This window comes from Sarcophilus harrisii, chromosome 3, assembly GCF_902635505.1.
Source record: "Sarcophilus harrisii chromosome 3, mSarHar1.11, whole genome shotgun sequence".
Taxonomy (NCBI): Eukaryota; Metazoa; Chordata; class Mammalia; order Dasyuromorphia; family Dasyuridae; genus Sarcophilus; species Sarcophilus harrisii.
The window spans coordinates 113,029,562-113,173,740 of NC_045428.1; positions in this window are offsets into that span (position 1 = coordinate 113,029,562).

The window sequence follows — 144,179 nt, forward strand, 5'->3', positions numbered from 1 at the left end:
ATTCACATCTCCAATCCATCTTTTTGTCTGTTCATTTCCTGGGGGCTATGGAACCCAGTAGAACGAAGTGACTTTGCTATCTGAGTTGTAAAATGGTGTATTACCCTGTGAGCAATGGCACTTGGAGAGGAACTGGTAATTTATATGAGAAGTGTTTAAGATTGCCTGCTTACCCAGTGATCCATGCCAGGTCAGTTCCAGTAATGCTAGAAAACAAAAGGAGGTGGCTATCAGTGGGAAAGATACCTCTTATCCCTTAAGAGCTTGTGAAGTAAAGCAGGGAAATGCCATTTTCTCAAATTAACAGATCATTGCCATTTCAAATCCAATGAGGGCTATGAGACCCAAGAGGTAAAGGGATTTTTTTTTTCCTTTTGAATGAACAGTGCCTACTAGCACTAGTTTTAAAGGAGCTATTAATGGAGATGTACATGTGTTGTTGATGTACATATCTCTGTAATGTTTATATATGTATATATGTATGTATGTTTATATGTTTGTGTTCCAAGTTTTACACAGGGCTAAGGTGACAGGTTTAAAAACAATGAAACAAGTTAAAAAAAATGAAAGAATGATCTAGAAATTGTGCTTGTTATAACAACTCAAATTACATTAAAAATAGGACAAAGACCTAGGAATGATATTCCACAGCTCCAGTAAATAAAGAGGGATTTAAACTTGAATAGGTTCATCATTTATTAGCATTTTTCAAGAATGAAGATACTGGGATCATGACACAATGTATGAGGAATCTTATGATCTATTGTCTGAGACACTGTAAGTGAATGCTAATAAGTACAAAAATTTATATATCACTTTAAGGTTTGCAAAACCTTTTTCACAAGAATCCTGGGAGTCAGGCAGAATAGATTTCCTGGAGTCAAGAAGACCTGAATTCAAATTCAGCTTCAGATACTTACTATCTATATAATCCAGGACAAATCACAAATTCTGCCTACCTCAGTTTTCTCATCTGAAATTTGCGGAGAATAAGACCACTTACTTCCCAGGGTTGTTGTGAAGGGAGGGGAAATGAGATAATGCTTGTAAAGCATTTTGCAAAGCTTAAAAGTTTTATGTAAATTATTTCTATTAATACTATAGTTACAGCAGCAGCAGCTATAGCCATCATCATCAGTCCAGTGATACAGATAAAGAATTTAAGGCTCATAAAGATTAAGGAATTTACCTATAGTCATACCATTAATTTGGCATGAGTGTAAGGATCAAAACTCAGGTTTCTAAATCTAATAATCTTTTTAAGTAGTGTACCATTCTTTCTTCTTAGTTTGTGGGAGCTCCAATTGTCTAGTATTTTTAGTGACAATGAATTTTCATGTCCATCATCTGCCTGGATCTTCATCACAGCAGGGTGGTGATTAATGTAAGCATCATATAAAAAAATTGATGTTCAGAAAAGAGGTGCAGTGACATTCCCCAACTCAAATATCTAGTTAGTCATATAGCCAGGAGTCAGGACTAGTTGAAATGATATGAAATCTTACTTTCTTTCTTCTTTACTGTGCTTCCAGCATTTGGCTGTGAGCATGTATGCTCACACTTGTATCCACAGAAAGTTGAAGTGGATCTGAAGAATTTTGTGAGTCAGAATTTATCCCAAACCATAAGTCAGAAGCCCTCACTGATGTTCTTACTAGAACAATCAGAGAAAATAGTAGTTCAAAGTAAAATGCATTTAATCAAACAACATAATGAAAAAAGTAACATCAAAGCTTACTCACAAACAAATAAACATATGCTTTTCCATACTTTGTAGACACTTGGAAGGGAACACACAGTACACATTTGGCTATCATAATGCATGTGTCCAGTATTGTGGAGCTGCTGATGTCTTCTGGTGCAATATCAAAAATGTTTATTTGCTGAGATAATTTACCAGGTTTTTACTCCATTGTTGCAGTTTTCTACTACCATTTGCTTATCTTTGCTGCTAATTTCTTTATAAGTGTCTACCAGGAAGTTGATCTTTTGTGCTACAGAGACCTTGTTCAGCTGAACTCAGCAAACTAGTTAGAAAAGATCTCTGGCATTTTAAATTCTATTCTTTGAACTTTGAGATGTATTCATTATTCAGGAATCCTTCAGTCCAAACTTTTATTTAACTTATGAACTGAAATATTTTTTAACTCCTACTAAATTCCTGCGTCTGGAGACCCAAGCATCTTCAAATAATTCCAAGGACTCTACTTGTCAGTCAGTCAGCATTTAAATTCCCACTATGTTTCCACTATGGTAAATTCTGAGGATGCAAAAGAGGCAAAAGTTCCTTTGCTCAAAGAACTAGTAATTTAGTGCGAGAGACAATTAGCAAATAAATATGTACAAACAAGCCATTTAGCACGATAAATAGGAAGTAATATACAGAGGGAAATTACCAGAATTAAAAGAGATTGAGAAAGAGCACCTTCAAAAGATAGGATTTTAATCGTGATTTAAAGGAAACCAAGAAATCCAATAGTCAAAGATGAGGAGGGAGGGCATTACAAGAATAGAAAGCCAAAGAAAAATCCAGGAGCTGAGAAATGGAATGTTCTTAGAACAGCAAAGATCCCAGTGTTTGGACTGAAGAGTGCAACAAGGAGTCAAGTATAAGAAGATTGAAAACAAACACATTGGGGAGGGAAGCAGGTTTACCTTATGAATGGCTTTGAATGACAAAAAAAAGGATTTTTTATTTGGGAGGGGGGAGGCAGTCATTGGATTGAGTGGTTGGGGGTGAGGGGGATATGATATGGTCCAAACTATGCTTTTAGAAAATTACTTTGGTACCTGAATGAAAAATAGACTGGAGTCGGGAGATAATTGAGGCAATGAGAACCACCATCAGGCTTTTGCCATAGTTCATGAGTAAGGTGATAAGAGACTGCATCAGAGTGGGGGCAGTGTCAGAGGAGAGAAGGAAGAATATTTGAGAGAAGTTACAAAACTGAAATCAACAGGGAGGCCTGATCCAATCTACTACTTGAGACCTAAGGTCTTAAAAAAAAAGGATTCTTTCTATTACTCACAATTCCCTAATTTATTATGAAAATGCTGGCAGTTATCTATTTTACTCTATTTCCCATTAACAAGACAAAGTATTGTATTTGTATTAAAACAGATATTAAAATTAAAAAATATATCTTTCATCAAAATGTGAACTCCTTGTAGACAGGGAAGATTCCGCCCCCCTCCCCTCTCTATATATACAAAATGCTACAGTATATCATGTTTAGCAGAGAATAAATGCTTAATATATGTTCATTTACTTCACTTGACTCCATACATACCTGTCTTAAAAAATAAAAAATAGAAATTTCTTTCTTTCTTTCTTTCTTTCTTCCTTTCTTCTTTTAAAACAGAAACAATTGCTTTTTCTAATAAGTTGTGTTCTGATTATTATATCAGGAAAGAATTCATAAGAGACATTTTAGATACTTTTTGAAAGAAACTTAGTGTACATACCTTCTAGATATATAAGCACAGGAATGCCCATGTAATGATTTCCTTCATTATATTACCTTCAGAAACATTTTTCCATGGATAGTGATAGCTATGAAAAACATTTACAATTCGTCTTAGTCCTTGGTTCTTCACTATGTATAACTTCTATTATGTTCCATGAGCAACTTATACAATTAAAATGAAATATTTACTTATGAGTATGCTTTTGATTTTCTCAGACTTGGTCTGAGAAACTTCGTCTTTCAATGGGTTCAAGATCCATATTTTTCAGGAAGTTGTTTAATATAATAGCTTGACTGAGAAGCAGGATTTTATAGGAAAAGACTGCTGGATTTTGACTAAGGAGATCTACCTTCTCATTCTAATTCTGCCAAGAAATAGCTTTGTGACTACTGTAAATTGTTTTACCTATAGAATTTCAGTTCCCTTGTCTAAAAAGTGAAGATATTCATCTAGATAATTCCTAACATTTGGAGTAACAGAGAAGTAGAAGCTTTGTGTTCACTTTCCCAACTTTCTGTCTAATTGGCAGTTTGAATCCATGGAATAAGCCTATCATTTCTTCTTTCATGGCTGTAGAGGTAGCTCTTAGAGACTCTCTCACAATTTGCAACTCTTTGTATTTTCCCAATATCATTTAAGGAGATCAACTCCTTGAAGAAATCAATTCAGGCTCAACTCAGGCTATTCACTGCAAAGTCAAATACTGAAGATGAATCTTAAAAACTTTGGCCACATAATTAGAAGATAGGATGCATTGAGAGAAAGAAAAAAAAACCTCTGATGCTGGGAAAGATTGGAAGGCAAAGGGAAAAAGGGACAACAGAAAATAAACATGAAAACAATGAGCATGAGATCGGACAGAATTCAGAAGATAATAGATGATAGAAAGCATCAGCTACAGCGTCACCAATCAGACATGACTCAACAACTAAACAACAACAAATATCATTTAGCTAATTAAATAAACCTTAAAAATTATGTTGATAGAAAAAAATATATAGGCTCTGTGTAAAGCCCTGAAATTTCTTTCCTTCAGGGTCTTCAGCTTCAGATGCAAGGCAAGGATATTGAGAGGAAGTTCAAATCTTTCCTCTTTTCAAATTCCCCAAGGTCATTTTTATGATCAAGATAGAAGATTCTCTCTTCTTCCCCTGCCCTGCCTCCCTAGAGATTCCCTTACTAGGGGTCTGGTCCTTCCACAAGTCAGTCAAAAAGTATTTCTTAAACACTAATTTTGTGCATGTTAGGCATCTTCCTAAGTACTAAAGTTACAGAGAAATGTAAAAATATACCTATCCTCAAGGAGCATATATTTCATTTTTATGTATATAACTAGATACATATGAAATACATACAGAATATATGAAAAGTTATTTGAGTTGGGAATGCACTATCAACTGAAAAGGATTAGAAAACAACTCCTTAAAAAAAAGTGGTATTTGAGTTGACTCTTAAATGGAGCCAGGAAAACTTAGAGGTTGAAATGAAGAAGGGGTATATTTGAGGTAGGGGGCAGTCAAAGTACAAAAGCTCAAAGATGAAGATGGAATGTGGTATGATAAGAACTATATGTTCCTCTCTGTAAGGGAAAATGTGTAAGAATATTGAAAAGGTAGCAAATGATCAGCATATGAAGATCTTCAAATTCCAAGTGATTTTTCATTTGACCCTGGAGGTAAGAAGGAATCATATGAATGCAGGGAATAGAAGGATTACATGGTCAAATCTATATCTTAGGAAAAATTACCTTTGCAGTGATGTAGAAGAAGGTGGATTGGAATAGGGAAGAACTTGAAACCGGCAATTATAATATTTCAGGCAAAAAATTGTGAGGGCTCGAATTAGAGATCTTGCTATATGAGTGGAGAAAGGGGATGCATGTGACAGATGCTGGGATGAACACAATTTGACAATGGGTTGGTTAAGTGGAATTGATGAAAGTAAGAAATCAAGGATGCCACAAAGATTGTTATTGAGAATGGTGTTATCCTGGAGAGTAAGAGTAAAGTTTGAAAGGAAGAGGGATTAGGGGAAATATAAGCTCTGTTTTGCACATGCTATATTTGAAATGCCTTATAACACATTCAGTTTGAGATGTTCAAAAGGCAGTTCTTGGTGTGGGATTGTATCTCAAGAGAGATGACAATAAAACTGTATAAATAGTTTTTGAAATCAGCTAAATAGAAATAGTAATTGAATCGATGGGAACTGATGAGTTTACTATGCTATATGGTAGTCTAAAGAGATAGGACCCAGGGCAGAAACTTCAGAGACACTATAGATAGTGGACAAAGATTGCTTCCAACATGTCCCCTGTGATGAGTTTATGGGAGGACATGAATAAGAACCACACAAGATATGTAGGCATGGCTATGCATAGACTCCAATCTGCATCACTGATCAAATCAATTGGAACTGAGAATATTTTAATGTATTGGGATAAATATTTAAAGAGAAATATTTCTTCTCTCTTATTTGATTATCTCTCATGATTTCTGATAACAGTTTCCCTAACAACTCCAGGATTAAAAAAAAATTCTGACCTCTGAATCTCTTACTAATTGCTCTTCTTTTCCTCATACCTACCTGAATATCATCTATTATGGTCTGTGCTTAATGTAGGTAAGTTCCCTGGTAGTTTATGTTTAATATTGGAAAGCTATGAGATACTTGTAGTGAGGGAGGAAGGAGGAAAAAGGAAGAAAAGGGGATGGATGGGGAAAGAGAGGAAATGAAGGAAGAATGGGAAAAGAGAGGGGAGAGAAGAAGAGAGGGAGAAAAGGAAAGGGGAGAAAGAAGGCAGCAATAGTAGAAAGGGAAAGGAGGTGAGCGAAAAGGAGGGGAAGGAGGAGGGAGGAGGGTAAAAGGGAATGAGAGCTAGAGAAAAGGGGGGATGGGGAAGAGAGAAAGAGAATAAGGGAGGAAGAGAGAGAAAGAAAAAAAACACAGGATGAGATGGAGGAGAGATGAAGGGAAGGAGCGGAGATAGGAGAGAGGGGTGAGGAAGGGAGAGTAAGAAGGCGAGAAAGAGAGAGAAGGGGGAAGAGATAGGGAGAGAAATGGAGAAGGAGAGCAGAGTTATAGAGAGAAGTGGAGGAGGAAGGGGAAGAAGAAAGGGAGAGAGAGGGAGAGAGAGATACATACAGACAGATTGACAGAGACAAAGATAGAGAGACAGAGAAAGAGAAAGAGAAAGAGAGAGAGAGAGATGGAAGAAGAAGAGGAGGGTGTAGAGAGAGGAAAGGAGGGAAGGAAAAATGGGAAGCAGGATAGAAAAGGAAGCAGAGAGAGGGGAAAAAAGTGAGAGAGAGAAGGAAAAGAAGGAGAGAGGAAAAACAGGAGAAACAGGGGAAAAGGAGAAAGAGGAAGGGGAGAAAGAGATTTACTTGTCCATAGTGGAAGAAGGATGTTCAATAATGGAGGTCATCCTGGATTGATTCACCTACATAAAGTTCCCTTGCTTGAATTTCACCTTGTGTTCTCCCAGCCAAGTATCAGAAAAAACTTGGGGCATCTTGTGGCTGGGTTTTTTTTTTTACCAGATGACTAGGGAATTATGCCAACATTCTGAGTATTTCAGTCCCTGAAACTTATCAAAAAAGTATGTTAAAAGAAAAAAAAATTAGACAAATTAATCAAGATTTAGGATATTACTTTCACCATATTCTACCTCTTGGTGAGAACAATAATAACAAAATGTAACATTTTTATCGTTATTAAAGTTTGCAGAGTGTTTTAAAAATATCATCTTATTTCATCCTCATAACAGCCTTAGGAGATGGGTGCTATTATCCTTACCATTTTAGAAATGAAAAAAAAAACTGAGGCAAACAATAATTAAATGACTTGCTAGTAATATTCAGGGGCCAAATCTGAGCTTAATGTGAGTTTAGGTTCAATATTATATCCATCATACTACCTAGTGGTCTTTAAGCACATATACCAAGTTCCCACCTGGAAAGGGAATCTGGAGAATTAAAGAGATGCAAAGTTGATCCATACGGAAATCAGTTGACTTCTGTGGCCTTCTATGTGGATTTACTCAACAAGCACATCTGATGATCTCCTGTATCAGTTCATTATCCTTTTCATGGAAGTATTGATTACAATGCTCAGTTCTTAATGCTCTAGTACCATGGCATCTGAGTATCAGTTCCCCAAGAGCAGAAACACTTACCCTGAAAAATATTAGTGCCTAGACTCCTAGACTCCTAGAGAAGCTGTTTAAAATCCTTCTAGAAGACCTTCTACCACTTATGTGACTTAAAGCTATTATAGCTAACTCTGATCTTCTATGTTCAAGAAGCTTTTATAGGCTAACAAAAGGAGAAAAAAAGAAAAACTAAAAGAGAAACATATCAACAAGAAAAACAAAACAATGTAACAGTTTCCTGAATGAGTGACTGAATATAAGAGAAAAAAGACCAGAAACTTCAAGATTCACTAACTTTCTTTGGAAATATTGAGTCATAGGTTTAAAATGGTCCTATGAGGTGGGAGCATGATGCCTTTTTGTTTTCCATTCATAGGTTTTTCAGTTTAAAGCAGTGACCATAAGTAGGAGGAGCTGCAGTAAGAATATCAAATTTACAGAGAGAAAAATGATGATCCTTTCTGTGTAGTCAATGATCTTCATTACAAAAAAAAAAAAAATACAAAGCTATAGACTCCCCTCTAGGCCAGTACATATGTTCCTTACACCATTTGTAAGCAAATGAATGGAGTTGCCTTAAGTCTGAGTTCTATAGGAATTCCTCAGCTTAAATTTCAAAAAAGAATTTTTCGTTCCTAGTTTAGGAATCAGAATGGATTTTTTTTTATTTACAAGTTATATGCATGGGTAATTTTACAGCAATTGTCATACCTTTTGTTCCAACTTTCCCCTTTCTTCCCCCCATCCCCTTTCCCTAATGCAGGTTGACCAATTCATATTAAGTATGTTAAAGTATAAATTAAATACAATATAAGCATACATGCCCTAACAGTTATTTTGCTGTACAAAAAGAATCAATGTTTGAAATAGTGTACTATTAGTCTGTGAAGGAAATCAAAAATGCAGGCGGACAAAAATATAGGGATTGGGAATTCTATGTAATGGTTCGTAGTCATCTCTCAGAGTTCTTTTGCTGGGTGTAGCTGGTTCAATTCATTATTGCTCTATTGGAGCTGATTTGGTTCATCTCACTGTTGAAGATGGCCAAGTCCATCAGAATTGATCATCATATAGTATTGTTGTTGAAGTATATAATGGTCTCTTGGCCCTGCTCATTTCACTCAGCATCAGTTCATGTAAGTCTCTCCAGGCCTTTCTGAAATCTTCTTGCTGGACATTTCTTCCCGAACAATAATATTCCATAATGGAATGGAAATTTTTTAAACTTATTCAGTATTATGTTTCAGTGGTCATCTAGAATCGTACCACATGAACTTTGTTATTATTCTTTGGGTGCATGTAACAATGAAAGAACTCAAAATGGCAATGCTTAATTATCCCCAAGAGCTCAAAGATCTTTCTGGGATTGGTGATATTGACAAATGTGCCAAATGAATCCTAATTCATTGTTGAGGACAACCAGTACTACTGAATAAGTTTAAAAAATTTCCATTCCATTATGGAATATTATTGTTCGGGAAGAAATGTCCAGCAAGAAGATTTCAGAAAGGCCTGGAGACAGGTTATATGTATGGGTAACTTTACAGCATTGACAATTGCCAAACCTCTTGTTCCAATTTTTCCCCTCTTTTCCCTCCCCCCTCCCCCAGATGGCAGGATGACCAGTAGATGTTAAATATATTAAAATATAAGTTAGATACACAATAAGTATACATGATCAAACCATTATTTTGCTGTACAAAAAGAATCAGACTCTGAAATATTGTACAATTAGCCTGTGAAGGAAATCAAAAATGCAGGTGGGCAAAAATATGGGGATTGGGAATTCAATGTAATGGTTCTTAGTCATCTCCCAGAGTTCTTTTGCTGAGCGTAGCTGGTTCAGTTCATTACTGCTCTATTGGAAATGATTTGGTTGATCTCATTGCTGAGGATGGTCAGGGTCATCAGAATTGGTCATCATTCAAACATAAAGTTTAAAGAAAGAAAAAAAAACCCACCACCCTTAAATTTTTCTTTCAGCACAATTGTTAGGTAGTCCTAAAATTCTAGGTATATGCCTTGGTTTATGCCTTACTGTTGGGATCTCTCATATTACCCTTTAATTGACAGGATATATTCACATAGAAATTTCGAATTAAGTATTACTTGTTCAACTTCCTTATCATTCCAAAAAGTCATTCAAAAACAAATCATTTTATATTTACACATAGAATATGACTTTCTTAAACCTGAGAGGGAACTTCTTTAAATAAGTCTTTTTGGGGGCAACTAGATGATAATAAATATTAACTGTACAAAGACATTCAGTTCCAGTAAGAGGAAATTCCAGACCCAGTAGAGACACTGTTGGATCTAGCCCTTTGGACATACTTCCAAATTGCTCTCCAGAATGGCTGGATCATTTTAAAACTCCACTAACAATGTATTAGTGTCCCGGTTTTCCAACATCCTCTCTAATATTTATCATTAGCTTTTCCTGTCATCTTAATCAATCTGAGACCTATGAAGTTGTACTTCAGAGTTGTCTTAAACTGCATTTCTCAAATCAATAGTGATTTAAAACATTTTTTATGACTAGAAATGGCTTCAGTTTCTTTATCTGAAAATTTTCATTTAGTAATTGGATAATGACTTGTAATTTTATAAATTTGAATCAATTCTCTATATATTTTAGAAACAAGGCCTTTATCAGAACCCTGAAATGTAAATCCTTCCCCAGTTTTCTGCTTCCCTTCTAATAATCTTGCCTATATTGGTTTTGTTTGTACAAAATCTTTTAAATTTAATAAAATCAAAATTATCCATTTTGCAATTCCAAAGTAAATTCTTGACATAGACTTGCTCCATGGCTACAAGAAGTTTATTTTCTAATCTCTCAGGGTGTGATAAAGGATCTCAAGATAAGCAATCACATCCCTGGAAATGTCACCAAAACTACCACCTTCAGAGACATGGAAGCTAATGTAGACTCATCTTCCTCTGAAATGCCTATTCTTTACATCAGTGAGTTCATTTTGTTCTATTTTTGAAAAACTACACCAAGTGTCCTGGTCTGGGTCTAATGCAGAACATTCTATCCCACCCCCCACCCAGTAGTTTTTGTTTGATATTGCAATGATATGTGTGTGATTTTAAAAAAAGATTTACTTATCCATAAGAATAAAAAAGTAGTTAATAAGGATTCCCTAAGTGGATATGGTTCAGTACATTTCCAATGTAATCTAAAAGTCAATCATAAGAAAGTCCTTTCAGTTCCATATGGCTCTTTTATATTCAGATGACCAAGAAATGATGTCAATAACCAGAATCTATTGTCCCTAAGCCAATCAAGTCTTGAGGATGGTTTCAATAAGTTTTAAGCTTAAGTAGCATGGGAAAAGGAATTAGAATATTGCTCTACTATCATTCATCATCAGTAGAGAGGTCACTTACATAGCTCTGAATTTCTTTTTCTACACCATAAGTACTATAGTACCACATAGAATCACTTATCTAAAACCAATAACATGGTTACTTTCATTCCATTTTTAAGGAATATATATATGTATATTCATTCATTTAGTTAGTCCATAAAGAAAGAAAAAAAACCCACCACCCTTAAATTTTTCTGCCAGCACAGTTGTTAGATAGTCCTAAAATTCCAGGTATATGCCTTGGTTTATGCCTTACTGTTGGGATCTCTCATATTACCCTTTACTTTCTGTTGTGAGTACAGATATATTTCATTATCTGTATCTTTGAGACATTTACCATTTTTTTTCAATTAGAGTTCTATTTCCCCTTCATTTACATAGCTGTAGTTACTGTGTACATTGTTCTCTTGTTTTGCTAATTTCACTTTTGTGAACTCACAAAAGTTATCTTCTGTTTCTTTCATTTATTTATACTATTATTTCTTAGTGCATTATAATATTCAAGTACATTGTATAATATGTAGGGATATATATGTATACATTTATATAATATGTATGGTTATATGTATGTGTGCACACATATGCATTTTATCTGTATGTGTATGCATACAAATGCATGTGTATCATTCTTTAATTGTTGAAAATCTATTTTGTTTGCAGTTTTTCTCAGGTACCTAATATTTATGAAGCATCAACTGAATTGAAAACGCTAATAAATACTAAGAATGGTTGCTTACAAAGGAATGGAAAGTCATGATCACTGTCCATTAAGAAGTTACAATTTTATCACAGTAACTTGTGGGTAATCATAAACTAACTATATTAACAGTACACATTTAAACACCTTAATGCAGGGTGACCAAAGGTTAAGCTAGTGCTAAGAATATAGAATTTTAGAACTTTTATAAACTTAGTCAAGTCACTTAAACTCTGTTCCTTAGTTTCTTTGTACATAAAATGAAGGGATTTGATTCTGGCTTCTGCCTTTCCGTTCTAAACTGATGATTTTTTTGTGAGAAGGGGTATTCTCTACCTTTGCCTCCATAATTTGAGAGCACCCTGTTTTTGCCAATGAGTTCATCATTAAACTCATTGCTCATCAGAGCTCATTAAAGCTATAAATTACAAGCAGTTCTTGCTTTACTACATAGATTTTCATTTAAGCAAATTTGCCCTTACTGACCGATTTCACTTAGCCTATATAACAAAGGAATACACAAAATAACACCTTTATGAAAGCCATAAAATATGCTAAAATTTAGACATATTAAATTCTGTAGCAGGATAAATAGAATCATGAAATGAAAGGTTAAATTAATGGTAAAGCATGCCTAGTGCTGTATAGTAAAGTTAACATAGATGTATATTATGTTGTCCCTTCTACCACCTATAAGACCTAGTCTTTATAACTGCTGACTATATAACTTTTTTTATTAAAAAAATAAATTATTGTTGTTTGGACATGTATAAATATATTGTATTTAACTTATACTTTAATATATTTAACATATATTGGTCAACCTGCCATCTGGGGAAAGGGGTGGGGGGAAGGAGAGGAAAAGTTGGAACAAAAAGTTTTGCAAGAGTCAATGTTGAAAAATTACCTATGCATATATCTTGTAAATAAAAAGCTATAATAAAAAAATAAGTTATTGGACATTGGCTTCTTCTTTTCTCCCTTCTATATCTGATGATAGCAAATAATATTATCCACAACTAGTCTTTGAACTTTTAAGAATTTTGAAGTATTTTGATCCATCTCTTCAATAAAAAGGGGAGATCACTAAAATGATGAAATGCTTTTGTCAACTGTTTTGTTGTGAACTCTTTTATTTTGACCTCAGTTTCTGAAGCTTCGCTTTCTTCTTTTATAATCTTTGCAGTTAGCAACTCAATCAGATCTTCATTTGACAGTTCTCCACAAGACTCAATCAACTCCTCTACATCTTTCTCATCTCCTTCCAGCTTCAATTCTTGTGCTAATTTTACAATTGTGTTACTTCCCCAAACATTTCATAATCTGGGATACACTCTAGGCACACTCTAGAATGTGTGCCTAGAGTTCATTCTCCCTCCCCCCCAAACTCTCTTCATATTTGTTTTTATTAATTTTCCTATGCTTTAGCAATATTCCAATTTGCTTGATAGATTGTATAGGATTTTCAAAAATCTTCCAATGTCAAGTCCTTAACTGAATCCAAAACAGCAATTGTCTGGGCAAATATTATAGGTAAATGATATACTTGAAATTCCCAATTACTCCCTGATAAATAGGCTGTAAAGAGGTAGTGTTAGGTAGAAGGTAGATCACTTTTATATTTTTATCAAAAATCATCTACATGAGGAGGGTGACCTGAAGCATTATCCAAAATAAGTGATATCTTGAAAGGAAAACCATTGAAATTACAAAACTTCTCAACTCTGGGAATGAGGCAGTGCCTAAATAGTTTTGGTTTTGTGTTTTTTTGTTGTTGTTGTTGTTTTTGGTTTTTTTTTTTTTTTTTTTTTTTTTTTTTTTTGCTGAGGCAATTGAGATTAAGTGATTTGCCCAGGATCACAGAGTTAGGAATTCCAAGGTGCCCTTGACTTCAGAGACAGTGTTCTATCCACTGGACCATCTGACTGCCTGTAAATAGTTGTGTTTTGTTTTTTGTTTTTTGTTTTTTAAATATGATCCGGGTTATCCATGCCTTAGGGTTAGCAAAACGATGCACAGATAATATTGCCTTGCTGATTCTTCAGTGCTCTAGGATTTTCTGAGTGGTGCCCAAGGACAGAATTTAATTTGCAAGTCTCCTCCAAGCAGAAGAATAACTCTATTTTCCCAAGCTTTAGATTCAGAATTAATTTTTTCTAGATTAAACATTTAGTCTTATTATTCTTATTATTTTTGTAGGAATTTGGGAAACTTCTTTGCTGCTTCAATATCTTTCACTAGCAGCTTTTTCTATCTCCTGATACTTGTTTTGAAATCTTTCACAGTTTTTAAAAAGTGCAAACCAACCATTATTTTCTCTAAATATCTGTGTTCCTTCAGGATATTTCATCTTTAAATCTTCAAAGAGGGTTTGAGCCTTGCCTTGAATTCTCATCAAGTTTAAAGGAATATTCTCCTAGTCTGGTCTTCTATCCACACAGTTAACCATTCCTCTGTCTTTTGACTTTCACCTTTTGTTTCACAGATAAATGAACTTCATGTAAGCACTGCTATTTCATTTTTTCACCATAGTGTTCACAGCCTAAACTTGCAAGACTAAGTTCACCTGTGAAAAATAACAATTTTTCTTCTCCATATTTTCTAATTATTTTCATTTTTATTTCCAACTCAATTGGCTTATAGTTCATTTTTTCTCTCAAGAGCACATTTTTTTTTGCCATCCATCATGAAAACATAAAGATCACTACTGAACACAGAAAAAAGCAGAATGTCAGTTACTGACAACAAAGGGAGACTGACTTAGAGATGCTTCTCAGATTCCCACCACCATTTATGTTGCCCATATTATACTGTCTGCTTTGAGTAAAGAATTTTTTGAGTGCAGATTTCTTTCAGAATTCTTTACATAAAATTGAATTTGCATGATGTAAACTTACTTATGTAAGAAAGAATTGTCTGTAGTTATAAACAAGGCCTAGAAGATTCTATTGAATCAATCAATCAAAGGCCTAAAATAGGAATGGACAATCAATCAAAGGAGGAGTAATGTACTTTTAAGACAGTGGATTAAGGCAAATTACACCATAGAAGAAATGTCTTATGGTTCCATGAAGAGAATGAACTACTTCCTTTAGGGTTTGTGGGGATAGGAGAGAAGCAAGCAACTTGGTAAACTTGAAAATCTAACAGCAGGCCAGATGTTCCCTAGGTATCTCAAACACATCCAAAACAGAACTCATAATATTTTCCCCCAAATCCTCTCATCTCTGACTTTTCTTATTACTTTGTAGGTCACCACTATACTTTCAGTCACTCAAATCCATGACTTCAGTATTGCCTTAGATTCTTCTTTCTCATTCAATTCATACATCCATCTTAATGGCAAATTTTATCATTACTAAATCCATAACATCTCTCATATATGCTCCTTTTTCTCCACTCACATAGCCACCACTCTATTTTAGGGCCTCATCACATACTGCACAGACTATTGCAATAGCCTTCTAATTAGTCTCTCTGCTCAAGTTTTCTTTCCAGTTCATTCTCAAGTCAGCTGCCAAGACACTATTCAGTGTAAATATATGACTTCCTCTTACTTCAGGGACTAAATATAAAGTCCTCTCTTTCATATTCCCTTTCTGCTTTTCAATCTTCTTATGCTTTATTATTTCATTCCCTGCTTCTTGTTATTTCCATACTCCATCTCCACTCTGAATCTTTGCACTGTCTGTCCTCTTGGTTTCCTAGCTTCTTTCAAGCCTCAGCTTGTCTTATCTTTTGCAAAAGGTCTTTATTTATTCCTGTCCACTAATAGGTCTTCCCTTGTCAAATAACCTTTCATCTTTTCTGTCTAGATCTTGGATATGCATAGTTACTTGCAGGTTGTCTTTCCCAATAGAATATACTTCTTTCAGGAACTGTGCTCAACTCACTTTGTGTCCTCAATGCCTGACACACAAACAATGCTTAAGAAATGTTCACACCCATATGTACAAAAATGTTTGTAGCAGGCCTTTTTATAGTGATAAGGAATTGGAAACTAAGTGGATGCTCATCAGTTGGGAAATGGTTGAATAAATTATGATATACATATATATATATATATGGTAATGGAATATTATTGCTCTTTTAGAAACAATCAGCAGGATGATTTCAGAAATTTCTGGAGAGACTTACATGAACTGATGCTAAATGAAGTGAGTAGAATCAAGAGAAGTTTATACAGAGTGGCAACAAGATTATGTGATGATTAACTCTGATGGACTCAACTCTTTTCAACAATGAGGTGATTCAAGCCAGTTCCAATAGACTTGTGATGGTGAGAGTCAACTCCATCCAGAAAACAGACTGTACAGGACTGAATATGGATCACAGGATAATATTTACAACTTTTCATTGTTTTTTGCTTGCTTTTTTTCTTTCTTTCTCATTTTTTCTTTTTTTTGATCTGCTTTTCTTGTGCAGCATGATAAATGTAGAAATGAATATAGAAGAATTGCATATGTTTAACATATATTGGATTGTTTGCTGTCTAGGGTGTCTAAAGGAGGAGGAAAGAAAAGGAAAAAAAACTTGGAACACAGAGTTTTGCAAGGTGAATGTTGAAAACTATCTTTGCATGTATTTTGAAAATATAAGGATATTATTTAAAAGTGGTTGCTGACTGACTGGATAACTTCTTTTCCTTCTCCTGACTTCAGAAGAATTCTTATGAAGATGCACAACCCATGTATTTTGCTCATTCATACATTTCCCTAATATTGTCTTTTACTCTAGTTCTTGGGCCATTAATGCATAGTAAAAATGTGGAGACTATTTTGGAAATTCTTGAAGAAAATATAAGAGAATCATCAAATCGGAGTTCAAGTATTTTTGAAAAGAGTAATCTTGCCCTTCATACTATACAGAATTTGGTATCTGAACCTAGAGTCCAGAGGGAAACATCCACATATTTTATTTTTGTTTTGTTTTGCAACCATACATTTTAACTGAATCATGATTTTTTTTATCAAGGTTGCCAAACATTTAAAGAGATATTAGAGAATAGAAGAATAGATGATTATAAAAACCTACTAAGTTGGAGAAAATAAAATTATACAAATTTTATTTTTTGCGTTCTATTGGTAAAATTTCTATTCATGCATCAGTAAAGTAGCTTTTATACCCTAAATAAGTGACTTTGTGTGCATGTGTGTGTACACGTGTTTGTACATTTATTCCATTTCAGAAAACATGATGAATGGTGGAGGATTGTTTTAGGATAAGGGTGGAAATTTCCCCTCTGATTGAGGGACTTGGTTTTTTAAGTAGAAAACCTGATTTCCTAGGTGGTATTAAGAGAAAAAATGCTTATATGAAGAACATTCTGCCCAGGCTGCCTGTGCCTTGTCATACACCTGTATCTTTTTCTTCAAAAAATAAATTGACAACTTGAAAAAAAGTTATCACTTAAAATCCCTTGAGAATTTGCTAGGCAAATGACTCACATTTAGAATGATAGGATTATAAATCTAGAGTAGGAAAGGACCAGTCAGCTCAACACATTTATTTTATAAAGGAAGAAACTGAGGTCTGGGAAAATTAAATGACTTGTATTCAAGATCACACAAGTAGAGAACATCAGAGTTGTTCTGTGAACCCAGGTGTCTTGAAACTAGAGGCAATGTTCATTCTAGTGTTCCGTGTTCATGTCAATATAAGTTGTTCTTATATTGATTTATTATGAATTATTGAGTTATTTATTAAAATGAATTATTGTGATTCATAGAAAATCATGTTAATTTTCTACCTTTTAACCTGCCTTTTCCCTCATTAGACATTAATTAGGATATTACTAGAGTCTTATCCCATCTTGATCTCATGAAAGGTATTTTCCTCTTCTTTCCCAAGAGATGATTCAAAGATCACCCAGAGCTAGTCCTTATGGAGCAATAGTATGGCCCCCCTGCTGCCCCATTTAAATTGTCTGAACTGTGTGGCTTTTCCATTTAGTCTCCCTACTGAGTAAATGGTGCATCTTTGAAGCTGAAAAGTAGGCAAGACTTGAATGGCCTTGTGTCTTCAAAGAAGTGCCTTGAGCTCTGGAATGCAACTAAATGGGAGAAAACCTCTGAGTGCCAGGAAATGTAAACAATGAGGCAAAAAAATCCAGCAAAGAGGATTCTGGGTCTATGGAGGCATTTTTAAGGGCAGGCAACTAACTCAGATGAACCTGAAAATGGGTCAGGTCATTTTTTTTAAATGCCCAAATCAATTTTATCAATCCGTAAATATATCAGCAATAGCACTCACTCATGTATACACTTCAAGTATGCACCAAGAGCCATTTCATGTTTTTATTGTAGGAAGATTTGTATTTATAATTAATACATGTTAAAAGAGAATGAAGTTTCCAGCAGAGAATAAGCATTTGTCCCTAATGTGAAAAATAATTGTATATTCATATAAAATTTAATTTCTTTTTTATTAAGCATAAATTGATGGCAACAACTTATTTTACACTAATTTTTAAAGAAGTTGAAATTAAATGGAAAGAAAAGGAAGAGACACAAATTTCTGCATAGAATGTTTATGTCATAAACTTGATCTATATGGTATCTTCTCAATACTTCTCAACAATTTTAGAGAAAAACAATGTTACTATAATGTTTTATTCCATGAATTCATGTTGTATAAACTTACTTGGTGCAAATCCAAATGAAAAATGTCTATAATTTCCTCTTATTACAGTATTACTTTTGACATATGTTTTAAAATTTATTCCCAATAAATCAGTCAATAGGAAATACAAATATTTTATTTTGCTTTTTTCTTTTAAAGGGACTAATACTAAGAAGGAAAAATATTTTCTAAATCAAAGGACATCAGAATAATATTTCCCTTTTCTTTTAATTTGATTTTGTAAACAATCAACAGTAGCTTTAAGAAATGGATCCAATAACCCAGAATCTTCCTCTTAACAAGTCAGACTAGTATCCATCAAATTTGCAAAACAACCTCATAATTAAGCATTGAGTCAGATAAATATCATATCTGATTTGGGAATGTTAATATTACAATCATCCCAGAACATGGGAATTTAGAAATTAGCATATAAAGAATGCTAGCACTTATAGTAATTCAAATGTTCCGGTCTAGTATATATTTTTCCCTATCACCATTAACATGTTTTAAAATATAACATATAAAATCAGTAATTATGGAAAAACAAATTTGTGAAGTTTAAATATATATAAATATATTTAAATAGTAATGATACTGTCACTAAGCTATCTTTATCTAGGTTTCATTCCATAACAAATATTTCAAAGAATTGCTTTAGGTTTTTATATTTGTGTATACATTCATGGATTTTTTTTTTTTTTAGTATTTTCTAATATAAATGCTCTCTGCACTAAATATTACAAATTAATTTTTTCTGATATACTGAAGTAAGTATACTTTTGAGTAATTTGTATACCATTGAGTAATTTGTAAAAGTACTTACTAATCATTATTATATAGCAAAGATTTATATTGGATTTTTTACTTTTTACTTTTTGTTGCATTGTCTATTTTCCAGCATAATTCTTAGAAGCTTGCTTTGTGGCATAAAGGCCATTGTTGCAAAAAAAAGACGATTCAAAACTTGTCCTCTTTCTTTCATTGATCTGTTGCTTCTTAAACAACACAAACATCTGTCTCAAGCTCATCCACAGGTGAAACATAATAATAACATGGTATTACAGAGCTATATTCATGAATGATTACATGAAGGATATCAGTTCCATTCCATTAAAAATAAGGTTAAAAAAAGACACCATAGAGTTGTAAACTGGTAAGTAAAGGGAAAGGAAAACTAGGTCTCCTCTCTTTTAAGCTTTACTTTATTATTTTTTTTTTTCTTTAAGCAACAATCTCTTTTACGACTGGGATTCCAATAAGGTAAAGGTGCCCTCTATAGGAGAATGCTTGTAAATGCTTCTTCTATTATCTCTTGGGGGAGGAAGGAGAGAAAGGACACGGGTTTTAATCAACCTAGAAGATAAAAAAAGAAAGGAAAAATTTACTTGATGTTATGCTTTATCAAAATGTTCTATTTATAAGACTAAATCATAAGGAAAATTAATTATAATCTCATACAATCTGGCATTGTTTTAAAATATGGGAAATTGAGTACTAAATAAGCTGCAGAGAACTTGAAATTTAGCATAATTGATATTCCAGTATATAATTCGATTGATCTAACAAAAATAAATCTGTCGCCTTTAAAATGGAGGGACAAAAAGTCCGAACATGAGAAATTTAAAAAGAAACCTAAATAGAAGGAAATATTCACCAAATTAATATACCTCCCCAAAAGGTCTTATCTTTCCTTCTTATAAAGGTTACCATAATGCAGATTCATTATCAGTCCCAATGGGTAGCATATAGCTCAGTAAGAAATTGCTTTTGTTAGCATGCTCATAGAAAGAAATTAGCTATTTCACCAGATCTCTAGGGGCTATTTGAAATTTTGGGAATTCTCTCTGTAATTTAAAATGGAAGTTAAAGCCAATGTGAATAGACAAGGGAAAATCTAACAAATTAAATCTCTCCATCTGGAAGTTTCTTCATCATTCATTGCAAAGGTAGAATTTAAAAGCACATTTGTGTTTGGGGGAAAAAAACGATTGTTTTTATGTTGGTAATATAGTTCATATTCCCATCTACATTTTTAAAAAATAAGTTTATATCACATATATACAATAAATATACACATATACAAATGAGTGCATATGTGTGTATACACTCATTCTTCCAAATCTGCTCTTCTTTTTGTTTCTGTTAATGGATTGCTATTTTCTTATTTTCTCAGCTTTTAGAGCCTTGGAGTCACATCTGATTTCTTTCTCATCCTACCACCATCATCCAATTAGTCACAAAGATCTGTTAATTTTGTTTTCCCAAATTCCAGTGGCTCTCTATCAATTCAAAGCAAATATAAAATCCTCTTGTCAACATTCAAAGGCATTCCTGTGATTTGGCTCCCTCCTATCTTGCCTGTTTTCTTTCACTTTATTCCTTCTTTCTTCCATCCCTAATATGCGATCCAGTAATATTGGCCTCTCTACTCTTTCTCCATTATGACACTTCATCTCCAGATTCCAGGTATTTTTACTAGTTGCTCCACATGCATTGAATGTGCCTTCCCTCCTTTTGTCTGCTTCCTGGCAACTGTGGCTTCTTTTAAGTCTATTTTCTATAAAAAGCTTTTCCTAATCTTCTTTAGTGAACGTGTTATTGTTCTGTCTATAATCTCCAATTTATCCTGTATATATCTACTTATGCATAGTTTCATGTTGCTCCCCTTACCCCATAAGCTTCTTGAGAGTGGGGCTGTGTTTTACCTTTCATTGTATGCCCATAGTGTGGGATATGAAGTATTCAGGGAGGACTAGCATCTCTGGTATGAGAGATTGCTGATTCCTTTCCAGGGCTGCTCATCCACCTTTGCATCCACCTGTCACTGAACTTTCACCTATGGCTCCAAGAAACTGCAGCATATGCAGTGATCAGAGGGAGTCTACCCCTGTGAGTCAGAGGGATATTTACTCCAAGTATGTGAATACTTCCCACTGGGGAAAAGGGGATGAGAATAAAGACCACCTGAAGTAAGCTCTGGGAAGCATTTACAGATTGGTCAGACATCCAAGGCACCAATCATCCTGACTTTTGTTTTGCCGTTGAATTTTGGTGACTCCTAAAGAGAGTGAAGTTGATGACTTTGTACAACTCTGCCTTACTTAAATCCAATTCACTCACAAGTCAAGACATAAGTCAATTCATGATATAATTGGTCCTTTTCAAAAAAAAAATGATAAACAGTTTATTACAATGCCTGGCACAGAGGATGTACTTAATAAATGTTTCTTCATTGACTTTGGTTCAAGAAAACCCAAATCCTGTTTCAGACACACTGTATGACCCTGTTCAAATTACTTAACCAACTGGGTCTCGATTTCTTCATTTGTAAAATTAGTGGTTAGACTAGATGATCTCTAAAATCTCTTCTAATTCTATATTTTATGATTTTTATATTTGATAGCTGTGTTACCTTAACCAAGTCATTTTTCTCTCAGTCTCAGTTCTCTCAATGGTAAAAGGGATGTAAGAACAATACCTTTCTCACAGGTTGGTCTACACACCAAATGAGATAAAATAATAATAGATTTTTACAAACCTGAAATCACTATAGATATTAGCTGTGATTACTACTATCTCCACAATGACTCCAGTAATAGTTTTCTTCCTCACCTCCCTATACTCCACTGCCAGCACCCGACTCAGATTGTTATTAACTTTTACTGGTTCATATTCAATAGTTTATTAATGGTTAGTTAGTCCCTAAGTTCTTTATAATTAAATTCACACCCCAATGTCACACTAACATTTCCTGATGAATAGCTCTTTTAAAAAAGCATCTTTTCTTTAACTTACATTTAACTTTTTAAAAATTCTTCAGAATACTTAAGAATTATGACAATGAATTTAAAAGGCAAAGATTATCAGCATTTCCTTCAAACATGTATTAGGAAATAGTCACCACAATGTAGAGAGGGGAAAAATCCCCAAAACCAATTAGGATCTTGACTCTTGATCATCTAGAGTGATTGAATGAATTAAATAACACTTATTAAGTACTTACTATGTGTCAATAACTCTACTAATTGTCTACTAAGTGCTAGAGATACAAATACAACAATGAGATAGATCTTGCCTTCTTGGAGCTTGCATTCCAATAGGAGAAGATGATACATATATAAGGATGGTGACCAGGAAAGGGATTATTGCCAGTAGGGTTATTCTCATTTGGTATAATTGTATTCATAAAATTTAACATAGAACTTGGCACATAGCAGGCATTTAATAATTATTGATTGATAATAAATGGAACAACAAAGTAATCAATTGTCATTCTTTTTCAAGAAATAAGTATATATTGATTTAATCACCTTTTTCTAGAATAAGAAATAGAAAACTCAAGGTAAGGATGGTGGCAAAGTATATGTATGGCCACATAGGTGGCAAAATGCCCTGGAAAAATGGATGGAATGTAAAGGATGGTTTGAGCCAACTAGATATAGGGAATTTGGTACTCATTTCCCAGCATAGGTCAGCACTAAAGCAGAGTTCCAAAGCTGAGCATATTAATTAGGGTGGAAAGGAAAAGGAACAGTCTCTGAAAATCTGATCCAGAATCTGCTGTTTTAGGTGAAGAGAAAGGAAAGCAGGATGTGGCAGTGATGAGAAGTCTGAGATAGGAAGCCAAAGCTGTTAGTAGCCTGATGATATATGTGTGTATGCACACACACATACACACACACACACACACACACACACACACACACCTGTGACATCCTATTTTCTATGCCTAATGTATCCAGTTCATACACATTCTTTTAAAGGCCACCTCTAATCCCATCTTTTCTATGAAGCCTTCCCTAATGGTCCAAGTTGGCAATGACTTTCTCACTTTATCCTCATGGATAAATTGTTTGTTTCTCACTCATTAATGTGTTATGCCTTTATTAGATTATCAGCTTCATTGAGACAGGTAATGTTATCTAGACTTTGCCTCTTTCTTGGATTTTAATACCAAAACAAAAAATTGAATCAAGTTAATGTTACTCAGAATGAACCCAACAAAGCAATGAAATTACATCATAGAGTGGTTTTGAAGATCAAATGAAATGATATTTGTAAAGTATTTTGCACAGGGTCTTTTACATAGTAAGCACTTAATAAAAGCTTGCTGTCCCCAAACCTCCATTACTAACATACACCTAAGAAGATTGGATTTAGTGCTGAAGGTACACATTAGAAATGGGATTTTCTACTAAGACTTCAATTCTGGAACCATTTATGTAAGGAAAGAAAAGTCTCCATGTGACTGAGTTTTCAAATTGGTTAGAAAAAAATCACAAACCACAGAAATTAAAAAAAAAAGTTACTGATTTATTTATATTTTATTTCTAGAATCCACAATCCCTCCCCATAACTGTACATCTCAATAACTTCTAGTGCTACTATGTGGGGAAGGACAAATAATGAGAGAAACTGAGTCTTTTTTGTTGTCATTCATTTTTTTGTAAGCTAAAAAAATGTAATATACACCTCAATGAATTTAAGCATTGAGGGCTATCTAATTTTTTGTTATCTTAATGTCAGCTATGTTTTTTGAGGGAGTAGAAGAAGGAAAGTCCTCAAAATATCTTCCTTCCTTTTCTTGTCTTTTCAACTAAGTTTAGACTAGTGCTATTAGTTTGCAACATCTGACCTATGCTTTCATTTCTTTTTTTTTTCTAGTTATCATTTCAACACTCCTTCCCCATTTCCTGATGCACAGCTTGCCAAAGAGCTTCCCATTAATTCAGATGCAGACCAGAAAGGTGAGCATTGTAGTTTTTATTTTATTTTTTTTAAAAACTTCACTCTCCATGATGTTACATTACGCTAGGATGGTTGACTCAGAAAGAATTCACACTGATGTAGGTTTCTTTTTATTTTCAATCATCTCTTGATAAGAGTTCATGGACACAACTTTAAAAGGAAAAGGAGAATTTAAATTTAACTATTATCTTTGAATGGAAAGAATATCCATGTAGCAACATTTGGAAATAAAGACCTAAGTTAAAATACAAGCAACAGACATACAGAAAGCAGACATTATCTACCTACCCATATTTTTCCATAAACCAAATTAAAAACAGCACTAAGAAGATTGCACTTTAAACCTTTTGATATGGTTATCCCTAAGGCCCACCCAGAACAGTCTTTACAGAGTAATACAGCAATATAACTATAATATCTTAGTAATCACAACCATTAAAATAATCATAATAATACTTTGCACTTACTAAGGGCCTTTCATCCAAGGATCTCAAAGCCCTTTAAAAACATTAATTAATTCTCCTAACACTTCTACCTGGCAGATAAGTATCATTATCCCCATTTCACTGATGAGGAAACTGAGACATTGAGGTTAAGTGACTTGCTTGAGGCTATTCTGAGAGGTGGTGGCAGATTGAGGTTAACATTCAAGTAGTCAAATTCCCATCCTATGTAATTTTTAAACAGACATTGTTTTCTTAGCATCTTGCTGTAATACCTATTTTGTGATTTTCTGGAGAATTATTGAACTTTAAAATTTACACCCATAAAAATAATTTATCTACAATATATATAGCAAATACATTTTAAGAACCCAAATGGAAATAATAAAATAAGAGCCAAAGCAAAATAATTAATACATGAACATTTCAATAGTATTAATATAAGAGACTTTTCCCATGTCAATCAGAAACTGATGTTGATGATGAGCGTGTTTCTGTAATACCACTTTATTTTTTCATATTAAAAGCCTCCTCATTGTTTTTACTATTTTACTTGTCTATTCACTTTAATTGTGATTAGAAAATTGTTGCTCAAATAGTTGTTTAATCCACTCATTTTTTCTTTTTTTATAAAATGAATTTTTGAAAATTATCATGTATCAGTACTATATTAAAATGTGAACACACATCAAAAATTTTTGAATTCCTCAAATACTTAAAACATTTTGTCTCCTTAACTTTCTATTGTCAGAACTTCTTGTTATATTGTTTCTCTGCCTTTTTACTTGTTCTTTCTTATAATGAAATGGTTTTTGTTTTTGTTTTGTTTTGTTTTTTAGTTTTACCACTCCAGTCTTAGTTATGGTTAAAGGTCCATTTCAAGTGTGATATTTCTCACTCCATTCAATTATACAACTCCAAGATGCATATATACAAGTATTTAAGTATAGGATAGCTTTGGGAAGTCAGACAAGTGTGCCCCAGACAAAAATTTATTAAACCAAAAGAGTATAGTGTCATAGATGTTCTAATTGTATGAACTAATTCAGAACTAGTTATGTTAATAGTTTATGAAGGTTAATTATAGAGTCTGGAATCTGCTAATGTCAAGGTAGAGTCTTGTAAATAGATAATATTAAGTTGGATTCTGGAACATATACTTATCTAAGTCTAGGATTCTAGTAGGGTTAAAGGTTAAGGTTTATCCTTACATTCTGTGCTAATTTTTAACTATGTTAATTTTCTAACTACATTCAACTAAATTTAACTTCTTAGTTTAAAAAATGAGTTATAATTTTTGTGAAGTTTTCACATTTTCCAGCTGCTCTTACCTTTTTTTTTTCCTTTCGCCTTTTGGGTGAAAAAATGCTTGAATGAATAAATAGAGGAGATGGTTTTAAGTAGGTTGCAGCATACTAACAATGGTGACTTGTTCACAATAAATAGTAGAAGAGACATTATCAAGAACTAATGGGAAAAAGTGCTTGCATAGATAGGCAAAAACATGGTTAGTCCAAGTAATACATTAGAACCAGAGGAAAGCCTCCAGAGTAATGAATTCCTTTTATATGGAAGATTTGCTGAAAAATACAAACATCACTAGCGGAAAAGAAAAGAAGAGGTTATGATCTGGATCAACAGTGGGTGTGTCCATTCTGATGATATTACTTAGCTATCTTCCACTATTGAAACATTTGCTTGATACTTTTCAATTTTCCTTTTTTGTAATTTCCTTACTCTCTTGCTTTATAAATGAATTGTTTTGTTTCTGAAACTCACAGTTTTTGGAAAGAATTTAAAAAAGAATGATAGAAAATATTGCCAACTAATGGAATAATAGGATTATAGCATCTCTTCCCTGATCCCCATATGCTAAATAAATTGCCATTTCCAATCATCAACACATCTTTTCAGATTTTTCAATGAAGAAAGAACTCCCCATTGTTCATCAGGACATCTATTCTGTTCCTCTTGAGTATTTTCTCATTTTGTGTATAACTTTCACTTAAATGGTTGCTGCTACTGTAACTTATTTCTGCTACTCTGGAGGGCTGTGGGTTTAATGGCATTTCAGAAGTATGGAGACATTAAAAAAATTAATTTACTTGTGAATTTTATTTCATAGAGTACAGAAGCAAAAATTAGGGAGCTGCATCAAGTAATCAGTATTTGAGAGCCATGAAAGTTAACAAAACAAAAACATTTTCAGCTTGTATTAAATGGCACATTCAAGATGCCAATGTGACTTGGAAAATGCATTTTTCCTTCTAAAGATTAAATAAAAGTTTGTTGTTAGAAAAGCTTTTCTGACTATTAAAATTTTTACAGGTCCAGAGACTCTCTTGAAGTATTTTGTGAACTTACTGACTCAAGAATAAGTCTTTCCAGTGCTTATTTTAAAATAAAGCGTCACACTTCAGACGTGACAATATCTTCCATCCAGGAAAATCCATGAGTCACAGAAAGCAGGTACAGTTGATCCACCCACCTCAGGTTAGCATCAGGGCCAGACAGGCAGGTGGAGATGCCCTTGGCAATCTTTTCAACCTCCCACAAAATAATTGTTGAGTAATTTCTCAGGGTTATGATTGAGCTGTTACAGGGGCTGAGGGGTGAAGGTGGGGGTGGATTCTGGAGAATAAATATTTTTTTCTGAGGTATTTCCATAAATACTTGCATTATAGTATTTACTATTACCCAAAGAGAAATAATATTCTCTTTAAAAAAGTCTTATTGAAATAAAATAGTTATATCTAGGAGAAAAAAGAATTATGTAGCAAATCCAATATTTGTAAGTATAAATATCTTCATCAGTGTGGGTGGGAAATATTTGTGTTACCGGCCATACACTATTTTTAAAATTTTATTTTAAAATATATGCATGGGTATGTGTATATGCATATATGCTGTTGATGTTCAGTCATTTTTTTCAGTCATGTCTGACTCTTTATGATGCCATTTGGGGTTTTCTTGGCAAAGATACTGGAATAGTTTGTCATTTCCTTCTCCAGTTCATTTTACAGATGAGGAAATTGAGGCAAACAGGGCTATAAAAACATATATAGGAGCTCAAACAACCTGAATTATATGCAATCACAAGCTTCATTCTCTACCAGATAAGATGACTACCAATGGCTCAGAATACAGAAGATTGGTGTCTTTGATGTGTTGTCTTTGAAGCTCTAAGCACTCCATATCACGTGTTTTTGCCACCTTCATGGCCCATTGGAACAAATTGTTCACATCCAATCATTCTGCCAGGGGAAATCTTCATATATTTAGGATAGAAACAACTTTAACTCAATGATGAGTTTGAGGTCTGTCAATTACCCTCAGCTTTATTCAGCCTGCTTGCCAAAACGTTTTCCAAGATGTGGCACTGTGTGTGGGGAAGATTCTTGGAGTCACAAGTTAGAGGTGGGAGGCAGTTGGACACCAAAGTTAGATGAGTAGCCCTGATAAAGATTCATCAGCCCTTGCACCTAGTCTTTCTGGGTACCCATGCCTCCAGTACATGTATATATATATATAACATTTTAAATGTTCCAATAATTGTTTTGTTAATGAAAATGAAATTATTGTGAAAATGCTGTGTGGTACATAAAATAACTATATTTAATCAATCAAGAAAACATTTATTAAATCTCTGATATATGTTAGTCTCTATGAATATAAAGGTTCTGGGGATATAAAGACTAAAAAAGAAATCTCTTCTCTCGAGGAATATATATGGGGAACACAAATAAATTTAAAATATATTCAAAATAAATACAAAATAATTTCAGGGGGGCCTTAGGAACTAGAGCATCTAAAAGGTGTCATAAAGGTTTCATTCATTCTTTCCTTTTTTCCTTTTAAGAATATTATATAAAAAGGTGCAAATTTTGCAGGAAAAAAGAGCTTGCTTTGTTTCACTTTCAAGGTCTAAGTGTATCTTGTCATCATTAATCCCAAACTTGATCTGCCTTTTAAAATTTTCTTTTTATAAAATCCTCCTAATTTCTTTATCTGATTCTTCAAAAATGTCTCATATTTTTTGAATATTAATAGATTATTATCTCACATAGAAGTTACATTTAATTGGTAAAATAAAGGAAATATATATTAATATTTAATTAAATATTAATTAATTTATTATTATTAATTATTTATAATTATATATTATATATAATATAGATATATTAATTAAATAAATGATTGATTAAAATAATTTTTTAAAATTTAAATTAAATTTAAAATTTTTAAAAAAATAAATAATTTAAAATATTTAATATTTTAAATATTTAAAACAAATAAAAGGAGTTATGGAAAAGCTAAGCTTTGAATAGAACTGTGGATTTTAAAAATACTTTAAGATCATTTACATTATAATGATACATAGAAAGCATAACAGACTAAAAAGACCTAATATAAAATTGTAAATCTCTACTGGCTTTGGTTTGGGAACTTATTTAACATTCCAAATTCAACATAGTAGTTTCATCATCACCCAGTTTTTCTAAACTTTAGTTTTTGTATTTTGTTTATGTTTAATGAGCTCCAATTTTTAAAGAGCTGTAAGTGAGAGTACTACTACTACTTACAATTACAATTACTACTGGTGCCATTACTACTACTACTACTGCTGTTACTGTTGTTGCTACTATTACTACTACTACTATAACTATACTACTACTGCTACTATTACCACTACTACTATACCAGCTACTACTAATGCTGCTACTACTACTACTATTACTAATGCCATTATTACTATTATTACTATAGCTATTATTACTACAACTACTACAATTACAATTCCTTCTCCTCTTCCTCCTCTTACTACTACTGCTAGTATTACTACTACTACTACTACTACTATTACTACTAATAATACTACTACTATTGCTATTGCTACTATTATTACTACGCCTGCTGCTACTACAACTACTACTATTACTCTTCCTCCTCCTACTATTACTACTATTAATATAAGCTGTGTGACCCTGGGCAAGTCTCCTTTTTCTTACTCCATTTGCTTTACTGGGAAAAATAAAAAATTATCTTATCCAACACCCTTTTATCTCTAAATCCTATGACCCTAATTAAAAGAACCAGAGTATGCTGATGTGCTTTGATATAGTAGAAAGATCATTAGTTGTGACTCAGAAGACCACAGGTTTAAATCTTACTGATACTCCTTTTCAGTAAGACCTCAGATGGCAATTTCTTTCATTTTCTGAGTCTTAATGCACTCATTTGTAAAATGAAAATAAATTTACTATTTACTTTTCAATTCCAGTAAAGAAATGTTTTTTTTAATAATATAGAGATTTAAAATATGGATATGTATTGAAAGGTCACCAATAAATAAAATGATAGCAATTTTTAAAAGTTATAAGTGAAGACAGAGAACATTGTAGGCATGGGGAATAGCTTGAGCAAATTCACATAAATAGGAGATAGAATATTACATATGTGGAATAGAAAGTAGGCTGTTGCGAGTGGAATCTAGCATTTATGAAAGAGTACTGGGTAATAATCCTGGAAAGGTAAGCTGTAGCCATGTTGTAAAGGGCTTAGAGGTCAAATATGGAAGTTTATATTTTATTTTAGAAACAATAAGGAACTCTGAAGGATTTTGAGTGAGAAAGTGACCCTGCTTTAAGAAATCATTTAAGGGGTGTCTAGATTATTCAGTGGAGAGAATACTGGCCCTGGAGTCAGGAGGACCTGAGTTCAAATGTGACCTCAGACCTCAGACACTTAACACTAGCTGTGTGACCTTGGGCAAGTCACTTAAGCCCAATTGCCTCCCCCCAAAAATCATTTAGGAAGTTTGTATAGGTTAAATTGGATAAGGAAGAGACTAAAGGTAGGAGGGTCAGTTATGAGACAGCTAAGTGCAGCAATGCTGACTTAATAACTAGAGGAAAGTAGATGCATAATTAAGGTAAAGAGAGAGAAATAAAAAGAAAAGGAAAGAGGAAATAGACAGTGGAAGCTATAGAAAGAAAAGTATTCTTTTATAGATTTAGACCTGGGAGGTACCTTTGATAGTTCACATATAACCCAGATCCCCACTCCCCCCCAAGTAAAATGAGTGTTACCTATCTGTTATTTCTGGTCCCTGAAGCATAGCCCCTAAGTCCCCAGTCTCCACCCTGCTACACTGAAATCTTGAGGTTTTCCTTTTTTTCTCATATCTCCATTGTTCAATGATTGCAGATTCCTCTACGAATATTCTTGAAACAATTATACTAATCCCTCCTCTCATGTTCTATGGATTTCATTACCACTGTCTATAAGTTAGCAAAAATTTATTAAGTACCTAAGATACCTATGTGCCAGGTATCATGCTAAACACTGGGGATAGGGAAGAGAGTACCTTCTTTTAAAACACACACCATTGGATAAGGAAGACACCATGTAAATAATTGAGTCTGACACCTGTTTTCTGAAAATCCCAAATAAGGCCTTTAGTTAGGAGTGTTACACATAGGTTATGAGACATTACAGTTTTTAACTTATAAATATCCTTCCCTGGAGATATTAAACTATAGGTTTAACATTCATTTATGTTGATTCAAGAAACACATATAAAATATCTGCTGTGTGCAGAGAGCAGGTGAAGTTTTTAGAGCTCTAAGCTTGAAGTCAGAAACATTCATCTTCCTGAGTTCAATTCTGGCCTCAAACATTAACTAGTTGTATGATCCTAGGCAAGTCACTTAACACTATTTGCCTCAATTTCTTCATCTATAAAATTAGCTGGAGATGAAAATGACAAATCATGCCAGAATCATTATCTAAATGGGGTCATGAAGAGCCATATAACTGAAGAGCCTTTTTTTCTAATGATAAATTTCCAGACTTCAAAGATTTTACATTCTATAAGGTAGATAAGAAAATCTACATAGGTATGATGTAAAATAGAGAGTGATAGATGCAGAGAAAATATCTGAGAGCCTCTTGGAAAATTTGAGGAAGGGTATAATGCCAGAGAAACTGAGGCATGATAGAGATTAGAGAGTATTTAATAATTTATTTAAAAGGGAGAGATTTACTGGGACCAAATGGATCCATGGTTTGGTCCCAGGACTGAATGAGACTATCATCTCCAAGAATCTAGCAAACAATGTGAATTCTCAATGACCTATGTACACATGGCTCAGACTCAGGGGGTATACTGATGCAGGGGTGGAATTAGGGTGCTAAGAGTGGGAATAGGACTTTGACAAGGTGGGGTGAGCCACTAGAGAGGGAGATGACATAATGTGGGGGAGGCACCCCAGAGATGGGGAAAGGAGGCATCTTGATAAGACGGTATATGATATTCTGATAGTTGGCATGGGGAAAGGCACTCTGATATTCTAAAATATAAGATCTTTTATCCTTATCAAATATTCTGATAAAGAGGGAGGGGAGGTTTTGTAGGATTGAGCAGAACAATTATAAACTGAGGCAGAACAATTAGGGAAATTGAGGCACGACAATTTAAGGAACTTGAGTCAGGATAATTAGGGAAACTGAATCAGGACAGTAAAAGAGAATTGTGACAACAGGGGAGGATAATTATAGCTAGGTGGATCAAGAAATTCTTCTTTAATAAGGAAGCACCTGTACTAAACTTTGATGGGAGAAAAGGAGAGTGAAAAGGAAAAGGAAGTACATCATGGAGCTAGTTTGAGAATCACTAGTAGTGGAAAGAAAAAGCATTCTTTTGTTGTGAAATTCTGACTCTGATACTCAGTAGTTGTATCACAATGGACAAGTAGAACAACTTCTTTGAATCTTAGCTTTTCTATTTGTAAAATATTTGCATTATAAAGTGTTGTTATGGGGAGATGTTTTGTTCACTTTAAAATTCCCTAGTAATTTCACTAGCAAATAAGCAATGGAGAAGTATTTCTTAAATTCCTACTTTGGGCCAAGAAGATTTGATTTGATGATTGAAGTATGGTTAAAACAAAACTGTAATTAAGTGAAGTATTTCTTCAGTTCACATGTCCTTATCCTTATTTCAATATCTCTCATGTATCTTCTCTATCAATTTCCTTATAGCTTGCTAGCCCGGGCTCTCACCTAGACTACCTAGAAGCTAATATCCAATATCCATGGTTTCTTGTTCATATTGTATCCTAGAATTCAAGTCCAAATCCTGATACTTTTTTGTCCCTTTGAAACTTACATTTGTTATGTCTTATCTCCTTTAGGTCATACCCTTATTTACAAAGGTGACAATTATCTAATAGAATAAATAAGTGCTAATGAGAGAAGGGTCACTAACAAAACTGGAAAAAAATTGCCAATTGTTCAAATTAGAACATGTGGCTTTATGGAAACACAAAAGGATTTATTAGTATATATTAGTATATGTATATATACTATATTAGTATATATCTTAAACACTCACTAGAGATGGCCAATGAGTGTGTGCCTAGAATTAGTCAGAAGGAAACAAATATATAAGGCATTTGGATATATAATGCATTTGGAAGGTTATCCAATGTTTTCTTTTTCATGTCTTTTTTTAAAACTTAAAAGAAAGACATATCTAATTTTCAAAAATATATTTTCTTTTTGTAAGACTTTAAATCTCTTTTTCAAGTTGGATGACTTTTTTTATAATCTTATGTTTCTTGGATTTTTTTTAGTTTTCCTCAGTCTTTCTCATTTGATTTGTCTTTTACTGAGTTATAAAAATTATTTTTGGGTTGGTAGTCATTTAACATTATTTTTTGGGATAGAGGAAGCTTTTTTTTAATTTTAATATCCTCCTTTAAAGATGAACACCGGTCTTTCCTATTACCAAAGTAACTTTCTATGATTGTTTTTTTTTTCCTTTGCTTGGGCATGTTTAAAAATAAAAACTTAATAATGGAATGACCTCTAATTCTAGGATGGGAAAGATCACTTCATTTCTCTTTTGATCTGAAATCTAAAATCAAGAACTCCATCCTCCTGTAAGTGTCTTAAGCCAGCAGCTACCTGCTCCACTATTTCTGCTCTCCAGGTGTATGCTACTTCCTTTTTACCCAGGCTTGCATCTCAGTAGCATAGCTGAGTCCGATATTCCTTATAAGCAGAGGTTCCCTCAATCTTCCATAATTTAGATAACCTATTCCCCACAAAGTCTTGGGAAGTGAATATTTTTGTGGTTAAGGTTTAGGCTGTATCTGAACCCAAATAATACAAGGACTCCCAACTTGCAGTTTCAGCACAGCTAGTCTGGCTTTATATTTCACACTGGAGGTTAATCCTCCATTCTGGAGTCTTTCTTTAAAGTCTTCTCTGGTAGTCCTAGGAGTCGCTGTTCTGCCCCAAGTTTCTATTTTTTTTTCAAAAGTCTACATTCCCCTGAAATAAAATTTTGTTGTTGTTGTTTTTTTCTGGGGAGCTTGTAATTTTCTGATTTATCCTGCCATTTCCCCACAGTCCTCTGCTAAAAAAAATATTTTCAAGGATTCTAACCTATTTCCTCATTTTTTAAAAGAGTTGAGTAACAGTGTATGTTATGGGCCAGAACTTGAACCTTAAATGAAATTGAGGAGACAATGGTTAAATCTAGTTTAGCACTGATTTAATCCTAAAACAAATAATGGTTTCCTAGTGATACAAAGATTGGTGTATACTCAGTGTGGAGCATATAATCTATAAACTCTCAGGGCAGAAGAGACAAGTGCATTTAGAAGCTCTTGGAGACTGAGATAGATTCATTCCATCATCCACCTTTGTAGTGGCTGGATGCTGAAGCACAAACCTTTGAATTCAGGGAGACTCAGAAGTCAGAGAAGGAGACAGGAGCTTAAGCTCTCAGAACCAAGGAGAGAGGTAGGCCTCTAAGAAAGCGAACTGGGCCCCAGGAAAGGAGACAAGACTTTGAAAGAGACAATAAAAGATTTGGACTTAAACACCTGGCTGTAATTGTGGCGATTACTGAACCGAAATGAAGACTGCCTCCAAAGATCCCAAGAAAACCCAACAAGAGAACATTACATTTTAGAGAGAACATTACAAGTGTATCCAACTGGGGCTAATCAGACCAACATGAGGTTGAAATGCTCTGCCACAGGTTGGACACCAATAGTTGCTTTTTTATTAAAACTTTGTATTTTCAAAATATATACATAATTTTCAACATTCACTTTTGCAAATCCTTGTGTTGCAAATTTTTTTTCCTTCCCTTCACCCTCCGCCTCCCCAGAAGGCAAGTAATCCAATATATATGTCAAACTTGCAGTTCTTCTCTATTTCTATAATTATCATGCTGCACAAGAAAAATTAGATAGAAAAAAGAAAACAAAATAAGAAAGAAAACAAAATGCAAGCAAACAACAATAAGAAAGCTGAAAATACTATGTAGAGACCCACATTTAGTCTACATAGTCTTCTCTCTGATTACAGATGGCTCCCTTCATCACAAGATCATTAGAACTGGCTTGAATCCCCTTGCAGTTAAAAAGAGCCACATCTGTCACAATTGATCATTTTATAATATTGCTGTTGCTGTGTAGTGTTCAGCTGGTTCTACTCCCTTCACTTAGCATCACTTCATGTAAGTCTCTCCAGGCCCCTCTGAACTCATCCCGCTGATCATTTCTTAGAGAACAATAATATTCCATAACATTCATATGCCATAACTTCCTCAGTCATTCTCCAACTGATGGGCATCCACTCAGTTTCCACTTTCTTGCCATTACAAAAAGGGCTGCTACAGGCATTTTTGCACACATAGAACCTTTTTTGTATTTTGTAATTTCTTTGGGATACAGGCCCAGTAGAGATACTAATGGATCAAAGGGTATGCACAGTGTGATAGCCCTTTGGTATCTTTTCTCTCCAGAATGGTTGGATCAGTTCACAACTCCAAAAATAATGTATTAGTGTCCCAGTTTTCCCACATCTCCTTCAAAATTATCTCTTCCTGTTATCCTAGCTATTCTGAGAGGTGTATAGTGATATTTCAGAGTTGTTTTAATTTGTATTTCTCTGATCAATAATGACTTAGAGCATTTTTCATATGACAAATGGTTTCAATTTCTTCTTCGGAAAATTGTCTGTTTATATCCTTTGACCATTTATCAACTAGAGAATGGCTAGAATTCTTATAAATTTGAGTCATTTCTCTATATGTTTTAGAAATGAGGCCTTTATCAGAACCCTTGGAAGTAAAAAAATGTTTTGCAGTTTATTGCTTCCCTTCTAATTTTATCTGCATTGGTTTTGCTCATACAAAAATTTTTAAAAATTAATGTAATCAAAATTATCTATTTTGCATTAATTTTTGTACTCAGTTCTTCTTTGGCTACAAATTCATTCCTTCACCACACATTTGTGAAATAGACTGTCCTTTGTTCAACTAATTTGCTTATATCACTCATTATGTTTATACCACGACCTCATTTCAATCTTATCTTGGTATAGGGTGTTAGATGTGGATCAATGCCTAGTTAGTACCATACTAATTTGCAATTTTTCCCCAAATTTTTGTCAAATAGCAAGTTCTTATTCCTAAAGCTGGGGTCTTTGGGTTTATCAAGTGCTAGACTATGATAGTCATTAACTATTGTGTCTTGTGAACCTAATCAATTCCACTGATAGACTACTCTATTTTTTTTTTTAGCCAGTACCAAATGGTTTTGGTGATTGCTGTTTTATAATATAATTTTAGATCTGGTACACCTAGGCCACCTTCATTTGCAAGCTACTCCTGATTTTTTTTTTTTTTTGTACTTCAGCTGAAGTATAATAGTTTCTTTTTTTCTCTGTATGTATCATTCTATTTTAAATGTGTTTCTTGTAAACAACACATTGTAAGATTCTGGCTTTTAATCCAGTCTGCTATCTGCTTCCATTTTATGAAAGATTACATCCCATTCACATTCACAACTGAAATTACTATTTCCTGCCATCTTATTTTCCCAACTTATATTTTGCTCTTTCCTCTTCCCCTTTCCCTCTTCCTCAGTGTTTTGCTTCTGATCACTACTTCACTCAAACAGCCCTCCCCTTTTACAACCTCCCCTTTCTTATCCTTTTCTCCTTCTACTTTTGTTTTCCCTTCTATTAGCCTTCCCCATTCCTTTCTCCTTTCCTCTTCTACTTCCCTAAAGGGTGAGACAAGTTTTTCTGTGAGCTAAATATTTCCGGTATTCTCTCTTTGAGCCAAATCCAACAAGAGTAAGTTTCACACAATGCTCATCCTCCCTCTCTTCTTTCCCTCAATTGTAATGTCTTTTTTTGCCCCTTCATGAGGTGTGATTTATCCATTTTACCTCTATTTTTCTCTTCTTCCAGTAGAATCCTTTCTACCTCTAGTTTCTTTTTTATATCAAAATCAGCTTATACCCATGCACTCTAAGTATATGAGAGATATGATTCTCAAATGTTAAACGTATCACCTTTCCATATAAGGATAAGAGCTTTTTAACTTTTAAAAGAAACAGTTATTTTTTCTTCCTTTTTTATCTGTTTATTTTTCTCTTGAGTTCTATATTGGGAGATCAAACTTTCTGTTCAGTTCTGGTCTTTTCCTCAAAAAAATACATAAAATTTACCTGTTTTATTGAATGTATATTAATTTTGCTGAATAGATGCTTCTTGGCTGCAATCCAAATTCCTTTGCCCTTCAGAATTTAATATTCCAAGACCTCAATTCTTTAAAGTGGGAATCTATTAGGTCCTGGGTAATTCTGATTGTGGCTCCTTGATATCTGGATTTCTTTCTGGATGTTTCTTTCTGGATGTTTGAAATATTTTCTCCTTGAACTGATAATTTTGAAATTTAGCCATGATATTTCTTGAAGTTTTCATTTTGGGGTCTCTTTCAGGAGGTGATTGGTAAATTCTTTCATTGGCTATTTTACCCTCTGGTTCTAGGCATCAGAGCAATTTTCCTTGATGATTTCCTGAAAGATGATATCTAGGCTCTATTTTCAGCATGATTTTTAGGAAGTCCAATAATTCTTAGATTGTCTCTTTTTTATCTATTTTCCAGGATTTTTCCAATGAGGTACTTTATATTTTCCTTTTTTTTTTTTTTTTTTTTTGGTTTTGTTTGATATCCCACTGAGTCATTCATTTCCATTTGTTCAATTCTTATTTTTAGTGAACTATTTTCTTCAGTTATCTTTTTTTAATCTCCTTTTGCATTTGACCAAATGAACTTTTAAATGAGTTGGATTTTTTCATTCATTTTTTTCCATTTCACAAATTCTGTTTTTCAGCAAGATGTTTTTTTTTTCCATTCTGTCAAATCAATTTTAGAAGAAGTTATATGCTTTTTCCATTTGTCTAAGTATTTTATAGAAGTTTTATTCACATAATTTCTGTTTGCTTTTCCAAACTCTCCTGCAAAGTTCTCATTTCCTTTCCCCATTTTTCTTCTAACTCTCTTTTAAGATCCTTTTTGAATTTTTCCAAGGATGCCTTGTGAGATTGTGATCAACTCATATCACCCGTTGGGACTTCATCTGGAGGCAATTTGCCTTTAGTGTCCTTGGGGTTTGAGGTCTGTTCTTCTCTGTCTCCATAACACTATCTATGCTCGGAGTTCTTTTTCTTTATTTGTTCATTTTTAAAGGTTGTAGTCTGATCTTAGACCAAAGGGAACATTGTCCCAAGCTTCCTCTACAGGCAACAGTGGCTGTATGCTACCCTGGGCCAGTGCTGCTGATTTTCTTCCAGTGCTGGGTGACTGACTAAGTCCTGACTTATTCTGGGATTCAGACGCTCATTATTTGCCTTATGTATTTCATTGGATATCTCACAGCTAGTCTGCTGATTCGGTGGCTTCTGAACCAGGATAGAATAGCCAATGCTGCTGTATTTTGTCTAAGAGTCTCCCAGTAGATGCTCCAGTGCACAGCCAACACCACTTTGAATCCTTATGCTATGCCTGTACTTGAGGGCTTCCCCAGTGCCTGACTGAAAGGTTTGTTTCAGTTCTGAATTATCTGCTGAAAATTTGTTAGATATTTGTAATTTCTGTCACTCCAAAACCAGTTCAGAGGCTTGCTAGGAAGAGATCGGACAAAGACCTTTCTACTCTCCTCCATTTTCCTGTTCCCTCTTTTTAACATGAATATGATAGTGTTAGTGATAGTAAATGGTGAGCAACATCACAAAGACTCAAATTTCAAAGTTATTAAAATGATAACAGAAAGATGTCTTTTGAAGAAAAGTAAGCTGCAGCATATCACTAATAATGTCTTGCATATGTGATTTGTGAAGGTTGTTTTGTCATATAGTGAGAATGAAAGAGTAACAATGCACACTCCAGTTTTAAATATCCTAGAGGAAGACTTCCACCCAGGTGGAAGTTTTATGGGAAGACATAGTTTAATCAGAAGAGAATATGTGGATTGGTGTGGTCTGGATCACTGAAGGAAACACTACATTCATTATTTCATAGATCCATTGAATCATATATATTGAAATAATATTTGTCATTTTTCCAGAACCACACACCTGTAATACTTAATCTCAGTAATATAACCTCTCTCATCTCTCATCCTCTGTCATACATACATACATACATATATGCACATATACACATACATACACACATATAAATAATATTTAAGCCATCTTAAATCCCTTCATAATAGGTAAAATCTGGAGTACAGTATCATAATCATCTAAAGTAGTATTTGTCTAGTGAAATAAATTCTTTGTGTGTATGTTTATGTGTGTGTGTGTGTGTGTGTGTGAAGTGAGGTATAATAAAAAATAGAAAGACAAAATATTTTATTGATATGCATATTAAAGTTAGTCTTATTAATAAGTCAGTATATCGCCTTCTAATACACATCTAGTCACTGATTTGGCCAGAACTATTCAAGTAAATGGTTAAATGTGGATGAAGAAATGAAAATTGATTTTAAAAATAGATGAAAGACAAAAAATATTGACTTTTAGGGAAGAAAAAGTCTGGATTTCTTAAGAATCATTTTAAAACATGTTGATTAATGGTTAAAAATGAAAGAGGCTTCCAGAATTGTTTTCAGATGGAAATTTATAACTTTTAAAAATATTTTTAAAAGTTAATGTTTAGTTTCTAAAGACTTTTTTTCCCAAGGAACCTTATAATTGGTATTTTGATAGAGTAAGTACATGCAACTAATTTGATGGTTTTCAGTTGATTGAAAAGGCACTGTATTATAAATGATTTGTTTAAATGTATAACTATAGTGTCTTCTGAATCAGCTATTAATATAGTTGAACACACCAGTTTTTTACTGTTATTTTTAGTGGAATGACATGAGCATTGATTTATAGAATTGTAAAATTTTATAGCAGGAAAAGACTTTAGAGATTACTTTATTTAAACCATTCTTTTTACTGATGAGGAAATTGAGAATTATAGAGGTTAAATAACTTGCTTAAGGTTATACCTAGCTAGGATTAAAATCTTGCTCACCTGAGTTTTATTCTAATGTTCTTTCTACTATTATTCATAAGCTAGATTGTCTGAAAACATGTAATAATTTTTATATATTCATATTCCTCTTATACATCCTTTGAATTTTGTAATTATTTTAAAAACTTTCTAAAATATTTAAATTTTGCTTTCATAATTCAATATCTAATTTCATTGGTGTGGGTAGCACTTCTATTAATATAGATGGCAACACCACCATTATAGGATCTTCAAGAGCTCCTGTGACCAAAAAATTAATCATCTTGGAGCCAGACTGGTGACAAACCTATATGAGCTAGATTGTTATTCAGAACTTGACATGTAGCCCATAACTGAGGCATTCTCATAAATTTTCTCACTTGCTCTCTCACTTCAACAACTTGTACTCTACTAGCATAACATAGAAGAACCAGGGATTTCTCCATGATGAGTTGACAAAGAAGTACTGTAATAGATTTTACTCATTTACCAAAAGGAACTATGTTCCAAAAGTTATCAAACTGTGCATACTCTTTGATCCAGCAGTGTTTCTATATCCTAGAGATCTTAAAGGAGGGAAAGTGACGCACATGTGCAAAAATGTTTATGGCAGCCCTATTTGTGGTAAATAGAACTGGAAACTGAGTGGATATCCATCAGTTGGAGAATGGCTGAATAGTATGTTAAGGAATATTATTGTTTTGCAAGAAATGATAAGCAGGATGATTTCAGAGAGGCGTGAACTGATGCTAAATGAAATGAGTAGAACCAGGAAATCATTGTACATAGCAAGAATAAGATTATGTGATGATTAATTCTGATGGATATGGCTCTCTTCAACAAGGAGATGATTCAGACCAGTTCCAATGATCTTGTGATGAAGAGAGCCATCTACACACAGAGAGAGGACTTTGGGTACTGATTGTGGTTCACAACATAGCATTTTCACTCTTTTTGTAATTGTTTGCTTGCATTTTATTTTCTTTCTCATTTTTTCCCTTTTTGATTTGATTTTTCTTGTGCAACAAGATAATTATATAAATATGTATGCACAGAAAGAAAATAAAAAGCTTTAATAAAAATTTTAATTTAATTTCCCCCCCAAAAAAATTCTTTCTTTATCCTCTCTAAATTCCCTTGAAAAATTAAGTAAAAATAAATGGTATCTCTGTAACAAAAATAAATTATTAAACAAAACAAATTCCCTTATGGGCCTTAGTCAAAAATGTACATCACATTCTGCATTCAGAATCCATCACCTCTTGTCAAGAGTTGCATATCATGGTTCATTATTCTTCCTCTGAATTTGGTCATTGAATTGATAAAAATTCTTAAGAACTTCAAAATTTGAGAGATGATTTCATAAAATTCAGAAAGATGATGGGTAAGGAAATAATTAAGCAGAAAGGTAATAATAGGTTCTGAGAAAAAAAAGAAAATATGCTGTATAGAAAATCACCTGTGGATGTATAGGAAACTAAATGATTATTATATCTTTTTTAAAAGCTCACAACAATCTTAATTATTAAAAAGTATTGCTATCCAAAGATGAAGACACATAGATTTAGGGAAAAGAAGATCAGAATCACTAAAATACAAATTGTTAAGAATTGAGAATTAAAAGCATCAATTAGCATAGGATTAAATAGAGAGTTCTAATGAAAGTAAGCAATGGAAGATAACTGTAAAGGAATATGGATGTGTAGCATGGCCTTTTAAAAATAGAATCAGGAACATAAAAACTTAAAAAGGAGCCAAACTTGGCAAGTGATAACAAGGACAGCAATGATAAATTATTCGGGTATGTAAAAAGAAAGAGGTAGACTATAAAATTCTGGGAACATTGCTTATAGTGAATGTGACAGGGACAAAGGAAAATGGAAAGAAAGAAAATAATCTATTTTAAATTTTGTTTCTGTTTTCTCTAGTAAGATGAAAAATTTTATCCACAATCACCACCTCAATGAGATCCTTTGTGGAAAATGCAAAAGAATATTATTGTTAAATTTCAAAAGCCCCAGATCAAATAGAAAATTTTGCAAGAAACAAGATAAAACAATTCAAATATGCTGAACCTACAATTAGAATTGTACAAGACTTAGGAGCAACTACAATAAAAGACCTTCTACAGACATGCAAAAGAACCAGTCCTGTGAACAAAAATATCATATCCAACACAATTATTTATATTTTTGAATGATAAAAAATAGACATTTAATGAACTTGGAAATTTTCAGGATTTTCTATCAATGAAACCCATACTTACAAAATTTAACATATAAGAGCTAATATCAAAGAGTATTTTTAAGGAACTGAACATCAACAAACTATCTAAACATCAACAGATTGTTTATATTTTTTATATGGGTGATATATACTTTATGTTAAAGATTTACTTAGATAATAGGGTAAGCTCAAAAGAAAAACTGGCAGAGAAAAGGTAAAAATTGTAATCATACATATGAGGTGTAAAGGAAGAATAGATACAGAGGCATTAGAGTAGGCAGGAGGGCTCATAGTTCTGAAAATCTACTTACATTAGGAATGACTTCAGTAAGCAACACTTCATATATACTATAAAGGTTATAATACCCTCCAAAATCTATAAAGAAATAAGGGAGGAGGGATAGGTGAATAGGAAAGCAAAGGGTGGAGGAAGAAGACAAAGGGAGGATCCCTGGGATGGAGAAGATTCTGTAATAGTAAGTTAAGTTATGGAGCCGAATTTAATGAAAGAGTCAACAAGGATAGGAAAGATATGTGGGTATATGGGGCACGTGTGTGTATGTATGTATATATTTACATATGTACACATAAATATATATTTTCTTAACTGTAGCTTGCTTGAAGGAGGGGGGATGAAAGGGAGATGTGTGTGTATATGTGTGTATATATGTGTATGTATATATCTATATATGTATATATAAATACATCCTTTTTAACTATAGTGTGTTTGGGGCTGGTGGAGAAAAGGGAAAAAAATGAATCAAGTAAAAAATTGTGCAGCAGAGGACAAAAGAGCAATTTACAAGGAAGTAAAGAAAAAATGGACATTCATGAATATAATTTCACACATACACACACACACACACACACACACTTTCTTAAATTGGCATTGGTTTTTACCCATTTTGCACATGATAATTTTCTCTTTTATTTTGGTTTATAATGCTTTTATCTTTTTTGTTATTCTGTTTCTTCAAATAAAATAAATTTGGGGAGGGGGGAGAAGAAAAATCTTAAGATTAGGAAATGTAAGGATAAGAGAAACAAAAAGATAAAATAGAAGATGGAAAAACAGGGAAACTTGCTTCTTTCAATTAGTTCAAGTCATAAATCCCAGGTGAATCAACTAATTAATCAGCAAAATTTTATTAATACTATCATGTATCAGATACTATTTTAGACTCTAGTTATATAAATACCTATCCTGTTTTCCAAATTGTGTACTGAAGAAACCTATATTCTTTCAGGCTGTTGTAAATAAAAAGAAAACCTTAATACATTACATTAAGTTTACTTTTTAAAAAATGTGTTGTTTGTTCATTGAAGTTTCCATTGAAATTTTTAAGTGGATTGTTAAAAATTTTTATCAGAACTTATCATGTTTTTGCATTCATAATTTCATTCATAAGAGCATCCATCCCTTGCTTGCATAATTCCCCTTTAGAATTTATAGATCACTATAGGATCTTACCTATCAAATCCAGGGGCAGTAAAACAAATGGCAAGTATATTTGTTTAATTACTGCTAGTAAACATAAAGCACAGGAGTTGCACAAAAGTAGAGAATGACAAATATTTCAATATTTATTTTCTCAAAAAAAGAAAAGAAATTCTAGACATTAGTTAGTAGGATATTTCCAACTTAGGCTCAGGAGCGTTTATTTTATTAAAAATTTAGTAAACCTCCGAACAAATAGAATTTATAGTGGATCTGTTTTACCATTATTATTTGTCTCTAAAGTAATGATCCAATTAGTGCAATGAGTTACAACAGATTTAATTTTTAGCCCTGCTTTAAATGAAAGAGAAAAGAAGAGAAAGAGGAAAGCTTTCCACTGTCCACAAAAGAGTGGTGCAAGCAAAATGATGATGATGAGGGAAGATAATTCCCAGAACCACATTCACTATCAGAGATGTGGTCTTTGAAGATTCAACATCATTCTTTCCAGAAGCAAGGAGGAAGTATAAATGAATAGCTAATATAAGTAAGAGCCTGATTTAATATTTTGTAAATTGTATTGTTTCTAGAAGCCTGTGACAATTTTTACCTGCTGCACTTATGTATAATAGGCAAGTATTTGGAACAAATGAATTGAGTGGGAGGGAAATGGCTTCTCACAGCCCTTAACCTACTCTTTGCAACTAGTTCATGGACATCACAAAGCCCAAAGGATTTGGATGTGCTGAAGGAAACCCTGATTCCTCAGATCCACATTGTCCTTTTCTGTTTCTTGGAAGGAAGCCTCTGAATTTGTTTGAGGGAAATGCTGATTTGTCATCAGGAATAGAAAAAAGTTAAGTTTATAAACCTAATTCAGTTAGAAGGTTAGGACAGGGACTTTGATCCTGCTAAAAGAAAGAAGTTATTGACAAGAACAAAGCTAATTTTAACCTGGAAGCACCAGGTTTAGCTATTATTCATTTACATGGGTGCAGGCAGAACCTTATTTGTCTATAAATACGGAGATGACAGCCTGACCATATTAGCAAAGGGATTTCTAATCAGGAATCATAGAACACAAGACCAAGATGGGTGGCAAGTGATCTAAGTCCAAAAGGTGGTGGTACTGAAAAGTTAGGCAGCTACAAAGAATTAGCAGCACTAATACAGCACCCAGTGGTGGAATGGCAAAACATTAATGATATAGTACCTAGTAGAAGACAGAAACAATGGAAGAAATCCAATGACATTGCCAGAAGACATTGGTGATCCTTCGGCTTTAGGATTATTTTACCCTTCCTTACATGTGTCCTGGCTAAGTATCTTTCTTACAGTATGTGATCCTCCTGGTGTGAATGATGGCCACATGTTCTTCCTATTTGTCTGCTTTTCACTTATGCACATTGCTTCATACATTTACCCTAACCACATGTGTTCCTCAGGCATAAACTTCCATAAATGTTTACTCTTCCCATTGAACATATATCTTTCTGTTTGTGTTCTTCAGATTTATGGAAGAATAGTCTATTCCTACTTTTTTCTGATGATTTTTCATCAAATACTTTTTAATTTCAACTGATTGCTTCCACTTGATGAATTGTAAAAGAAAACCATGTGAGTTCATGGTCTAAAGGACTGAATGAATGTAGATCCATTGAATGCCATAAACCTGTGGTGGATTTTCTGTAAATACCAAATGAGAGTGCTAGTGGTGAACACAAGTATAACACATAGTCTGGTCCTTATGCATGAAATGGAGAGAGGAGAGAGAAATCAGATTCAGAAAAACATATGACCAAGTTTTTTATGCTATGTTTGTGGAAAATATGGAAAGATGATAGCTGGATGGAGTTCCTTTATATTAGAATATGGAATTCATTGAATTGTTGGATTCAAGAATTTATTAATGGATCATTGTTAATTTAGATTGTGGTAAAACATACTAATTATAGAAATTTCTAAATATAGCACTCATTAATCCATATCTTATACATTAAAATGATAGAAATGTTATCAAAAATTTTGATAAGGTCTGAATAATATATGAATTCATTGAAATGAAAAAAAAACATAATAGGTAACATATTGGGCAACAGGGTTCAGAAGTAAGAAACTGGAGAAGTCTAAGATTTTTCTGCTATACAGAAGCTTCATGCCCTGATACTATTCATTTGATCTCAGAGAAAAGACTCAGAAGAAATCAGACATAACAAGTACCAATAGTACAATAGAAAAATGAATCTGAATCCATTGTATCATGTAGGAAGTGGCGTGTTCCTTGATGTACTTATTATGCTTGCATTAACTGTTTGTGTAACTTGGGCACATCATCTAACTCTTCTGACTTTGTTTCCTCATCTCTAAAGTGAAAATGTTGGAATGCCTCTCAATTCTAAATCTATGACACTTGAGTGACTTTAGAAATAGGACATAGACTTAATATAAAGCAAACAGTATAAGCCTGATATTCAATTAGAAGAAAAAATAAAATGAGAAAAAGATATAGGATGTTTAATGTACTGTTGGTAGAAGTGTGAAATGGTTCAGATATTCTGGAAAGTAATAATAGAGCTATACCCTCCAAATAATTAAGCTATTCATATCCTTTGATTCAGTTATACCATGAGGTATATAACACAAAGAGAACAAAAAATGATTATCTCATCCCACAGTCACACAAAAACCTTTTGGATACTTGAAGAAACTATCATGTTCTCTTTGAATCCTTTCTTTTCCAAGGTAAAAATTCTAAATCACCTCAACCAGTTTTGATATGGCAGGGGACTAAAGAGTTTTTACCATAGTGGTTTCCTTCTTTAGGACATTCTATTTTTAACACTGTCCTTAAACACTGGTACTCATCTGAAGGCTGGCAAAGTTCCATGGCACAGTTCCATATTCCTAGAATCTATGAGCGTCTTAATGTACCCCAAGATTGCATTCAACTATAACATCACACTTCTGACATACTGAATTTTCAGCCCCAGAAGGTCTCCAGATCCTCCTCTCCCCATTATATATGTGTGTGTGTGTGTATATAAATATATATATATATATATATATATATATATATACAAATATATGTATATAAGGTTGATTTTTTTTTGTCAAGGTGTTTGTCTTGTGCAATGCTTTACCTTTATTCCTATTGAATTTCATCGTATTAGATTCTCTAGATCCTATTTCTATCATCCACTGTATAAACTCTTTCCAGCTTTGTATCATCTGCAAATTTGATGACAAATATTTATTCAAGCCATTTATAAAAATGTTAAGCACTATAAGTACACCTAGGGTACTGCACTAGAAACTTCCTTCCACAGTGGACTCTGTCCATACAGACAATTATGCATCTATCTGATTATAGTATTGATTAATCTATGTCATACATTAAAATAATATAAATGTTATAAAAATTTTGATAAATTCTGAATAAACTATATCTGCATTGTTCTTCTTGCCTTCCAATTTGGTAACCCTCTCAAAAAGAATTAATCAAGTTATTTTTTTTATCATGTTCATGAAGTCAATTTTTATTCTTTGTAATCACCTCCTTTCCTATCTAGAGATGTTCACCAACCACTTCTAAGTTGTGATCTAGTATTTTCCACAGAATCAGCCAAACTCAGTGGTCTATAGTTTACAAAGATTTCTCTTTTATTTATTACTTTTTTTTGAAAATAGGAGACATTTGCCATCTTAATTTCATATTATCTCCCCCATTTTCCATAATTGTTCATTTGTCATTAACAATGCTTCAGAAATGACATATACAAAAGCTTTCAAAACTAGAGGATGTAATTAAGCTGGGCCATGTTGTCTGAATTCATCAAGGATAGCTAGGTGATTTCTTATTATCTCTTAACCTTCTGTCAGTCATTTTTGGTTATTCTTCTTTGCAGAGAAAACAGACATACAAAAAAAAAAATTGAGCAGCAACACTTTCTCCTTTATGCTTTTGGTTATCATGATTCTTCCCTTCCTCCTCCTCTTCTTCTTCCTTTTCCTCCTTCTCTTCCTCTTCTTTTTTTTCCTCCTCCTCCTCCTCCTTCTCCTCCTCTTCTTCTTCTTCCCCTTCCTCTTCTTCCTCCTCTTCTTTTTTTCTTCTTTTCCTTCTTCTTCATCTTCTTTTCCTTCTTTTCTTCTCTTCCTCCTCCTTCTTTTCTTCATTTTCTTTTCCTTCTTTTCTCCTCCTCCTTTTCTTCTCCTCCTCCTCTTTCTTCTTCTTTCTTCTTCTCCTCCTCCTCCTCCTCTTCCTCTTCCTCCTCCTCCTCCTCCTCCTCCTCCTCCTCCTCCTCCTCCTCTTCCTCCTCTTCCTCCTCTTCTTTTTCTTCTTCTTCTTCTTCTTCTTCTTCTTCTTCTTCTTCTTCTTCTTCTTCTTCTTCTTCTTCTTCTTCTTCTTCTTCTTCTTCTTTCTCTCTCATCCCCCTCCTCCTCTCTCTTCATTTTATTATTCTCCTTTCATTGGTTGTTACAGCTTGTTCACCCCCACCACATCAGTTTACATTGTTTCCCAAATAATATTTATTTTTAGTTTTTCACTGACAATTGTTTTCTGTGAATTGCATCTGCAGAGCAGTGATAATAATGTGTTTCTTAGAGAAACCTGAGATCATTAAAGGAAACATTAAAATACAGAGTACAGTTAATAAATGTTTATAATTTCTTTTTTAAGTTGGTCTATCTAAAACATTTTAGAAATGTTTTTAGTTGTGCCTCCAACTTTATAATGTCAGGTAAACATAAGCTATTCTCCTTTAGGTCCTTCATTAATAAAGATATTCAAAGGAAGCAAATTGATTGCATCTTAAGAATGCATAAGAATAATTAGTAGATTGTTCCCATCTTTCTCCCAAATAAAGTATTATTACTTTAACTCCGAACAGCATTAGACATAAAGGAGAAAAATCTGGGATATTTAGAGATAATCTGTTTTTCTTAGTCATGAGATGCTTGGCAGGAATAATAGAGAATGCATATTTCAGCCCTTTCTTTAATCATGTGTATTTTATCAGAATCAATATATAATAGTGCAGTAACTGTATTTACCTCAAACAAATGATGATCAAACATGTCTGAAATAAAAGCAACAGGTATAGAAGATGAAATTATCAAAGCATTCACTGTAAAGATTTTTGTCTATTTTTCCTTTCCTTTTTGCCCCCAAGGGGCCTCAGAGAGCCTCACAGATCTGTTCTTGTTTTAAAAATTAATTCGCCTTCTCTGTGACAACCTCTGCAATGAAATCAGAATACCCTTTATAGTAACCATCAATGTCACAGTTTAAAGTTGGCAGCGACTAGCTGTAGAGTGACAGGGTGTGAGTTCCATCATGAGAAGGAAAAACAAAGTATCGAGCTGAGAAACAAGATCTAGTACTACTCTTTGTCTAAACCAGAAGGCTCCAAATTGGGTTCTCCCAGTCTTTGTAGGGGAAAGGAGGAGGTTATCCTTTCCCAAAGAAATGCATGATAAACTAGTCACAGAGCAGGAAGATGACATGTAACCACCTCCTTCACTGAACTATAGTTAGTAAAGAAATTTGGATCCAACATAACCGCAACTACCCTTCATCCATTATTCTTTCCTACTTTCCTACTCTCCCTGTTAAGCTGATGTTCAAGCTCTCAAGCTTCCCCCCTTCTTTTCAACTTCCCTCAGGGAGCTGAGGACTTAAGATAATTGCTACCTAGGACTCCACAGTAGTAGCTGCAAAAGTTCTACTAGAAAATTCCCCTCTCTGCTTAGTCTACTCCTCCCTTGGCAGATTACTTGATCACCCTGTAGTTAGGACAGGTGTCTTTCTCTGAGGGTGGCCTGGGTTGCTTTCAGACAGTAGTTGTGGAATAAAGGCTCTGAACCACTCATTTTTTTTTAAATTGGATGGTTTCACAGATGTAAAAACATATAATTTTTAAATAAATATACATATATTGAAAGATGTTTACCATTAAGGATACAAGACTACAAAAATTGTTGTCTATTGCTTTAAAGAAATATGCTAGCTTATTACAATGTTGTTTTAAAATAAATATTTCCCTATTTTATGTTTTGTTTTATGTTTTATGTGGTAGTAATATCACTGTGCAAATTACATTTTATTGTTAAGCATGGTAAAAATTAACTGTATAAAAAACTAAATAGTATCCTCAATCCTTCCCTTTATGTTGAATATGACTGCTTCTATTATAAGATGTTTAAGAAAAATAATTTTTCTTTACTTCTGAAGGAATGTTTCTTTTATCATAATTAGGACTTCAAATTTTGATATTAAAAACTAATTTTAATCTCTGGTTCATTTATTTTGCTTTTATAAATCAGACTATTTTGGGAAAAGTGGTAAAAGAACCATCTAGCTATTTTATATTATGTACAAATAAAAACTAGATAATTCAATTATGGCAAGCTTTACCTTTCTGATTAATGACTGATCTTTAATGTCTTAATTTTATTATTATATTTGGAGGAAGTCAATAAAAAAAACATTCAATTTAACTAGCATTTATTAAATACCTACTATATACTAGTAACAAAAGAAAACAATGGAAATACAAACTAAACATGAAATAACTCTGGTGCAGTAGGAACAACATACTAACCTGTCTACCCTATGCAGATTAAACTAGTTTTGTTTGTTTGTTTGTTTGTTTACTTAAAAGATATTTCTCAAGACTTGATTAACTTGAGAGTTTAGACTGCAATGACACTTTCTCATCATCTGAATATAAAGCAGCAGCGAGGAGTTCTGGGGGGTGCTGTAATGCCTACTGGTAGATCACGATGGGAGTTTTGTTGGGTTGAATGAACTAAAGGGGATCTCAATGCCTTTCCTTGTTGAATATCTTTCTTTTGCTATGCTTAAGTGAATTTTCTTTTGTTAACTGTTGAATAAACTATCAGTATCTCCTTTTGTTCAAACATCATACCTAAATTATTATGGACTAATCTAAATTAAGCCCTGACCAGAACATTCAGCCATCTGGAAATCCTTCATTCTAATGAGAAAATACAGTTTGTAAACAGATAAGTATATTCATGAAAATTTGAGGATAAGAAAGGAATAATTACAAATAGCTGCAGAAAGACACACCATAGGAGATATAGCAAATGAACTTAACCTTAAAAAACCATTTTGCCTCAATTTTCTCATCTGCAAAATGATCTGGAGAAAGAAATGCCAAATCACTCCAATACCTTTGCCAAGAAAACCCCAAATGGGGTCATGAAATGTCATACACAACTGAAAAATAACTGAACAACATCAAAAAGAAATGTATGAGTCAGAATTCCAGTAATAGTAGAAAGCCTGTACAAAGGCACAGAGGTAAATGATGGAATGCAGACTTTAGGAAACAGTATGGAAGTGACTTTGGATGAAACATGGAGTGCGAGACTGGGAGTAATAATCAATAAGCCTGAAAATGTAGGATGGAACTAGATCACCAAGGCCTTTAAACACCCAGAGGAGCAAGCACTTTTAATTTTTATCCTAGAGACTATATGGAGTCATTGAATCATTTTATGCTAGGAAGTAACATGGTAAGACTTGTACTTTAGGAAGATTATTTTGGCAGATGTGTGGATGATAGATTGATGAGATTAGTGACTGCAGATTGAGAATCTAGGAGATTGTTCCAACATTCTAGGAACAGAATGAAATAAATGGATCAAAAAAGAAGTTTGGAATAGAATCAATAAAATAAGATTGATTGAAAGAGGTGGTAAGAAAGAGGGAAGCGTTGAGGATGATTTGAAGTTGCAATTTTGTACAACTAAAAGTATAAGAAATAGAGAAGAGTGGAGAAGTATTATGTTTGAGGGACTTCCATTTTAGACATGTTGCATTTGAGATGATTTCTTGCTTAGCTTAAAATATTGACATATGTAGATCTGATTTTGGAGGCATTAGTTCTACTATGGTTATATGTCTTCCTTTCTCCTATTTCTGAGTGTCTCCCTTCATTTTAAAGCTGTCCCTCAAAATCATGAGACTGTAATAGACTGACTGTTTTCAGCAATTAAGGGCTAGTCTGACTTTTATGGAAACCTCATTTAAGCCTTAGAATAAACTACAATAGACTTGGATAGCAGGAGGACTTTCTTCCAATTGGCCTGGATAAAGAGCATAATTCTTTATATATATAATTTAGCATAATGCTAAATTAGCTAAAGGTTGTATCACTACTAGCAAATTCTTCCAGTACATTTAAATCTGATCTGAGATACAACTGTGTCAATCTGGCTGGCAAAAAAAAAAACCCAAAAACAAACAAAAAAACAAACCTGAATGCTTAAACCTGGAAATATTCTTGACTGCTTAGTGTTTGATTACCTTAGCTATTCTGGAAAGACATCATTATACATTCTTTTGACAAGATGAAACTTTTACAATTCAAAAACTAGTACAACACTCTCCATAGAACACAGGAGGACTCTCCATAGGGAAGAATATGGTCATCATAGGCCAGACTCATTGCATTAGTTGTACTTATTTCTAATAACTCATTATTTTTTTAAAAATCAGATTATAAAACATTTTCATTTAGTATTGTAAAAAAAAACAAGCAAATGGAAAAGGAGAACACTTTTTATGCATAAGAAATTTATGTAAATTCTAAACAAAGGGAGGGTTGAAGGATGTATAATCTACACATGGACAGGATTATAAACAACTATTCATACAAGGAAGAAATTTCCCATGTGTTTTTATAATGAATAATCACAAACAATATAGAATTGTATAGCTGTACCTTTCAGAACTGAGGCATGATTTACATAGTGGCATAATAAATAATGACATGTATTTTCACCTCTGTCCCTGAAGATGGGAACAAATATTTTCATGATTATAGGAAGGTAGTTTTAGAGCTGGAACAAACTTTGGGATAGTATAAATTCTAGATTCTAGCCTATTGCTTTCATTTTATAGCTGTTATCATTGACTACTATAATATTAAATTATATATCTAGAATAAGTTACAGAGTAAGTAATTTGAACACAGCTTCTTTAACCTCAAACACACTTCTCTTTGAGATTCTATAACCAATCTGCATGTAAAAAAAAAAAATCCTTTTTCTCTCTAAGATAATGCAAAGGTCATCTGATCAATTTTTTTTTTTTTTTTTGCACAGAAAGGTATCCTATTTGAGGACTGAAATATGATGCTGTTGGAGCATTCCTCATTAAATTTGTTGTTAATTTTTATATAATTTTCCCTATGGGTATTTTAATCGATTAATCTACATTTTAAAACAATCTTTTCAATCCGCATAGAACTTATGTGTGATCACACACACAGAGGTGTGATCTATGAGGCCCTATAAAAATATTTTAGTGAAAATGTTTTTCATGGAGTTGTTCATACTTAAAGGTTCTGACTTTGATTTTCTTTTCTTCTATAGACAGAATGTTGTATTGAATAGGACACAAACCTTGGAATTAGGAAAAACTGAGTTCAAACCTTGATTGAGATGCAATTTGTATGACGCTGGGCATACTTAGCTTTTCTGAATATGTTTTCTCATCTGTGTCTAACAGTGATGGGGATTTCTAATTTGATTAGGAAAATTCCCTACTCTTGGTTTCAGGATCATGAGCACTTTGACACCAGAATGGAGTGAATTGGGAAATTATTTGGGCCATCCTCTCAGAGGATTTCTTTTTATTCTACATAATAAATTTGTTACTCTACTGAATATGTCTACTTCTCCTCCCTCCAGAATTTTGTTGGCTCAAATTATATTTAATATTCTTTTTGGTCTTGATTAATTTCACTTTTTTCTCTGCTTTTGTAGAGCATTGATGATATTGGTGGTAGTAGTGTGGTGGTGATTCAGTAAAAATCTCTGATTCATCTTGAACTTCCAGATGGCAAGAATCTCAGTGATTGGGAAGAGGATCTCCTTTTCTCTGAGAAGTTTACTATAGCTTCTCTCAGCTGCTTTTGAACAAATGAAAGACAAAAATGAATAATTCCTTGGTTAATCACAGTTTTATCTTACTATCACTTTTTAGAGACTATGGGGATAGAAATGTAAAAGAGATTTGAAAGAAACAGAAATGAACTTTAGAATTAATTCATGATCTCCAAGAAAAGAGAGAAATTTCACCATTTTTAAACTCTGGAAAACATGGACAACTACAATCTTTCTTTCCTGACTCATTGCTCAAATCTAGTCCTTACTCAATATCTTACCTGAGGAAAGGTGTACTAATAGCAATAACAAGATCCACTGACCAATTCTTTGCTCTCCTATCTTTTTTTCTGGAGAGGGGGTATTCTCTGAGAAAAGTTCATTCTTAAAGCTTCTAAGTGGAAATTGTATGATCACAGTAAAAGCTACTTGGTTACAGAAGTAGGGGCAGAAGCTAAAAGCAGTCCTCTGGTCTATATGTATGCTTTGGGTTATTAATCTCTCCTTTGATGAAGAAGCAGTGAGCACTTAGGTCCTTTAACAATTTCTATTGTTCTAGTACACATTTAATCTTTTGTGCAATTTCAGTTCTCTCCTTCCTTTAAAAAGAAAGAAGAGTTTTGTTCCAAAGAGGGTCACACAGTCTATCTGCTCCCAAGGATTTAAGTGAGAGAAAGCCTGGAATTCTCTTTTGCCTAATAGGCATTATCTTCAAAGACTACTTGTAATATGATGATTATTAAAGTACTTATGTTCCAGAGTTTTGGGGTGATCAAATGAAATGCTGAATCTAAAATACTTAGTAAATTTTAAAATATTACAATATCAGCTATTACAGTGACAAGTGAATTACTTGGGACAAGCAGTAATTTTGATAATCATACTTCATACTGTGACTCAAGAGTCATATATTTGCTTATATTGATACTAGGTTGACTCAGAATGCCTAGTCTTGTTTAGATAAAATTGGATCAACCTGATAGCCCACTTTTAGTTATTTCTCTATTGGTTGAGTGCTGCTACCAAACTGTAGGTATTTTATTGTTATTTTTTTAGTTTTTTTTTTTTAAGAATAGATATTATTTTAAGAAAATGTATAAAAGTTATAGCTCATAAAGAACATACTTTATTAACTATTAGGAATATTACAACAGCTATTGGTGTGAGGAAGTCAAGTTTTTCGAGACGACAAATGGACAATGAAATATGATCAGTTGCCCCAAAGTACAATGGAAAATGCTATTAAAAACAAAAATTAAGAGAAATTAAAAATTATTGCCATGAAACTGCCTAATTAATCCTCAGAAAACAAGCAGAGATAACAAGATAACTTGATAACTGAAAAGATTATAAACGATTCATCTGTAGTGATATAAGACTTCTTGAAGTTGTAAGAAGTGGGAGATCAGTATTAAAAAAAAGCAACAAATAGTACAGCTGCTAACTGTTACTATCAGGAACAAACACTTGTTAGCAAGACAATGCCAAAAGTGAAGTATTAAAGATTGGAAAAATATGGTTTTTATAGATGAAACTCATTTTTTTAATCAAGTCTATATTGAAATCACTGTCAGAAAACCAAGTGAATGATTAATCTGGGTATCTTTTTCACAATCTAAAATATACTCTTCTCCAAAAAGTATTTTTTGAGGATTTTTAACTTTTATTAGGCCTGGGATGCTTGTAAGCTTTGCAACTGTACAACCATCTTTAATTTGACAATACAACATCCATACAAAGGGACTGCCAGAGTCCAAGAGGACATTAATTTCCTGAGCAACTTGAGTGAAAGCTTTGAAATGCAAACATAAAAAATAAGAGAGTACTAGAAAGGCAAATATATTGAACATTTGGAAGGGTCCATACAATAATGAATGGCTTATTAAGGAAATGAAACAAATGTCCTATTAGGACCTTAAAACCTTCAAAGGTCATAGAATGAGGTAAATAAAACACACATGAGATCTGAAGGTGTTTTTGTTCTGTTTTGACAATCTTAGGAAAAGAAATAAATGAGATGGAACATAATTGAGAAGAAAAGAATAGGAAGAAGAACGACTTAAAATCTATGTAATAGGGGTGCATGTGATGAAGAATACAAGATGAATAACATACAAACATTGAAGAATGTCTAGAGTAATCACGTGCCATATGAACCTCATTTCATGTGCTTTGAAAAAAACAGACAAACATGAAAATTTTGATGTCTAAAAAACATTAAATTCAACAAGGAAATGACAGATAAAGGGAGAGGGAAGAGGAGAGATTAAGAGGATGGGTAGGATTGCAGAGGGATTATTTATAAACAAAATAGACTTCAGCATCAAGGGACTGAATGTGAATGGAGGATTAAAAGAAAGAAAGAGTAAACTCTGTGATTAAGGATAGAACAAGGGGAAGAGGGGCAACAGAGCAGAAACAGGTCACTTCAATTAGAGATCACTAGCATTAAACTTACTCCCACCCACTTTTTTTTTTTCTAAAGAGGGAATCCAGTGGAAAGAGAAAAGCCCCAGAGGAAATTGGTGTTGAATACGGAGGGGAAGGGAATTTCAATTAATAATCATAACAATTAATGTGAAAGGTATGAATTTACTTATAAATCTAAATAGAATAGCATACAGTATCATAAAGCAAAGTCAAAAATTTATTTGAATAAAGATTTACACAAGTCAAAATATTTACACAAGGTAAAAACCTGAAAGAAAATATTGCAGGTCATTTTAAAAAGCAGGATTAGTAATCATTACCTCAGAAAAAGTAATAGTAAATTATACATAAATAAAAGTGATAAACAGAGCAACTAAACTATGCTTAAGGATACCAGAGATAATGTAATATACCATTATTTAACATAAATATGTACATGTGCATTATGTATGTATGCCTCAAAATAACATAGCATCCAAATATTTAATGGGAAAGTTAACCAAATCATAGGGAAAGAATAAAATCATTGCAGTAGTAAATCCTTTCAGACCTAGCAAATCTAACCAAAAGGTAAACTAGAAAAAAGTTAAGGGTCTGAAGAGAATTTTAGGAAAAAATTAGACAGGATAGATTTCTAGTCATATCTATATCACTATCTATATCTATATAGAGATATAAATAGATACGTTTCTCTATGTTCCCTTCAATTTTATAAAGAAGTATGTGCAAAGTCAGCTGCTTGTGCAGTCAGTTTGAGTGATTCCAATTTATTAAATATGAAACACACTTTATTGACCATATTACAATAATTTCTGAGGGATCAAAATTATGGATCACCCAAAAAAGCAATAGAGAGATGATTGATTGACATAATAAATAAGCTATAACACATTAGCAATGGTAAACCATGTGCAAAAATTCCCAACAACAATCTATAAGATATAATCAAAGAGACAGAAGAATGGAATAGGATATGGGCCAGGCATTTAACATGAAGGAGTGATAGATGCTGCATTTATTATTCTAAAATATCAAGAGATTTAGGAAAAAGACTCTTAGTATATTCATTAGAGGATTTATAAGAGAACATGTTCAAACTCCATAGGATGAAAGGTGTGTGTGACTTGAGATTTGGAATCTTGGAGAATTATCAATGAAATACAAATCTACTGAAGAATTAAATTATTGATGTATGAATCATGCCCAGTAAATTTATGGATAGTAATACATTTATATCTTCATATCAAAGAATCAGTGCTATTAAATTCCAAAATCATTGAAAATATTTAGGTATTATTCTCTTAAGAATTTACATGAACAATTCTCTCTAACTCCCTCAGCTTTTTCTAATTAAATTTACTTTTTACAAATGTCAGCATTCACAATAATTACACAATTACATCAAATTTTATTTTATTTAAATTGGATTGATGTATACCATATTATTTTCATAAACTTTCTCTGCAAATTTGATATATTTCTGATGTAATAATAATATTGGCTTTTATAGACTAACCTGGGAACCTGATCAACCTTATTAACACTGCTTCTGTTTAAAAAAAAATTGTTTTCCCAAACATTTGATTGACAAATGGACTTTTGGAATTCGCTGCTTTTGTCATCTGGAGTTTTTATATTGATAAACATTAATAAACAAAATTCCAAATATTATAGCACATAGATGAAAGGAAAAAGCAAAAATCTAAATGTTGTTAATAACTTATGGCCCTATTGTGAAAGTTTGACTGGGACAAGTAGTATCCTGTTTAAGGAAAGTATATTCCTCTATCCTGTTACTACTTACTAAACTACCAATATAGCAATTATGGATGAGGTAGAAAGATCAACTTTTCAATAGTCATTTACTTTTTTCTAGAGTTCCAACTCTTAGAGTGGTAAACAATACTCATTACTGCAAATAATAGAAAGGCTCTATGAGAGATAAAAGAAAAAAGGAAACTGGATTAAGCAATTTGAAGATTGTTTTTAGGAATTTCCAGGCATGACTTTTCTTGAAAGAAAAATATAATAGAGAATGATTTCCTCTCTTTTAACTCAACTAGGCCCTGTCTGTCTAATACTTGATATCCTTTATCCCTTCAAGTCAGTATTGAGAAGTTAGATCAAAACTACAAACTTAGATCTCAGAAAGCTTTTAGTGTTTCCTTTTTATAGAAGCTGAATTACTTGAATGACAAATGTTAAACAAGTTTTCTCCCCATATCTTTTGATATATAAAACAAGATTTTTTTTTTCCTTCTACACTGACAACAGTGTTAAGAAGAACTTGAAAAAAAGTATTCTGATGGTAAAAGATGATATTACCTTTCCATAGAGACATGGTGGTCTATAGTAAAGAATAAAGCACACATTTTTCAGATACAGCTAATATTGCTTAGATGTACACAATTGTGAAAAGGTAGCTGCTGCTTTGGAGCATTGGATTGGAAGGTCTTTAGGATATAACAATGATATTATAAAAATGTGTGAGCATGTGCAAAACTTTTTGTAAGTTATCTGAAAATGTCCTTTGAAACTCACAAACCACAATGAAGCTAACTTTTTGCTTCATCTACATTATGTATATTGGTACATTATGTATTGGGTTTTGTCCATAGTGGAACTTATTCCTATATATACTTATAACACTCACCTCTCTCTTTGGACTTATATTCTTTTGTATTAGAGATATTTCACAACACATTTCTGTAACCAAAGCTGTTTTACAAGAAAATAATTAATCAATAATAAAAATACTACTGTGGTAGCACAAAAGATAGAATGCAATGATTGAAGTCAGGAAGAATCCTCTTCTTGAGTTCAAATCTGATCATAAATCTTATTCGCTGTGTGAGCCTGAGCAAGTCACTTAACCCTATGTGTCTCAATTTCCTCATCTGTAAAATGAGCTAGAGAAGGAAATCACTCCAGTGTCTTTTTCAAGAAAATTTCAAATGAGATCATGAAAAGTTGGACAAGACTGAAAGAACTGAACAACAACCATCACCTTCATTCAGGCCCTCATTATCTCTTGCTTAGATTATTGCAACAGATTGTTAAATGGCGTATCTGCCTCAAACTTCTCCCTCATTTCATATCTTCTCCATTGCTACCAAAGTACTTTTCCGTAAGTGCAGATCTGACCACAACCAGATCTGACATCAATAAGTCATTTATTCAATAAACTCCAATAGTTTCCTATTATCTCTAGTAAAAATATAGATAGATAAGTAGACAGATTGATGAAGATAGGCAGGTAGAGATAGACATGTGAGTTGATAGATAGATAAAGAGACAGATTCTGTTTCACTTAAAACCTTTTGCAAGTTGCCAATTGATCTTTCCCACCCCATTATTACTCCCCTTCCTGAATTCCTTTGTCAAGTCAAAGTGACTTTCTCTTTGTTTCTCACTTACTAAATTCTATCTCCAATCTTTGCATATGCCTCACATTTATTTTATTTATATCTTTACCTCATAGGGTCTCACTCTTTTTTTAAGACATAGCTCAAGCACATTTTCTACATGATATCTTTACTGATTCCTCCAATCCATGACATACTCCCTTGCAAAATATACATTTGTATTTATTAATTTCATATTTATATACTTTATATGTATTTATCTATCTCACTAAATTGAAGGTTTCTTGTGAATGAAGTGTTTTATTCCTTGGTTTTATATGCCTATTATTTAGCAAGTACCTGGTATACAGTAGATGCTTAATAAATACTTATTGATAAAGCCATTTCTAGTCATATAAAAATGCTCTAAATCATTACTGATAAGAGAAATTAGAGAAAATAACTTAGAAGTACCACTTCAAACCTCTTAGATTTGCTAAGATGACAGGAAAAGATAACAATAGGTGTTGGTGGAGGTATGGGAAAACTGGGACACTAATGCATTGCTGGTGGAGTTGTGAAATTATCCAGAGATTCTGGAGAAAAAATACTGTGCATGCTCTTTGATCTAGAAGTCTCACAATTGGGTCTGTATCCCAAAGAGATAATAAAATAGGGATAAGGACCCACATTTGCAAACATGTTTGTAGCAGCCCTTTTTTGTTGTAGCAAGGAACTGGAAATTAAGTGGATGCCCATTAGTTGGAGAATGGCTGCATAAATTTTGGTATATGAAAGTACTGGAATAGTATTATTATTATTATATAAGAATGATGAGCAGGCTGATTTCAGAAAAGCCTGGAAAGACTTACATGAACTGATACATAACAACAAGATTATATGATGATTAAATATGATATAAGTGGCTCTTTTCAACAATAAGGTGATTCAAGGCAATTCCAACAGACTTGGGATGGAGGATGTTATCTGCAGTCAAAGAGAAGTATGGATAATAAATGTGGATTAAAGTATAGAATTTCACCTTTTGTTTTTGTTTCCTTTTTTCTTTCTCATGAATTTTTTTTTCCTTTTGATCTGATTTTCTTGTACAACATGACAAATATGGAAATATGTTTAAAAGAATTGCACATATTACGAATGTTTGTGGCAGCCCTTTTTGTAGTGGCTAGAAACTGGAAACTGAATGGATGTCCATCAGTTGGAGAATGGCTGAATAAATTGTGGTATATGAAAATTATGGAATATTACTGTTCTGTAAGAAATGACCAACAGGGATGATTTCAGAAAGGCCTGGAGAGACTTACACGAACTGATGCTGAGTGAAATGAGCAGGACCAGGAGATCATTATATACTTCAACAACAATACTATATGATGACCAGTTCTGATGGACCAGGCCATCCTCAGCAACGAGATCAACCAAATCATTTCTAATGGAGCAGTAATGAACTGAACTAGCTATACCCAGAAAAAGAACTCTGGGAGATGACTAAAAACCATTACATTGAATTCCCAATCCCTATATTTATGCACACCTGCATTTTTGATTTCCTTCACAAGCTAATTGTACAATATTTCAGAGTCTGATTCTTTTTGTACAGCAAAATAACGTTTTGGTCATGTATACTTATTGTGTATCTAATTTATATTTTAATATATTTAACATCTACTGGTCATCCTGCCATCTAGGGGAGGGGGGGGGGGGGTAAGAGGTGAAAAATTGGAACAAGAGGTTTGGCAATTGTTAATGCTGTAAAGTTACCCATGTATATATCCTGTAAATTAAAGGCTATTAAATAAAAAAAAAAAAAAAGAATTGCACATATTTAACCTATAAGATTGATTGGTCTCTTGGGGAAAGGGGAAGTAACAGGAGGGAGAGCATTTTGGAACACAAAGTTTTACATAAATGAATGTTGAAAATTATCTTTGCATATATTTGGGAAAATAAGATTTGATTAGGTGGGGAAAATAAATACTTATTTATTGAAAAGGTTATTAACCCCATTTTTAACCTCATTAAGTTTAGTAGCCCATTTAGAATATTTTTGCTATGGGATTGATTATTTTGATATGTCACAAATAATTGTAAAATATTTTCAATTAAAATGACAATTTTGTAGAATCAATTAATGATATTGAACTTAGAGACAAAAGATCTAGGTTTGGGTCCTAGAAATAATACTTGCAGTGGGAACACAAAGAAGCAAATTGACCTTCATGGGCCTCAGTTTCTTCATTACAAAATGAGATTGATATTGCCTGTGCTACTTACTTTTCACAGGGTTACTGTAAGAAAAATTATTGTAAGAAAATGTGTCATTGTTGTTTATTATTATATTAAATATATTATATTATATTATTATATTAAATAGCCTATAGAAATATAGGATGTATCTAGAACCTCAGTGAGGAAACTGAGATGTGGGTAGGTAAAGAGACTTTTTCAGGTTTCCATCATTGTATATAGATTTTGGAGAACAAATCTTGCATCTCTTTATTGGAAGGTATTTAAGGTCAGGTGTTAGTTATTTTTATTTCATTTTTAGAGCTTAAAATACCTTGCACATGCCAGGGATTTAACTATTTTTTTGAATCAATGACTACATTTCATCTTTAAGATTTCAAACATTAGGTTATCAATGTGGAGCTAAAAAGAAACTTGGAGACTATCTTATCTAAACCCCTCATTTTACAGGTGACTAAACTGAGAGCTAAAAAGGCCAACTGATTTGACTGAGATCATATAGATGCAGGATGTGAATCCAGGTCCTCTAACTTCAAAGCCAGTGATATTTACACTCTGTAAGATACACCCAAAGTTCTCATAAGCTATAAACTCATCATCATCATCATCTTCATCACTATTATCATTGCCATCATCATTACCCCCACCACTATCATCATCCTTACTATCATAATCAATTGTAGTTATAGCAACAGTTCTTATTTCAGACTTATCCCTACCCTCTAAATAATAGAAAGAATGGAATGGTTGAGTACCTGGAAATCTGGATAATTTGGTTTTAGTCTGAACCCTAATATGAAGGAGCTATGTGACAATTCACTGATTCTCTACCAACTTGTTTTTTCATCTGGAAAATGAGAGGATTGATCTCAAAGGCCTCTTCAATTTCTGAGAATATGATTCCAAGATAACCTAAAAACAATAATTCTGCATGACAAAACAAGGATACAAATGAATAGAGAGCTATTAAGATAACAAGAAGTTATCTATATGGCAGCTTTGAGGGATAACTTTACTACTTCTTTGTTGTTGTTGTTGTTGTTGTTGAGACAATTGGGTTTAAGTGACTTGTCCAGGGTCACACAGTTAGGAAGTGTTAAGTGTCTGAGACCAGATTTGAACTCAGGTTCTCCTGACTTCAGGGCTGGTGCTCTATCCACTGCTCCAGCTAACTATCCCTGCTTTACTACTTCTAAGTTGGCTTATAATATACTATATTTGTGTTAAATAGCATTGCAATATTCAAATGTTAAGTTAGACAGCGGTCTATCCAATAACAGTAATACCAGTATATAGATTCTTTCATTCTAGGGCCTCAAACCACTTTACAAGCATTGATTATATCTAAATGAGAAGTGATACCAGTATTATTTTACCCATTTTAGAGATGGATAAATTGAATCATTTTATACAATATTACCTTATATTATGTAAAAACTACAAAACAAAACTCATTTTAAAGTAGTTGATTTATTTAAATTAACTTACTGAAAGAAATTTAGGGATGAAATAAAATCATGAGAAATGATCTGCATATATATAAAGCAAGACAATAAAATCCTTTGTAGGATGATGATGATGATAGTAATAATAATAATAAGAAGAAGAAGCATTTTGTAGTACCTATTCATATTTCTGTCATTTCAAAAGAAATGTGAGATGCACAAGTTTAGAGACATCTCCACTCTACATGTTCACATAGACTATTTGTACCCGACCTTTTGTAAAGGCTTCCTACCTCTTATTGGTCTGATCAGTCACAGTCAGAAAAACTGTACCTTGACTCCATCATAGTGATGTTATTTTGATCTTTTTTTTTGAGGGGGAGGAGAATTCTGAATTCTCTTTATTTAATCCATGCTGCTTCTCAAGCCACAGTTCTTAAAAAGCCCTTTCTTTTTTTCTTTTTTAAAAATTTGATACTGTTTTATTTTTCCAAATGCATGCAAAGATAGTTTTCGACATTCACCTCTGCAAAACCTTGTCTCTCCCTTCTCCCCACTCCCCTAGTCAGCCAGAAATTCAATATAAATTAAACATGTGCAATTCTTCTAAACATATTTCTATATTCATCATGATGCACAAGAAAAATCAGAGATTTCATTCCAATGCCTACTATATGCCAGGTAAGGTGCTGAGTACTTTTTTTTTTTTTTAACAAATATTATCTCATTTTATTCTCACAATAACCTTGGAAGATAGGTGCTATTATCATTTTCATTTCATTGTTAAAATAACTGAAACAGAGAGAGTTTGTGACTTTAGTGACATCTAGCAAACATCTGACACTAGATTTAAACTTAGACCTTTCTGACTCTAGACAGGACTCTGTCCATATACACATATGTATATGCATATGTATATGTATGCATACATACATACATACATATATATATAATAAAATCTGTGTATGGATGAAAATACATACATTAAATAAGATATCTGATTGTATGTGGTTTACCACAACCATAGATTTAGAACTGGAAAGGATTTTAGGGGCCATCTTGTCCAACTCCCTCATTTTAGAGATGAAGAATTGACTCCCAGATTGATCTAGAGATTCATTCTGCATCCCACTATACTTAGTGCAAGAGATGGGATTTAATCCAGGTCTTTTACCTTCTTATTCCACATATTTTTTTTCTTTTCCCATGATTCACCTTGTACTTTTCTTTTTCTAATGTTTTTTACTAAGAAAATTCTGGAAGAGAATATACATTTTTGTTCACCATAACCAAAATTTATAACATGGTTTAGGGATTTCCAGGCTAGTCCACAAAGAATTATTTATTCATTCAGTTTTTTTTTATTAACTCCCAATGTAGCTGAAGAAGAATCATAATAGTATTTCACAAAATGTCATGTATAAAGATATTATTTTGACACATTATATTCAAGTTTCTCTTTTTCTTTTTTTTCTAATAAAGAAATTTTTGTGTTTTATTTGAAAATGATCAAATTTTAGTAAATAGTAAATATTTGATACTGAGAACAACAGCTTTCAAGCCAATAGCCAAAGGTTATTCTGTTCTGCCACAAAATAACTAATCCTGAACTTGAGTTAAACCACTTAATTTCTTTGCATTTCCATTTCTTTATAAAATGAGAGTATGGGACTGAATTCTATGAAATTTTAAAATTAAACTATATCTATAACCTATCAGAAAGAGTTATTACAATTTGTTGTACCTTGAGTGGCGTTCAAAGTATTTAGATCCCAAAGGCTATTAGATAAATCAAAAAATGTCATATATGACCTTGGCCAAGGCATTTTAACCTTGGTACCCCCAAGCAACTTGCTAACACTGTTGCCCTTTGAATCACTTTAAATTTTTATTCCATTGTCATCATCTCATGTGATTGCTGCCATACAGAATCATCTAGAGAATATTAGTGTAAAAGATAAGAATTTTATTAGACAAACTGACTAAGCCTATGGAAGTCACTGCGCAATTTCCATGTAATTCATCCTACTTCTATTTGAATATGAACTTAGTTCTTCATTGACCTATGGTCTACCCAAGATCAACAAAAACAGATATACATATATATATATATATATATTTAAGCATCATAGTGAAAGAATATTTCTATTTTAAGAATTTTTCATGTTTACTTTTCTAAAAAAAAGAAACATTCTAAACTGTCTGCCTTAGAAAAATTGAATAGCACTATTTTGCGTAACTGTGTAGTTAATAAACCTGATAATCTAAGAGAAATGGGTGAATGGTTACAAAAATATAGATTGCCCATATTAAATCAGAGGAAATAAATTACTTAAGTAGTCCCATTTTAGGGAAAAAAAAAAAGAAATCAAATTAACTATTAATCAACTTCCTAAGGGGGGAAAAAAAAAAAAAAAACTCCAGGGCCAGATAATTTACGTGTGAATTCTACCAAGCATTTAAAGAACAATTAATGCCAGTACTGTGCAAACTCTTTGGAAAAATAGAGGAAGAAAGAGTACTGACAAATTCCTTTTATGACATAGATATGGTACTGATACTTATACCAGGTAGAGACAAAACAGAGAAACAAAATTATAGACAAATTTCCCTAATAAATATTGATGCAAAAATCTTATTAAATAGCAAAGTGATTACAGTAAGTTATCCCTAGGATAATACACCATGAGCAAGTAGGATTTATATTAGGAATGTAGGGCTGGTTCAATATTAGAAAAATTATAAGCATAAAAACTATATCAATAACCAAACTAACAGAAACCATATAATTATATCAATAGATGCAGAAAAAACATTTGAAAAAAATCCATCATCCATTCCTATTAAAACACTAGAGAGTACAGGAATAAATGGATTTTTCCTTAAAATGATCAAGCTCATCTATTTAAAACCATCAGCAAGCACATTATGTAATGGAGATAAAATAGAACCATTCACAGTAAGAACAGAGGTGAAACAAGGTTGGCCATTATCATCATTGTTGTTTAATATTATATTAGAAATTTTATCTTTGACAATAAGAGAAGAAAAAGAGATTAAAGGAATTGAAGTAGATAATGAGAAAACAAATTATCACTCTTTGCAGATGATATTACAGTCTACTTAGAGAACCCTAGAGAATCACCTTAAAAGCTACTAGAAACAATTCAGAACATCAGCAAAATTGCAAGATTCAAAAAAATACACATAAAAATCATCAGCATTTTTATGTATTACCAACAAAGTCCAGTAGCAAGAGATAAAAAGAGAAATTACATTTAAAAATAGCTGTAGATAATATAAAATATTTGGGTGTCTACTTGCCAAGGCAATATCAGAAACTGTATGAACATAGTTACAAAACACTTTCCACACAAATAAAGTCAGATCTAATCAATTGGAAAAATATCAAGTGCTCATGGAGAGGCTGAGCTAATAAATAAAAATGACAATACTACCTAAATCAATCTACTTATTTAGGGCCATACCAATCAAACCCTCAAGAACTTATTTTTAGAGCTAGAAAAAACAATAACTTCATCTGGAAGAACAAAAGGTCAAGAATTTCAAAAGAATGAATGAAAAAAATGCAAATAAAGGTGGCCTAGCTGTTCCAGATCTAAAACTATATTATAAAGCAACATTCATCAAAAGGATTTGGTACTGGATAAGAAATAGAGTAGTTGATCAGTGAAATAGGTTTGGTTCACAGGACAAAATAATCAATGACTATAGTAATCTAGTGTTTGACAAACCCAAAAACCCAGCCTTTGGGGTAAGAACTCACCCTTTGACAAAAACTGCTGGGAAAATTGGAAATTAATATGATAGAAACTAAGCATTGACCCACACGTCATATACCAAGATAAGGTTGAAATGGGTTCATGATTTAGACATAAAGAATGATATAATAAGCAAATTAGAAGAACAAAGGATAGCTTGCCTCTCAGATCTATGGACAATGAAGGAATTTGTGGCCAAAGAAGAGCTGGAGTGTGTTATTGAATATAAAATAAATAATTTTGATTATATTGTTAAAAAGTTTTTGTACAAATAAAACCAATGCAGATTGAAAGGGAAGATTAGAAGGGAAACAATAAAGTGGGGAAAATTTACATTGAAGGATTTTGATAAAGGCCACATTTCTAAAACATATAGAGAACTTACTCATATTTATAAGAATTCAAGCAATTTTCCAACTGATAAATGGTCAAAAGATATGAAAATTTTCAGATGAAGAAATTAACATAATTTCTAGTCATATGAGAGAATTTCCTAAATCACTATTGATTAGAGAAATGCAAATTAAGACAACTCTGAGGTACCATTATACACCTCCAGTTAAGATGACTAGAGAAGATAATGATGAATGTTGGAGGGATGTGGAAAAACTGGGACACTCATACATTGGTGGTGGAACTGTCAACCTTCTAGACAGCAATTTGGAGCTATGCCCAAAGGGCTATCAAACTGTGCATATCCTTTGATTAAGCAGTGTTTCTACTGAATTTGTATCCCAAAGAGCTCATAGAGAAGGGAAAGGGACCCACATGTGCAAAATATTTGTGGCAGCTTTTTTTATAGTGGCAAGAAACTGGAATCTGAGTAGATGTCTGTCAGTTGGAGAATGCTAAATAAGTTATAGTACATGAATGCTATGGAATAGTATTGTTATATGAGAAATGATCTGCAGGATAATTTCAGAGAAGCCTGGAGAGACTTACATAAATAAGCAGACCAGTAGATCATTATACATGACAACAGCAAGATTATACAATGATCAATTCTGATGGACATGGCTCTCTTCAACAATGAAACAATTGAAACCAGTTCCACTGGTTTTGTGATGAAGAGAGCCATCTGCACCCAGAGAGAGGACTGTAGGAACTGAGTATGGATCACATTTTGTTTTCTTTCTCATTTTTTTTTCCATTTTTGATCTGATTTTTCTTGTGCAGCATGATATTTGGGGAAACATGTATAGAAGAATTACATATGTTTAACATATATTAGGTTATTTTCTGCCTGTGGGAGTAGGCAAGAGGAAGGGAGGGAAAATTGGAATATAAGATTTTACAAGGAGGATTATTGAAAATTAGTCATGCTTAAGTTTTTAAAATTAAAAACTTTAATAAAAAAGAGAAATAAAATAAAACAGTTAATATACATGTATAACCAGGAAAAACAAAAAATTTCTTTAATAAAGAAAAACAAAAAAATGGCCTAACGGCAATTGGTAATAAGAGCACTCAATTTTAAGTGAGAGATTAAGGTTTGTTATAATATGCCCAATAAGATTACCTAGTGAGGTTGTATTTTGAGATAGGATAAGAGGATCTAGAATAGAGTTTCAGTGGATACCAGAGGTATTCTGGTGAATGTTTAACACAAAGCTAGCTAAATTTTTTATAAAGTCTTCATAAACTTTTAAGTCTAATCTATTTTAGTAATAATTTCTTTAAATCTACTTAGATGATTAACAAAAGAATAAATCAAGCCCAAATTTGTCTATTTCCAAGATATCCAAGACATCACACCAAAAATTTAATAATTTTCTCTTAAAATTTGCTCCACTATTTCCCTTTCTTACCTGAAGATATACACAGATATTGGACAAGATATAGATGATCAGCCAGCAAAGAAGTGGTCAGACAGAGAGGAGAAGAATTAAAAGAGATCAGCATCATGAAAAGCTGAAGAGGAGAGAATTTCCAGGATAAGAATGAATGAATGAATGCAAAAAAAAAAAAAAAGAGTGGAATACAGATACAAAGATAATCAGTGTCCTTCAGAAGCTACATTCTAATGGGGGAGAATAAACATCTGGCAGAATGACAGTCAAAAGGAAGCACATGAATATTGAAATGTTAAGAGATAATGAATGGGACTGCAGGTGAGTAGGTTCTGGACCTGGTGAGGGGGCAAAGAGGGAATAAGGTTATTTGCATTTTAGCAAGGGGGGTAGACCACAAGACAACCAGGGTGTTGGGAGTATAATGAAGCATATTAAGAGTCTGCCTCAAATAGTGGCCCAAGTAAGATACTCATCAGTGCAACCTCAGAGTTGATGTTATGGAAAAGAAAGGTTTCTTATCCAAGTAGGTGACTAGCAAATGATTAGATATTAGAGACAAGATCATTAAGTGTCAAGTATTCAGAGAGAGGTCAACAAGGATGAAGATTGAGAACCCATTAAATTTAGCAATTAAGAAATCATTGATAACTTTGGAGAGAGAGCAGTTTTAGTTGAATAATAAGGTTGGTAACCATATTTTTGCGCATCTATTTCCCTGTAAAAATCAACCTGAGAGATGTACAATTCTGAAATTGGTTTTGCACGTTCATAGTCATGTAGGTTTTCCCTTGAAGTAGGATGACCAAATTTGGTGTTCACAAAGTTTGGATAACTTTATGTTTTTCTTTTATAGTGGTAACTATTTTATATGATTGTAAAGATTGAAAACAAATGTGATCTCATGCAACTCAGAAAGCATAATTGATTCTTTAAAAAAAAACACTCCATAGTATTTATAATCTAGCCATTCAACTCTTTGATTGTATATATATAAAAAAAAAAACATTCTATATTATGTGACCTCATTTTGGAAACCAATAGCTAAAGAAAATATGTTATGAATTTCCAATACAAAATAAATTTTGCTTCATAATCTATAGCATGAGATATACTTGAATCTTGAGAATTACTACATACTTGTTAAATACAGAAAATCATGATTATATGCCTAGATCTTTATATAAATTAGAAAGATTGCATCAGCTTTATTTAGGTTATATTGATATGAAAAAAAAAACAAATTAAGACGTCTTTGTAGTTACAAAATATGGGGAAATAATTTGTAATGACAGATATTCTCATTTTTTACAGTAAAGATAAAACAAAGAGACAAGACAAAAATAACCCAAAATATTCTTTTCTATTAAGAGTTTTGCCACTGTTGTCAAGAGATGATATTATTATCTATATTTAGAAAAGCTGAATAGCTTCTATTTCCTTATCTCTAAAATAATATTAATAGCACCTATCACACAGAATTATAATGACAATACAGTGAGACACCAAATGTGTCTTTAGCAAATTTAAATCACTACAAAAATTTTAGCTATTTTTGATGATGATGGTGATAATGGTGATGATTTCTTCATCACTAAGCGGGCTTATGCATAGCATAATTCTGGGCGTGAAAATCAAAAAGGAACTCATTTAAATTTAGTTACTTATCTTTGGGGCAAATGAAACTCCACAAACTCTATTATCTTCTTAATTTGAGATAGAATTGGACAAGAGGTGTGTTTGGCAATTTCTAGCAATTTGTATTTATAATATCTAGGTAAGAGCAAGAAGACCCCTGATATGTACAGTGCAATTTGGAGGAACTATGTGATTATTATTTTTCTCTTGTTTCCTAATTTAGATTTCTTGATTGATTATAGAGTTTCAGCTGTCATTCAGAGGGGACTACAGATTCTTCTTCTTTCATTAAATAAATAGAGGGACATAAAGGATATCTCTTCATATTCTGAAATGGTTTTTCTCTAATTCTTAAGGGGAAACTGTACCATTAATTTATGGATTATATGACTTTTGCTTTTATTAGTCTATGATAGCCTTAATCACAATATATTTTTGTGTGTATGAGATTTAACAAAGATCATTTTGATGCTATTTAACATTATAGGCAGCATAGAATCAGAGTCAGAAAGCCTGGATCTATTCAACTCAGAAGTTACTTTACCTCTCTCTACCTGACTTTTAAGGTAATTCTAACTTTAGATTTCTGATTCTATGATCTATAAAGAGAAGTAATTAATTAAAGAGAGTTGGTATCAGGAAAGTATTTTGAAAGTTAGAAAATGTTCTAAAAGTATGAGCTATTATGCCAATGAAATATAATATTTATTATTATGGTAAAATCATGCTGAATAGTTTCTTGGCCCAAATCTCAGTCCTTCTGACTTAGCATCCATTCCATGGTTGGCACCCAAAGGATCTTCCAGAGCTCATGATATCCATTTTGACTTCAGGACCACAGTGGGGAGAGTCTTTGAAAGATCACTGGCAGAGGGATATATCTACATTTAATGTTACCCAGTGAAGGAAATGAAGAGGAATGGCTCATGTCCATTTTAGAGCTACATGGATACCAAACTTGGCACTCTTTTCTAAGAGAAAAGTTGTATAAAGATTTTTACTAAGATAATTTGTGTATGTAAAAAAGAACAATCTTTTGTTTACAAGGTTCTACCAATATCCAAGTTGTATTGCTAAAACAGCATTCAATTCATTTTCAATTCAATTCAATTCAAATTATATTTTTGGTCCTGATTTGTGACTACAAAAAACTCACTACATTTCTCAGTGCCCCAGAAAATCAAGATCATAAATAGTAAATAAGATGTTAATCTGTCTCTATGAAGGGAGTTTTGATATGTGAAGTTCTCTACAATAATGAAATTATAGATCTAGATTCTTAAAGAATTCTATATACCTCTCTCAAGTTATGTCACTACTGCAAATCACCCTGGAGGCAGTCAAATAGGTGGGAATTTGAATACTTTGTGACAGGAAAGGTGTATATCACTGCTAGGATCCTGACCATCACTTTCCATAGTCCTATTAATAACCTAGAACACCAAGTTAAAGAGCAGTGTTCTGACCAATTGCCCTGGGCATCATCCAGTGTAGTCCCTGCAAACAGCATCCAGAGCATCAATCCTTGTGGATGTGGATGGAACCTGGCAACAACTTCTAAAGAGTCTGCACAGTACACTCTACATTCAAAATCCTCTGGCACATCAACAGGCAAGATCTCTCTTGCCACTAAAATATTTGGTACTATCAAATAATTTAACATCAGACAAGCTTATGGGGGAAAAAAAAACATTGAAGAAGATGAATTACAATTCTGCTTTGCTGCTTCTATTTGACTTGGCAGTTGAAACTTTCTATATATGTGGTCTCACGCTATTACAAGGTGAGCTCTTTAACAGCAGTCATTCTTGCTTTTCTATTTGTATCACTACCTAAGTAAAGTAAATATTTAATAAATACTTCATTCATCAATAATAATTTTATTTTGAGATGATTTTAAAAGTAAAATTTCATGAGTTTAAGGTTGTAATTCCTCATCTTTCTATTTTTTCTTAAATATTTATTATATAAACCAAGATTACAAACACCTGATGCCCAAAAGAAACAGAGTGAGAAGGCTGGAGATTGAAGATCTAAGGAAATAATGAGAATGTCAGCCACAGAAACTTCTTCCAAGTCATTAATGGCTAAGATTCAAAGTGAACAAAGAACATACATGCTTCAATGCACTAACATGGATTGGAGGACTATCTGGTTTTCTCTATTGTTGTGATTAATAAAATGGTCACCTAATGTCAAGAGCTATTATAGCTTTCCAGCAATGTTCTATATTCCCTACTTTCTATCATCCTCACAAGATTCTGCAAACATCCTCTGGACATATTTAGTACTATAAGTAAAGATGAGATTCTTAGTATGAAAAAGACCATGACTTTTCCCTAGAGATATTTATAATTTTAGAGAAAATAACATATGTTATACTGAGATATAAAATCTGAACCCACCATATCCCAAAATGGAAAAAATAGGTGATTATTTTGCATGAGAAATTTTCATTCTTGTGAAAAGATTTACTGCATAATTATCATAAATGGTAAATTTTTCTAACATAATTAACAAAATAACATTTACACAAACTTTTTTTATGAACACATACATTGTGTAAGGTTTATGCTTTCAGGAATATTGTTTTTAATTAAGTTTGGGATTGTTATATATACTCCCATATTTTCTTAGAAGGCAGAGGAAGGACAAAGGACAGTGCAATTCAAAATCATATTTGTATTTGATATTTGATAATATACTTCAATCAGCACTTTCTTTTTATGTTTTCTAAGAGTAATATGGGCAGTATTCCAGGTAATTAGATTGAGGAATTTTTCCAAAACTGATCTCTTTTTTCCTTTTGACCTTTCTCTCCACCTACGCAAAAACAAATACACACACAGAGTCATATACACATATCACTCACCACTTCAAAAGCTCCCTTCCCCCCTTCTTACCTAACACACCCAGATACTCGTCTATGTCAAAACACTGTAAGTTAATACAGTGGTAGCAACGCACAAATGTTCATTGTGCTGTTGTAGTTTGTCTGTAGCTGAATCTTTTTTTTTTTTTTTTAATTTTTATACTTTCCAAAATTAAAAGGACATCCAAGTGGCAATGAAACTCATTAGTTTTTATAAGATATCTTTTGGTCTCTAGAATGTTGAAAACCTTGGATTCTTTGAAAAATATAGTGCATATCAATCATTTCCCTAATAAGATTAAAGAAAATGAACTTATCTCTGTTGTACAATCCTGACCATTTCCGCTTTACTTTTGAATATAATAATTTTTGTTTCCTAATTTTTACCATTTCATTTCACAACAATCATCCTGATATTTGAAAAGTTGTTCTATTCTCCCTAAATTCCATCTTTTAAAGAAATAAGCTTAGAATCAGTTTTACATATAAAAATCACTAGGTACATCAACCATTCTATCTGTTCTGATTTTCCCAGTCTGTTTACTTTTCACTATTTCTTCTCAGAAAGACATCTGGATTCTATAGCAGATAGTGAATTTCTTTCTTTTTTTTCTTTCCTTCCCTTCCTTTCTTCTCCCCTTCCTTCCCTCCCTCCCTCCCCACTACTCCTTCTTTCTTTCCTTCCTTCCTTCCTTCTTTCCTTCCTTCCTTCTTTCTTTCTTTCTTTCTTTCTTTCTTTCTTTCTTTCTTTCTTTCTTTCTTTCTTTCTTTCTTTCTTTCTTTCTTTCTTTCTTTCTTTTTTAATTCTTCATTTAATTCTTAAATTTCTAATTTGGATTTCTTTTTACACTTTCACTTTATTGCCTTCTGTGCCTCCCACCAATCCCCATTTTAAAGTTACAGTGAACTTGTTTACAAATAATAAAAAGGAAACAAGGCTTCTTAGGTAATGATTTCACTTGTGAGGATATCCCTAGTTCACAGCACATTGTAGTTTATATGGAGATTGTATATGCAGTTGTTTGATTTGCAGGAATAACAAGCTAAAATGCTTCAGTTTCTAATGGTAATTAGTTTTCACCCCAGACAGTCTGGATAACTATATATTTACCACCTTGTAAAGAATGATTTCAACAAGCCCTAAAGCATTATTTGAAAATTAATAAGCTAAAGTAGGAGGAAATTCTTTACTTTCCCATAGCAATATAGACTGTGTTAAATTTTTCTATTGCAAAATTTCACTTTTCAATTATAGGTTTACTAAATTATGAGGCTTGAAAAGCATAAAAGACAATTATCAATTTCTTAATAGAGTACATGACTAATTCACAGAATGTATTTTGCTGTAAGAAAACAAATATTTTTTTAAAAATTAAAAATTCTCTTCCTGTTACCTTAAAAGACACTTTGATTCACAAATTTAGTTTCTGTTGGGGTGCATAGGATATGGTAGCTATTTAATTGTAGCTTCCTGACTTTGGTGAATAGAGAAATCTAACATAAGACTCTTTTTTCAGTGCTCCATGGTTACCTAAGAAAATGAAAGATTCAAGCAGAGAAAATTAGTTAAACATAAGCTCAAATCCAAGTAGGACAAAGCAGTTTAATATTAGTATAAAATCATTGATTTAAGTTAAATCAGTCACTATTATTAGGGATAGTTGTGATCTCATTAATGAATGAGTGTACAAATGAGGAACTTTCTGTCTATCAAATGGTAATTGCCACCTTCTCTGCAATTTAGAATTTTACCAGAAAGTATTAGAGCACTGAGATACTGTGACCTACCAACTGTCATTCAGTCAAAGCAGGTAAGAAGCAAGACTTGAATCTAGGTCTTTCTGGTTCTGTGGCCAATATACACAAGGTCATGGTTTTGTTAGCATTAAAGATGTTTATCAATTATAAATATTTATACAAATTAGGTTAATTACTTAGTGTTTGAAGAACTAATTTCATCTTGACTACCACTAGGAGAAGATAGAAGGGAAAGAATTATAATAAATGAATACCTTCAAAGAAGAAGAAAACAATCATGTTTGGCCTCTGGCCTGTGTACCCTAAAGTGTATGCTGGTGAGAATAATTATATGAGATACAGTATCTGCATATGGTATCCATTTGGTTTCAGATTTATTAAAGCTTTTCCTCACTGAAATCCTGTGAAATTTAATGGATGACATGTGAGATAGTATTGTGTAGTAGATATTAGAAGAAGTAAAATCATCAGAAGAACTGGGTTTGAATCCCAGTTTGGAAAAATCCCTAGATATATAACTTTGGGCAAATTTCTTCAATTTTCTGAACCTATCTCCTACTCTGTTGAGTGGAGATAATGAAAATCTACCTTATAGGGTTGTTATGAGAAAAGCACTTTATTAATTTAAAATTACTCAATAAATGTGAAGTATTATTATTAAATGACTTGTCCAAGATTACATAGCTTCTAAGTATTAGAGCCAGGTTCTATTGTAATATACTGAAATCAAGTATCTTTTTTCCTGTATAGACTTCCATGGGTCATGAAGATTGGTGGGTGTGTGCTTGGAAGTGACCAGGGAAAGTAAGGGATGAAGAGAATAAGTATAGATTGTTTCATATAACTACCTATATAAATGGAACTCTAATTCCCAGGCCCTATTAGGAGAGAAGAGTACATTTTCTTCTCACTCAGGCATAGACTTTAGCTAAGAAAGAAAATCCAAAAGGGGACAAGACAAAAGAGATGCTTTTTCTCTCTCTCCCCACCCCCGCTAAAAACATAGACAGAAGAAATAAGTTTATGCACTCAAGTGCACTCATCATTGTATCATAAAAAGAAGTTCATCATTATATCATAAAATGAAGTCTAAGTGAAATCTTTTCTCTGGTATAATTTGCTAAATATTGGACATGCTCAATAAAAGTGGATGATGATATCTCATTAGTAGCTCCTGAGCTCCTTTCATTTTCCAACTAGTGAGTCAGTGTCTATGCTCTTTCATATATTTCTAAACTGATTTAAAGAGTCTTTTAAACAAAGAAATTAAGAAATGTAGGTAATAGGACCATTTTTTTTCAAAACTGGTTTTATGAGAGGAAAATGGAAATAGCAAAGTATGTTTATAATGACAACGATTTAAAAAGGAGAAAATTTTCCCATTAAAAAGTGCACTTATTTCTGTATAGTATCCACATAGACGTGTTATAAATTGTGTGATTAAATGAATCCAATTTGGTAATAGGATAAAAGGTGATTTGAGGCCAAAAAAATTTAAAAGGCAAAGAGGCAAAAAGGAAAGACAAGATTATCACATAGGTTAACTAGTTAACTTCAAATGCTGTCTTACACATGATGTGTGCTTAAAAATATTAAGTTTAATTTGCTGAAAGAAAGCATGGTCCTCAGATATATCTTGAAGCCCAGATATATGAAGATGACACAGTTTTGGGAAAATATGTATAATCAATTGCTGAATGAGGTGGTGATAGTGGAAAAGGAGTCATCCCATGAGGAACTCTTACTCTGCAGTTACACTTAATAATTTCAACTTGAAGTACCCTGACTCCATGGAAGAGTTGGACTTTTATCCAAATTTTTAGTTCATTATATATAAAATTTGGGAGAAATCTCTAGAACAAAAGAAATATTGCTAATATCTGAGGTCTCCTCTAAATAGATTAACAGGGATTCCCTAAAAAGATTTTCATTGTATATAGTATAAAGTATTTGATAATTTCTCTCTTTTACTACAAAAGAAATGATTTAGATATAAAAGACTCCTAAGAGTGAAGTAAGGGACATTTCAAAAATAAAATCTATTGCACTTATAGTTGTATATAAATACAACTTTTCAGAACTATGAAACTGATAACCTTTTAATTCAGGCTTCTGTACCTGAGTAATTCATGTGGTTCAGATTTCATGGCTACACATAGCATGGATCCTAGGTATGGTCATATTCTGCCCCCAGAAATTATTCCAGGAAGCATCTCTTTGCTGATGGTTAGCAAGAATTATATGTTCTGTTTTTGCTTCTTAAAAAAATTATATTCTTTCTTACTGTTCCAGATGGAAACCTTATAATTTACTTTTAGAATTGCCTTGTTCATATCCAAAAGTCAATAGAAATGGAGAAAATGGACAATGAAAGGAGCATGCTAAAATTCTTTCCCTACAACATATATAATATATTTATAGGCTGGGGTCCATAAGTGCCCTCTTCTCCTTCTTCTAGTCCACCTTCTAGCCCATGTAGGATTTAGCATTAACCCTGTGAATACCTTAACCCTTGAATAATCTGAGCAAAAGGATCTAACCTTTTGAAATTAACACAGGTCTCGTTATAATCACTTTTGATAATCAAGCTTCCATAATTAAATATTTTAACAAATGTGCATAAATTTGATATGCACTTAAAATGCATGATAGCTCTTGCTGTCTTCATGGGGCTATATTGGAATTACAATAAAATTTGGGAGGGTTGGGAGGGAATAAATGTCTGGCACTGACTCAAAATCACAAGGTAGCCATAGAGTTTGGAAATTCCCATCTGTTGATATTGCTGCTTGATTTACCTGTGCTCAGGCAAAGAAACACAAACTTGAAAAATGAGCTGGAGGTTTGAGATCTATTTAAGCTCAATTCGGTAAGTCTGTATTTACACAGCCATGTTTATGAGTTGTGGCCACTATGGCTGGTGTGAAAAGTGAGGGAAGAAGAACGTTCCTCTTCCCCATATTTTCCTGAAAATTCAAAGAGGCTTCCTGAACCCCAACCAAAAGGGTGAAAAGAGGGAGTTTTTCATTCTTCTGCTTTATATTGCCTACCAAGTGGTACTTGTTTCTGATTCACCCACCAATCAGTTTCTATGCAATTCTCTCAGTCTCAGGGACCAACCAGGAGCCACTGATCAAGTATGTTCCTTTGGCAAAGGGCCAGAGCATGTGTCTCACCATAAGCTATTAAAATGCATGCCTATCTTTATGGGAATTGCTCTAGACCAAACTCCTGCTACTAGTGGTTCAGACACTTAATTTAACTTTAGTATAGGCATGAAAAATTTTAAAAACACTGGTCTCCCTGTTTATAAACTCCATTTAATGCTTATGAAAAATTTATGAGAAAAGTGATGAAGAAATGCTGTATGTCATGTACTCCTGAGGTCAGGAAATATGTCTTATACACCTCTTTCCCACTTATAGAAAGTTCTTTGAAAATGTCCATATTATAAATATTGCTGAATTAATGGATCACTTAATATACTAGTTATCTTTGTTCAAATTCAGGATTGCCTCTAAAACTTGAATCTATCCTGTAAGAAGAGTCTCAGTTTAGCAGGTACCACATACTATTTATTCTCAAATCATTTTTTTTTTAGATTTTAATTTTTTTCATTTTATATATATATGCATATATATAATAGCTTTTTATTTACAAGATATATACATGGGTAATTTTTCAGCATTGACCCTTGCAAAACCTTTCATTCCAACTTTTCCCCTCCTTCCCCCCACTCCCTCCCCCAGATGGCAGGTAGACCAAACATGTTAAATAAGTTAGAGTATTTAACATATACTCTATGAGTTAGAGTATATGTTAAATACAACATATGTATACATATCCATACAGCTACTTTGCTGCACTAGAAGAATTGGACTTTGAAATAAGGTAAACTTAACCTCTCAGATCATTTTTAAGTAATCTTCCCCACAGGCTAAATAGATAATTGCAAGTAGGCAAAATTTGACAATGTCTTCACTTTAAGAATATCTGGAAACTAAGTCATTAAGGGTATTGATACCAATTGACAAAAGGATTACTGATGAGTGGATTAAATAATTCAAGTACAAAGTTCTCTGATAAAGCACCATCCTTATTCAAAAGATGTCATGTGACTTCTTGTCTCAGTGATTGTTTCATTTTGGGGAATGAACATCATGACTGAATTTAAGATCTTGTTTATAGAATACAGAGTATTAATGATTAATCTATCTAGCTATAACCACTTACTTATTCAAAACTAAGGATTAAAATGACATGCCCTGAAACCATAGTTTGGATAGAACTGAATGGATCAAAGAATCACAAATACTATTTTGGGGGGAGAGTTCATCCAGTGATTTCTTTGGTGTGTGAATTTCTCAGAATATAAATGCCATTCACATAAGAACATTAGCAATTCATTTGAAACTTTCTGTATATGAAATTTATCTGTGGCACTGGAAGGCTGAGTGATTTGTTCATAGCCATATATCTAGTATGTGTTAGAGATGGGACTAGAAACTGGACTTTTTGACCTATTATCTATTCTGCCATGCTATCATATTAATAAAATAAATTAACATAAAAATGCAATAATATGATAATCAATAAAATGAATAAATATAATTATTGTAAGGTCTAATAATATTTCTACTCCTATTTAATATTCAAATGGAAACTCTTGAGCCTTTTGCTTTCATGTTTCAGTTTAAACATGATGTAGCATTTTAATATGTGATTCAATTATACATAGCAAAGATTTGATAATTTATGAAAATGAAGCTTTTCACTAGCATGAGTATTTTTTTTTTTAAACAGAGGACTTCAATCATTATATACTTCAACAACAATACTATATGATGACCAGTTCTGATGGACCAGGCCATCCTCAGCAACGAGATCAACCAAATCATTTCTAATGGAGCAGTAATGAACTGAACTAACTATGCCCAGAAAAAGAACTCTGGGAGATGACTAAAAACCATTACATTGAATTCCCAATCCCTATATTTATGCACACCTGCATTTTTGATTTCCTTCACAAGCTAATTGTACAATATTTCAGAGTCTGATTCTTTTTGTACAGCAAAATAACGTTTTGGTCAGGTATACTTATTGTGTATCTAATTTATATTTTAATATATTTAACATCTACTGGTCATCCTGCCATCTAGGGGAGGGGGTGGGGGGGTAAGAGGTGAAAAATTGGCAATTGTTAATGCTGTAAAGTTACCCGTGTATATATCCTGTAAATAAAAGGCTATTAAATAAAAAAAATAAATAAATTTAAAAAAAAATAAAAAAATAAACAGAGGACTTCAATAGGAATTCATAGACCAGACATATATGTCTAAAGTAATGTAAGTCATGTAATGCATACTTTAATGTTGGGGATTTCATAATTATAGACTAACAGTATCAAGTGATTGAGCTTTTAAATCTTAAGGGAATCTTTAATAACTATAAATTTGATAAAATATTATTTACAATAATTATATATACAGTTAAATTTTATGTACATATTTCAGTTAGATGTTGCAAAATTGTAAAGCGAGTTATGCTGTCAGACCATAACAGATTTCTCCCATAGGACATCTGCCTCATGTATTTTATTTTTTTAGGGGAAAAAAAAAGTAGGTAATACAATGTAGTAATAAAGGTACAAAAGTTTAAAATTATATTCTACCACTTTTACAGAAATTAGGTAGCTGTAACCCAATTCTTCTTACAGTTACCATTGAAATGTTGGCATTGTTCTAACTTTTTAATAAAATAGCACTTGTTCTCACAGAATTAGAAACACTAGGGGCGGGAAAAAGATGTAATAGATCATTTATCCTCTCTTTATTTTCTTCTCTTATTCCCTGTGGCTCCACCTTGCCATCCTTTATTTCTGGCAATGAAAATTTATTTTTTAAGAGACAAAAGTCTGTCTTTTGACACTATTTCCAGTCTAAATCTAATACTCACTACTCTCACTTTAGGAAGCTATTCCCTTGACTAATATTAAATGAGTTTCAATAGCTGTATAACCTGGGATAAATTGCTTAACTTCTTTCAGCCTCAGTTTTCTCATCTGTAAAATTGTAATAATTATAACAATGACAGGGTTGTTGTGAGGATTAAATGAGATAATACCTGTAAAAATGCTTTTCAATATAACAGATAGTTATACTAAGTAATTAGAATTTTTGTGTATAATGCAGTGTAAATTTATTGGAAAGAGGAAGAGGTTTGGAAAAATGAGCAAGTAACTAAATCTTTCTACAATAAAAGTAGACTTGTTCAGGCATGTTTGATTCCCTCTTTGGGATATTCTGGGCAAAGATATTGGAGTGGTTTACCACTTCCTTTTCCAACTCACTTTAAAAATTTCTTTAAAATTTCTTTATTTTTAATTTATTAGAAAATAGAAAGAGAAAAAAAAATTCACATATACATATATCTATAAACACACATATATAGAACATGCATACACATCTACATATACTCATATATATACACACGTATTAATCCATATGTAAACATGCATCTAAAACAATATTAGTATGGCTGACATATAATGTAAATTTATTTCTTAATTGAATCTTCAAGCTTAACTGTATCTCAGTTAATCACTATTAGTCATTCTTTTTTTAAAAATAAATTTGACTACTGATCTATATAATTTTATTTATGCACATCTCTTCTTTCCTATCTCTGCTAATTCTTCTACTTTAATTCTGCTCCTTAACTTGCCTTGCTATTACTTAACCTTCCCCCACCCATGGATTCCTCCCTTATCTTCTTCCCCATCTTTGCATCCTCGTCTGTCTTTCCCTCTCCCTTTATTTCTTTATATATTTTGAAGGGTTCTATACCTTTCATAATATATATGTAATGTTGCCTATTTAACCCATTCCTTATGTGGGTAGGTTTTTAGAACTACAAACCCTCCTCCCTTCTCTAATGCCTCTATGTCTATTCTTCTTCACTTATATAAATCTTTCATTGAGCTACCCAATTCCTGATGTTGATCATAAAAATATGGTATATATTTCTGTGTAGAAAACATAAATAATTTGTTCACTTTTATTTCCTTATAATTAATCTTGGCTCTTACATGTTAAATTTTCTACTAAGTTCTAGTTTGGTTGATAGAACATTCTGAAAATCTGCAAGTTCATTGAAAATCCATTTTTTTTCATTAAATATTATAGATAATTTTGCTGGATATGCTTTTTTGGCTGCAGGCATAGTTCTTTTGATTACCAGTATAGATGGTTTCAGAACCTGTGGTCTTTTATTGTAGCTTCTGATTAAGTCCTATACAATTCTAATTGTAGCTCCAGCATATTTGAATGACTTTTTTTCTTGTTTCCTGCAAAATTTTGTCTTTGATCTGGGGGCATTGAAATTGTCAATAATATTCTTATGTGTTTTCCACAAAAGATTTCTTTGAGGTTGTGATTGATAAATTTTTTTTTTTCAATTTCTACTTTTCCCTCATGATCTAACATTTCAGGACAATTTTCTTGCATTATTTCTTGCATTATTGTGTCAAGTTCTTTTTTTTATTTTTGGTCACAGCTTTCAACTAGTACAATTATTCTTACATTTTCTCTTCTTGATCTGTTCTCTAGATGTAATGTTCTTCTATAAAATATAATGTTCTCTGAGAGCAGGTTTCTTGGGGGCTTCTAGAGGCAGCCTTCATTTCAGTTCAGTAATTCAGTTGAGATTCAATAATCACCTCAAATGCAGCTAGGAGTTAAAGTGCAATTCCTTTATTGTTTCCTTTTAAGTCCTGTTTTCTCCTTTAAGCCTGGTTAGCTTTCTTAGAGGTCCATCTCTCTCCTTGGTTCCAAGAGCTCCTGCTGCTAGTCCTTTGCCTCTGCCAGCTTCTGCCTCTAGCTCCCTCTGAATGAGCTTCTTAGTGGGCTTGTGCATCTGGCCCTGAGAGCTTCTTGCTTAGATGCTGTACACTGAATACACACCAATTATTATATCACTAGGAAACCATTATTTGTTGTAGGATTAAATCAATGCTAAACTATATTTAACCACTGTCTCCTCAATTCCACTTACTTAGCACCTTATAAAAATCCTAACATCTAGATCTTTCATTTTTCTTGTAAGATGTTTCACATTCTGCTCTATTTTTTTTTTTTCCATTCTTCATATTCTGTTTTGTTATTTCTTGGTCTCTTAGAGCTTCACTGATTTCCCCTTGCCAAATTCTAATTTTTAAAGAGTTATTTTCATCTTTAAGTATTCTTTTCTAGTTAGTTAACTTTTCTTTTTCACTATCTTCTTGTCTTTCTTAATGGTTTTTAAAATTTCTTAAAAATTTCTTTATTATTTTTAATTTATTAGAAAATAAAGAGAAACAACATAAAACATTTGCATATATACATACACTCAATGATTCTCATTTGATTTTTAAATTCTCTTAGACAGGAAGCCATTTACCATTATTCTTTGGAGTAGAAGAAGCTTTTTTTTAGTTCATTGTGAAGTAAAAACATCACTGAAGATGAACCCCAGTCTTCCTTATTCCCATAATGAGCTTCTATGGTTGGACCCCAAACCCAAAGCTCTCCCCTCATGCAAATTCCTACATCCAGTAGCATACTTGCTTTACTACTTCTGCACTCATGGATATGTCCTCTTCCCCTCAAGGTCTGGTCTCAGCAGCACAACTGGACTCGGTGTTCCTAATCAGCTGAGGTTACTTCAATCTTCCCAAACTCAGACTCTCAATTCTTCAAGCAGTCTAGGAGGTGAAAGTCTCCATGGTTCCTGCTGAGGCTTCAGTCACACCTACCTAGCCCCAGGGATCTCCACCTGGGGTTTCAGAGGAGCTAGCCTGGAGTTGTTTGTACTTCACGCTGGTTAATTCCTGCCTGAGGACTTTTTTGCTCTCTTCTTGGGTTGTACCAATTGTATCCTGTTCTGAACCCAAATCTTCTTGATTTTTCAGCAATCTATGTTTGCCTTGAGATGCAAATTTGTTCTGTTTGTGGGGAAAATCTGGAGAGTCTGAAATTTACTCACTACTTCCCCATCTTCGCAGAAGCCTCCAAGACACTTCCAACTCATTTTTTTTTACAAATTAGGAAACTGAGGCAAACAGGGTTAAGTTACTTGTCCAGGGCCATACAGCTAGTAAGAATCTGAGGGCAGATTTGAACTCAGGAAGATGAGTCTTAAGGCATTACAACCACTGTGTCACTTAGCTAGCTAAACTGTGTGTTATCTAAAATACCTTCCAGCTCTATAGTCTGTGATCCTATTTTTCCTAAGGCACCAATTATCTTTTTCTTCAAGTTCAAATATTAGAGGATTCAGGAATAAAAGTTAGAGGTTTAAAACCCAAAAGAGAACTATTTAAGAATATATTAAAATTAATATTCTTAAGCATTCCTGTGAACTGAAACAATGAAAAAAGAAGACAACCTTAATATCATGTTTTATTCTTCTTTAAGGCAAAATAAATAATTCTAGCAAATTGGATTTCCAGATTTTTATGGAAACTAGTCATATCATTTTTACAAATCTAGTTTAGATTCCTCTATTGCTGTATCAATAAAACTTCTTCACTTTCACTTTAGCAGCCCTCTACTGAATTGGATCAATGAATGACACTTTTTTCTTCTTCTTCCAAATAGAAAAACTAAGGGTACAGTACATGCTAAAGGTTGCAACCTGAATACAAAACTAAATAAAAAATTCAGAGTCTGATGTTAATATTTAATTTTTCATACCCAAGGAATAGAATGAATCAGGGCTATAGGAAATTACCAAAAAGTGGACCTTGGCATCCCATGAGGCACTAACATGGAACCTTACACTGACATAGGGAATTGTTAATAGCGTCGTTCCATATTTGGAATATCATCTCGACCAGTTTGATGATTGCAATTAATCTGGTAGTAGTATATAAGGATATTTTAATTCTGAAGAACAAGCATTGATATAGTGCCTTGGGGAAGTTAGCTGGTACAGTGGTTAGAGTACCAGGCCTGGAATCAAGAATACTCATCTACCTGAGTTCAGATCTGATCTCAGATACTTACTAGTGGTGTGACCCTAGGGAAGTCACTTAAACTCTGCCTCGTTCCTCATGTGTAAATATATATATATATATATATATATATATATATATATATATATATATATATTTAGTGCCTTTAAAATGTGCATTTTATGTGTATTACTTATTTAATTCTCATAGCAACCCTGCAAGGTGGGAGCTATTATTATCATTTCCATATTACAAATGAGGAAACTGAGGCCAGAAGAGATTAAGATTTGTTCAATGTCACATAGTTAAGAGGTGTCTAAGATAGAATTCAAAACCAGTCCTTCCAGTCCAATTGCAGCATTCCAACTATTGCACCATTTTTCAGTATAGGGAAAAATATTACCCTGGGAGAACACTTTTGCCCATGACTACTTCTAGCTGTCCCTCAGAGTATAGATTTCTGTAACAGGAAATTGAATTTGAATTTGTCAATATATTGCTATGTAAATGCACAAGGATTTTTCATCCTTGATGAATCTAAATTTAGAGAAACTGGAAATGTTTATACATACAGTTCCTCAGCTAATAAAATAGGAGTTTTCAAATAAAATTGTTTTTGCATGTTAACAATATAGTTATTGAGGAAAGTCTGAGGTACTGAAAATAAAATATCTTCTGTAGTTTTACAATAAAGTATTAAAGGCCGAGTTCACCATCTTCTGTCAAAAAAAAATTTTAAAGAAGAGCAAACACATCAGACTAAACTAAACACACCAAATAGAACACAAGCTTGTTGAGGGTATCTTTTTGCCAAAAATATTTTTAAGGCATAGCTGCTTGCATATAGTAGGTATGTACCAGATGTTTGTTGATTTGAAGTCTGTGGTATGATGTGATGGAGAGAGACGTGGATTTGAATTCTACCTTTCAGTTTTCTAGGTTCAACCTGATATGTTGGGAAAGCCAGACAACTATTTTTTAAAGATTAATTTTCTTTATCTGAAAAATGGGACTAATAAAATCTATCCTTCCTTCCTGACAGAGTCAATGGGAGGCTCAAAAAATAACTTTGTGAAAGCATTTAAAATATAATGGATGGAGTTATAAGTAATCAGTAGCCAATACAATACTTTGAAACTTATTTTTGAAATAAAAACTAATTGAATTGAAGGATATTGGTTTTATCACTTTTCTCTGTCATAATTCATTCCTGAAAAGTACCAATGGAGAAACAAATCACCTCAAATTAAAATTCTCATGTAATCAGATAGTAATTTATTTATTTATTTATTAAAAGCTTGTTATGTACTAAGCACTATGTTAAATACTAGATTTACAAAGAATGCCAAAATCTCAAGAAGATTATATTCTAAAGGTATAGTTACATACAGTGTATAGTTTACACAGTGTAAATTCCATTCCAATGTCCAGGAATGTGACACAGTTCATATAAATGCATGGAATTGGATTTTGGAGTATTATGTGTAAGAAATAAGGAAGCCAGTATAGTACATTCAAAGATGCACTCCATAGTGCATAGTGTGGAAGAGAGCAAAATGTAAGAAAACTCAAAATGTAAGAAAGACACCAAGTTTATAAAGGCTTTAAATACCAAACAGAGATTTTTTTTTTTCATATTTGATATTGGAGGTAGAGCTATTGGAATTTGGGGGAGGGAGATATGGGTAGCAAGAGGAACATTAGTAGATCTTCTCTATAAGGAAAATTTCCTTGGCAGATGAATGGAGAATGGAATGGTGTGGGCAGAAACTTGAGTAAGAAGAACAATTTGAAAGTTATATAATAGTCCAGGCTAGAGGGAATGAGATCCATAATCTAGCACTGTGACTGAGGGCCAAGAAGCAAAAGAACATGATAGACATTGTGAAGGTAGAAAAAAAATAAGATTTAATAACAAATTAGATTTGTGGCACACACAAATATGAGTGAGAAGCCGAGGATGAAACCAAGGTTGAAAACTTGAGTGACTGGAAGAATGATGATATCTTAGACAGTAACAGGAAATATAGGAAGAGGGGACGATTGGGAGGAAAATACCCTAAGTTCTGTTTTGAACATTCTGAGTTTGAGATGTCTATGAGATTCCATATTGAAGATATTCAAATGGAAGTTGGTGATGGAAGACTAGAGCTCAGAAGAGATATTAGAGGGCTATAGGAATATCTCTGAGAATTATTTGCATACAGACAAGAGATGAACTTGAGATCATCAGTGAGATAGTAGATAGAAAAGGGAAGAAGTTCTAGGAGTTTAATCATATTGAACATGCATTCAATAAGAAGTCTATATATTCAGTCTATGTAAAGAGAATGAAATTTTATTAAAATGAAACCTAAAACTCTTAGCATTATAAACTATTTTGTGATGAATTGCTTTATAAATTACATGTCAGAAACATCAAAAGCATTATAAGTTTTTGTAGCTCTGGCACTGAATCCTCCTAATATTTTAATGTGTAAAAGTCATTTAAAATTTTTTTATAACACTAAAGGCATCATTATGAAAGTAATTTCCTTTTTTAAACTTTTTATTTAAAAATTTGAGTATAAATTAACCTTTTAATCCAAAATACATTGTTATTCTTAATCTGAAAAAAATATTTTGTCATAGAATAACTGAGTACTATTTTGTTTCTTTGTTTTTGAGGTTTTCTAGCAAGACTCCGACTTGACTCTGTTGATGTGACATAGTGAGTAGAAAGTTTACCTCAGAGGTAGGAAGTAGGTCTAATAGGGTTCAAGGCCTAATTCTCATATATATTGGCTATGAGACACTGGGCAAGTCACTTAAAACATTAGGTAGATTTCTAAAACTCAATATTGTTGACTAACTATGAATCAATATTAGTTGGTTGAGAATTCCCTATATCTATGAAACCAGAGGTCCTTTTTAAGCAAACATCATTTACAAGTTAAGCTTGGTGAACCAATAACTTCTAAATTTTTTACTTTCATTTTATTCCCATTTCTGAAAATCACCATCTTGTGGAAGAAGGACATTTGCATCTTGAAATCACAAGGGATTGGTTTAGAATCTTAACTGTGACACTATGTGATTTTAGGCAAATCACTTAAATTTTCCAATATTCAATTTATTCATTTGTTGAATGGGTATAAAGGCATTCATTGGGCTGTTGCTATGTAAATGGCCATACCAAAAATAAAGTGTATATACATATAAGCTATCGTCTTCCAGTATGATTCATTTAGTAATTATTGACATAGGAGAAATGCTCAAAGTAATAAAACTACTTATTGGTGATTTTATGCAAATTGGAATGCTAAATTACATGTTTCCAACATAGTTTTCATCAAATAATTATGGCTATTTGAAGCTATAAAATTGATATTTCTTTGTTTTCCTAAATTGGTTCCACACTAGTTTGTATTATATCAAAAATAATAGGTCAGTCTGAGAGATGAAAACCTTAACTTTAAAAAAAACTGCTTCCTTCCATTTTTTAAGTTTTTAATTTTGTTGTTAATATTCTATTTGCACAGTTTTCTATAATAAAAAATGTAGGAGAATATTTTAAGAAAAAAAAAGAAATGAGTACAATTAAAGCATTTGAAGAGACTAACAGGAGATTATAAGTTATTTGACAAATGTATTTTAACTGATCTATAAATACAATGGAGATTGACTTGGTCTGTACAAAGGATAAGAAAAATATAGAACCAAAATCTCCTAGAATGGGAACAGATTTATGGAAATTTTACTATTTAGTACTCACATTCTCCATATCTATGACAAGTGTTTGTTTGTCATTTCTAGGTCCAGTCTTTTAAAAGGTATAGGAAACTTACTGCCTTAGCTAAGAGCCATCTCAGTCCATTTTCACAGAGCTCTAATTTTGGGGAATTTTTTCTTCATATTGATTTGAAATTTGCTTCACTCTAACTTCCATCTATTGGCCTCTACCAAATAGGCTGAATTTTTCTTTCTTATGTCAACCATTTAAAGATTTGAAGTGAACAAGTCCTTCATAATTTGAGTGCTGAACCCAGAGTTAAGAAAATATTCTACTCATGCCTCTACCATTTTCTACTTGTGTGAATATGGGCAAATTGCTTAACTGCTATGGACCTCAGTTTCTTCACCTGAAAAATGAGGGTAATGATATCTACGATGATCATGAAAATTGTTTTTTAGACATTAAAGTGTTATACAAATAATAGTAATAATAATAATAAATTAATCCTTCTACAATGTAATTTCTCTCATCCTTACTATCCCTTATGATAGGCTTCCAAACACAAATTCAGAGGATGGAGCACATCATGCTACCTTTTAGTAACTGTGAACAACAACAACAATAACAGTAATGATGATGAAAATAAACATTTATAGAATATTTTATGATTACAGAAGCAGTTAGTAAGCATTATCTCATTAACACTTGCAAAAATTCTCTGAAGTACCTGTGTATTAAATACTATCATGAAGAAACCAAGATGGAAGAAGTCAATTGAATTGCTCAGGTATCTAAGGAAGGCTCTGAAATTAAGTCCAGCATTTTTTCAAATACTTCATATTGCTGCAAAAATAGGCAGCCACCTAGAATAGTCACCTTGGACAGGGCCTCAAAGCATACCTATATGAGACGGTGATGAATAGATAACTTGCCAGATAGACTACAGGCAAGGGCACCAAAAGCATCTTCCACTCTTAGTTTCCTCATTGTATAAATAAGCATTATGCTATCCACCTCATATGGTTGTTGTAAGGAAACTACTTGGCAACCCTTGAAGAGCTACATAAAAATGAGTTATGATTATTGCTGTTATTATTATAAATCTCAATAGAGGGAGAAACACTTTTCTTTGCTAATTAGTTGAATAATGGTAATACCTGGTAGGGTCCATGTTTGCCCCAAAAGTGAAAAATACAGCTGTCAAGAAGAACTAAACTAGAAGAAATAAGTGGCCATTACCGAATATTGAATAAGTAAGAAGCCATCAACATTATCCCATCACAGGACAAAATGTTGACATGCCCCCAACAAAATAATAACACTTAAAGATCAAACACTGAAGTGTAGGCTCATTAATAGCTCTGCTCTTCTCTGGAACAAAAGTTTCAAATTCTTTCTCAGGACCAGTAATTAAGAGAAGAGATATGTAATATAGTGTAAAAAATTAGTTGATATTGGTGGGATTCAGACAGACACAATTAATCCTGGAAAAGTAAAAAACAAGTGTTCAGAAATATAAAGTTGAATTTAGCAATGTCATATAGGACCTAGGACACAGTTGCATGAGAGTTTTCAATATTTCAGTAGTATTCAAGTCTTCTCTAGACATGGACAGTGGAACAAGACGTGATTTTGGCCTTCTCAGATCCCAAGGGAAAATCACTCCAATTATGAAGCTGGCTGTGGCTTCTGCCAAATTATTGTGTGCCTCAGATGTATTAATATGACACTTTTTCCTCTTAGTGCCCTCAAGAACATTATTGAACTGGGGGAAGAGGCAATTCCCTACTTGGGAATTTGGCAAACCTCATTGTCCTGATGAGAGTCACCTCCCCTTGGTGAGGATACCAGCTTAAGTTTAAGGGATAAAGCACAGTTTTGATCTAGGGTTTATTTGCTTACTGGATGTTTCTTTTACTTTGTTGGTTTATTCATTTCAACTCAGCCCCACTTTCTCGGTTTAATAATTCGAACTTTAATAGCTAGTTATTTTCTTGTGCTTGTCTGATCTCTCAGATCTGACATCATTAATATTTCGGAGCAGCAGCTACTGAAGGAAACTCCAATAACTTTAGTAAAGATGCATTCCAGTAAGCAACAGCTCTGCTCTTTTGGTTTGGAATTCCCCAAGGTATGAGCCCTCATGACCACCAACCTTGTAATGCTTCAGTAAGGGTTCTGCTGCCCTCTGCTGGGTTCTGTATCTATTACAAGTCTAATTAACCATTTATTACCCAGCTGCTAATGCATTTTCATTTCAAATTCCCTTCCATCTGCTCTCTAGACATCTTGAATGTACCTATTTGTTTATTTGTTGCATTCCTATTAGAATACAAAATTCTAGAGGATGGGATATTTTGAGGGGCTTTTTTTGTATCCCTCACACTTAACAGAGTATTTAGGATGGTAAACATTAAAAAAATGCTTAAAGACTGACCATCCTTTTCAATCAACTGGGGAAATGACAATTTAACCAAGCAGAAATGGCTTCTTGGAGTATATGAGTGGGAATTAAGGAGTTATTAATCTCCACTTCAGGACTGATTCCACTCTGAAGGTTCTGAGGCATGGAAGAGCTCAACCACACATATTAAAAACTGACATTAAAAGACTGAATTAAAGACTAATATATAAGCTTACTTAATCAAGTATCTCAGAGGTCATCTAGTCCAATCCTCTTCTTTTATAGATGAGGAACTTCTGCCTAGAGTGAATAAGTGATTTGATGAATATCATTGACTTGGGAGACAAAGAATATTTATAATAGTTTTAAACTGTACTGCAGTTTAACCTTACTTCTTCCTCCTCCCATGCTGAATTTGTTATGGTTATACACTTATCTCATTTAGATTTTATAACCTTAGTTTAGCTCACTGTTTGAACTCGTTGAGCTTTTGAAGGAATCCAAACTCTATGATTCTTACTAGTCTTGTGTTATCTATGCAGCAACATATTAATATGCTTATCAAATGAAACAACTACCAATCTAAAGGAAATCAACTCCATCTTTCCATTTAATAGACACTCAAATTCTTGAAGAAAGCTATTATCCTCACCTCTTTCACTTGTGCCATGCTTGATAAACCCTGAATCTGTGCTTTCGTCTCAGTTTTTAATATGAATCTTACATGTTACAGAGCCAGAGACAAATCTCTGGGTGCTCTACTAGGAACCTCTATCCAAGTTGATACTGATTCACTAATAATTATTTTTCGGGTTGTCATTCAAGTAGCTTTGAGATCAAAAAACCACCACCACCACCACCACCACAACCTGGTTTACACTGTTGATCTCTAATTATATATTATTTTAAATTTTGCATTAAATATTAATTTTTTATTCTAAACAACATTTATCAAATAGAATAGATACCTGCATATATATGTAAAAGAAATTCCTTTTCTCATCCTACTATGATTATGTAAATTTAGAATCACCAGCTTAGAATAGAATTTTATCAAATTACATTTGGAAATCTGATATACTAAAAGTAAGATAGTATGCTGTAATGAATAGAAAGCCAGACTTTAGAGCCAGAGACCTTGTTTTGGATCTTGTTTCTGACACATTCTGGCTATGTGGTAAATTACATAAATTCTCACTATACACTTAAAAAGAAAAGCTAGTTGGGCACAATAGAAATCTACTTTTCTTTTTAAGTATATAATAAGTTCAATCTGTGGCTTTCAAAACTATCCTGTTTATCTTTAGAGCCTCAATTTTAAGAAAGTCTCAACATACTGGAACTCATGGAAAAATCCCAGAGAATAGTCTAGTAACACTTACTTGGAAAACAATTGAAAGAATTGGAGGAAAAAGCTTTCAAAATAAAACTAATCAATTAATCAGCCAACACATATTTATTAAGCAGGAATCTTCAAACAATAGATACTCTCTCAGAGAGACTTTGGGGTAGGCTTTCTTCAAAACTTTAAACAGCTTTCATGCAGAAGAAGGAATGGATTTCCTTAAAAGTGAAGATTGTTTTATTGATTATATTTGTATCCCCAATGCCTAGTATGTGGTAGGCACCTAATAAATGCTTCTTGAATAATGGATTGATTCCACAGGGCAGCCAAAGAACAGAAATTTCAAGAAGGCTGAATTCATTAATGAGATGAAATGTCTTACAACAGAAGCATCAAAATGGAATGGATTTCTTTCTAATATATCTGAATTTCTTGGCATTGTAGACAGACATAAGCTGGATGATGATTTTTTTAGGCTGGTTGAAGAGATTTTTTGAATTAGATGCACTCAATGACTTCTCATTTTCTTTCTAATTCTAAAATATTGTACTAATGAGGAGAACAATTTTGTATCACAGGCTGTTTCCAAAGTTTCATGATATTAACTGATAAATTCTCACCTTATAATATTCTTGGCGCTAGCAACTTCAGACAAGATGAGTGGGTGTTCTGAGAATCCCATTTACAACAGAAAACTTGTAAACAAAACTATACCCTTGGGTTTCAACCTTATGGCCAGACAACATCTTGATCTACTCCTGGAACCCCCAAATTACACATCCAATTAATTAAAATCCATCTAACTCTCATTCTGTACCACCAAATCTTGTTGATTCTACATTCATAATATCCCTTATATATATTCCCATCTCTCTAGTCATACAGCCACAACGGTAGTTCAAGTTCTCATCCCATCTTCCCTAAACAACTATTATAGCTTTCTACCTTGTGTTCCTACCTCATGTCTCCATACACTCAACCTATTATTCTCCATTCAACTGCTGACATGACTTTCAAAAGCAAGGTTCTTTCCATATTACTCTCCTACTCAATGGGCTCCAGTGACTCCCTATTGACTCTTCTATCAAATATAATGTACTCTGCAATTTAAAGCCTTTCATAATCAGATCTCTTCCTACCCTTTAAATTTTCTTACTATCCTACACATACTCTATGATCAAGCAATATTAATTTATTTGCTATCCCTCAAACATGACATCTCATCTCTTGTTTCTGCTTTTGCATCAGTTGTTCCTCATTCCTACAATATTCTGACCCATTATCTCTGCATCAGTTTCCCTGACTTACTTCAAAGCTTACTTTAAATCCCACTAATGGTAGGAGGTTCTTCTCAGCTGTTAATGCCTTTTCATTTCATATTATTTTCCATCTACTCTCTACACATTTGAATGTACTCAGTTATTTGCATATTACATCCCCATTAAAATATAAGCTTTTTAAGGACAGGATCAGTTTGGGGGTGCCTTCTTTCTATCCCTATATTGTCTAGGATGTAGTAAACATTTAACAAATGCTTATTAACTGATTAACCATCACCTATTCAGTAAACAGGGGAAATGTCAATTTAACTAAATAGAAGTGGCTTCTGGGAGCATATCATTGGACAATGGGTATTTTACAGGATCCCTGGAGAGCTATACTTGATTAGAGTGATTTTCAAAAATTTAAAGACTCTAAGCAATTACTAAGTTTTGCAGAATGGTACTGATGGTTTACCACACATTTCTTTCATTACCCCTGGTAACAGTTTATCAATGTCCCACTTTGCATAGAGGAATGTAGAAATTAAGATGATATTTCAGATATGGTGACTTGGCCAGTGGAGAAGTCATAAGAACTCATCCTCCTTTTTCTGGAACCTATACTTCTGCTCATGAAGATTAAGTTTGCAATAGCACATTCGGTTACCTCACCTCAGTTTAATGTATATTGAGTTGGTAGATGACTGCATGTTCCAATTATTTTTATATGTTTTGTATAAATATAACTCTATAGAGAAGCTATTCTGACTTTAATCCATGATTATAATAAGTTGGATCTCTAGGTTTATTTCCAGGGAACCCATCTCTTCTAAGAATTAGATTCTATGTTGAATACCACAGTCATCTTGAAAATTGGAGTACACTCCCAGGAGTGTACTAGAGTCAGCTGAGATTAGCTCAAAAAAAGCCAGTTGTTAAATTTTCATTGTGAGCATTTATGTCTTACAAATCACCAAATCAAACAAATCAAGACTTGATTTACTGTTTTATCAAGCATTTAGATGTGACAAAATGATGGAGAATAATATTAATTATGAAGATTAAACAGCTAAGCATATCCAACCTGTATTCCCTCCACCCAAAAAGTCAGTTGTTAAATATTTACCAGAATACTACTACCCACTCCTGATTCTCATTTTCCAATGGCAATGTCCATCCATTCTGCAGCCAAAATTCCCTGATGCCAATAACTTGTCTGCTTGCCCCTCTTTAGTAATAGAAATATGTGCCAGAACAGAGGAGCCCAGATGTCTACCACATGAATTTGTGCAGCTCCCACCACTGTTCATTTTTAAGGGAAATATATTTACTTTGAGTGCTCCAGGACAGAGGTGGTGGGCTAAATATTCTTTGTGCAGTGTTAAAAAGAGAATAGATTAAATGGTCTGATAAAGTTCCAGGGAGTGATGCAGCAACTGGACTGGAAGAACTTCATCACATTTCCCACTGTGTTTTTCCATGATATTTAGCAGAGGCAGCTAGGTAGTATAATGGATAGTCTGTTGGTTTTGGAGTCAGGCAGATTCATATTTTTGGGTCTGAATCTGGCTTTAGCTACTTATTAGCTGTGTGACCTTGGTCAGGTCATTGACTGCCTCAGTTTCTTCATTTGTAAAATGAGGTAGAACCAGAATTCCCTGATTCCAACAGCTTGTCTGCTTTCCTCTCTTTAGTAAAGGTTTTATTAATAAATATATAAGAGTAATTTTCCATTTCCGTGGCTCCTGTATTCTGCATATTTCTACTACTAAAGAGACAATGCTCATCCGGGCAGTAGAATTATGTGCCTAATTCTGGGTGCTCCTCTGTTCTGTGTGCTTTGTCAGAGCTAAAAGGGTGAAGAAGAAAATGAAAATTAGTGAAAATAATTTCAATGATGGGGCTATGGGGCAATCATTACTGAAAAGAAAACAAATGTAAAACCATACAGACCAGTTGGAAAAATCAGCATCTGAAAACATTTAATTGATTTATTCTGTAAGGCATCTTTATATTACCTTGAAATAAATAGCTTTGTGATTTCCCCCTCTAGGACAAAGATCAGGAATCACAAAGAAGTGCATTACTGTTACTTGCACTCATGCAAATCACTTCATATATTTGTTCTCCAGTAAGTCTTATTGCTATTCTTGTTATGACTAATATAGCTACTGGAACATAGTAGACACTTAATAAACACTTACTGATTGAATTACTTTAAAAAACACAAAACAATGACATGGAAACTTTGATTAAAAGTTAATAGTACTTTAAGGAATGTCAAAATTCATCAGACCCATGATCAGGTTTTTTTTTCAGGAAGTCTTGTGACAATTTCTGATCAATTACTTAGAATGTCTATAATTTTAATGAAAGTCTCTTTCTTCACTGACCATTGTTACTCCATTAATTATATGCCTTTTATAAATGTAACTTGTTCAAAGTGGTTCAGGCTGTCACTTTTTTTCAAATCAGTGCATATCAAAATCAGTCAATCATTATAAGATGTTGTCAGTCACAGTCAAATGAGGACATTTTGAGAAGTAATAGGTAAGAACTGTATGACCCCATTTTCCTATCCTTAAAATAACACACAGAAGCAGCATAATCATCCAGACTCATTATACAAGTTCCAATCACAGGTTGCTTTAGATAGCCTTTAAAATTGTCATTATGAAATTCTCTAGTACTAACTCTATTTCCAGAATTCAGAAAATAATGTATATGCATATATATTTGTGCATGTATATATATATATATATATATATATGTATATATATACACACATATTTATGTGTATATGTGATTCTACATGCATGTAAAGATAAAGAAGCCATATTGTTGTATGTATATATATATTATATATATATATATATATATATATATTCTCTCTCTTTTTAAGTGTGTGTGTTTATGTATAACTCTCTAGGACTCTCTCTCCTATCAGTCTGTGCATACATATATGTATATATTTGCGTATATTTTTATATACACATATGTGTGTTTTATTCCCGAGACACCAAAATTCTAGGCCATCACTTTCTATTTATGTGACTTTAAGCAAGGCACTCAATATCTCTGGGCCACTTTTGCTTCATGTCTAATATAAAATCACAGTATCTCAGAGTTGGACATCAGAGGTTATCTGATCTAAACCATAATTAAGCAATGTCTCTCTATAATACATGCCACAATTGGACCCTCAGTCCTTACTTAAAGACCTCCAATGAAGAAACTCTATGATCTCCTAAAGCTGTACTTTGGGAATCACTTTAGGCAAGCTTCTATGACCCTGAGTTGCAAAAAAGATGCCAGCTTGCACTGGTAGAGCAAGTTCCTGGCCAGGAGCTCTCCATATTAATGAAGCCACTGGTCCATTTCCTATTGTCATAATTATTGTATACTTAGGAACCTTTTCCTTTTATAGAATCCAAGTCTGCTTCTCTTCAACATCCATACTTTGCTCTTACTTCTACCTTCTGATGCCAAGTTGAAGTAATTAATTCCTATTCCACATAAATAGTACTGCCAATAGTTAAATATAATTATCACTCCCCACCCTCGCCCACTCCCATCAAGTCTTTTTTCTAGATTAAATACCCATAATCACTTCAACTGATCCTGCCCTCTGAACATTTTGTAGCTCATCATTGTCTTAAAAAGGGACACCTAGAATTGAACACAATACTGTAGATGTGGAAGCCAGGACAGAACAAAGTGGGACTAGAACTTCTCTGTTCCTGGAAACTGTGCTTTTCTTTGTCTCTCCTATTTCTCACCTTCTGTCTCTGAATGTCTCTGTTTCTGTCTCTCTTTCTCTCCTTTTCTCTGTCCTTATTGTTCTCCTTGTATGTGTTTTCCTGTCTCTGACTCTCTTGATCAATCTGTCTGTTTCTGTCTCTTGTCTGTCTGTGACTTTTCATCCTCCTTCCTATGTTTTTTCTGTCTCTTTCTGTGTGTCTGTCTCTGTCTCTCTGTCTCTTTGTGTGTCTTTATGAATCTGTCTCTGTCTCTGTGTGTGTGTGTGTCTGTTTCTCTGTGTCTCTCTGCTTATCTCTGTGTATCTGTGTCTCCATCTCTGACTCTGTTTCTGTTGCACTTTCTCTGCCTCTCTGTCTCTTTCTTTCTCTCTCTCCCCCTCTTAAAAAAAAAAAGATTTTTTTAATAAAAGAAAAATAATTGAATTAAAAAAAACTATTGACAATATGTCTACATAGGCATAATGGATATAATTGAATATATAATTAAAATTCTATGAATTTCATTTTGATAACTTGGGACAGTTTGTGCTGTATGATTCATAAAGACCATATATTTTCTTAGTTCGTTAGTCTTAGATTGACATAATTCCTCCCTTAAAATAGATTTTATTGGCTTTCTTGACTATCATATTATACTATAGACTTGTATTCTATTCAAACACTGAAATATATTGAAGATGACCTGCTTTTAAGTGAATATATACAAAACATTGCTCCTAGAGTCAGGAAGACTTGAGTTCAAATCTTCTAATACTAGTTGTGTGATGCTAGAATATTTCACCTCAGTTTTTTTTTTAAGTTGCCCATCCTAAAATGGGAATAATAGCCTCTATCTCTGAGAGTTGTGTTGAGGATAAAATGAGATAATATATAAAACATTTTGCAAAATTTAAAGCAATACTATTAATGACCTGCTTTGTTACCTAAGAAGCTGTTATTTTGAATATCTTTGTGAAAACTTTATATTCATACGCATTAAATTTTAGAGCATTTATTTTGGGCAAATGATTTAGTCTGTCGAGATCTTTTTGAATCTGGGCAAGATTAGTATATTGAATATCACTCCCCCCTTTGAATCAAATGCATATTTAATCTGTTCCTTTGATATTTTCTGAATAAAGTAATGCTGGCTCTTTATGATTATTGCTTCCTTTTCTGGATAACAACCCCTTTAATAATATCTTCTGAATTTTGCCAAAGATTAATATTAAGCTGAATTGTCTGGAGTATTAATTCTTTTTTTGAAAATTGAAATGTTTGCTTTTTTGAAGTCTATAGAATTCATCTTTATCTATTATGCATATTCTTTACTGGCCCTGAAAGTGGTTTAGCAAGTCACATCAGCTACTTTCTTTAGTCCTCTAAGATATTATTCAACAAGATTCATCAAATCTAATTCACTGAGGAGAGGTAGACATGTATTACTTCTGCTCATTTTGGACTTCAGTGCTTTATTATAGATTTTTATTCTGCCTTCTGGGAAACAAATAGACAAAGTAGATGTTGTGCTAGGCTTTAAGACTTGAAGACTCATCTTCCTGAGTTCGACACTTACTAGCTGTATGACCCTCCTCAAATGACAACTCTATTTGCCTGAGTTCCTTATCTGTAAAATGAGCTGGAGAAGGAAATGGTAAACTATTTCAGTAACTTTACCAAGAAAACTCCAAATAGGATTATAAAAAGTAAGCTACAAATGAAATGACTGAACTATAATATCCTTTCTTTCTAGTCCAGTGATTATTCTCCTTAGATGAAAAAAAAAGAAAAACAAAATAAAAGTTGAGAATTTCTCCTCTCTTTCAGTGTTCAGTATCATGGACCACCCACTTTTTCAGTGATTCTTTGCTTTTTTTTTTAAATTTTTTTGGTGATTGTCTTGAGCTCTCCAGGTTTTTTTGCTTCTGAATATTAGCACCCCTGATATTTGTTATTATATTCATGTTCTCTTTTTTATGTAGGTTATAAAGAATTGCAATAATAGTCTTACAATTATGTCCCATTTTAACTATTTCAAAGCACTTTGTATCTATTTTTTTTTAATTTAATAACTTTTATTGACAGAACCCATGCCAGGGTAATTTTTTACAACATTATCCCTTGCACTCACTTCTGTTCCAATTTTTTCCCTCCCTCCCTCCACCCCCTCCCCTACATGGCAAGCAGTCCTATACATGTTAAATAGGTTATAGTAGATCTTGGATACAATATATGTGTGCAGAACTGAACAGTTCTCTTGTTGCTCAGGGAGAATTGGATTTAGGAGGTATGAATAACCCAAGAAGAAGAACAAAAATGCAAGCAGTTTACATTCATTTCCTAGTGTTCTTTCTTTGGGTGTAGCTGTTTCTGTCCATCCTTGAACAATTGAAACTAAGTTAGATCTTCTCTTTGTTGAAGAAATCCACTTCCATCAGAATACATCCTCATACAGTATCGTTGTTGAGGTATATAATGATCTCCTGGTTCTGCTCATTTCGCTCAGCATCAGTTCATGTAAGTCTCACCAATCCTCTCTGTATTCGTCCTGCTGGTCATTTCTTACAGAACAATAATATATAACATTCATATACCACAATTTACCCAACCATTCTCCAATTGATGGGCATCCATTCATTTTCCAGTTTCTAGCCACTACAAACAGGGCTGCCACAAACATTTTGGTATATCCAGGTCCCTTTCCCTTCTTTAGTATCTCTTTGGGGTATAAGCCCAGTAGAAACACTGCTGGATCAAAGGGTATGCACAGTTTGATAACTTTTTGGGCATAGTTCTAAATTGCTCTCCAGAATGTCTGGATGTGTTCACAATTCGACCAACAATGTATTAGTGTCCCTGTTTTCCCACATCCCCTCCAACATTCTGTGTTATCTTTCCCTGTCATTCTGGCCAATCTGACAGGTGTGTAGTGGTATCTCAGAGTTGTCTTAATTTGCATTTCTCGGATCAATAGTGATTTGGAGCACTCTTTCATATGAGTAGTAATAGTTTCAATTTCATCATCTGAAAATTGTCTGTGCATATCCTTTGACCATTTATCAATTGGAGAATGGCTTGATTTCTGATAAATTAGAGTCAATTCTCTATATATTTTGGAAATGAGTCCTTTATCAGAACCTTTGACTGTAAAAATGTTTTCCCAGTTTATTGTTTCCCTTCTAATCTTGCCTGCATTAGTTTTGTTTGTACAAAATGTATCTATTATCTCATATTATCTTCACAACATTTCTGGATGGAAGTAAATGAATATACTTTATTGTCATTTGTCAATTGAAAAATATTACACTGATATTAAGACTGAATGACTCTCTGAGGTTAGAAAACTGTTCTGAAATCAAGAAAACCTGTGTTCAAGTCTTACCTCTGACCTATACTGATTTTGTTACTTAGTATAAATCACTTAACATCTCCATGATACAGGGAACTGTCAGAGATGACAGGTTATAGAAAAGTGCCGACTGTATTAGTACAGGAAATTTCTTCAGTGAAATCACAGAGCCAGTCCCCAAAAAAGCCACATATAATATTATTTTAAGGCACTTTGCCAATGAAATACAAAATGCTTGATGTACTGTGTGTTTTTTAGATATCTTCAAAAAGATATTGAAAGATATTGTTTAAGCACTTAAACAATAACAATGGTAATATAGTTGAGTTATTTGATTTTATTTATTTATTGACCTTGTCTGTCAATTTAGATTGACTACTCCTTTTAGGAATTATCTTTATTTATAATGTGTCCTTTGTTATTAACAATAATAATAAGAGAGATTTTTATTAAATTCTGCAAACATATATTAAGGGTGTATTGTGTTATTCTGCACAAGAGAGTCTCTCTTGTGAACTTTCCATGTCATCCACTGCCTGATGGAAATTTCTAACTGGCTTATGTCCCATAAACATATTAAATTTAACATGTCCAAAACAGAAATCATATCTTTCTTCCCAAATCAATCTTTCTCCTGAACCTATTTCTATCAAGAGAACTGACATATTTCTAGTCACAAAGTTTAGCAGCATTAGAGTTGTCCTGTCCTCCTAACTTCCTTTTGCCACATTTTCAAATATTTTTCAAATTTTGTTAATTCTATTTCTACAATATCCCTCAATTTATCCCCCTTTTCTCTGATCTCTTTTATCAATAATTATACTAGCCTCCTAAATGTTTTTCTTGACTCAGATTTTCCCATTTTAATCCATATCCTACAGAGCTATATAATATACCAAAAACACAGGATCAATAAATTGCAATGGCTCCCTATTGCTTTTAGGATCAGGTACAAATTCTTCAATGATATTCACAACTCACTTCCAATCTACTTTTCCAATCTTATAATTAATTATTCTGTTTCATGCACTCTACAGTATGATCAAATTGTTCCTGAAATTCTTTATGTAATCTCTCTTCCATCTCCATGAGAAGGGAAGGGAATAAACATTTATATATTTCCTCCTAGGCCCTGGACTAAGAATTTTATAAATGTTATCTCAAATAACCCTTACAAAAAGCCTTGAGAAGTAGGTCCTATTATCCTTCTTTTATAGTGGAGAAAACTGAGGCAAGCAGAAATTATGTGATTTACTCAGAGTTGAATGCTAATAAATGTCTAGAACCACATTTGGAGTTAGCTTTTCCTAAATTCATTCCCAGCCCTATATTCATGGAATCCCTTTGGTTCTTATTTTTAAAAAAAATCATTAATAGGTGTATGAAGATTCTATGATTTGGAACAACTTTATGCCAGGCTTTTCCTGAACTATCTCCTACCTTAAGAAATTACTAGTTCATGTACTTTTTCATGTACTTTTCATGTACTTTTTTTTTCTTTCAAAATAAATCTTTTACTATTAGTTCTTTCTTAAGTCAGGTCACTCCTCAATTCTATTCGCCTATTCAAAGTCCCTTCCATCACATATCTGATACCTATTCCACACTTGCATAAATTTCTTGCCTTCAGAATTAATTTAAGGTTCTTCACAAGTGTAGGCTTAATCCTAGAAACAGACTCTAAGATGAGAGGATCAGTTCTGATTATAAATTCTCGTTTTGGAACTATACATTAGCTCTGGTTGCACAACACATACTAACAGAAAGACCCTTCCAAGCCTCTCAATGAGTATTGTTACTTAGTATTCTTTGGCATTTGGCCTAAAATAGGGAAAATAAAGAGTCTGAAAATTCATTTATTTTTCAATAGTTTTTATTAGAATCTAGTAGTTTTAGAATTCATCTAACAACAGAAACAACCAGTTCCCATTCCTGTCAGGTCATATGATAAATATTAGAGAAGGAACATTGTAATTTATATATATCTGAGGGAATAATGCACATTAATTATATGAAAAGAATCTAAGATCAGACATGGAGATTGTATAGGGAGTTATAGTATCTGTATCAGTTATCTGACCTCTGTTTATCAAAATTATCCAGAAAATTCATAGCCTCTCACATACCTCAGACATATTCTGTGTGACCCTTGGCAAGTCATTTAATCTTTCATTGTTCTAGACAACTGTTTAAAACTATAAGTTATATTCATGCAAAGTGAAGTGAGGAGAACCAGAACATTGTAAACAGTAGCAGCAAAATTATAATGGTGATCAACTGCAAATGACAACTACTCTGATCAATATAGTGATCCAAGGCAATTCTGAAGGAGTCAGTATGACTAATGCTATTCACCTCCAGAGAGAGAACTGTTAATCTCTGAGTGTAGATTGAAATATACTTTTTAAGCTTTCATTATTTTTCTGTAATTTTTTGAAACATGGTTAAAATAGAGATATGTTTTACTTGATTTCATATTTATAACTGACCTATTGCTTGTTTAAGGGAAGGGAGGGATATGATTTGGAACTTAACATTTTTAAAAAATGAATGTTAAAAGTATATTAACAAACTATGATTTATAGAATATTTGAGAATGAGCACTTTTGGGGAAAGTTTCGGGTTTTTGGATCACCCTCATCAGATATGAAACAAGGATATGAATCAAAGGAAAAATAAGAGTTTAATGACATATAAGTACCCAATATTACACAAGAAGAGCATTTTGTAAATGTTAAAGTACTATGTACACATTTGTTTCTGATGTTTTTATCTTTGTTCACCTATAAAAATGTTGGATTTTTGCAGGAGATCCAACATAACACTGAAGGAGCCCAGGTTTTTATACCAGCAGCTTTCATATTGTTTCATTGTTAGTTTAACTACCACAACAATAAATCTCCCAAAGCCTATCCACATTTACATTAGGATTAAAAATTGTATGAGCACTTCAACATACTTGTTCTATTAGAAAAAAAAAACTCATATTTTTAAAAACATTTCATCCTTCTTTCATAGTGAGGAGAGTAACTTGTTTTTAACCTTCCTAGTGTCCTTTGCCTACTGCATTTTAATGCCAAGTTTTGTTATGCTTTAGAAAAAAAATATAGGCTAAGTAAGATAAGGACAGTTTGCTTTAAAAGGCAAAGACTCCCAAGGAGTCCACCCCAAATTAATCATCATGCCCCTCTTTTCTCATATCTCTTTCCTTAATGGTTTAGAGATGAGTAGTCACATTATCATTATGTATGAATACTACTAAGCATAAATAAGTGGGACAGGTTACCAGCAAACAAATTTCATTAAAGTACCTAGATTAACACATTTTAAAGGTCTCTTTAATGAATCTTTGTCCTTGTGATACCACATAAGCAAGAATAGGGCAAACCTTGCTGGGGAATTTTATATCTCTCCTTCTGTCTCTAGGTTCAAACAATTAAGGAAGATAAACAGGCTCTAGTATCTTTATCCTATTCAAAAATAATGAATGAGCCATCCACATGAATTACAAGATTACCACATCAACACATCACAGCCAAGACCATGAAAACAAGTCTTTAAACCAGTACTATATATCGGAATAAATTATGGACTCTGTAACCATTTCAGAATTGTAAATGTTATGATTTTTTAGAGTTATAGCATTATTCATATATCAAAACATGGCACCTAAAATTCCCATTGTGTATTCAGCAGTGCCTTTAAAAAAAAATTCCAAACTAATGTTCTGCAGCTAAAATGGAGAAAAAAATGACTAAAATTAGAGAAGTGAAATTAAAAAGAAGCTAAAATGGTCAACAGAATACTTTGATTAGACATATAATATAAACAGGCCTGTACAAATAAAAAAGCTTTGTTCTTTTTTTTTTTTTTTTAAGAATATACCAATAGTGTAATACTCAGAGAATTATTTCTAACACAAAGGTTTGCTTTTAGTTTTTGTTGGCAAAAGGTAGCAATGATGAAATGTTGATTCAAAGCAGGGAATTTCCAAGGTGACACTTCAGACTTTCTTGGATGGATCTACTCCTGCATTTGGGCAGAAGATGGAATTACAAACCAGAAAATTGAGGTCTGATATCTTACTTTTATACTTACTTATGTGACCTTGGTCAAGTAACTTGACCTCTACCTAGTACTCATTGGCAAAATGTAGTGTTTTAACCAAACAACTTTCAAGGTACTTTCTAGGTCTCAAGCAAATGATCACAGTCCATAGAAAAGCTTATAAAAGTTTTAATCTGTCAATTAAACACTTACATCCCTATTTCTGGGATATAAAAAGATAAAAATGAGCAGTTTTCTGCCCTCAAGAAGCTTAACTCTAATAGAAATTGAATAAACTATATACTACTATGATAATGTATATAATTCAAAATCATATACTCTGTCATAATATTATGCCACAGTTCCCTTTTAATGTCCTGACCCAGTTTCTCCATTGTCCTATTTAGTTACTCTGCCTCAGGTTATAATGTTTGATGAGATAAAGGTTTTATATCGTTAGACTATAATCATTCCTTCTTAATGTTTAACAGGATAAAGGTCTATGTATTTTAGACATCATTTGAATATCAGTAACCTCTCCAATACCTCCCTGCATTGTCTCATCCTAGGTGCCTCCCCCCATTAGGTTATCCCCATCCAGGTACCTCCCCCATTATGTCATTGGTCTTGTTATCCTATAAAAATCCCTATACTCAGGGCTGGATTCTTTAAGATTATAGTCTCATTCAGCCCTGGGACCAACCATGGATTCATTTGGTCCCAGAAAATCTCTCCATTTAATAAATTATTAAACTATCCTCTAATCTCTGTCTTGCTCAGTTTCTCTGGTATTACAATAATAATTTTACTAATTAAGATTATTTGTTAAACATGCATGAGGTACTTACTATAAAGATAATTTGTGAATTTCCCTATAATCTTAAGGGGCATAACTATTAAAATAAATATTCATAATCTGAGGTACACAAAGTAAGAAATTTTGATTTTGATAAATATATTTCAATATAATTACTTTCCTTTGTAATTCTATGTATTTTATTTTAAACATTCAAAACCATTATTCTGAGGCTTCATTATTTTGAGACAGCCAAAAAAGTCAATGAAATAAAAGATTTTAAGGACTTCTTCATGAAAATCACTATTATAGGTTTTGCAAATATACTCCCCCAAAAAAGATGAAAACAATAATAACCCTCCCAAACTTTTATTTGAACATTACCAGAATAATTATAGCTGATTTAGCAGTATCATTGCATTTTGGAAGTTGTTCACTATAATATCACACATAATAATGAGTTGAGAAATTTCTAATAGGGTTCTCATGGGATCTGAAGCTTAGTCACAGTAGTAGTTCTTCCTGAGTAAGACCTATCTCTTATTATGACTGATGGTACCTGGTGGAGTGCTGGACATGTAGATAATTAATAAATATTTTATGACTTCAAATAATAAGAAAATCAATATGACATGATAAGTTTTATAACTAGGAATTGAGCGTTAAGGTGTCACATTGTTATATGATACAAAATGCTGTTTTCTTTTTTATATAATAATAGATTTTTATTTTTTAAAAGACATGCAAAGTTTTTTTTCACACTTACCTTTACCAAAACCTTGTATTCCAAATTTTTCTTCCTCTCTCCTTCCCTCCCTTTGCCTTCCCCTAGACAGCTAATAATCCAATGTAGGTTAAACATGTACAAATGAGAAAGAAAAATACAAGCAAGCAAACAACAATAACAAAGGTGAAAATAATTTGTTGTGATCTACATTCAGTCCCCCTACTGGTCTCTCTGGATGTAAATAGCTCTCTTCTTCATAAGTCTATTGGAGTTGGCTTGAATCATCCCCTTATTGAAAAGAATCAAGTTGATCATCACATAATCTTCTTGTTGCTATGTATAATGTATTCTTGGTTCTATTCCAATTAAAAATGCTGTTTTCTTAATACTTCAAAAAACCATGATGAAAGGAGAATTGTTTTCAACAGAAATGATTGTGATACAGTAATAGAAGATATCAATAAAGGTAGCATCTTTTGATTCTTATAGGAAACTAAGGTCATTTATTATTTCTATTAATTAGTTGATGATGATGATATGGTGACCCACCTGTTGTATGATGATGGATAGAGTACTGGTTTGCACTCAGGGAGCTTTGGGTTCAGATTCTGCCTCTGATACTATATATATGATCCTGGAAAAGTTATGGAATCTGTTGTGCCTCAGTTTTTTTAACTGTTAAATGAAAGAATTTGATTTGATGGCCTTCCTTCCAAATCTAAATCTATGATTTCAGCTTCAGTTTCTTCATCTATAAAATGAGAAATCTGGCAAAATGATTTCTGTGGTTGACTCTTGTTACAAATTCAATCCAGTTTTCTCTTTGGTTTGGTTTTTGGGTTGATCTTATGATTTCATTAGTAGAGAGAACTCCCAATGCAGAAATGCCTTTTACTAATTCTGGTTATCAAAGACTCTCCAAAAGCAATGCCTTGGGTGCAGAATAGGTTAATCAACCAGGAAAGACGAAAATACACATTTATGAAGCACCTACTAAGTTCCAGGCATTGTGCTAAGAGCATTTTAAGTGCTTTTTTATCCTCACTATATTCATAGGAGAAAAGACAAATAGGTAAAGTGACTTGCTCAGGATCACACAAGTAGTCAGAGTCCAAAGTCAAATTTGAATTCAAGTCTTCCTAGCTTCAACTCCAATACTCTATCCTCTGGGTTCCCTTGACACCTCTGAAATTAAATGAGCTACCTAGCATTAATTAGGCAGCATGCACCAGACTGGAATTCATATATTTTATTCCAAGCCTGACTTTTATTTATTTCATCTATATACTTTGCCAGGCTTTCTCTCACAGTTCTCATTATATAGAAAAAAAAAATCTTAGGTTATAATAGAAGCTTAGTTCCTAATGAAATAGAATTTTTAACAAACTTTGGCTCCGAAAAGATTCCATATAGTTTGCCAGATTATCCAAATGAGATGTAATTAAGAGATAAACCGATTAGAAATTTTAAAATTAGCCATTGCTAGTGAATTATTAAGGAAGCTAGATGACAAAGTGGATAGAGCACTGAGATTAGAATCAGGAAGATTCATCTTCATGAGTTCAAATCTTGCCTCAGACACTTAGTAGCTGTGTGATCCTGGACAAGTCATTAGTTTGTTTGTCTCAGTTCCTCATCTATAAAATGAACTGGAGAAAGAAATAACAAACCACTCATTATTTTTGCCAAGAAAACCCCAAATATGGGATCACAAAAAATAGAACACAGCTGAAACAAAACAAATTATCCAAGTAAGCTACAGAACAAATAGTTTCTTAAAAATAATAGCATCAGGAAGTGTAAACATGTGATTTGTCAATAGGAATTCTTTATATGAATTTTATCTTCAGCAGTTTTTCTGTAATTTAACTCATAGTCTAAAAGAGCTTCTTGGGCACCAAGAGATCATGTAGTTCATCCACAATCACAAAGGGAAGAATCAGGACTTGAATTCAGGTCTTCAGCCTCCCCAAAACAACTGTTTTTTGACCCATGCTCTCCTTTTTATATGTTCAAATATCTCATGTTCTCAATCACAGGGAAATGAATTACAAAACTGCCAATTAAAAATTTAGGAACAAAATTTAACCAGTCAGGAAATGAACATTTATTAAGCATCCTACTGGGTTCCAGGTACCATACTAAACACTGGGGAACCAAAAGAAGGAAGAAGGGCTGAATTGGTTTCAGCCCTCAAGGAGCTCATAGTTTAATAAAGAAAATAGCACATAAAAGTAAGATGCAGAAGGAATGAGGAGGCAGGCAGTACCTAATATAATTTATAAGAAGTCCTATTTAAAAGAGAAACGTAAATGGGGCCACTCTAAGCATTCTCTACCTGTCTTCACTTTTCTTTTCAAGTCCTGTCAGTTGTGAGCAGCTTTAATCAGGAAAATGCTTTTTTGCTTTCTACTTTTAGCTTTTTACTCCTTTGTCTATTTCTTTAAAGGAAAAAAAAACCCAATTAGTTTGTTTTCTTTTCTAGTATCACTATTGCCAATTTATGAATACAGTGTCTATGCTCTGACATGTCTTCTCATTTCCAAATAAGCTTATGGTATATTCTATGCATTCCCCCCACCCCCACCATTCTTGCCTATCTTTTAAGAAAATGGCAAGGAAATTGTTTCTTACATGAATTCTGCTAGTCGTGGGATGATTCATAAGGAAGTCATTTGTGGTCAAGTACCAAATTTAACAAAATTAAAGAGAGACTCACTGATAATATTCTGAGAATGACAAAAATAGATGAAGACAATAAGAATCTTTTTCAATCCTCATACTTACATGTTTTGTGTCATAGTGGATGTAAAGGTTCATTTTTAGTTTACTACTAGAAAACAGTACCAACCAAAAGCCAAAAGTTTGTAGCTAGGTTTACAGGAATTTAACTCAGACAATTGCTCTTTGGAGTTTACAGCAGATGCCTTTACCTTTTTTGATTAAAAGAAATATTTTGACCCTTATATGATTTCTTCACTGACTTGTCTGAGTGGAAGTACCACTAATACTGTCAAGGAGGTAATGTAATATGTTTAAAAGAATAATGGTGTGTGACCCTGGGCAAGTCACTTAACCCCAATTGCCTCCGCAATAAATAAATAAATAAATGATGGAATTGGAATATTGGCTTCTAGGTTTGAATTTAAACTCTGGTCCTTTCTTGGATGTGTGATCTTTAGATCAAGTCACTCTGAATCTCTTAAGACAACACTGAGGTACCACTACACATCTCTAAGATTAGTGAAGATAGCAGGAAAAAATAATGATAAATGTTGGAGGGGATGTGGGAAAACTTGGATACTAATACACTGTTAGTGGAGTTGTAAATTGACCCAACTATTCTGGAGAACAATATGGAACTATACTAAAAAGGCTATCAAATTGTGCTTACCCTTTGATCCAGCAGCATTTCTCCTTGGCCTGTGTCTCAAAGAGATCATAACAAAGGGAAAAGGACCCACATATGCAAAAATATTTGTAGCAGCCTTTTTTTGTAGTAGCAAAGAACTGGAAAGTGAGTGGAGATCCATCAGATAGAGAATGGCTGAATAAGTTATGGTATATGAATGTTATGGAATATTACTGTTCTATAAGGAACAATCAACAGGATGATTTCAAAAAAGCCTGGAGAATCTTACATGAACTGATAGTCAGTGAAGTGAGTAAAAATAAAAGAACATTGTGCATAGTAAAAGCAAGATTATACAAAGATAAATTTTGTTGAAGGGGGCTGTTTTCAACAGTGAGGTGATTCAGTCCAGTTCCAATGGAATTGTGTTGCAGAGAGCTTTCTGAACCCAGACAGAGGACTGTGGGAAATGAGTGTGGATTGATTGCATTTTATTTTCTTTCTCATTTTTTTCCATTTTTTAATCTAATTATTCTTGGGCAGCATGATATTGTGGAAATATGTATAGAAGAGTTGCACATATTTAACATATGCTGGATTACTTGTTATCTAGGGGATGGATGGGGGGGGAAAGAGGGAAAAAAATTGCAAGATTTTGCAAAGATGAATGTTGAAAATTATCTATGCATATGTTTTGAAAATAAAAAAGCTTTAATATAAAAAAGGCGAAAATTGGTACCTATTTATGGGGTTGTTATGGTTATCAAATGAAGTAGTATATGGGAGATTTCAAGCCATTTCAAGATTTTACTGTTAATATCTAAACATAAAAGACCAGGAATGTGATAAGGTATTGGTCAGTCATGTCCAATTCTTCATGATTCCATTTGGAGTTTTTTTTTTGTTTTGTTTTGTTTTGTTTTGCCAGAGATACTTTAATATTTTCCATTTTCTTCTCCAGCTCACTTTACAGATGAGGAAACTAAGACAAATGAATTCAAATGACTTACCCAGGCTCCCACAGTTAATAAGTGTCTGGGTTCAGATTTGAACTCAGAAATGCTGTCTACAACATCAGGGGACCTTTTGAAGACCTTTGCTTAAAAAGGTCAAGGTCTCCCATTTCATCCAGGGCCATCTGCAGTCCTCTTGATAGACTTTGTTAAATTTAGTCAATCAATAAAACAATATATATATAATCAAGTTCGGAGTGCTATTAGTTGATTTCTGAAGTATATACTTGGTAACTATTGTTTAACTAACTATAGTTGATTAAAACAGTCTCTAGCACTTCCCTGAACCCACCCAACCACCCTGGAGTATGAAATAGAGTCAATAGAAAATACATATTTGAACCTGAAAGGATGATTACTTTGTTAGGAGTGTCTCTGTTATAGGTGACAGAGAGGATAAAGATCTAGATCTGAAACTAGGAAGTGCTAGGTTTAAATCCAGCTTTGGACATTTACTAGGTGTCCCTGAAACAGTCACACTGCTGTTTGCCTGAGTTTCCTCATCAGTAAAATGAAGGTAATATTAGCAACTAACTCTAAAGATTATTATAAGAACAAAATAAGATAGTATTAATAATCTTTAATCTATTTTAATATTACCAATACTTTATCAACCAGCAAGAGAGAAAATCTTCTTTTAGATAATAGAAAGTCTCATAAAATTCTAGAGGGAACAAGACAGATCATTATGAAAGAGGACTTAACTTTTTCTGGTTAACTACACAATTTTTCCTTTGATTGGACAGTTCTCAATTTCATTTATATTTTTGAGAATATTCTTTGTGGGATTTCTTTTAGGAAGTGACCATTCGGTTCTTTGTATTTTCATATTGATCTCCTAAGATAACTATCATAGGTTTCTTTTATTATTTCTTGAAATATAATGCTATTTTTAGTAATATGGAAAATAAACTCTTTTTTAGTAATTGGTGTCAAATAATCTAATGATTTTTTTTGAAATAATAGCTTTTTGTTTTCAAAATACATGGAAATATAGTTTTCAATATTCACCCCTGCAAAACCTTGCATTCCAATTTTTTTCTCCCTCCCTTCCCTCTACCCTCTCTCCTAAAGAGTGAGCAATCCAATACATGTTAAACATGTGCAATTGTTCCATACATATTTCTACAATTATCATGCTGCGCAAGAAAAATCACATCAAAAAGGAAAAAAAATAAGAAAGAAAACAAAAAGCAAACCAACAACAACAACAACAAAAAGATGAAAATACTATGTTGTGATCCACATTCAGTTCTCATAGTCCTCTTTCTGGATTCAGATAGCTCTCTCCATTACAAGTCTATTGGAATTGGCCTGAATTACCTTGCTGTTGAAAAGAGCTCCATCAGAATTGATCATTGCATTATTTTGTTGCTGTGTACAATGTTCTCTTGGTTCTACCCACTTCATTAAACATAAGTTCATGCAAGTTTCTCCTGATCTTTATAAAATCATCCTGCTAATTGTTTCCTATAGAATAGTAATATTCCATAACATTTATATACCATAACTTACTCATTCATTCTCCAACTGATGGGCATCCACTTAGTTTCTAGTTTCTTGTCACTTCAAAAAGGGCTGCTACAAACATTTTTGCACATACTGTAGGTTTTCCCTTTTTTATGCTCTCTTTGGTATACAGGCCTAATAGAGACACTGATGGATCAAAGGGTGTGCACATTTTGATAGCCCTTTAGGCATAGTTTCAAATTGCTCTCCAGAATGGTTGGATCAATTTACAACTCTACCAACAACGCATCAGTGTCCCAGTTTTCCTACATCCCTTCTAACATCCATCATTATCTTTTCCTGTCATTTTAGTCAATCTGAGAGGTATGTAGTGGTATCACAGAGTTGTCTTAATTTGCATTTCTCTGATCAATAGTGATTTATTTTTTCTTATATGACTAGAAATGGTTTTAATTTCTTCAACTAAAAATTATCTGTTCATATCCTTTGGCTATTTATCAATTGTAGAATTACATGAATTTGTATAAATTTGAGTCGATTCTCTTAATATTTTAGAAATGAGGCTTTTATCAGAACCTTTGGATATAAAAATAATTTCTCAGTTTATTGCTTCACTTTTAATTTTGTCTGCATTGGTTTTGTTTGTACAAAAGCTTTTTCCTTAATATAATCAAAATGATTCATTTTGCATTTTATAATGTCCTATAGCTCTTCTTTGGCCACAAATTCCTTCCTTCTCCACTGATCTGAGAGGTAGACTATCCTTTGTTCTTCTAATCTGCTTATAGTATCACTCTTTATGTCTAAATCATGAGCCTATTTCAACCTTATGTTGGTATAAGGTGTTAAGTGTTGCTCAATGCCTAGTTTCTGCCATACTGTTTTTCAATTTTCTTGGAATATCATATTGCCCTTCGTCCTTTAAGGTGGAAGCTGCTAGGTGTTGGGTAATCCTAATTGTAGTTCCTCGGGTATTTAAATTGTTTCTTTGTGGCTGCTTCCAATGTCTTTTCCTTTATGTGATAGTTCTGAAATTTAGCCACAACATTCCTTGGAGTTTTAATTTTGGGGTCTCAGGAGATGATTGGAGACTTCTTTCAATGGCTATTTTACCTTCTGATTTTAAGACATCAAGGCAATGTTCCTTAATGATTTCCTGTAAGATAATGTCTAGATTCCTTTTTTCATCATGGCTTTCAGAAAGTCCAATAATTCCTAGATTGTCTCTCCTAGATCTATTTTAAAGGTCAGCTGTTTTTCCTAAGAGGTATTTCATAGTTTCTTCATTTTTTTTTTCATTTTTTGTTTTTGTTTGACAGATTCTTGAAGTCTTATTGAGTGATTCACTTCCATTTGTTCAATTCTAATTTTTAATGTATTATTTTCTTCAGTTACCTTTTTTAGCTCTTTTTTGGCCAGTTGAATGGTTTTGTTCATTGCATTTTTTTCCATTTCACAAATTTTGTTTTTCAATGAATTGTTATCTTTTTCATATCTATAGGCGTTATATGCTTTTTCCATTTCTTCAAATCTGTTTTGTAGGGAGTTATATGCCTTTTCTCATCTCTTCTTGCAAAGATCTTATTTCTTTTCTTCTAACTCTTTTAAGATCTTTTATGCAATCTTCCAAGAAAGCCTTGGGAAATGGCGTCCAGCTCATTTCCCCCTTTGGGATTTCATTTGGAGTTGATTTAGCTTTAGGAATTTCAGGATTTGAGATCTGTTCTTCTCTCTATATATAAAAGCTGTCTAAGATGAGACTTGTTTTTGTTTTTTTTTGCTCCTTTTTAAAGGTTTTTGGTCTGCTCTTAACAAAAAGGGACAAAAGCTGCTTTAGTTTGCCCTGGGGAAATTCTGCTGATTGACATATAATTCTGGGTAATTATGGTTAGGTCCTTCATTCTTCTGGAGCTCAAGGTTTACAATTTGCCTTTTGTAGCAAATCTGCCAAACCATATGCTTGCAACCAGTACAGAGTAGCTTAGGAGGCTCACAGAAGAATCCCATGTGGAAGCTGCTATGCTCTGACTCCCCATCCCAGATCCTTGTCCCAGGCTCCCTGTACTGCCATCTGGGGTTGGCTGACTGTCCCCCTGCCCATTGGAAACAGATCTGTTCTGAAGTTCTTCCAAGGTATCTTCTTCTGGAAATGTGTTGTACTCCAAATATTTGTGGGTTCTTTGACTCCAAAACCACTTTAGAGGCTTAATCTACTGTTGGTTTGAGAAAAGATCAGAGGAGATCATAAAAAGTTGTGTCTGCTCTCTGTCATCTTGGCTTCACCACCTGGTTTTTAATTTTCTCAGAAATTTTTGTCAAATAGTGGATTTTTATCCCAGAAGCTGGAATCTTTGTGTTTATCAAATACTAGATTACTCTGTTCATTGACTATTACATCTTGTGAACCTAACCTATTTCATTGATTAACTAAGCTATTTCTTAGCCAGTAAGTATCAAATGGGTGAGGACCACTGTTTTATAATATAATTTTAGGTTTAGTACAGCTAGGTCACCTTCATTTGCATTATTTCAATTCTCTTGAAATTCTTGACTTTTTTGTTCTTTCAGATGAACTTTGTTATAATTTTTTCTAGTTTTGTAAATTAATTTCTTGGCAGTTTGATTGGTATGGCACTGAACAATTTAGGTAGAATTATATTAACTTGGGCTACCCATGAGCACTTGATATTCTTCAAATTGTTTAAATCTTACTTTATGTACAAAGTGTTTTGTAATTATGTTATAGTTCCTGACTTTGTCTTGGCCGGTATAGTCTCAAATATTTTATATTATTTAAAATTACTTTAAATGGAATTTCTCTTTGTATTTCATGCTGCTGGACTTTGTTGGCAAAGCATACTATCATATCATCTGCAAAGAGTGATAATTTGGTTTTCTCATTACCTATATTAATTCCTTTAATCTCTTTTTGCTTCTTATTGTCAAAGCTAACATTTCTAATACAATATTGAATATTAATGGTGATAGTGGACAACCTTGTTTCACTTCTGATCTTATTTAGGAATGGTTCTAGTTTATCTCCATTTCATGTGATGCTTGATGATCTTTAAAAAAAATGCTATTGATTATTTTAAGGAAAACTCCCTTTATCCCTGTGCTCTCTAGTGTTTTTTTTAATAGAATTAGGTGTTGCATTTTGTCAATTTTTTTCTGCATCTATTGAGACAATCATATGATTTCTGTTAGTTTGGTTATTGATATAGTCAATTATGCAAATGGTTTCCTAATATTGAACCAGCCATGGATTCCTTATTCCTATTTAGTCATGTTGTATTATGCTTGTCATAACTTGCTGTAATTTTATTTAACATTTTTGCATCAATATTTATCAGGGAAACTTGTCTGTGGTTTTCTTTTCTTTGTTTTGACCCTACCTGGTTTAGGTAACAATATCATATCTGTGTCACAAAAGAAATGTGGTTGGGCTGCTTCTTTCCCTATTTTTCCAAAGAGTTTTCATAGTATTAGAATTAGTTGGTCTTTAAATGTTTGGTAGAATTCACTTGTAAATCCATCTGTCTGTAGCTTTTTTCTTAGGGAGCTGATTAATAACTTGTTCTATTTCTTTTTCTAAAATGGAAGTATTTCCTCTTCTGTTAATCTGGGCACTCTATATTCTTGTAATTCCTCCATTTCCCCTACATTATTAAATTTATTGGCATAAAGTTGGGCAAAATAACTCCTATTTTTTGATCTAATCTTCTCTTTATTGGTAAAAAGTCCACCCTTTTCATTTTCAATACTAGCAATTTGATTTTCTTCTTTCCTTTTTCTAATCAAACTATTTTTTCAAATTAATTTTTTTTTCACAAAATCAACTTAGTTTTATTAGTTCAACAGTTGTCTTACTTTCAACTTTATTAATCTCCTTTTATTTTCAGACTTTCAAATTTATTATTAATTTCTAGCTATTTTAGTTGCATGCCCAATTCATTGTCTTCTCTTTCTCTATTTATGAAAGTAAGCATTTAGAAATATAAAATTTCCTCTTTGGCTGTATTCCATAAATTTTGGTATGTTATCTCATTATTGTCATTCTCTTGGATGAACTTATCAATTGTGTCTATTATTTGTTATTTCACCCATTCATTCTTTAGTATTAGTTTATTTCATTTCCATTTAATTTTTAAATCTATTTTATTGCATCATGATTTGGAAAATATGCATTTATTATTTTGTCCTTTCTGCATTTGATTTTGAGGTTTGAGGTTTTAATACCTTAATACATGGTTAATTTTTGTGTAGGTGTCAAGGACCCATGAGAAAACAGTACATTCCTTTCTGTCCCCATTCAATTTTCTCTAAAGGTCAATCATACCTACCTTTTCTAAAATTCTATTTACCTCTTTAAGTCCTTTCTTATTTATTTTGTGGTTTGATTTATCTAGTTCTGATAGAGCAAGATTGAGATCCTATACTAGTCTAATTTTATTGTCTATTTCTTCTTGCAGCTCTTTTAACATCTCCTCTAGGAATTTGTATACTATATTATTTGATGCATATATGTTTAGTGCTGAAATTACTTCATTATTTATGGTATATTTTAGCAAAATGTAGTTTCCTTCTTTATCTCTTTTAAGTAGATTTATTTTTGCTTTTGCTTGATCTGAAATCAGAATTGCTACACATGCTTTTTTTTTTTTTTTTTTTTTTTTTTTTTTTTACTTTAGCGAAAGAATGATAGATTCTGCTCCAGCTTTTTAAATTTATTCTGTATCACACTGCTTTAAATATGTTTCTTGTAAACAACATATTATAGGATTCTGGCTTTTAATTTTATATTATCACAGTAAAGTCAAATTATACCTAAATCCTTTGAGTAAACCCCTAACAAAGATAAAATTCTCAGGAGTTAAACTTATCTTACCATATAGGGATGAAAACATTTTAACTTTTTAAAAAACATAGTTTTTTTCATTCCTTTTTTACCTTTTTATGCTTCTCTTGAATTTTGTATTAATTATTAAGGAGACTTAATCTGATAATTCTGAAATTTTGCTATGATATTCCTTGGAGTTTTCATTTTGTGATCTCTTTTAGGAGGTGATCAATGAATTCTTTCAATGGCTATTTTACGATCAGGTTCAAGGACCTAAAGGCAGTTTTCCTTGATGATTTCTTGAAAGATGTTTTTTAAGGCTCTTTTTTCATCAAGATTTTCAGGTAGTCCACTAATTCTTAGATTTTCTCTCCTGGCTCTATTTTCCAACAGTGGTTTTTCCTGTAATGCATTTTATATTTTCTTCTATTTTTTTCAGTTGTTGGGAGATTTAGTTTGACTCAATCTCAATGTCTCCTTGAGTCATTCACTTTCATTTCTTCAATTCTAATTTTTAATGAATTATTTTTGTTAGCTTTTTTATCTCATTTTGCCAATTGAACTATTAAATGAGTTATTTTGTTCAATGGATTTTTTTTTCCCATTTTACCAATTCTATCTTTTAGGGAGTTGTTCTCTGTTTCCATTTCACTAATTCTGTTTTTTAAGGAGTTATTTTCTTTTTCCATTTGTCAAATCTATTTTTAAGGAGTGATTTTCTTCAGACAATTTCTGTTTCCCTTTCCAAAGCTCTGATTTCCTTTCTCTATTTTTCTTTTAAGATTCTTTTTGAATTCTTCCAGGAGAGTCTATTGAATTGAAGAGCAACTCATCATACTTTGAAGCTTCATTTGGAGAAGTTTTGCATTTAGTGACCTTAGATTTGAGATCTGTTCTTTTCTGTCTCCATAGTAGCAAAGTCAGAGTTCTTTCTGCTTTTACTCATTTTAAAGGTTGAAATCTAGTCTTTGGGCAAAGCAGAGATTGTCCCAAGCTTCCTCTACAGGTGACATGAGCTTCAGGCTGTCTTGGGGCTGGAGTTGCTTGTTTCCTTCTGGTTCTGGGTTGCTGAGACCACTTTAAACTTCAGCTTATTATGTTGAAAGTCAAGGGCTTACTATTTGACACTCCACTGGCTTCTGAATCAAAGTAGCTGATCCTGCTGTATTTTGATTAAGAGTTTCTCACAGTAGATTCCCCCAGCAGGTGGAGGACTCTCTGCCCTGGGTCTCCCTTTGCCCATCTGTGATGAACTGACTCCCCCCCACCCCACCCCAGACCAATTGAGATAAACTTTTCTTGAAGTTCTTACAAAATAACTTCTGCTGGAAATTTGTTACACTCCAAATATTTGGGAGTTCTGTCATTCCAAAACCCATTCAAAGGCTTAATCTTGTGTTGATTCTGAGAAAAGCTAAAAATAGCTTAGACAAAGACCTGTCTATTCTCTGCCATCTTGGCTCTGTTCCCCCACTTTAATAATTCTGAAGTTATTCCTCCTTAGTTTGTTTTCCAGATTAGTTGTTATATATATATAACATGTGTATGTGTATACATAGGCATATAAAACGAGACATTTATCAGAAAAATTCTGCAAAGCATTTTTTCTCTTGTTTCTTTTCTCATTTTAGCTTACTTTTTGTTTTACAAGATTTTTTAATTAAAACTTTTTATTTTCAAAACATATGCATGGTTAATTTTTCAACATTCACCCTTGCAAAACCTTGTGTTCCAATTTTTCCTCTTCCCCCACTCTCTCCTCTAGATGGCAAGTAATCTAATATATTTTAAACATGGTAAAATATGTGTTAAATCAAATATATGTGTTAAGATCGTGTATTTTAAGATCAGCACGAGACAGGAATTCAGGTTAGGGGAAAATCGTCAGTCTTTATTCTCCAGTGAAGAAGGGATTGGAGGTGGAAGAGGGATCGCGATAGCAATGTGTGCACTGAGTCAAAGCTAGCTCGACCAGCAGCCACACAACCAGCAACGAGTCTCAGGCCCAGCCAATCTCTCCCCACTTGTCTTCCTCCCTCTCTCTCTCTGCCTCCACCCACCAAAATCGTCATTTCCTATACAACACATCAGGACTTGCATGGAGAGTGGGCAGGGACCATTCTTTATCCAATCATGTATATTAATAGAGTATAGCCCAATTACTGTCTAGCCTCATGTACTTGGGACCTCAGTGCATCAGCTCAAACCTCAGCCCATTACATTTCCCGCTTTCTTTTATTTTAGAGTCATGCCATCCCTGACTCCTCAGGGAGGTCAGAGCCCCCAAGGGGAGGTGATCACAGCCTCCCTAACTTCTCCAGGGAAGGAGGTGAAAGCACCGAAAAGGAGGTGATCACAGCCTCCTGACTTCTCAGAAAGGCGGTGAAACACTAAAAAGGAGATGATCACGCCCTACCTGACATCTCAGGAAGGGAGATGAAAAGCACCAAAGGGAAATGGGGGTTGCTAGCGGGTTTCTGGGCTGAAGGGTCTTATTATGCAAAACCCATCAGCATGGGAGGTATTACACAAGCCACATTACAATAACGCAGAGCTATTACAGGATGACCCTCCCCTCAGTCAGTGCAGGCTCGATGTGGTGTAACAAACATGAATTGTACCACAAGTAGCGGAATAGCAAACAATATAAATCAACATGGTTGTTGGAAAAGATCACCAGAAGTCCTAGAAGGTGGGTATGTAAACAACAGTCACACATACACCTTCTTCAGCAGCCAGAGATAGTCTAAAACCAATCCTTGTCCATTGTTTTCACATGTCAGGAATCCAATGATCCCCCTGAGTTTTTGAAGTCCTGAAAAAGTCTTTTTATGTGTTAGGGAATCCAATGATTCCAGCAGATTTTGAAGTGTTGTAACAGTCTTATCATTTCTCAGAGAATCCAATGATTCCTGAGAGTTTTCAAATCCTATGTCTCAGAGAATCCAATGATTCCTGAGGGTTTTCAAGTCCTATGTCTCAGAGAATCCAATGATTCCTGAGGGTTTTCAAGTCCTATGGCTCAGAGATCCAATGATTCCTGAGGGTTTTCGAGTCCTAGGCTCAGAGGAATCCAATGATTCCTGAGGGTTTTGAAGTCTGACAATCTTTGATGTCCATGGAGTCAAACTATAACTGCCACACTCTTTCAATGGTGAGCACAATCAGCAACAGCACCACCATATTTCTTGGTCTTCTCCCTTTGTTTCAAAGGTCTGTCCGTCTCTCTGCGATGGACAAGGCAGATATGGCTCGTTAGCACCTATTTGTTCCTTCTCCACCTGAGAGATATAAGCAAACCCCTCTCCCCAAAGCAGTTAGCCTATCTGGTCCTTTCCATTCACCACTTTCTGGAGTCTCTCCACATCACCTGGCGATTATCTAAAGATAGTGGAGCTGCTCCACTGGACACTGACCTTCCAGTGGGTTATAAAACCTGTCAGCCGGAGCCAGTGCATCTTTATCAAAAAAATCAAAGTTAATAGTATAAAAGAGCTAGATTTAGAAGTTCTCTAGGTTACCTTGGCTCCCCCCTTTCTTTTGTTTTTGGAGTAGTGTCTTAATATCTCTGTTTCTCCTCTCCACTATTGCCCTGTCCTTGAGGATTAAAAGGTATCCTGTGGTATGTAAAATCTTATACTTGCACAAAATGTACAAAATGTTTCAAAATATAAGCAGGACCATTGTCTGTTTTTTATTGCTTGCAGCCAACCATAATGGCAAATCTTGTATGAAAATTCAGTGACCACTCAGGCTGTCTCTTTTGCTGCTGGCACTGCAAAAGTGAATCCTGAAAAGGTATCTACCACAACATGGATGAAAGACAGACGACCAAAGATTTATAATGGGTCCACATCCATTTGAGATTTCATTGGGTCTCAAACCACGAGGTTCTTCCCTGGAGGCAGTGTAGGAGCGTGGAAAGGAGGCAAGCCATACAGGCTTTACTATACTCCTAGCTTTCCTCTTTTTATTCCAAATTGTAAACGTAAAAGCTCGAGCAGCCTGATGATATTTAGAATAGGATACCTGAGCTTCTTGGAACAAAGGTATTGACCAACATAGTTAGAAGGCTATCTGCCTTTGAATTGCCATCAAATATGGGACCTGGAAGTCCACTATGAGAATGGACATTAATATATAGATCTTACCTGGATGCTTTCTCACTTGCTCTTGAAGTTTCTTAAAGAGCTGATATATATTAGAGGCTGCAAATTTTATTTGGGCTGTGGCAATTCTTTGTACACACCTACTGAATAGCCGAATCAGATATTATATTTATGTCTCCTGGATAATAAATAAAAGCTAGAATAATCGCTTACAATTCATTCTGCTGAGTGGACTGAAAAGGACTTCTGACTACTCTCTTTATAGGTTAGATCATGAGAATTACACAGCACAAATATTATGTTTGGATGCATCCGTGAAGATTGTTGGTCCTTGAAGAGGAACTTTAGAAACTTTCTTCAAAGTCCATCATAATTATGTAATAGTCTAGTTATCTTTAATGGAGACCCATTAAAAATTTGGAGCCATGGCTAATAAAATTTGCCACTCTAGGGATAGTCTCACACACACATTAATTTTGTATTGGTATAAAAGGTGTATATCTTATCAGGTCTTTCCCAGATAATTGTACTGCTCGCTTAGTGGCCTTTAATAAAATTCTAGCCACAAGTACTGGGTAGGAGTGTAAGGCTTTGATCTGGTTGTGCTGGGAGTTCACCACTCTATCACTTGTCTGATGAAGGACCTGTGGGTGCCTCTTGTGGCAAAACGTATCTCAAGGGTTTTGGTGACTCTTTCAACCACATTGGATAAACCAGTTCAACTTCTCTCAAAGCCTCTTGAGCTTCTTTTGTAAGCTGGCTTGGTGAATTTAAAGCACTTCTCCCTAAATGTCATATAACGTTGTAATGATAGGTAGTCAAAGCCTAACACTTGTCGCATCCATTGGATATCTCCTATCAATTTCTGAAAATCATTCAATGTGTTTAGCTTTTCTGTTCTTAAGAGTTTTTGAACTATAAGCACCTTAGGGTATACTTCATATCCTAAATATTGAAAAGGACATGTCTTTGAATTTTTCTGGTGCTATGTATAATTTTAATTCCTTAGTGTTTCTATGGTCTTTTGTAGACATGCTTCTAACATTTGTTCCTCAGGTCACATCCCAAAATGTCATCCATGCAATGTAATAGCATAACTTTTTGGAATGCTTTTTCTTACTGGAGCAAACAGCAGCAACATACATTTGACACATAAGTAGGGCTGTTTTTCATTCCCTGTGGCAAAACTGTCCATTCTATCTTTATAAAGGCTCAGCTAAGTTAACGCTGGGCACTGAAAAGCAAATCTTTTCTTATCCTCCTTATACAGAGGGATAGAATAGAAACAATCCTTAATATCTATGACCCAAAGAGGCCATTCTCTAGGCAACTGAGTAGGAGATGGAAGTCCAGGCTGAAGAGTTCCCATGGTTTCCATCTGTTCATTCACTTTTCTTAAATCCGTTAACATCCTCCATTTTCCAGATTTCTTTTCACAACAAACACTGGGAATTCCAAGGACTTAGAGAAAGGTTTTAAGTGTCCTTAGTCAAAGCTTTCCTTACTATATCTAATAAGGCCTGAATTTTATCTTTACTTAAGGGCCATGCTCTATCCACACTGGTGTATCAGTTTTCCATTGGATGGGAACAGGTGAAAGTGTTGGCAGGCCTTCAACAGCAGCCTGCTTAAAAACCAGAAGTACTCATTTTAACCTAATTCGAAAACATCTCTTCCCCACAGATTGATGGGGATTTTTCAACTATAAAAGGGTAAAAACTCCTGTTTGCCTTCAAAGTCCATCTCATAGGGGCAGCACTAACTTCATGCTATTGATCCTCCTACGCCAGACATGTAAGTGTCTGCTTTAATCTTTGCCAGTGACTGGGCCAGCTGGCACCTCTAATGACCTTCCGATCTGCACCAGTGTCTACCAATCCTTCCAATGGAAGCCATTTATATAGATTGGAGCATAGGTCGGTCGGTTGTTACAGCTGCTGTCCAGTAAACTGCTGGATTTTGTGATCTGGAATCAGAATCTGGGTGACTATCACCAGGCTGCTTATTAGGATTCTGTATGAGTAAACCTGATGCTACTATTTCTCCCCCCACGTTGGGCGCCAAATGTTAAGATCGTGTATTTTAAGATCAGCACGAGACAGGAATTCAGGTTAGGGGAAAATCGTCAGTCTTTATTCTCAGTGAAGCAGGATTGGAGGTGGAAGAGAATCGGCGATAGCAATTGTGCAGCTAGTCAAGAAGCTACTCGACCAGCAGCCACACACAGCAACTTGGTCTCGAACCAGCCCAATCTCTCCCCACTTGTCTTCCTCCCTCTCTCTCTCTGCCTCCACCCACCAAAATCGTCATTTCCTATACAACACATCAGGACTTGCATGGAGAGTGGGCAGGGACCATTCTTTATCCAATCATGTATATTAATAGAGTATAGCCCAATTACTATCTAGCTTCATGTACTTGGGACCTCAGTGCATCAGCTCAAACCTCAGCCCATTACATATATGCATACATATTTATATAATTATCTAACTGCACAAGTAAAAGCAAATCAAAAAGAAAAAAAAGAAAGAAAATAAAATCCAAGTAAACAACAAAAAGAGTGAAAATTTTATATTGTGATCCATACTCAGTTCACACAGTCCTCTCTTTGCATGCAGATGGCTCTCTTCATCACAAGATCATTGGACCTCTTCTGAATCATCTCATTATTGAAGAAAATCATGTTCATTAGAAAGAATTGATCATCATATAATCTTGTTGTTACTCTGCACAATGATCTCCAGGTTCTGCTCATTTCACTCAGTATCAGCCAATGTAAGTCTCTCCAAGCCTCTCTGAAATCATCCTGCTGATTGTTTCTTATACAAAAATAATATTCCATAACATGCATATGCCATAACTTATTCAGCCATTCTCCAGCTTATGGGTATCCATTCAGTTTCCAATTTCTTGCCACTACAAAGAGGGCTGCCACAAATATTTTTGTACATGTAGGTCCCCTTTCCTCCTTTAAGATCTCTTTGGGATATAAGCCCAGTAGAAACATTGGTGGGTTAAAGTTCTTTGGGCACAGATCCAAATTTTTCTGCAGAATGGTTGGATCAGTTAGTTTCAACTCCACTAGCAATACATTAGTGTCCCGGTTTTCCCATATCCCCTCCAGCACTCATCATTATCTTTTCTTGTTATTTTAGCCAATCTGAAAGATGTGTAGAGGCACCTCAGAGTTGCCTTGATTTGCATTTCTCTGATCAATAATGATTTAGAACATATTTTACAAGAGTTTTCAAAAAAATTATTTTCTATATTATATTCATATTTGTTCATGGCATCTTCTATGATATTGTTAAATCACAGACTCCTCCCCTAACCATAAATCTAGAAAGTAATGTCTTCCTTACTCCCTTTTTTATTATGATGTGACTTTTTATTTTTAGATCATGTAGCTACTTAAGGTGTACATCATATAAAATATACTTTGTATATGATATGAAATGTTGGTCTAAATGTAATTTTGTCCAGATTGTTTTCCAATTTTTATCCAAGTTTTTATAAAATAGTGAATTTTTGTTCCAGTAACTGGGTCCTTTGGGTTTACCAAACTCTAGACTAGTAGTTTGTTTTAGCCACTCTATTTTTAAACTATTACCAAATGAGTTACTGATAGCTATTGATTTGTAGTGAAATTTGAATTCTGATGTTGTTTAAAACCTTTCCTTTCCACTTTCCCTCTTAGTAGCTTTAAGATTCTTCATATTTAGTAACTTAAGATAAAATTTGTCATTTTTTTCTAGTACTATAAAGTAATCCCTTGATAATTTGACTAGTCAATAAGTAAATTAATTAATGAAGTATTGGTATTTTTATTCCATTGACTCTGTCTATGAGCAATTAATGTTTCTTCTATATTTGTTCTCTCAGTATTATTATAAAGATTTTATAGTTGTATTAATATAGTCTCCATGTATATCTTGTTATGTTAATTACATGAATTATAATTTTACTATATATGCACCATTGCCAGCTCTAGAAGGCCTATCCTGTAGAGAGGAAAGAAGGTTGTCTACATGCTTTACATGTGTAAAAGCATTTTGCAAACTTATAATCCCTGGGCTGGGGATTTCTATAAATATTCTGTGCTCACAATACTGAATCAATAAGGAGGAGCAACCCAGAGATATATAATCTTTAATTAGAATAGTTCCAGGAAAATCTATGGATATCTTCATTGTATAATTCCTATTTAGGTTTTTCCAAATGTTGCTAAAATAGTACCCCAGTAATGTATAAGCACTGAAAGTTACAGATATGGGGTATATATATAAAAGTGTGTGTATATATATATATATATATATATATATATATATATATATATTTCACATCATAGAAAATACATAAGACACAACTCAAAGGAGCCTGTAAGTAGATTTGGAAACAAATAAAATATTCAAATAATCTATAAGTTCCTCCTGGAAGACTACTGAAGATAGAATTTTCCTTGGGGTAATACTTTGAAATTCTGATAAACATAATTTAGGAGATGGTTGAACAAGAAATCCCATTCCCAGTGAATGACTGTATCTGAATAACTCTTTGGCTTTGCTTCTTCTTTAATCAAGTAAAACATGGCACAGGGACTATATGGGTTATTTCCCTTCTTCAAGAAATATGCTGCATCAAAAGAAACTTATTTTTTTCCTATAAGATCTGATTTCCAAAATTTCAAATTTCAAATTGCTCCAGAAACGATTGTCACATAATAGTTTGGGCTGGATACATCGTAAATTCAACTGGGTTCTTACTGTAGCAAGACAATCTCTTCATTTCTCCCTCACTGATCCCTATTTCACTTCCCCAAAAGTCAGTCTTCTAAACCTGTTTTTCTCTTTTTAGGCCATCAGTTTTTCTTTTTTTGTTTACCTCATCTAATCATGCTCTTACTTTACTCTGAGATCAGTGACACTGGTCTTCTTGCTACTCCTTGTACAAAACACTCCTTTCCCCAAATATGGAATTTCACTGGCTATCCCCCATGCCTCATAGGATTCTCTCTCTCCTACTTCATAGAATCTCTTTATTACTTTCAGAGAAAGAAAAGTATGTCCTTCTACTTATGCCTTTCCTTATTATAATCAAATGTTAGTGTCCTCCCTCCTAAACCATCTTGTATTTTACTTCATGTTGATTTACATTTCTTCTCTTTGTATTTTGTCTTTAAGCACTAAAATATGTACTTTTCTTTCTTGATATTTAAGCTCCTTGACAATTAAGGATTGTTTCATTCTTTGAATATATGACCCCAGCTCCTACCTCAATGGCAGAAAATAGAAGTGCTTAACAAATGTTTTTTGATTGCTCTAGGCCAATTCCCTCATTTAAAGATGAAAACGAGGCTCAGAAACATTTAGTGACATGCTGAATTGGGATTCAAATTCAAGTCCCTGGATTTTAAATCTGCTGCACTTTTCATTGTGGCACTCTTTTATTTTCTGTTTAAAAGGCCTGGGAAATCATAAGGGTATCACTGTCTTCCTTATGCTCCTGCATTTGTGAAGCTGGCATTTCAAATATTCTCTGGTTATACCATAATTAATATAATACTCCCATCTATAATCCATCATATCATTAATTGAAATCATGAGAATTTGCCTTATCAACAATTAATATGATTACAAACATGTTTCTTCTTCTCTTCTCTCTTCTTTTTTCCTCTCCTCTCCTCTTCTTTCCTCTCCTCTCCTTTCCTCATCTCATCTCAAAACATTGCCACAATCAAATGTATTTGACTTCACATCAGAAAACCTGGAGTCCTAGTTTGGCCCCTTAGTAAATGTATGAACAAACCCCTTTCACTTTTTGGTCCTCATTCTCCTCATTTGTTAAAAGAAGAAATCAAATGTTCTCTCTAAAATACCCTCTATTTCTAACATTTTGTGATACTATAACTATCATTAATGCACCACAAAGAAATTCTGCTCTTGTGTTGCTAAACCTTATTATAGTTCCACTCAGCTCCTGAGATGGTGTAACAGGAAAAAAACAGACAGGTTAGTTTTTAAGCTTACGTCTTGGTCTGGAATAAAAGGATCCACTAGTAGTTCATCTAATGATTACCAAAAGGCAATGTCCTTAGCAATAGCAGAGGAAGGATTTCAAGAGGACACAGCTGATTTAACTGAACAATGATTTTCTGTACCATTGCTGGTTGTGGAACAAGCTCCACAGACAAAGTTCTGTCTCCAAAGCTTTGTTAGTTATACTGCTAGTCTAAGTCCAAAATCTTGTTGACCGTTCTTGATGGGATTTTGATTGTCTATAGCCCAGATCTGCTTCTAGCCCCAAGCTCCACAGGAATTAATCTAGGTCTCATTGGAACAATGAGCAGGCCAGCATATTCTGTAACCACATCACCAAGCTACCACATTATATTTACTGCAAAACATAACACAGAAATCAGTCAGTCAGAAAGTAGCATCAACAGGATGCAGAATTGGACATTGAACTGCAAACCCTTCCATGGCACCTGCACAGCTACCCTTCTTTGCTGTCTTTAGGTGAACCTATTACTTGTCAAAATATCATTACCACATATTCTCTATCCTCTAGGATGGCTTTTCTGTGTGCTTTCTGGGTAACTGCATCCACAATTCCACTAAAGCTTTAGGATCTCCTATAGAAAACTCCAATAACCTTAAATTGTACACATCTTATGATGTAATCAGCATCATTTACTATTTAAAAATCCTTCACTAGCTTTGATGTTGATTCCTTCAGGGATTTGCCCTGCCCACTGGGTTTACAAGTCTCATTAAAATGTCTTTGCTTGAGTTGGAGACTGTCTGAACCTTAATTTTTTCAGAGGGGACACCATAACCCATACCTGATACCTCAACAATTCTGACGGTCCATGTCTAAAGTCTGAAGGAATAATTCCAGCATCTGTGCTATGGTTACATTTACATTCAAACAACAAGAAATCTAGGTCAATAGCTATAGCCTTAGTCTACTGAACCAATTACATCTTGAGGACAGTTTCAACACCTTTTAAGGAAAATCAGTCTTAAATACCTATGACTGGGTCTTAGGAAGCTGTTTAAGTACAGACACAAATTGGATAGTGAATACTGATAAGCCTTTGTGTTCAGTTCTAAAGATATTAACTACTTGTAGCAATTTGCTCTTCCAATTCTGGTCACTTAACTATCAATGGAATTGATTGATCCTTTACCTCTTTTACCTTGGCCTCAGGCCAAGTTTTCATGGGACCACCTAACAATGCCAGATGAAATAAACCTGAATACAAGATTCAACAAATTCTATTCTAGTGGGAGTTATTGCTGGTATTTTTTCTTCTTTGAGATGGTGGTGATGGTCAGTCATTTCAGTCATGTCCAGTTCTTCATAACCTACTTGGGTTTTGTTTTTTTTGAGGGGGAGGGCAAAAATAGTGGAGTGGTTTACCATTTTTAAGCCAAGCTTATTTTATATATGAGGAAACTGAGGCCAAGTGACCAGGGTCACAAAGCAAATAAATGTCTCAGGTCATATATGAACTCAGGAAAATGAGTCTTCCTGATTCCAGGTCCAACTTTCTATACATTGTGCTATCTAGCTGCCAATACCCTCTTTGAGATAAATATGGGTTAATATATTTGCATATTTAAATATTCAAGTTTATTTTTAAAGCAAGGATACAACTGATAATGCCTGAAGTGCTTTTCATATAGCCAAGATTAAGTAGATTATTCCTTTTCCCTTGCTCTTTTATGTCCTAAACTTTATTCCAAATTCCTTTCCTCTGCCTCTCATGATCAAGTATGGCCAAATTTTAATCTTTTTGTGTTTTTAGAACTTAATATTGAATTTATATTATGTGATTTTGCACTTCTTAAGAGATTACATTGGTCAATCTGTCTTGTATATATGATTTGTTTCTCTAATTAGAATGTTCCCATTATCTTTCATCAGTTACCTATGCCCTCAAACTGCTGACAATTCTTTATACCTAGGAGGCATTTAGGAAATGCTTATAAAGGAGATAATCCTTTCCCCCTGTAGGAAAATTCTGACCCCAGAGGAATTCTGAAATCAGAAGCTCTTAAGCAACATCTAAAAAAGTCTTGAGTATTTTTTTCTCTTCTTCAGAAATAGATCAACAGAAAGTACCTAAGAAACAATCAAATTCATTCTTTTTTCACAGATGAGAAAATTAAATGATTTGCCCAAGATCTCCCAATTTAGCAAATATCACAGGCATGATTTGAACTCATTTTATTCTAGAGCAAGGCTCCCAACCCCTTTTCACCTGAGAAATTTTTATATGACCTCAGGTATATACATAAATAAAATAGACATACAAATTGAACATTTACTGATAATAAATCATAATTTTATACCCCACCATTCAGTTACTTTAACTGTTTCCTTTAACTGTTCTTCCTCAGTTTCCCTAAATTGTTCTTTCTCAGTTTCCCTAAATTGCTCTGATTCAGTTCCTTGAATTGTTCTGCCTCAATCTCCTGCTTGCAATCCTTCTTCCTGACCATTAGAACTGATATAAATTAGGGATGGGAACTTTAACCATTAGCATTCCATAGAACCATAAATTGTAGCTAGGTTATTTAGAGATAGTTAAGCAAATCTCTTGTTCCAGACTTCCTGTCTCTAGCTTGACTACCTTCTTCACTCCCTCTTATCAAGAATTTATGATCCTTACCCCGAACCTGTCAGAACCAAATTTATGGTCCATTCCTAAAATTCCCACTCACCAGTGAGTGCCCACTCTATCCCTGCCTTTGTTTCTCCTAATTGCTGGAGCCCTATAAAGAATCCCTGGAATTCTTCACTTGTGACTGAATGTTTTGAGACTTGAGTCCCATTCAGTCTGCTGGGATCAACATGGATCCTGTTTTGGTCCTAGACAACCTCTCCCTCTCAAATAAGATATTAAAAATCCTCGAATCTCTATCTTGCCTCAGTTTCTCTGGCATTACAAGATTCCATATGATGTTATGACCCACAGTTTAAGAGGCTGGTCTATAGAATAAGTGTACTTTCCATGATACTACTTTATGACCCAAGGACTCCATCCATAATTGTTAGGTGAGGCAGGCTCTCTGATTAAGTGATAGACTCTCTAATGCTCATGTTTGCTCAATTTGGCAAGAAAGGATCCAGAGATCATTGTGTATAGCCAGAAGACTAGGCTCCCTTACAAAAATCTATATCAGAAACAAGAAGTGTAATAGGAAAAGTCTTACAATGAGTTCATCCTTTATTTTTTTTCTCAAGATTGAGTGTAAATAAAATTTTCTTAAAAATTTTTCTTTCTCTGACTGTTATATGGATTTCCAAACCTTGCAGAATGTTATAAGATTAATTAATTGCTAACATCTTAATGTGCTTTGAGTTCTTTGAAGAAAAGAATAGTATAAATATAAAAATATTTTTATTGGACATAATTAAAGGTATTTTTTTTGATTGTTTATATTTTCTCCCTTATAAAACCATTACCCTTCACCTGGGGGTAAAACTATTTAATATGTGTCCATTTATTATTAATGCATCTCTTTGTAAAAAAAAAAAAAAAAAAAAGTCACCAAATGAAACAAAAGGCTTTTTTAATGAAATCAATCATCTTTGCTTTTGCAAAGGCAATCTGGCAAGCTGAATAATAATGGCTTACATTAGTATAGCTCTTCATATACTTTAAAGACTATACTATGTAAAATAATTTGTATGATCCACAAAAAAGTGCTATGAGATGAGAAAACATATTCACAGAGAAGGAATTCCTCAATCTTCTTTGCTGATCTTTGTAGAGTATCGGGTAGCTCTCTGGAGGGCTTCAGAGTCAGCCAGAGTCAGGATAAATCAAAATCCTTGGTCTTTAGGGGGAGAAGTGAAAGAAGCAACCAAGCAGAATCCTGGATTTGGGAGTCCAGAGTCATCAACTTCTCTCCTCCTCATCCTTCTGCTAAATGACTCTGCCAGTCTCCCTCCCCATCCAATCCTTGCCTCTGATTATCTTAACACCAAATATTCAGTAAGCACCAGTGAGAAGAGCTATTTATCCAAAATATGCTAATAGAGTCATTGTCTCACATAAAATAGGTAATTAACCTAAAATGCTTTGTTGTCTGATTCAAGTACACCTTTTTGGAGTTTCAGCCCTCTACAGATCTTCCTCCAAACCATACCATCTAAACCCTGTTATCCCATAGATTTCTGTCCTACACTCTTTTTCTTCTATACTACTTCACTTATTGAACATATCAGATCTTTTGGAATGAATTTCAAATCTTTTTATCTTGCCCCAATTTCTCTGCTGACCTGCACTATCCCACTAGTTTTTAGACATCTTGAAGTGGATGTCCAGTAGACACACTGGCCTCAATATGTCCAAAATCAAATTGATTGGACAATTGGCTTACTGGCAGATATGCCTCTTGGAAGTCTTTTCCTCCAATCCACTTTGATTTAGCCACCAAAGTGATTTTCCTAAAGCACAAGTCCAGCCATGTTAATCCCCTACTCAATAAATTCCACTGGCTTCCTATCACTTCCATGATTAAATATAAAATCCTCCTTTTGGAATTTATTATTAATTCTTTAGAATTTGATATTCAAAGCATTTCATAATCTAGCCTCTTTCTACCTTTCCAATCTTCTTCTATGGTATTCCCTTTTATCTAATCATCAATACAAATTGCTGATGAGCAAGACACACCATTTCATGTCTCTGGCATTTTTTCTGTCTTTATTACTTGAGAGACCTCTTCATGTACACCTACTGCTTTTTCTTGATTCCTTGAAATCCCAATTAAAATTCCATCTCCTATAGGAAGCTTTTCCTAAGCCCTCTTAATTCTAGTCTCTTCCCTCTCTTAATTATGTCCTATTTATCCTGCAGTTTGTTTTTTCATATTTCTTTGCTTGTTGTCTTCTCCACTAGACTATGAGCTCCTGGAAGACAGAAATAGTTTTTAAGTCTTTTTTGTGTCCCCAACATTTGGCATGATGCTTAACCACATAGTAAGTGTTTACTAATTATTTATTGTCTGACTAAAAGCCATCTAAATTGTAGACAAAACTAACTTTTTGAGCTCCAAATCTGTATTTTATTTTCCACTACACTGGTGGAAACACTACTAAAAAAAAATCAAAATTAGGATAAAGGGTAGCAGAAATGGTACAGTGGTGGTGCAGTGGATAGAGCACTGGACCTAGAGTCAGGAAGACCTGAGTTCAAATCTAGCCTCTAAAACTTATTAGCTCTCTGCCACTCAATACATCACTTTTTGCATCATAATCTTCATTTGAAAAGTGAACTGGAGAGGGAAATAGCAAACTACTCCATTATTTTTGACCAGGTAACTCCAAATGAAGTTACAAAAAGTCTGACATGATGGAAAATAGTGAACAAAACAATAGTATAGCAGAACATGTGAATAAACTGTTTTATACATTATTCATGGACTCCTTGGGCTTATTTTCCCTCTATGTTTTGGGGAATGTGTTCAATATGAATATTGACTTTAAAAAGTACTTATATATTGAAGAACTAAAACTTGAATTGCATCACATCTAAGACTGGTCTATTTAATAATCCAAACATCTATCTAGTGTTTATTTCTGACATTTCATAAATAATGATACTCTTTGAATTCAGAAATGGTTTATTAAATATATATACTCAATAAACAAACTAGATTGAAGCATATCTTCAAAATTCATTGTATTAGAAATTTGACTAAAATGTTTCAAGATTATATTATAGAAAATTTGAGTATTACATATTCAAACATCATGAATGTAGGTATTTATTATGGATAAATATTATCTCTGAAAAATAAAAATTTCCTTTATTTATTGATCCTCTTATGTGATTCAATACATTCCTGTAAGCCTCATTGGCTACTGAGAATGTCTTAGATGATGGAAAGAGAACAGAGTCCATCATTTGATCTTTACTTTGCACAACTGTAGTCCAGAGTTTAAAGACTCAAAAGAATATATGCTCTGAACATTTTCTTGAAGTCACATCATTCGACTTTTGAATTTTAACATGTAGTATGACATGTTAATCAATTCAGTCTCCTTCTCTTTTTCTTTTCTCTCTTTGCCACTCAGAAAGATTTAGGAAACTTTAAGAGTGCTGGAAGCATAGCATTCTAAAATTTCCCATGCCATATTGTCTCAGGAATCCTAAAATAGAAAACTCAAATAAAAAATTCCAGGAAAAGTTTTCTAATTATTTTGTTTTTAACTTGGCTTCTTGTGTTTTTTCCTATTTCCTCTACTCTACTTCCACCTTCCACCTCCCTCCAGTAACAGTGACACTGATGAATAAGAAAGACTTCGCATTGTTGCTGATACTGAAGTTAAATACATATGACAGATCTAACAATCCTGATGGATGACTTCAGACTTGCTGAACTGACAAAAATGCTCTGATCTTTGAAATGGTTGTTTGTCACTGAAAGTGGGCATTACCAGATTTGATATTTGAATACTTTATATAATGTGAGGTGATGGTCAGCAATGAATCTTGAATTTCTAGCTAAGCTAATGCATGGTAGAATCTATCTAACCACAAAGGTGGGAAAAATTTACTGAATTTCCAAGAAATAATTCTGGTATTAAGTATAACTTATTCAGAAATATTGACTATTAAATAGTTTCCCATTTGTTTCTATAAGGTTTTGTTGAGATCAGAAAAAAAGAAAAACTTATTAAAACAAAAAAGAATTGTCAAATCTCATGATTTAAAGAAATAAAAAACTATTAATCTTTATTTTTAATTTCTCCCTCATAAACTGATTTCGTATTTTAATTCTTCATAAATCATTGGTATGGGAACTCTCTCTAGGAATACCATAGTAATTTTTTTCTTATCTTAGTGGATATTTTTGTTATTGTGGTCAAACAAATTATTAAGTGAACCAACTCTCTTGTACTTGAATTTTTAGCCCAATATTTATTTGAGTCAAAACATTTCCTTCTCCAAATATCTACTCAAAAATATTTATTGAACCTTTATTAGATTTATACTATAAGATACAAAGATGAATAACATGGACTTTGGCCTCAAGGAGTTTATAGTCTGGTAAGAGACAAATGTATGGTAAATAAAAAAGTTGGTAGTATATTAATTTAGATTTTTTTTGACTAGGTAAAAGAGGAGATTTTTTACCTCAATTTATCTAGTTTTAATCATTGAATGAGTATGGCCTCAATCAAACTGAGACTTGTTAAAGATCTTAGCTTTAAAAGTCCAAAGTCTTCCATTGCATCCTGGACCATCTCCTGTTGTCCTGATCTATATCTGGCCACTGGGTCCAAGATAGTTCTGGAGAGATGGTATTTTAGGTGATCTTTAAACAAAAGTATTTAAATACTTCCTTCTCAACAAGTCAAGCATAACTCAGTTTACATAGAATTTGAAGCCACCAAATACTGCTCTAATTATTAATGCACATCCACACATTTAGTGTTGGATAGCCAAAAGAAAAAAAATGATAATGAAGCAGAGAGAATCTAAATAACTCTTTCTTTGAGTGATTTTCAAGAATATCATACACATCAAGAGATAATATCTTAGTTAACATGAATAGCTAATTATCCTCTCCTCCTATAACTTATACAATAAATAAAAGCCATTTGGAACTAGTTGTAATTTGTATAGAAGTATCAGAATATCTTGGAATTTTTGAAGGCTAATTTATCCTTATGTTATTCATTTTTTATATGTGAAATCCCATGGTAAATAATGGTAAATGGAATGTACATAGCACGATTCTCAAAGCAAGCATATGCAATGGTGGGAAAGGAAAATTATGGATTGTTAGTGAAAAATTTCTATTGGGAAGCTTCTGAATCCCCCCCCTCCCCGCTTTCTCTTCTTTCTCTTGTTTCACCAAAAGAAAATATCATTGGAGCTCTGACTAGAATTTTTGGGGCCAAATAGATTTTAGTAGTTAATTTCAAATCTGCTTTCAAAGGTGATACAAATAATAAATAGTAAATAAAAGACCAAATAATAGGAGATTCAGGGTGGAGTGGGGTAGAATTCATTAGGATGAAGTTAAGAAATAAATAAATTTATTTTAAAGAGTCATTTGTCACCAGAGGGCTCAATTCTTTAAATATTGGATCCAAATATTATTGGATAATTTAAAAAATGAACTATGAAAGCCAAAATATTTGCAGAATGTTAGATTTGGAAGGGACCTTGGAAATCATCAAGTCTTTTACCTTAACACTGAGTGTTAAGTGCCCAAGTTCATGTAGAATAGAAACTTGAAACTAAATTATTCAACTCAAAGCTATATAATTTTTCCCTTTGCCTCTTACTGATTTTGCAGAAAAACTCTCTGATAGGAAGTTTAGACAAAAACCCATCACAATTCTTCATGTGCAGGGAGGGATCAATAATAATTTTCATGTAGTATGATCCATCAATTGAAGACGCTACACAATCCCATTTATTCTTTAATCTGTTCACCCATTTATTCAACAAATACTTATCTAGCATCCTTTATGCACAAAATTCTGAGCTATCTCATGTCAGTTAAGAACAAGGAAATGTCTAATTGCAAGATGGGAAAAGTAAATGGAATAGATAAGGCTTATGTACAAACAGCTATAAAATAAAATAAAATATGATAAACATCCAAGTACGATATATACAATTTTCTATGAAAATGCAGAGGAGGCAGAGATGACTTCTAGTGGGGTAAATAATGAAGATATTCATGGGAAAATGGTATATGAATTGGGACTGTAAGGATAAATAAATTCCATTAAAAGAGTGTGGAAAAAAAGTATAGGGTAAAGTGGTCCAAGCATAGAGAGGGATGGGATCCACAAAGGTAGAAATGTGAGGGATGAATTTATAGGATTAGAAAATAGCTCTCTTTGTCTAGAATAAATTAGCGACAGTAGTATAAGTGAAACCTAAAAAGACAATTTATAGTCAGTCTGTTAAAGGCTTTGAATGCCAGGGTAATGAGTTTGGATTCTATTGTTAGGCAATAAGGATCTATTGAGAGTTTTTCAATACTGAATTGACATGTTCAGATCATAACCAGATGAAATTAGGATACTTTTTTGAAAGAGATATGTGGGATAAATTAGAAATAAGAGAATCTACAAGAGAGGAAACCAATTAAATGTTCATTTTGCTGGACCATGTAAGATCTACCAAGGAAATTAAATAGAGTGGGGAAGTATAAATGTTAAAGGAGGAGCTATATGGAAAGACATAACAAGAGAAAGCAAACTACATTGTGACTTTTTTATTTCTGGGGTCAAAAGAAAAAATGCTGACATGGTTATAAAAATAAATGACTTAGAGAATAGTGGTATCATTTATATGTATCACAAAGTCAAACTCAATGATATTTTCTCTTTGGGACAAAGTCAATCAGTCATATGAATACTCCTCAGCACTCAATCAATGACCATTATAAATCACACAAAAACAAAATCAAGATATCTGACTGAAAAGTAATTTGGCAATTACATTCCCAAAGTTTGAATAATTATACTAGATCAACCTTTAACTTCTATTTAATAACTTACTAATGCCATAACAGGGATAAAATCTATTTAAAATTTTATTTTCTCACTCCAAGAAATTCAGACCCAAGGAACATGCGGCTCATGATGCTTTATACCCTCAGATCTGCTTTAGAAATTAGTCTTATCATATTTTTAAAATTTTGGAACCCAGATTATGATGGTTAACATTGAAGATGAACTCAGTATCATAGAGAAGTTTTACAGAGAGGTTACAGAATGTTTTTAATTGAGTCAGGAATGAGGAGATTGAAAGGAAGAAGAACACCATGTTGTTCCTTCTCCTCATCATTCAAGGATCATGTTTTAAACCTTCAAAATTGTCCATTTAAAGATAGGGAGTGGTAACTTCTAAAAGAATGTGTATGTTTTCTAAAAATTTTGGAGACTGAATAGCAACAAAAGATATTGGTTTAATCTCTTTTCTAATATTGCCTCAATTTGTTTTCACATCTCTTGGTTTTTAAGGATAATGCTTATCATCACCTCAATGCTGGATTGTATTGGCACAAATTTCAATCTGATATATATATTCCTACCCATTATTAGCACTTCAAAAAGGTATCAAAGGGACTGTAGAAAATATTTATTCTGGATGAAATCTGTCTGAATGCTGTCCAAGAGATCTGAAGACTTTGGGGAAGCAAATTTTCTGTTCAGCCTGGAGGGAAGCTGAATTATGCTCTGCAAAACTAAATGATTCATTGAAATCTCTAATTGTGGAAGTTTTCAACATATGCTTATAGTTGTAAAAACATAAATTGTGAATAGGGAGAAGGCAAAATTTCTTTCAAGATTTCATTTCCAGTTTGTTTAACTGAATTATAAATTCCTTGGAGATTCAGAGTTCACAAAGAAAAGCTTTATGTTGTTGATCTATGTTAATTTTGTGTGCAATCTCTAAACTTGGCATAATTTTAAAACATTTGCTGAAGACAAGAGAAAGGCTTAGCTTGGAGAAGAAAGAACTTATAAGAAAGTAACATTAACTGTCTTCTAATATTGCAAGGATTGTCATAAAAAAGAGGAATTAGTCTTATTTGGTTTGGCCATGGAAAACATTAAGAACATTGAATGGAAACGAGAGAGGGGCAACTTAAAGTAAGAAGGAATGTCCTAGCAATTAGAAGTAATACAAAAGGAATGACTGCTTCATGATATAGTGGAGGCTGTGGGAATAATGACAAGGGATAAGATGCAAAAAAATGTTGGGAAAGTAAATATGAGATTAGTGAGGGAGAGTTCAGCATAACTGAGCATAACAGTTTTAAACTTTGGAGACTAGAAATATTTTGATCCTCTAAAGAAATAGGGAAGTTCAGGAGAAGTAGAGTTTAAGGGAAAAGATCACACATTCTGTTTTAGAATGAATTTGAAAGAGGGAAACTACATCCCACAAAGAGGCAAAGGAAACTTATCATATCTGAGGGAACTCAGAGAGGGGGAGGAACATTGTGTGAATCTTATTCTCATCAGAGTTGGCTCAAAGAGAAAATAATTGACGTACTTGTTTTACAGAAAATCCTCTCTCGCCTCATTAGAAAGGGGGAGAGGAAAAGGGAAAAGAAAAAGCATAATAAGGGAAGGGTACAAGAAAGGGGAAGAGATTCAAAGGGGGGAAAGGGATCCTAAAGAGGGTGAGCATTATGATACAAGTGGGGCACATAAGTTTAAAACTGGGAAAGAGGGTTAGTGGGGACAAGTAAAAGAAAAACATAATCTAAGGATAACAAAATGGCAGGAAATACAGAATTAATCATTTTAACTGTAAATGTGAATTGGATGAACTCTCCCATAAAGCGGAGGCGGATAACAGAGTGGAGCAAAAGTCAGAACCTTATAATATGTTGTTTACAGGAAACACATTTAAAGCAGGGAGATACATACAGAGTAAAGGTAAAGATTCTGCTGGAGCAGAATCTATTATGCTTCAGGTAAAGTCAGAAAATCAGGGGTAGTCATCCTTATCTCAGAGGAAGCAAATGCAAAAATTGATCTAATCAAAAGAGATAAGGAAGGAAACTATATCTTGCTTAAGGGTAGCATAGACAATGAAGCAATATCAATACTAAACATATATGCACCAAGTGGTATAGCATCTAACTTCCTAAAGGAGAAGTTAAGAAAGTTGCAAGAAGAAATAGACAACAAAACTGTAATAGTGGGAGATCTCAACCTTGCACTCTCAGAATTAGACAAATCAAATCACAAAACAAATAAGAAAGAAATTAAAGAGGTAAATATAATATTAGAAAAATTAGGTATGATAGATCTTTGGGGAAAACTGAATGGAGACAGAAAGGAATATATTTTCTTCTCAGCAGTTCATGGAACTTATTCAAAAATTGACCATATATTAGGACATAAAGACCTCAAAATTAAATGCAAAAAGGCAGAAATAGTAAATGCTTTCTTTTCAGATCACAATCCAATAAAAACTACATTCAACAAAAAGTTAGGGGTAAATAGACCAAAAAGTAATTGGAAACTAAACAATCTCATCTTAAAGAATGATTGGGTGAAACAGCAAATTATAGACACAATTAATAATTTCACTCAAGATAATGACAACAATGAGACATCATACCAAAATTTGTGGGATGCAGCCAAAGAATGAATTTGAGATTTCTATGGGACATGGAGATGGAGATTTTCAATAGACATTTGGTGTAATAGGACTAGATATGAAGAGAAAGATTGAAACTAGATATATAGATCTATGAGACATGCATAGAGATGGCAATTAAACTTGTGAAAGTTAATATAATCATCAAATAAATGAGAAAGACAGAAAAGAGAATCAAAGAGGAAAAAGAAAGGAAGTCCAAACCACAATTTGAAGGCAGGATATGGGTGATGAACCAAAAGGAGAATGAAATGGAATAATTAGATGGGAAGACAATGAGGAAAAAGTAGTGATACAAAAACTTGGACAAGAAAATATTTTTGTAAACAAGGGAATGTATGGCAGAAAGACTAGTTGTAAGAGAATTGGGGAAAAAAAGAGAATCCATCAACTTTTTTTAACTAAAAAAGCATTTATAATATGAGAGAAAATTTCATTCAAATGATGAGGAAGGAATCTAGATTATGGATAAATGAACTGATGGACAAAAGAAAATATAAAAAGGGCAAATGTAGACAGCCTTTTTAGGAAAAAAGTTGGATAGAAATAGATTTATGATCTACTAAGGTCTAGTGAAGAGTTTTTAAAGTTGGGGAAGTTGTAGGAATATTTGAAGATAATAAGAAAGGTAGAAAGGAGAGGGACAGAGAGAGATGGAGAGGAAAAGGAAGAGGGGGAAAGGGAAAAGGAAAGAAGAAGAACGAGAGGGAGAAGGGGAGAGGGGAGAGAGAGAAAGAGAGAGAGAGAGAGAGAGAGAGAGAAAGAGAGAGAGAGAGAGGGGAAAAAAAAAAGAGAGTTGAAAGGCAACACTGGAAGACATTGAAGGGGATGGAATCAAGAACATATGGAATTGGCTAGGGGAAGAGCCATGTCAATGTGAGAGAGTCAGTGTATAAAGTATGGGATAGCTCCCTGTTGGGCCTCAGGATCAGCCAGGGTCAGGATAAATCAAAGTCCTTGGTCTTTAGGGGGAGAAGAGAAGGCAGGCAAGCAGCCATGTGACTTGCCAAAGATGTATCCTGGAATCTGGAGTCCAGAGTCTCCAGTCTTTATTCTCCTCATTCTGTCACCAAGTGACCCTGATTTCTCTCCCTCAGCCCTCTAATTCTTGCCTACAATTACCTCACCACCACAAACTAATCAAGCACCAATGGTGAGTAGAGCAATCATCAAAATATATGCTTAGAGAGCCATTATCTCACATGGAATAGGTAATTAGCCTTAAGTACTCTCTTGTCTGATTCAAGCACACCATTTCAGAGTTTCAGCCCTCTATATCAGTGGAAAAGAAAAAAAAATAGTGTATGATATTGAAAGATTTTTAGATGAAGGGAAGGAAAGAAAGATTTTATGGTGAAGATTTCAAATTTTCTCACAAAGTGTGAGACAAGTTCCTTCATTGAGAAAGTGAAAGGGGAAGGAGGCTGAGAGATTTGAGAAGTACTAAGAAAGCTTGAAATATTCTTGCAGAGTAGGATAGGGAATTCATTAGAGAGGATTGAAAGTTTTGACTTGGGTAATGAAGTACAAATCAAATTAAATGACATGGATGAACCTAAGTGATGGAATCCATTCATTCTCGGTTGCAAATTAATTTGCAACTTAATTTTTTTTTAATTTAAAGAATAATCCTGTGCATTGTTAGTGGAGTTGTGAACAGATCCAACCATTCTGGAGAGCAATTTGTAACTATACTCAAAAAGTTATCAAATTGTCCATACCCTTTGATCCAGCAGTGTTACTACTGGGCTTATATCTCAAAGAGATATTATAGAAGGGAAAGGGACCTATATGTACAAAAAAGTTTGTGGCAGCCCTTTTCGTAGTGGCTAGAAACTGGATATTGAATGAATGCTCATCAATTGGAGAATGGCTGAATAAATTGTGGTATATGAATGTTATGGAATATTATTGTTCTCTAAGAAATGACCAGCAGGATGATTTCAGGATGTATTCTGATAGAAGTGGATATCTTCAGCAATGACAGGATCCAATTCAGATCCAATTGATCAGTGGTGAACAGAACCATCTACACCCAGCAAAAGAACATTGGGAAATGAGTGTGGACTGCTTGCATTTTTGTTTTTCTTCCCAAGTTATTTTTACCTTCTAAATCTGATTTATCTTGTGCAAGAGAACTGTATAAATATGTACACATATATTGTATTTTAGATATACTTTAACATGTTTAACATGTATGAAACTGCCTGCCATCTAGGGGAGGGGGCAGAGGGAAGGAAGGGAAATGTTGGAGCAGAAGTGATTGCAGTGGTCAATGTTGAAAAATTACATATGCATATGTTCTGTCAATAAAAAGCTATAATAATAATAATAATAATAAAGAATAATCCTGGGGCAGTTAGGTAGTTCAGCGGATAGAGTATTAATCCTGAAGTCAAGGGGACCTGAGTTCAAATCTCATCTCTGACATTTAACACCTCCTAGCTGTGTGACCCTGGGCAAGTCATTTAACCCCAATTGCCTCAAGGGGAAAAAAGAATAATCCTGTAAAGGACTGGGCTCTTTTTAACAATGAAGTGATTGAAGGCAATTCCAATAGACTTGGGATGGAGAGTGTCATCCTCATCTAGAGACAAAACTATAGACTAAAATGTGGTTCAAAGGATAGTGTTTTCAACTTTTTGTTGTTGCTTGTTTACTTTTTTCTCATTTTTTCCCTTTTGAACTGATTTTTCTTGCATAGTATGATGGATGTGAAAATATGTTTACAAGACTTGTACAAATTGATATCTTGGGGAGGTTGGAGAAGGGAGAGAGGGAGGAAAAATTTGGAACACAAGATTTTGCAAAGGTAAATTTTGAAAACTATATTTGCATGTATTTAGAAAAATAAATATTATTTTTTTTCTTTTTTTATTATAATTTTTTATATACACAACATATGCATGGGTAATTTTTCAATATTGACCCTTGCAAATACTTCTGTTTCAACTTCTGCCCTCCTTCCCTCCACTCCCTCTCCTGGATGGCAGGTAGTCCCATACATGTTAAATATGTTAAACTACATGTTAAATACAATATATGTATACATAAAATAAAATATTATTAAAGAATAAATAATGCTGCATAAATGAAGGGAATGAGTCTGAGGATCATCTGTTTTAAATGCTGGGCCAGTTCCTCATGAGCTTGACTTACTTCCACCTGTGAGCTCCAGGGCTCATTCAATGACTACTTGTTGGTCTGTCACCTTTTACCTTAGCCAAGCTCTCTTACCCAGGCCCATGTAAAAAGGAATCTAACTCCATGGCTCTGATGCCTGAAATGTGAACAACTTTCCTAACAGGTTGTTGTTTGTGGTGTTTTCTGTTAGCAACCAAATGAAAAATAGACCTTGTTGGCTCTATGATTTTACTATTATAGGATAGTTTCCTTTAAGATAGCTCACATAATCTGTTGGTTTCTCTTCCTGTGCTAAATTAGTCTATTCCTTTCTTCACAATTCTTCACAACAATTTTATTTTTTTCACAAAAAATGCCTCCTGATAAATAGGAGGCATTACTTTGAGGCAGGATGATACAGTGGGAAAAACTGCACTGGTGCTGGAGACATATGGCCTAGATTCATATCCTTTGACATTGTTTTACATGAGCTTAAGGAAGTTTCTTGATCTATTAAATTCAAGGGTTGTACTAAATGACCTTAAAAATCCCCTTCTACATCTAAATCTATGATACTCTGAAGATATTTATGCAATTGTAAGGCTGTACCTCTGAAAAATATGCAGGGGAATAAAACAACAAACAGAAAGGGAAATTACAACTTTATAAGTCTTTAAAGCTAACACTTGTCTTTCATGCTAATTTAGTTTCCTTGACCATCAAGCCTCTCTTCCAGTCCTGTATCAGTTCAATGCTAATTCAGATCTTTGAGTTAAGGTAGCATAAAGAAACTTTGGGACATAGTTGTGCTAAATTCCTACTAATGCTTTTAGTTTAGGGAACTATACATATGTTATAAACTACATGCTTTAGAAATAGAGAGAAATTTTCACTGGAAAGAGCATATTGAGGTGATAGTAAGAATGACTAGTTCTCAGCTCATTAGCAAAACTGATGACCAACAGTTCTAGAATCCAAAGAATGAGCATGGCCCAGGAAAATAGTTGTACCCACTTCTTGGTTTATTTTTCATTATCAAGGCAATCATGGGAAATTACTTAAACTCTCTGTTCCTCAGATTCCTCATCTATAAAATGGGGATAATTATAGCACTAAGCTTTCAGTGTTGTTTGAAGATCAAATGAGTTAACATGTAAAATATTCTCTGCAAAACTCAAAGTACTATAGAAAACAGGGGGAAGAAGGAAGAAGAAGTAGAGTCAGAAATGGAAGCAGAAAAAGAAGGAGAAGAAGAAGGAGCAGGAGGAGGAGAAGGAAAAAGAGAAGGAGAAATAGGAGAAAGAGGAAGAAGACAAGAAGGAGGAAGAAGATGAGAGGAGGAGGAGAATGAAGGAGGAGAAGAAGAACAACAACAACAACAAGAAGAAAAAGAAGAACAAGAACTAATTTGGTGTTGCCTTTGGCAACTCAGATATTTACTGACTAAAGCACTTTGTGAACTTTTTTGTGGTCCTGTGGCTATATATACACATATATACATAAATATACATACATATACATATACATATACATACATATAATCTAACCATCATATTGCATACATAAGTCTATTATATATATATATATATATATAATATAATATAATATAATTATATAATATATAATAATATATAATATATATAATATAATATATTATATATTATTATATATTATATAATTATATTATATTATATTATATATATATATATAATAGACTTATGTATGCAATATGATGGTTAGCTTTGGTGTAATTTTTATTGTCCATTTCCAATTTTTTTCAATTATATATTTAAATAACTTGAAGTTGTCATTTTAGTTACACACACTTTCTTTTTCACATTATTCTTTTTTCTCGTTTTCAACTAATTTCAATATTAGTTCTGATGATTTGGTGGTCCAACTATATACAGCTTTTTTTTCCCTTTT